We start from the raw sequence: 140,430 nt of genomic DNA on the forward strand, positions 1-140,430 counted from the left end.
TGCTGTCCACTCCAGCGGCGCCCCCTGCTGTTCGGTCAGTAAGGCCAGGTCCCTTATTAGACTGCTGTCCACCCCAGCGGCGCCCCCTGCTGTACGGTCAGTAAGGCCGGGTCCCTTATTAGACTGCTGTCCACCCCAGCGGCGCCCCCTGCTGTACGGTCAGTAAGGCCGGGTCCCTTATTAGACTGCTGTCCACCCCAGCGGCGCCCCCTGATGTACGGTCAGTAAGGCCGGGTCCCTTATTCGACTGCTGTCCACCCCAGCGACGCCCCCTGCTGTACTGTCAGTAAGGCCGGGTCCCTTATTAGACTGCTGTCCACCCCAGCGGCGCCCCCTGCTGTACGGTCAGTAAGGCCGGGTCCCTTATTAGACTGCTGTCCACCCCAGCGGCGCCCCCTGATGTACGGTCAGTAAGGCCGGGTCCCTTATTAGACTGCTGTCCACTCCAGCGGCGCCCCCTGCTGTACTGTCAGTAAGGCCGGGTCCCTTATTAGACTGCTGTCCACTCCAGCGGCGCCCCCTGCTGTACGGTCAGTAAGGCCAGGTCCCTTATTAGACTGCTGTCCACCCCAGCGACGCCCCCTGCTGTACTGTCAGTAAGGCCGGGTCCCTTATTAGACTGCTGTCCACTCCAGCGGCGCCCCCTGCTGTACTGTCAGTAAGGCCGGGTCCCTTATTAGACTGCTGTCCAATCCAGCGGCGCCCCCTGCTGTACTGTCAGTAAGGCCGGGTCCCTTATTAGACTGCTGTCCACTCTAGCGGCGCCCCCTGATGTACGGTCAGTAAGGCCAGGTCCCTTATTAGACTGCTGTCCACCCCAGCGACGCCCCCTGCTGTACTGTCAGTAAGGCCAGGTCCCTTATTAGACTGCTGTCCACCCCAGCGGCGCCCCTGCTGTACTGTCAGTAAGGCCGGGTCCCTTATTAGACTGCTGTCCACTCCAGCGGCGCCCCCTGCTGTACGGTCAGTAAGGCCGGGTCCCTTATTAGACTGCTGTCCACTCCAGCGGCGCCCCCTGCTGTACTGTCAGTAAGGCCGGGTCCCTTATTAGACTGCTGTCCAATCCAGCGGCGCCCCCTGCTGTACGGTCAGTAAGGTCAGGTCCCTTATTAGGCTGCTGTCCACTCCAGCGGCGCCCCCTGCTGTACGGTCAGTAAGGCCGGATCCCTTATTAGACTGCTGTCCAATCCAGCGGCGCCCCCTGCTGTACTGTCAGTGAGGCCGGGTCCCTTATTAGACTGCTGTCCACTCCAGCGGCGCCCCCTGCTGTACTGTCAGGGTCCCTTATTAGACTGCTGTCCACTCCAGCGGCGCCCCCTGCTGTACTGTCAGTAAGGCCGGGTCCCTTATTAGACTGCTGTCCACCCCAGCGGCGCCCCCTGCTGTACGGTCAGTAAGGTCAGGTCCCTTATTAGACTGCTGTACACTCCAGCGGCGCCCCCTGCTGTACGGTCAGTAAGGCCGGGTCCCTTATTAGACTGCTGTCCACCCCAGCGGCGCCCCCTGCTGTACGGTCAGTAAGGCCGGGTCCCTTATTAGACTGCTGTCCACCCCAGCGGCGCCCCTGCTGTACGGTCAGTAAGGCCGGGTCCCTTATTAGACTGCTGTCCACCCCAGCGGCGCCCCCTGCTGTACGGTCAGTAAGGCCGGGTCCCTTATTAGACTGCTGTCCACCCCAGCGGCGCCCCCTGCTGTACGGTCAGTAAGGCCAGGTCCCTTATTAGACTGCTGTCCACCCAGCGGCGCCCCCTGCTGTACTGTCAGTAAGGCCGGGTCCCTTATTAGACTGCTGTCCACCCCAGCGGCGCCCCCTGCTGTACGGTCAGTAAGGCCGGGTCCCTTATTAGACTGCTGTCCACCCCAGCGGCGCCCCCTGCTGTACTGTCAGTAAGGCCGGGTCCCTTATTAGACTGCTGTACACTCCAGCAGCGCCCCCTGCTGTACGGTCAGTAAGGCCGGGTCCCTTATTAGACTGCTGTCCACCCCAGCGGCGCCCCCTGCTGTACAGTCAGTAAGGCCGGGTCCCTTATCAGACGGCTGTACACCCCAGCGGCGCCCCCTGCTGTACGGTCAGTAAGGCCGGGTCCCTTATTAGACTGCTGTCCACCCCAGCGGCGCCCCCTGCTGTACTGTCAGTAAGGCCGGGTCCCTTATTAGACTGCTGTCCACTCCAGCGGCGCCCCCTGCTGTACTGTCAGTAAGGTCGGGTCCCTTATTAGACTGCTGTCCACTCCAGCGGCGCCCCCTGCTGTACGGTCAGTGAGGCCGGGTCCCTTATTGGACTGCTGTCCACTCCAGCGGCGCCCCCTGCTGTACGGTCAGTAAGGCCGGGTCCCTTATTAGACTGCTGTCCACTCCAGCGGCGCCCCCTGCTGTACGGTCAGTAAGGCCGGGTCCCTTATTAGACTGCTGTCCACTCCAGCGGCGCCCCCTGCTGTACGGTCAGTAAGGCCAGGTCCCTTATTAGACTGCTGTCCACCCCAGCGGCGCCCCCTGCTGTACTGTCAGTGAGGCCGGGTCCCTTATTAGACTGCTGTCCACCCCAGCGGCGCCCCCTGCTGTATGGTCAGTAAGGCCGGGTCCCTTATTAGACTGCTGTCCACTCTAGCGGCGCCCCCTGCTGTACGGTCAGTAAGGCCGGGTCCCTTATTAGACTGCTGTACACTCCAGCGGCGCCCCCTGCTGTACGGTCAGTAAGGCCGGGTCCCTTATTAGACTGCTGTCCACTCTAGCGGCGCCCCCTGCTGTACTGTCAGTAAGGCCGGGTCCCTTATTAGACTGCTGTACACTCCAGCGGCGCCCCCTGCTGTACTGTCAGTAAGGCCGGGTCCCTTATTAGACTGCTGTCCACCCCAGCGGCGCCCCCTGCTGTACTGTCAGTAAGGCCGGGTCCCTTATTAGACTGCTGTCCACCCCAGCGGCGCCCCCTGCTGTACTGTCAGTGAGGCCGGGTCCCTTATTAGACTGCTGTCCACTCCAGCGGCGCCCCCTGCTGTATGGTCAGTAAGGTCGGGACTCTTATTAGGCTGCTGTCTACTCCAGCGGCGCCCCCTGCTGTACGGTCAGTAAGGCCGGGTCCCTTATTAGACTGCTGTCCACTCTAGCGGCGCCCCCTGCTGTACGGTCAGTAAGGCCGGGTCCCTTATTAGACTGCTGTCCACTCTAGCGGCGCCCCCTGCTGTACGGTCAGTAAGGCCAGGTCCCTTATTAGACTGCTGTCCACTCCAGCGGCGCCCCCTGCTGTACGGTCAGTAAGGCAAGGTCCCTTATTAGACTGCTGTCTACTCCAGCGGCGCCCCCTGCTGTACGGTCAGTAAGGCCGGGTCCCTTATTAGACTGCTGTACACTCCAGCGGCGCCCCCTGCTGTACTGTCAGTAAGGCCGGGTCCCTTATTAGACTGCTGTCCACCCCAGCGGCGCCCCCTGCTGTACTGTCAGTAAGGCCGGGTCCCTTATTAGACTGCTGTCCACTCTAGCGGCGCCCCCTGCTGTACGGTCAGTAAGGCCGGGTCCCTTATTAGACTGCTGTCCACCCCAGCGGCGCCCCCTGCTGTACTGTCAGTAAGGCCGGGTCCCTTATTAGACTGCTGTCCACTCCAGCGGCGCCCCCTGCTGTACTGTCAGTAAGGCCGGGTCCCTTATTAGACTGCTGTCCACTCTAGCGGCGCCCCCTGCTGTACGGTCAGTAAGGCCGGGTCCCTTATTAGACTGCTGTCCACCCCAGCGGCGCCCCCTGCTGTACGGTCAGTAAGGCCGGGTCCCTTATTAGACTGCTGTCCACTCCAGCGGCGCCCCCTGCTGTACGGTCAGTAAGGCCGGGTCCCTTATTAGACTGCTGTCCACTCCAGCGGCGCCCCCTGCTGTACGGTCAGTAAGGCCAGGTCCCTTATTAAACTGCTGTCCACCCCAGCGGCGCCCCCTGCTGTACTGTCAGTAAGGCCAGGTCCCTTATTAGACTGCTGTCCACCCCAGCGGCGCCCCCTGCTGTATGGTCAGTAAGGCCGGGTCCCTTATTAGACTGCTGTCCACTCTAGCGGCGCCCCCTGCTGTACGGTCAGTAAGGCCAGGTCCCTTATTAGACTGCTGTCCACCCCAGCGGCGCCCCCTGCTGTACTGTCAGTGAGGCCGGGTCCCTTATTAGACTGCTGTCCACCCCAGCGGCGCCCCCTGCTGTATGGTCAGTAAGGCCGGGTCCCTTATTAGACTGCTGTCCACTCTAGCGGCGCCCCCTGCTGTACGGTCAGTAAGGCCGGGTCCCTTATTAGACAGCTGTCCACTCTAGCGGCGCCCCCTGCTGTACTGTCAGTAAGGCCGGGTCCCTTATTAGACTGCTGTACACTCCAGCGGCGCCCCCTGCTGTACGGTCAGTAAGGCCGGGTCCCTTATTAGACTGCTGTCCACTCCAGCGGCGCCCCCTGCTGTACTGTCAGTAAGGCCGGGTCCCTTATTAGACTGCTGTACACTCCAGCGGCGCCCCCTGCTGTACTGTCAGTAAGGCCGGGTCCCTTATTAGACTGCTGTCCACTCCAGCGGCGCCCCCTGCTGTACTGTCAGTAAGGCCGGGTCCCTTATTAGACTGCTGTCCACTCCAGCGGCGCCCCTGCTGTACTGTCAGTAAGGCCGGGTCCCTTATTAGACTGCTGTCCAATCCAGCGGCGCCCCCTGCTGTACTGTCAGTAAGGCCGGGTCCCTTATTAGACTGCTGTCCACTCTAGCGGCGCCCCCTGATGTACGGTCAGTAAGGCCGGGTCCCTTATTAGACTGCTGTCCACTCCAGCGGCGCCCCCTGCTGTACTGTCAGTAAGGCCGGGTCCCTTATTAGACTGCTGTCCACCCCAGCGGCGCCCCCTGCTGTACTGTCAGTAAGGCCGGGTCCCTTATTAGACTGCTGTCCACTCTAGCGGCGCCCCCTGATGTACGGTCAGTAAGGCCGGGTCCCTTATTAGACTGCTGTCCACTCCAGCGGCGCCCCCTGCTGTACTGTCAGTAAGGCCGGGTCCCTTATTAGACTGCTGTCCACCCCAGCGGCGCCCCCTGCTGTACGGTCAGTAAGGCCGGGTCCCTTATTAGACTGCTGTCCACTCTAGCGGCGCCCCCTGATGTACGGTCAGTAAGGCCGGGTCCCTTATTAGACTGCTGTCCACCTCCAGCGGCGCCCCCTGCTGTTCGGTCAGTAAGGCCAGGTCCCTTATTAGACTGCTGTCCACCCCAGCGGCGCCCCTGCTGTACGGTCAGTAAGGCCGGTCCCTTATTAGACTGCTGTCCACCCCAGCGGCGCCCCCTGCTGTACGGTCAGTAAGGCCGGGTCCCTTATTAGACTGCTGTCCACCCCAGCGGCGCCCCCTGATGTACTGTCAGTAAGGCCGGGTCCCTTATTCGACTGCTGTCCACCCCAGCGACGCCCCCTGCTGTACTGTCAGTAAGGCCGGGTCCCTTATTAGACTGCTGTCCACCCCAGCGGCGCCCCCTGCTGTACGGTCAGTAAGGCCGGGTCCCTTATTAGACTGCTGTCCCACCCCAGCGGCGCCCCCTGATGTACGGTCAGTAAGGCCGGTCCCTTATTAGACTGCTGTCCACTCCAGCGGCGCCCCCTGCTGTACTGTCAGTAAGGCCGGGTCCCTTATTAGACTGCTGTCCACTCCCAGCGGCGCCCCCTGCTGTACGGTCAGTAAGGCCAGGTCCCTTATTAGACTGCTGTCCACCCCAGCGACGCCCCCTGCTGTACTGTCAGTAAGGCCGGGTCCCTTATTAGACTGCTGTCCACTCCAGCGGCGCCCCCTGCTGTACTGTCAGTAAGGCCGGGTCCCTTATTAGACTGCTGTCCAATCCAGCGGCGCCCCCTGCTGTACTGTCAGTAAGGCCGGGTCCCTTATTAGACTGCTGTCCACTCTAGCGGCGCCCCCTGATGTACGGTCAGTAAGGCCAGGTCCCTTATTAGACTGCTGTCCACCCCAGCGACGCCCCCTGCTGTACTGTCAGTAAGGCCAGGTCCCTTATTAGACTGCTGTCCACCCCAGCGGCGCCCCTGCTGTACTGTCAGTAAGGCCGGGTCCCTTATTAGACTGCTGTCCACTCCAGCGGCGCCCCCTGCTGTACGGTCAGTAAGGCCGGGTCCCTTATTAGACTGCTGTCCACTCCAGCGGCGCCCCCTGCTGTACTGTCAGTAAGGCCGGGTCCCTTATTAGACTGCTGTCCAATCCAGCGGCGCCCCCTGCTGTACGGTCAGTAAGGTCAGGTCCCTTATTAGGCTGCTGTCCACTCCAGCGGCGCCCCTGCTGTACGGTCAGTAAGGCCGGATCCCTTATTAGACTGCTGTCCAATCCAGCGGCGCCCCCTGCTGTACTGTCAGTGAGGCCGGGGTCCCTTATTAGACTGCTGTCCACTCCAGCGGCGCCCCTGCTGTACTGTCAGGGTCCCTTATTAGACTGCTGTCCACTCCAGCGGCGCCCCCTGCTGTACTGTCAGTAAGGCCGGGTCCCTTATTAGACTGCTGTCCACCCCAGCGGCGCCCCCTGCTGTACGGTCAGTAAGGTCAGGTCCCTTATTAGACTGCTGTACACTCCAGCGGCGCCCCCTGCTGTACGGTCAGTAAGGCCGGGTCCCTTATTAGACTGCTGTCCACCCCAGCGGCGCCCCTGCTGTACGGTCAGTAAGGCCGGGTCCCTTATTAGACTGCTGTCCACCCCAGCGGCGCCCCCTGCTGTACGGTCAGTAAGGCCGGGTCCCTTATTAGACTGCTGTCCACCCCAGCGGCGCCCCCTGCTGTACGGTCAGTAAGGCCGGGTCCCTTATTAGACTGCTGTCCACCCCAGCGGCGCCCCCTGCTGTACGGTCAGTAAGGCCAGGTCCCTTATTAGACTGCTGTCCACCCCAGCGGCGCCCCCTGCTGTACTGTCAGTAAGGCCGGGTCCCTTATTAGACTGCTGTCCACCCCAGCGGCGCCCCCTGCTGTACGGTCAGTAAGGCCGGGTCCCTTATTAGACTGCTGTCCACCCCAGCGGCGCCCCCTGCTGTACTGTCAGTAAGGCCGGGTCCCTTATTAGACTGCTGTACACTCCAGCAGCGCCCCCTGCTGTACGGTCAGTAAGGCCGGGTCCCTTATTAGACTGCTGTCCACCCCAGCGGCGCCCCCTGCTGTACAGTCAGTAAGGCCGGGTCCCTTATCAGACGGCTGTACACCCCAGCGGCGCCCCCTGCTGTACGGTCAGTAAGGCCGGGTCCCTTATTAGACTGCTGTCCACCCCAGCGGCGCCCCCTGCTGTACGGTCAGTAAGGCCAGGTCCCTTATTAGACGGCTGTCCACCCCAGCGGCGCCCCCTGCTGTACTGTCAGTAAGGCCGGGTCCCTTATTAGACTGCTGACCACCAGCAATTGCACGTTTAAGGGTACGTTCACACTTTCGGTAAAATTTTCTGGCATCAAGTTCCGTGCTAGGGTTATCCTATTACAGCCTGACTGGAGAGCCGGCCGCGCAGGAGGTCTTCAGCGCCGTCCCTGTACAGAGAACGCGCCGCCGCACGCTGCAGTGTCACCTCCTTCCAGAATTCCGGAACACTTACCGGAGCCGACATTACTTTACATTGAAGTGCATTAATGCCAGATCCGGCCCCAGGTGTTTTGGGCAACAGATCCGGTTTTGCGGTCTGCGCAGACCTTTAAAAAGATAAATCCCGTATCCGTTTTTGCAGATGACAACCAGAGGGACGGATCGAGTACTGCAATGCATCTGCGAGATGGATCCGCATCCGCCTACAAACCGTATCCGTTCTCATACAGATTGCCGGACCCGACAGCCAGCAACGCAAAGTCCGGTAAGGACTGTAGACCCGGTCAACGCAGCTCACCTTACCTGCACCCCTCCCCCATGGAGTCCTGCAGAGCATCTCTCCCTCCTGGGACACAGACCCATTGTCTGCTCCTGATAAGATCAGGCTCAGGAGGAGGTGTAAAGACATGGCGACCCCTCCCTGCTCAGTGGGGGGGGGGGGGGGGTGACGGGCCCCCGACCCTGCAGTCAGCTAGAGACCACCAGGTGACGGGCCCCCGACCCTGCAGTCAGCTAGAGACCACCAGGTGACGGGCCCCCGACCCTGCAGTCAGCTAGAGACCACCAGGTGACGGGCCCCCGACCCTGCAGTCAGCTAGAGACCACCAGGTGACGGGCCCCCGACCCTGCAGTCAGCTAGAGACCACCAGGTGACGGGCCCCCGACCCTGCAGTCAGCTAGAGACCACCAGGTGACGGGCCCCCGACCCTGCAGTCAGCTAGAGACCACCAGGTGACGGGCCCCCGACCCTGCAGTCAGCTAGAGACCACCACCAGGTGAAGGACCCCTCCCTGCTCAATGTGGGGGGGGTACAGCCCCCGACCCTGCAGTCAGCTAGAGACCACCAGGTGACGGATCCCTCCCTGCTCAATGTGGGGGTGACGGCCCCTGACCCTGCAGTCAGCTAGAGACCACCAGGTGAAGGACCCCTCCCTGCTCAATGTGGGGGTGACGGCCCCTGACCCTGCAGTCAGCTAGAGACCACCAGGTGACGGATCCCTCCCTGCTCAATGTGGGGGTGACGGCCCCTGACCCTGCAGTCAGCTAGAGACCACCAGGCGAAGGACCCCTCCCTGCTCAATGTGGGGGGGGGGGGTGACTGGCCCCCCGATCCTGCAGTCAGCTAGAGACCACCACCAGGCAAAGGACCCCTCCCAAAGATTACAGGTGAGCGCAGCACACGGCCCCCGATGCAAGAACGACTCCACTGCTCAGAAATACAAACAAACCATTTTATTAGACAAAAATCACATTCAGTATAAAAGACCCCCTCCCCCGGCCCCCCATAGTCCATCAGCACCGCAGGCCTCACACGTAGTTCTTGCTGGGGTAGTCGCTGCGGGCCTGGGATGGGGCCGCCGTATAGCGGGCGGTGTACGGGACGTCAGACTTCCTGGGACAGGAGCAGCAGAGAAGACCACCACCAAGCAGCATGAGGGCAGAACCTGCCCACCCAATGTAGAGAGAAGCCCCCAACTCCCGCTTCTGCGCCTCCACCACCAGCGGGTTGTAGAAGTCACGGATGATGGTGTTCGCCGACCAACACACAGGGATCAACATGAGGATGCCGGCCACCAGGAAGATCACGCCGGACACCAGGCTGACCCGCGCCTTGGTGTTCTCCTCCTCCACGCAGTTGGTACACTTAGCTCCCACAATGCCAATCAGAACAGCCAAGATGGCCACCAGGATGGAGATGATGGTGAGGGCACGGGCGGCCTGCAGGTCCTGGGGGAGCGCCAGCATGGAGTCGTAGACCTTACATTGCATCTGTCCGGTGCTCTGCACAATGCAGTTCATCCACAGTCCTTCCCAGATGACCTGCGCCACCACAATGTTATTGCCGATGAACGCCGTCACCTTCCACATGGGCAGCGCGCAGGTGATGATGGCACCAACCCAGCCAATCAGGGCCAACGCCATGCCCAGGATCTGGAGTCCAGTGGAAGCCATGTTCAACAGGAGAGCACTGCAAGGAAGACAGAGGTCAGAGAGCACAGCGTTCTAGGACAGCCCCCCGGACATCCAGGAGGACCCCACAACAGGAGAAAGCCAGCCCCGGAGAGAAGGGGGTCACAGACTAACAGCAGAACACCCCAATAACCCCCCCAAACAGGGAGAAGACCACCCCCAACAGCCTCCATCACCACAGAGAAGTGAGACCCCCAACCTCCTGGCAATAAAACACAAAGGACAGGAAGACCACCCCCAACCTCCATCTGAGGAACAAAACCCCCAACCTCCTAAACAAAATACAAAGCAAACAGGGAGAAGACCACCCCCCAACAGAAACCCTACAGTCTCCATCACCACAGAAGTGAGACCCCCAACCTCCTGGCAATAAAACACAAAGGACAGGAAGACCACCCCCAACCTCCATCCCCACCTGAGGAACAAAACCCCCAACCTCCTAAACAAAATACAAAGCAAACAGGAAGACCACCACCAACCAAGGAACCAAGTAGAGGAGTAAGACCCCCCCCCCAACCACCTGAACAAAATACAAGACTAGCCCCAACCACCATCAGAGGAACCAAGCAGAGGCATGAACCCCCCCCCCCCCCCCAACACCTCAGCCCCCTGCACAGATCCCCTCCATCTTCACTACTCACCTGAGAAGTAAAACCCCCAACCTCCTAAACAAAATATAAAGCTAACAGGAAGACCACCCCCCCCCCCCCAACCAAGGAACCCAGCAGAGGCGTGAGATCCCCCTCCATCTCCACTACTCACCTGAGGAACCAAGCAGAGAAGTGATAGAGCCCCCCCCCACCCTGCACAGATATATACCTGCTCCCCTCCCCCACCTCCAGCAGCAGGTGAGGACACCTGAAGGGGGGAGTATCACTGATACTGGGGGAGGGAAGACTGCAAGCTCCACAGCCCAGAGGATTCCCACACATAGAGAGTGTGAAGAGAGGTCAGAGGTGTAATAGTCTGCAGGATATATCACTGTGTATCAGGAGGTAGAGAGGACAGAGCGATGTTCTGCAGATCTCTAGAGGTCAGTGGTGTAATAATCTGCAGGATATATAACTGTGTATCTGTCAGGAGGTAGAGAGGACAGAGTGATGTTCTGCAGATCTCTAGAGGTCAGTGGTGTAATAATCTGCAGGATATATAACTGTGTATCTGTCAGGAGGTAGAGAGGACAGAGCGATGTTCTGCAGATCTCTAGAGGTCAGAGGTGTAATAATCTGCAGGATATATAACTGTGTATCTGTCAGGAGGTAGAGAGGACAGAGCGATGTTCTGCAGATCTCTAGAGGTCAGAGGTGTAATAATCTGCAGGATATATCACTATGTATCTGTCAGGAGGTAGAGAGGACAGAGCGATGTTCTGCAGATCTCTAGAGGTCAGAGGTGTAATAATCTGCAGGATATATCACTATGTCAGGAGGTAGAGAGGACAGAGCGATGTTCTGCAGATCTCTAGAGGTCAGTGGTGTAATAATCTGCAGGATATATAACTGTGTATCTGTCAGGAGGTAGAGAGGACAGAGCGATGTTCTGCAGATCTCTAGAGGTCAGAGGTGTAATAATCTGCAGGATATATAACTGTGTATCTGTCAGGAGGTAGAGAGGACAGAGCGATGTTCTGCAGATCTCTAGAGGTCAGAGGTGTAATAATCTGCAGGATATATAACTGTGTATCTGTCAGGAGGTAGAGAGGACAGAGCGATGTTCTGCAGATCTCTAGAGGTCAGAGGTGTAATAATCTGCAGGATATATAACTGTGTATCTGTCAGGAGGTAGAGAGGACAGAGCGATGTTCTGCAGATCTCTAGAGGTCAGAGGTGTAATAATCTGCAGGATATATCACTATGTCAGGAGGTAGAGAGGACAGAGCGATATTCTGCAGATCTCTAGAGGTCAGTGGTGTAATAATCTGCAGGATATATAACTGTGTATCTGTCAGGAGGTAGAGAGGACAGAGCGATGTTCTGCAGATCTCTAGAGGTCAGAGGTGTAATAATCTGCAGGATATATAACTGTGTATCTGTCAGGAGGTAGAGAGGACAGAGTGATGTTCTGCAGATCTCTAGAGAGGTCAGTGGTGTAATAATCTGCAGGATATATCACTATGTCAGGAGGTAGAGAGGACAGAGCGATATTCTGCAGATCTCTAGAGGTCAGAGGTGTAATAATCTGCAGGATATATAACTGTGTATCTGTCAGGAGGTAGAGAGGACAGAGTGATGTTCTGCAGATCTCTAGAGGTCAGAGGTGTAATAATCTGCAGGATATATAACTGTGTATCTGTCAGGAGGTAGAGAGGACAGAGTGATGTTCTGCAGATCTCTAGAGAGGTCAGAGGTGTAATAATCTGCAGGATATATCACTGTGTATCAGGAGGTAGAGAGGACAGAGCGATGTTCTGCAGATCTCTAAAGAGGTCAGTGGTGTAATAATCTGCAGGATATATCACTGTGTATCTGTCAGGAGGTAGAGAGGACAGAGTGATGTTCTGCAGATCTCTAGAGAGGTCAGAGGTGTAATAATCTGCAGGATATATCACTGTGTATCAGGAGGTAGAGAGGACAGAGCGATGTTCTGCAGATCTCTAGAGAGGTCAGTGGTGTAATAATCTGCAGGATATATCACTGTGTATCTGTCAGGAGGTAGAGAGGACAGAGTGATGTTCTGCAGATCTCTAGAGAGGTCAGTGGTGTAATAATCTGCAGGATATATCACTGTGTATCAGGAGGTAGAGAGGACAGAGCGATGTTCTGCAGATCTCTAGAGAGGTCAGTGGTGTAATAATCTGCAGGATATATCACTGTGTATCTGTCAGGAGGTAGAGAGGACAGAGTGATGTTCTGCAGATCTCTAGAGAGGTCAGAGGTGTAATAATCTGCAGGATATATCACTGTGTATCTGTCAGGAGGTAGAGAGGACAGAGTGATGTTCTGCAGATCTCTAGAGAGGTCAGTGGTGTAATAATCTGCAGGATATATCACTGTGTATCAGGAGGTAGAGAGGACAGAGCGATGTTCTGCAGATCTCTAGAGAGGTCAGTGGTGTAATAATCTGCAGGATATATCACTGTGTATCTGTCAGGAGGTAGAGAGGACAGAGTGATGTTCTGCAGATCTCTAGAGCTCAGAGGTGTAATAATCTGCAGGATATATCACTGTGTATCAGGAGGTAGAGAGGACAGAGTGATGTTCTGCAGATCTCTAGAGAGGTCAGTGGTGTAATAATCAGCAGGATATATCACTGTGTATCTGTCAGGAGGTAGAGAGGACAGAGTGATGTTCTGCAGATCTCTAGAGAGGTCAGAGGTGTAATAATCAGCAGGATATATAACTGTGTATCTGTCAAGAGGTATAGAGGACAGAGTGATGTTCTGCAGATCCCTAGAGGTCAGAGGTGTAATAATCTGCAGGATACATCACTGTGTATCTGTCAGGAGGTAGAGAGGACAGAGTGATGTTCTGCAGATCTCTAGAGAGGTCAGAGGTGTAATAATCTGCAGGATATATCACTGTGTATCTGTCAGGAGGTAGAGAGGACAGAGTGATGTTCTGCAGATCTCTAGAGAGGTCAGAGGTGTAATAATCTGCAGGATATATCACTGTGTATCAGGAGGTAGAGAGGACAGAGCGATGTTCTGCAGATCTCTAGAGAGGTCAGTGGTGTGATATTCTGCAGGATACATCACTGTGTATCTGTCAGGAGGTAGAGAGGACAGAGTGATGTTCTGCAGATCTCTAGAGAGGTCAGAGGTGTAATAATCTGCAGGATATATCACTGTGTATCAGGAGGTAGAGAGGACAGAGCGATGTTCTGCAGATCTCTAGAGAGGTCAGTGGTGTAATAATCTGCAGGATATATCACTGTGTATCAGGAGGTAGAGAGGACAGAGCGATGTTCTGCAGATCTCTAGAGGTCAGTGGTGTAATAATCTGCAGGATATATCACTATGTCAGGAGGTAGAGAGGACAGAGCGATATTCTGCAGATCTCTAGAGGTCAGAGGTGTAATAATCTGCAGGATATATCACTATGTCAGGAGGTAGAGAGGACAGAGCGATATTCTGCAGATCTCTAGAGGTCAGAGGTGTAATAATCTGCAGGATATATAACTGTGTATCTGTCAGGAGGTAGAGAGGACAGAGTGATGTTCTGCAGATCTCTAGAGAGGTCAGTGGTGTAATAATCTGCAGGATATATCACTGTGTATCTGTCAGGAGGTAGAGAGGACAGAGTGATGTTCTGCAGATCTCTAGAGGTCAGTGGTGTAATAATCTGCAGGATATATCACTGTGTATCTGTCAGGAGGTAGAGAGGACAGAGTGATGTTCTGCAGATCTCTAGAGAGGTCAGAGGTGTAATAATCTGCAGGATATATCACTGTGTATCTGTCAGGAGGTAGAGAGGACAGAGTGATGTTCTGCAGATCTCTAGAGAGGTCAGAGGTGTAATAATCTGCAGGATATATCACTGTGTATCAGGAGGTAGAGAGGACAGAGCGATGTTCTGCAGATCTCTAGAGAGGTCAGTGGTGTAATAATCTGCAGGATATATCACTGTGTATCTGTCAGGAGGTAGAGAGGACAGAGCGATGTTCTGCAGATCTCTAGAGAGGTCAGAGGTGTAATAATCTGCAGGATATATCACTGTGTATCAGGAGGTAGAGAGGACAGAGCGATGTTCTGCAGATCTCTAGAGAGGTCAGTGGTGTAATAATCTGCAGGATATATCACTGTGTATCTGTCAGGAGGTAGAGAGGACAGAGTGATGTTCTGCAGATCTCTAGAGAGGTCAGTGGTGTAATAATCTGCAGGATATATCACTGTGTATCTGTCAGGAGGTAGAGAGGACAGAGCGATGTTCTGCAGATCTCTAGAGGTCAGAGGTGTAATAATCTGCTGGATATATCACTGTGTATCTGTCAGGAGGTAGAGAGGACAGAGCGATGTTCTGCAGATCTCTAGAGGTCAGAGGTGTAATAATCTGCTGGATATATCACTGTGTATCTGTCAGGAGGTAGAGAGGACAGAGCGATGTTCTGCAGATCTCTAGAGGTCAGTGGTGTAATAATCTGCAGGATATATCACTGTGTATCAGGAGGTAGAGAGGACAGAGCGATGTTCTGCAGATCTCTAGAGGTCAGTGGTGTAATAATCTGCAGGATATATCACTGTGTATCTGTCAGGAGGTAGAGAGGACAGAGCGATGTTCTGCAGATCTCTAGAGGTCAGAGGTGTAATAATCTGCAGGATATATCACTGTGTATCAGGAGGTAGAGAGGACAGAGCGATGTTCTGCAGATCTCTAGAGGGGTCAGTGGTGTAATAATCTGCAGGATATATCACTGTGTATCTGCAGTAAGAGTAATGCTCTGCAGCTGTCTGGCTAGGTGAAGGGGGCGGGGCACTTCGCTCTGCTGCCAGCAGTCAACATGGCGTCCGTTGACAGGTTTCCTGTAGCCAACGCCACATTTCAGCATCATGTGACCGGAAACTCTCTTGCCGCCATCTTTCTCCTCTCTCCATTTCAACAACATTTCAGAACAGTTGGAACCATCAACTTATAATGAAAAATGTAAAAATGAAGGAAGAAATTGTCGCCTCGTCGTCTCCCAAAGCAAGGACAGCAGGCGGCTCCCTGTTCAGTGGCTTCCTGCCGGCCTCGGGTGTAGAAAGATGGCGGACGCAGGACTTCCGGTTCTGAGCTGGACAGTGTGGACACCGGCTGCTGGGAGAGGCGAGCATGAAGCTGATCAGTAAAGACATGGAGAAGGACAATGCGGGGTGAGGGGCGCCGTGCGGCGGTCTGTGTCCTCCCCAGTCTCCGGAGTCCCCCCCCGCCCCCTCCCCTCCGCTCTCCGGGGTCAGCCCCCCCGGCCCCCTCCGCTCTCCGGGGTCAGCCCCCCCGGCCCCCTCCGCTCTCCGGGGTCAGCCCCCTCCGCTCTCCGGGGTCAGCCCCCCCGGCCCCCTCCGCTCTCCGGGGTCAGGCCCCCTCCGCTCTCCGGGGTCAGCCCCCCCGGCCCCCTCCGCTCTCCGGGGTCAGGCCCCCTCCGCTCTCCGGGGTCAGCCCCCCCGGCCCCCTCCGCTCTCCAGGGTCAGCCCCCTCGGCCCCCTCCGCTCTCCGGGGTCAGGCCCCCTCCGCTCTCCGGGGTCAGCCCCCCCGGCCCCCTCCGCTCTCCGGGGTCAGGCCCCCTCCGCTCTCCGGGTCAGCCCCCCCGGCCCCCTCCGCTCTCCAGGGTCAGCCCCCCCGGCCCCCTCCGCTCTCCAGGGTCAGCCCCCTCGGCCCCCTCCGCTCTCCAGGGTCAGGCCCCCTCCGTTCTCCGGGGTCAGCCCCCCCGGCCCCCTCCGCTCTCCAGGGTCAGCCCCCCAGGCCCCCTCCGCTCTCCGGGGTCAGCCCCCTCCGTTCTCCGGGGTCAACCCCCCCCGGCCCCCTCCGTTCTCCGGGGTCAACCCCCCCCGGCCCCCTCCGTTCTCCGGGGTCAAACCCCCCCCCCCCCCCGGCCCCCTCCGTTCTCCGGGGTCAACCCCCCCCCGGCCCCCTCCGTTCTCCGGGGTCAGCCCCCCCCCCCGCCCCCCTCCGTTCTTCGGGGTCAGCCCCGCCCCCCGCCCCCCTCCGTTCTCCGGGTCAGCCCCCCCCCCGACCCCCTCCGTTCTCCGGGGTCAGCCCCCCCCCCGACCCCCTCCGTTCTCCGGGGTCAGCCCCCCCCCCCCGGCCCCCTCCGCTCTCCAGGGTCAGCCCCCCAGGCCCCCTCCGTTCTCCGGTGTCAGCCCCTCCGCTCTCCGGGGTCAGCCCCCTCCGCTCTCCAGGGTCAGCCCCCCCGGCCCCCTCCGTTCTCCAGGGTCAGCCCCCCCCCGGCCCCCTCCGTTCTCCGGGGTCAGCCCCCTCCGTTCTCCGGGGTCAGCCCCCCCCCCCCGGCCCCCTCCGTTCTCCGGGGTCAGCCCCCCCCCCCGGCCCCCTCCGTTCTCCGGGGTCAGCCCCCCCCCCGGCCCCCTCCGTTCTCCGGGGTCAGCCCCCCCCCCGGCCCCCTCCGTTCTCCGGGGTCAGCCCCCCCCCCCCGGCCCCCTCCGTTCTCCGGGGTCAGCCCCCCCCGGCCCCCTCCGTTCTCCGGGGTCAGCCCCCCCCCCCCCCCCGGCCCCCTCCGTTCTCCGGGGTCAGCGGCCCCCTCCGTTCTCCGGGGCCCCCCCCCCCTCCCCAGCCCCCTCCGGGGTCCCCCCCCTTCCCGCGCAGCCCCCTCCGCTCTCCGGGGTGGCGCCCGCTCTCATGGCACTCTCTCTTTAGTCAGGTGACCCTGATCGCGGAGGAGGCAGAGGACATGTGGCACACCTATAATCTGCTGCAAGTGGGCGACAGTCTGCAGGCATCAACCATCAGGTAAGAAGTGGGAGTGGCCAGCTGGAGTAGTGGGAGGGACCAGCAGCAGTGGGTGGAGTCCTGACCCTGACTCTCCTGCAGGAAGGTGCAGACAGAGTCATCCACCGGCAGCGTGGGCAGTAACCGCATCCGCACCACCCTCACCATCTGCGTGGAGAACATTGACTTTGACTCCCAGGCCTGTCAGCTACGGGTCAAAGGCATCAACATCCAAGAGAACCAGTATGTGAAGGTAAGTGCACCGCTCTGGTAAGTCTCCGGGACTGGTGCCTCGCGCCTCATTTCTGCTCTGTTTCCAGATGGGAGCCTATCACACCATAGAACTGGAGCTGAACCGCAAGTTCACCCTGGCCAAGAAGCACTGGGACAGCATCGTTCTGGAGCGCATAGGTGCGGGGGTACGCCCTGGGCGTCATACGGGCGCTGGGTGCTGGGCGTGGCCTCTCACGTCATCTCCGCTTTCTCCCCTCTAGAGCAGGCCTGTGACCCTGCATTTAGCGCTGACGTGGCAGCAGTGGTCATGCAGGAAGGTCTCGCCCACATATGTCTCGTCACACCCAGTATGACCCTTCTCCGCGCCAAAATTGAAACCAGTATCCCGCGTAAGAGGCGGGGCAACTGCTCCCAACATGAGAAGGTTTGTCTCCAGCCCCCACATGTCACCCGCCTGTGTCTGTCTCTCAACCTCTTACTGGGCTCTCTCTGGCCTCTCTCTCTACTCCCTCAGCCCTCTCTCCTCTTTCCCCTCTCCCTACTCCTCAGCCTCGGCTCTCTCTCCTCGTTCCCCTCTCCCTACTCCCCGGCTCTCTCTCTCCCTAGGCCTCGGCTCTCTCTCCTCTTTCCCCTCTCCCTAGTCCTCGTCTCCCTCTCTCCCTTTCCCTTTCCCTACTCCTCAGCTCTCTCTCTCCCCTCTCCCTACGCCTCGGCTCTCTCTCTCCCCTCTCCCTACGCCTCGGCTCTCTCTCCCCTTTCCCTCCCTACTCCCCGGCCTCGGCTCTCTCTCTCTCTCCTCTTCCCCTCTCCCTACTCCCCGGCCTCGGCTCTCTCTCTCTCTCTCTCTTTCCCCTCCCTAACTCTCCCGGCCTCGGCTCTCTCTCCCCTTCCCTCTCCCTACTCCCCGGCCTAGGCTCTCTCTATCTTCCCCTTCTCCCTACTCCCGGCCTCGGCTCTCTCTCTCTCCCCTTTCCCCTCCCTACTCCCCGGCTCGGCCTCTCTCTCTCTCTTTCCCCATCTACTCCCCGGCCTCGCTCTCTCTCCCCTTTCCCCTCTCCCTACTCCCGGCTCGGCTCCTCTCTCTCTCTTCCTCTACCTACTCCCGGCCTCGGCTCTCTCTCCCCTTTCCCTCTCCTATCCCCGGCCTCGGCTCTCTCTCTTCTCTTTCCCCTCCCTACTCCCGGCCTCGGCTCTCTCTCTCTCTCCTCTTTCCCTCTCCCTACTCCCCGGCCTCGGCTCTCTCTATCTCTCCCTTTCCCCTCTCCCTACTCCCCGGCCTCGGCTCTCCTCTCTCCTCTTTCCCTCTCCCTACTCCCCGGCCTCGGCTCTCTCTCTCTCCTCTTTCCCCTCTCCCTATCCCCGGCTCGGGCTCTCTCTCCCCTTTCCCTCTCCTACTCCCGGCCTCGGCTCTCTCTCTCTCTCTCTTCCCTCTCCCTACTCCCCGGCCTCGGCTCTCTCTCTCCTCCTCTTCCCTCTCCCTACTCCCCGGCCTCGGCTCTCTCTCCCCTTTCCCCTCTCCCTACTCCCCGGCCTCGGCTCTCTCTCTCTCTCCTCTTTCCCCTCTCTACTCCCCGGCCTCGGCTTCTCTCCCTTTCCCCTCCCTACTCCCCGGCCTCGGCTCTCTCTCTCTCTCTTTCCCTTCCCTACTCCCCGGCCTCGGCTCTCTCCCCTTTCCCCTCTCCCTACTCCCGGCCTCGGCTCTCTCTCTCTCCTCTTTCCCCTCTCCCTACTCCCCGGCCTCGGCTCTCTCTCTCTCTCTCCTCTTTCCCCTCTCCCTACTCCCCGGCCTCGGCTCTCTCTCCCCTTTCCCCTCTCCCTACTCCCCGGCCTCGGCTCTCTCTCTCTCCTCTTTCCCCTCTCCCTACTCCCCGGCCTCGGCTCTCTCTCTCTCTCTCTCTCCTCTTTCCCCTCTCCCTACTCCCCGGCCTCGGCTCTCTCTCCCCTTTCCCCTCTCCCTACTCCCCGGCCTCGGCTCTCAGTCCGGTTTTCTGCCTCCCCCAGGCTCTGGAGAAGTTCTATGAACAGGTCATGCAGGGGATCATTCGCCACATAAACTTCGAGGGTGAGTGCGGTCTCGTCTTGTGCGGCGCTGCCTCCTGTGGCGGTCTCTCTAACACGTGTCCTGTTTTCCGGGGCCGCAGTGGTGAAGGTCGTCCTTGTGGCCTCTCCTGGATTTGTCCGGGAACAATTCTGCGAGTTCCTCTTCCTCCGGGCTGTGAAACAGGATCTGAAGACCATTCTGGAAAACCGCGGGAAGTTCCTCCAGGTGCACAGCTCGTCGGGGCACAAGTACTCACTGGCAGGTAAGTCGGGGGCGTCGTGCTCGTACCACGCTGTGCCACGCTCCACTGATACTCGCTCAGGAACGTGACAGATTCCACTTCTTTCCTACTATGAACTGTGGGTGACCATCAGAGGCGGCAAATGACCGATCTATAGCGCCTCCCGATGGTCGCGCCGCCCCGCGGGCAGTCGGGCTGTCGTTTTCTGCTTCTTCTGGGGGCTTTTCTACAGCGATGATCAGAGATGGGGGTCTCGGAGTTGTCCTAAAGCGAGCCCGCCGCCACATCCTACCCGTCCTCTGTGTAACCGGCGCTGTCCTAAAGCGAGCCCGCCGCCACATCCTACCCGTCCTCTGTGTAACCGGCGCTGTCCTAAAGCGAGCCCGCCGCCACATCCTACCCGTCCTCGGTGTAACCGGCGCTGCCGCAGCCTCGTGTCCAGACCAAGGAGGGAGACGCCCTTTTATAGACCCACACATTTCAGTGCACCCTTGGGTAAGGATTGCACCAGTTTTTCCGGATACTTTCCGTTTGATCGGTCAGACCCCGGACACGCTTGGCGATGTATGGACTCCATGCACTTTCTAGACCTGACATGTCTGAGTATATGGCACGGTGGCGGTAATGGAGCGGTACTCACCAGCTGGCGGTACAAACGAACGCTCATCTTATTATCTGCCGCACCTCACTGACTCTTTGGAGCACTCCTCTGTGCTGCTGTGGGGTTCCACTCTGGGAGGCAGAGCCTTAACACCTGCACACTGCACTGACTGTGAAGGGTTAACATCTTGGGAGCTGCAGCATTTGGCCCCACCCCCTAATTAGCATGCTAGTGCCCCCAGGGTAAGACGTGGAGGAAACACCCCGGGGCCCCTGCAGAGCTCCTTGTGGCCCTCCTGGTGATGATTTCTGTGTTGTCGTTGCAGAGGTCCTCTGTGATCCGGTGGTCACCGCCCGCCTGGCAGACACCAAGGTGAGTGCGCGCCCCCATGTGCGGTGTCGGGGTCTGTGCCTGCGCTGACTGCTGCCCCCACTGCTCCTTACAGGCCGCCAGTGAGATAAAAGCGCTGGGGGATTTCTACAAGATGCTGCAGCACGAGCCGGACCGCGCGCTCTACGGGTGAGTCCTGATCTCAGCAGGTTGGGTCATGACGGAGGTTTCCGACGCCTCGGGGGATCAGCCGCGTTTGCACCTGCAGATCTTATCGGTCCCCACCCTCATTTCTGGCACAGGGTACAGCGGGCACCCACCCACCGCTAATAAACAGCGGCACCCCAGCACTACTACTCCCATCCTGCATGAGCTGACAGCTATCACTACCCTCACCATCCTCACACTGCCTTTTCTCCGCTCATTCTCTCCTGCCCTCATGTCTTGTAGGATTAAGCACGTGGAGCGAGCAAACGAATCCCTGGGCATCGACACCCTGCTGGTGACCGACGAGCTCTTCAGGTGCCCGCCCCGTAACACCCCATCCATCTGTGTGTGTCCTCGCTCTGTCACACCCCCTACTTGTGTGCGCGCATGTCCTGTGACGCCCCCTCATGTGTGCGCTTGTACTGTAACGTCCCCTTGTGTGCGTGCATGCCCTGCGACGCCCCCCCTTTGTCTGTGCGCTTGCTCTGCTACGCCCCCCCCCCCTTCGTCTGTGCGCTTGCTCTGCGACCCCCCCTTCGTCTGTGCGCTTGCTCTGCGACCCCCCCTTCGTCTGTGCGCTTGCCCTGCGACCCCCCCTTCGTCTGTGCGCTTGCCCTGCGACCCCCCCCCCTTCGTCTGTGCGCTTGCCCTGCGACCCCCCCCCCCCTTCGTCTGTGCGCTTGCCCTGCGACCCCCCCCCCCCCCTTCGTCTGTGCGATTGCCCTGCGACCCCCCCCCCCCCCCTTCGTCTGTGCGCTTGCCCTGCGACGCCCCCTTACTCGTCTGTGCGCTTGCCCTGCGACGCCCCCTTACTCGTCTGTGCGCTTGCCCTGCGACGCCCCCTTACTCGTCTGTGCGCTTGCCCTGCGACGCCCCCTTACTCGTCTGTGCGCTTGCCCTGCGACGCCCCTTACTCGTCTGTGCGCTTGCCCTGCGACGCCCCTTTACTCGTCTGTGCGCTTGCCCTGCGACGCCCCTTTACTCGTCTGTGCGCTTGCCCTGCGACGCCCCTTTACTCGTCTGTGCGCTTGCCCTGCGACGCCCCTTTACTCGTCTGTGCGCTTGCCCTGCGACGCCCCTTTACTCGTCTGTGCGCTTGCCCTGCGACGCCCCTTTACTCGTCTGTGCGCTTGCCCTGCGACGCCCCTTTACTCGTCTGTGCGCTTGCCCTGCGACGCCCCTTTACTCGTCTGTGCGCTTGCCCTGCGACGCCCCTTTACTCGTCTGTGCGCTTGCCCTGCGACGCCCCTTTACTCGTCTGTGCGCTTGCCCTGCGACGCCCCTTTACTCGTCTGTGCGCTTGCCCTGCGACGCCCCTTTACTCGTCTGTGCGCTTGCCCTGCGACGCCCCTTTACTCGTCTGTGCGCTTGCCCTGCGACGCCCCTTTACTCGTCTGTGCGCTTGCCCTGCGACGCCCCTTTACTCGTCTGCGCTTGCCCCCCTTACCGCTCTGTGCGCTTGCCTGCGACGCCCCTTTACTCGTCTGTGCGCTTGCCCTGCGACGCCCCTTTACTCGTCTGTGCGCTTGCCCTGCGACGCCCCTTTACTCGTCTGTGCGCTTGCCCTGCGACGCCCCTTTACTCGTCTGTGCGCTTGCCCTGCGACGCCCCTTTACTCGTCTGTGCGCTTGCCCTGCGACGCCCCTTTACTCGTCTGTGCGCTTGCCCTGCGACGCCCCTTTACTCGTCTGTGCGCTTGCCCTGCGACGCCCCTTTACTCGTCTGTGCGCTTGCCCTGCGACGCCCCTTACTCGTCTGTGCGCTTGCCCTGCGACGCCCCTTTACTCGTCTGTGCGCTTGCCCTGCGACGCCCCTTACTCGTCTGTGCGCTTGCCCTGCGACGCCCCTTTACTCGTCTGTGCGCTCGCCCTGCGACGCCCCCTTACTCGTCTGTGCGCTTGCCCTGCGACGCCCCCTTACTCGTCTGTGCGCTTGCCCTGCGACGCCCCCCCTCGTCTGTGCGCTCTCATACTTTTCTCTCCTTATAGACATCAGGATGTGGCGACTCGTAGCCGTTATGTAAAACTTGTGGACAGCGTAAAGGAGAACGGAGGAGCCGTGAGGTGAGGGGGGGGGGTAGTACAGCCGCTGCTGCAGCTCCAGCGTCAGAGTCTTATTGACTTTTTTTCCAATTTTTCCCCATTAGGATTTTCTCTAGTTTACATGTCTCCGGAGAACGTAAGTGACAGGCACTGGGTGCAGCTGGCAGCAGTGTGTCGTGGCTGGCAGCAGGGTGTCGTGGCTGGCAGCAGGGTGTCGTGGCTGGCAGCAGGGTGTCGTGGCTGGCAGCAGTGTGTCGTGGCTGGCAGCAGTGTGTCGTGGCTGGCAGCAGTGTGTCGTGGCTGGCAGCAGTGTGTCGTGGCTGGCAGCAGTGTGTCGTGGCTGGCAGCAGTGTGTCGTGGCTGGCGCTGGGTCTGCCTGGCAGCAGGGTGTCGTGGCTGGCAGCAGGGTGTCGTGGCTGGCAGCAGGGTGTCGTGGCTGGCAGCAGTGTGTCGTGGCTGGCAGCAGTGTGTCGTGGCTGGCAGCAGGGTGTCGTGGCTGGCAGCAGGGTGTCGTGGCTGGCAGCAGGGTGTCGTGGCTGGCAGCAGTGTGTCGTGGCTGGCAGCAGGGTGTCGTGGCTGGCAGCAGGGTGTCGTGGCTGGCAGCAGGGTGTCGTGGCTGGCAGCAGGGTGTCGTGGCTGGCAGCAGGGTGTCGTGGCTGGCAGCAGGGTGTCGTGGCTGGCAGCAGGTGCGTGCTGCAGCAGGGTGTCGTGGCTGGCAGCAGGGTGTCGTGGCTGGCAGCAGGGTGTCGTGGCTGGCAGCAGGGTGTCGTGGCTGGCAGCAGGGTGTCGTGGCTGGCAGCAGGGTGTCGTGGCTGGCAGCAGGGTGTCGTGGCTGGCAGCAGGGTGTCGTGGCTGGCAGCAGGGTGTCGTGGCTGGCAGCAGGGTGTCGTGGCTGGCAGCAGGGTGTCGTGGCTGGCAGCAGGGTGTCGTGGCTGGCAGCAGGGTGTCGTGGCTGGCAGCAGGGTGTCGTGGCTGGCAGCAGGGTGTCGTGGCTGGCAGCAGGGTGTCGTGGCTGGCAGCAGGGTGTCGTGGCTGGCAGCAGGGTGTCGTGGCTGGCGCTGGGTCTGCCTGGCAGCAGGGTGTCGTGGCTGGCAGCAGGGTGTCGTGGCTGGCAGCAGGGTGTCGTGGCTGGCAGCAGGGTGTCGTGGCTGGCAGCAGGGTGTCGTGGCTGGCAGCAGGGTGTCGTGGCTGGCAGCAGGGTGTCGTGGCTGGCGCTGGGTCTGCCTGGCAGCAGGGTGTTGTGGCTGGCAGCAGGGTGTCGTGGCTGGCAGCAGGGAGTCGTGGCTGGGTCTGCCTGGCAGCAGTGTGTCCTGGCTGGCGCTGGGTCTGCCTGGCAGCAGTGTGTCGTGGCTGGCAGCAGGGTGGCGGCATAGATGGACTGGTTCCCCCTCAGATTTATTGGGCAGTCTTCTCTTTCTCAGAGCTGAGCCAGCTGACGGGGGTTGCAGCCATATTGCGGTTTCCGGTGGCGGACCTGTCGGAGGATGAGTCCAGCTCTGGAGAAGACTAGGCGCCTCTACGTCCTGCCCCGGGACTGGAGCATCTCAACTGGAGACGGGCAGTGACTGATAATTATTTATTGGACTGGGGGTGGGGCCTGTGCACAGGGGGTGGAGCCTCATTACTATGGACGGAGCGCCAGTTCCTCAGTTGTCATTGACTGATGAAATAAATCCTGCAAAGTGACCGCTCGCTCTGTGTATACAGGAACCACGTATCTGACCGCTCGCTCTGTGTATACAGGAACCACGCATCTGACCGCTCGCTCTGTGTATACAGGAACCACGCATCTGACCGCTCGCTCTGTGTATACAGGAACCACGTATCTGACCGCTCGCTCTGTGTATACAGGAACCACGCATCTGACCGCTCGCTCTGTGTATACAGGAGCCACGCATCTGACCGCTCGCTCTGTGTATACAGGAACCACGCATCTGACCGCTCGCTCTGTGTATACAGGAACCACGCATCTGACCGCTCGCTCTGTGTATACAGGAACCACGCATCTGACCGCTCGCTCTGTGTATACAGGAACCTGACCGCTCTGTGTATACAGGAACCACGTATCTGACCGCTCGCTCTGTGTATACAGGAGCCACGCATCTGACCGCTCGCTCTGTGTATACAGGAGCCACGCATCTGACCGCTCGCTCTGTGTATACAGGAGCCACGCATCTGACCGCTCGCTCTGTGTATACAGGAACCACGTATCTGACCGCTCGCTCTGTGTATACAGGAACCACGCATCTGACCGCTCGCTCTGTGTATACAGGAACCACGTATCTGACCGCTCGCTCTGTGTATACAGGAACCACGCATCTGACCGCTCGCTCTGTGTATACAGGAACCACGTATCTGACCGCTCGCTCTGTGTATACAGGAGCCACGCATCTGACCGCTCGCTCTGTGTATACAGGAGCCACGCATCTGACCGCTCGCTCTGTGTATACAGGAGCCACGCATCTGACCGCTCGCTCTGTGTATACAGGAACCACGCATCTGACCGCTCGCTCTGTGTATACAGGAACCACGTATCTGACCGCTCGCTCTGTGTATACAGGAGCCACGCATCTGACCGCTCGCTCTGTGTATACAGGAACCACGCATTTGACCGCTCGCTCTGTGTATACAGGAACCACGCGTCTGACCGCTCGCTCTGTGTATACAGGAACCACGCGTCTGACCGCTCGCTCTGTGTATACAGGAACCACGCGTCTGACCGCTCGATCTGTGTATACAGGAACCACGCGTCTGACCGCTCGCTCGTTCACTGAAGCCCCTCTATCACCAACCACGCCTGATGGCCGTTGCTGTGGGTCTGTGAAGGCAGAGGCGGCTGGACTTATTTCTTCTAACCACGTGAGAGAAGCGGGCAGCACCCGTTCCCTATTTGGGCTTCTGAGGGGCTGGGGAGTCTGTCGGGAGGGGACCCTGCTCCGGGTGAGGATGTCCATGTGCTGACCGGACACTCGGGAGCCGCCACATCCGTCTCCAGATCCCTGGTCGCAGCAGATGGAATCCCTTATGGAAGAAGGTTACCCTTATGAGTCTTTAAACGGCTCCTTTACTGAAGGCCGTGGATTTCTTGTCAGATTCCACTGCGGAGTCCGTCGGGATGGCGGCCAGAAGGGCGGTATGGCAGAAGGTGACATCAGTACTAAGGTGACCCTGTGTAGTCTGCCCCTTCCAGGATTTGGAAAGTATTTTACAGAAGGAGCCGGATTCTAAAAAAATCCTTTCCCTGTGAAACAAATAAAAGGAAATTTCCCTTTCCGAAAGTTAAAAACAGAAGTTCCTTCCAGTCCAAAAGATCTGATAGAGAAGGACAGTGGTCCAGAGGGAAAGGTCAGAAGATTGGGAGAGGCAGAGGGTGCTTGTGTAACCCCTTCCCAACCAGCGCCGTAATAGTACGCACAGCGGGACGTGACTTGCCGCCCAGCACCGTACTATTACGGCCCGCTGATCAGGCAGGAGCTGCGCCAACCTGATCAGCTGAAGGGGACCGGCTGTTCCCGTTAACCTGTCCAGGCCTGTCTCGTGGGCAACCTGTCCAGGCCTGTCTCGTGGGCAACCTGTCCAGCCCTAGGCCCGTCTCGTGGGCAACCTGTCCAGCCCTAGGCCCGTCTCGTGGGCAACCTGTCCAGCCCTAGGCCCGTCTCGTGGGCAACCTGTCCAGCCCTAGGCCCGTCTCGTGGGCAACCTGTCCAGCCCTAGGCCCGTCTCGTGGGCAACCTGTCCAGCCCTAGGCCCGTCTCGTGGGCAACCTGTCCAGCCCTAGGCCCGTCTCGTGGGCAACCTGTCCAGCCCTAGGCCCGTCTTCTGGGCAACCTGTCCAGCCCTAGGCCCGTCTTGTGGGCAACCTGTCCAGCCCTAGGCCCGTCTTGTGGGCAACCTGTCCAGCCCTAGGCCCGTCTCGTGGGCAACCTGTCCAGCCCTAGGCCCGTCTCGTGGGCAACCTGTCCAGCCCTAGGCCCGTCTCGTGGGCAACCTGTCCAGCCCTAGGCCCGTCTCGTGGGCAACCTGTCCAGCCCTAGGCCCGTCTCGTAGGCAACCTGTTAGTGTATGACTGTGTAATACACTAACAGGCAATGCATTACAATACAGATGTATTCTAATGCATTGCAGAGGGGATTAGACCCCCAAAAGTTAAAGTTTAAAAAAGTGTTTTTTTATAAATAAAAATGGTAAAAAAAGGAAAAACGCTCCTTTTCCTGTGATTTTATATTTAAAAAAAAAAAACATATTGGGTATTGCAGCGTACGTAACGACCGGCTCTATAAATATCACATGATCTACTCCGTCTGATGAACACCATAAAAAAAAATCAAAACTGTGACAAAAAAGCTATTTTTGTCACCTTACATCACAAAAAGTGCAACACCAAGTGATCAAAAAGGCGTATGTCCCACAAAATGATTCCAAAAAACGTCACCTCATCCCAGCAAAAAATCAGCCCCTACCTAAGGAAATCGCTCAAAAAAGAAAGAAAACAAGCTTTTTTTTTTTTTTCTTCAAAACTATTATTTTGCTAAAGTGAAATAAATAAAAAGTAGACATATTAGGTATTGCTGCGTCCGTAACAACCTGCTCTATAAAAATACCACATGACCTAACCCCTCGGGGAACACCGTAAGAAAATAAAAACGGTGCCAAAAAAGCTATTTTCTTGTCACCTTACATCACATAAATTGCACCAAGCAATTAAAAAGCCGTATGCCCCCCAAAATAGCACCAATCAACCCGTCACCTCATCCCGCAAAAAAGGAGACCCTACCTAAGACAATTGGTCAAAAAATAAAAAAGCTACGGCTCGCAGGATATGGAGACAAAAATTCTATTGTGTAAAACGTAAATAATAAAGTGTACATATTAGGTGTCAGTTTCCATAACGATCTGCTCTATAAAAACATATGACCGAACCCCTCAGGTGAAGGCGAGAAAAAAAAAAAAAACTGTGACACAATTACCAATTTTTTGGGGTCACCTTGCCCCATAAAGTGTAATAATGGATGATCAAAAAATCATATGTACCCCAAAATGGTGCCAACAAAAACGTCAACTCTTCCTGCAAAAAACAAGCCCCTCCACAAGACGATCGGCAGAAAATAAAAATAATAAGGTGTTCGGAAAATAGACACAAAAACATATTTTTTGTTTTCAAAAATGCTTTATTATGTAAAACTGAAACAAACAAAGTAGCCATATTTGATATCAAGCAACTGCTCTATAAAACTAGCACCTGGTCTACTCCATCAGATGACTGTTGTAAAAAAGAAAAACTGTGCCAAAACAGCTATTTTTGGTTACCTTGCTCCACAAAAACATAATATAGAGCAATTAAAAATCATATGTACCCCAAAATAGTACTAATAAAACTGGCCCCTTTCCCCTAGTTTCCAAAATGGGTTCCCTTTTTGTGAGTTTCTACTATTAGGTGCATCAGGGGGGCTTCAAATGGGAAATGGCATCTAAAAACCAGTCCAGCAAAATCTGCCTTCCAAACACCATACGGCGCTCCTTCCCTTCTGCGCCCGGCCGTGTGCCCGTACAGCAGTTACTGACCACATGTGGGGGTGTCTGTAAACTGCAGAATACGGGTAATAAATATTGAGTTGTGTTTGGCTGTTAACCCTCGATGCGTTAAAGAAAAGAAAATAGATTAAAATGTAAAATCTGCCAAAAAAGTGAAATTTCATCTCCATTTTCCTTTAATTCTTGTGGAACACCTAAAGGGTTAACAAAGTTTGTAGAATCAGTTTTGAGTAGCTTGAGTGGGGTCATCTATGGGGGTATCCACTATGTAAGCCCCACAAAGTGACTTCAGACCTGAACTGCTCCTTAAAAAGTGGGTTTTGGAAATGTTCTCAAAAATGTTAAGATTTGCTTCTAAACTTCTAAGCCTCTAACGTCCTAAAAAAATAAAATGACATTTAAAAAATAATGCCAACCTAAAGTAGACGTCTGGGGAATGTTAAGTAATACATATTTTATGAGGTATCACTTTCTGTTTTAAAGGCAGAGAAATACATTTTTGGGTAAATTTGGGATTTTTTTTCATAGAGGTGAAATATATTGACTCAAATGTATGACTATCATGAAGTACAATGTGTCACCAGAAAACAGTCTCAGAATGGCCTGGATTAATAAGTGTTACAAAGTTATTACCACATAAAGTGACCTGTGTCAGATTTTCAAAAAATGGCCGGGGCAGGAAGGTGAAAACTGGCCCGGGGTAGAAAGGGTGCATCTCAGGTGGGAGGAAGACTAAAGCTCTTCTAAATATTTTCTCTAAAGGTTACGATAGTTCTTTTCGTCTTCCTTCACCATAAACGTTTTCAGAGTAACCCCAATTCATTGTAGGAAGCTCAAAAGAGTCTAGAACGCAATCTGTTCCAAACCTGTCAGACGCCTTAGTTACAGGCTGGGTGATGAATTGGAAAAAATCAAACCCTTGTCCAGCCCAAAGTTTAACCTTTTTAGGGGTTCGCTTAGATTCCATTCTTCAGAAAACCTTTCTTCCTACCCAGAAAGTTTCAAGCTTCTAGAGGCCTTCAGCGTGTATGATCAGGGAGGCTATGAAACTGCTGGGCACGCTAACATCATGCATCCCGCAGGTAAAATGGGCCCAGTCCACACTAGGATACTCCAGCAATGGTTACTAGGGAGTTGGAACTGAAGTTGGGAGCAAATGATTCGAATTCGGTTATGGGTAAATCCAGATCATCTGAGGAAAGGGGTTTCCTGGAATCCCAGTCACCTTCAGGTTATCACAACAGATGCAAGCCTTTGGGGGTGCGGAGTGGTGGAGGAAGAGTCGGTGGAGGAGTGGTAGAGGAATAGTCGGCGGGGGAGTGGTGGAGGAAGAGTCGGCGGGGGAGTGGTGGAGGAAGAGTCGGCGGGGGAGTGGTGGAGGAAGAGTCGGCGGGGGAGTGGTGGAGGAAGAGTCGGCGGGGGAGTGGTGGAGGAAGAGTCGGCGGGGGAGTGGTGGAGGAAGAGTCGGCGGGGGAGTGGTGGAGGAAGAGTCGGCGGGGGAGTGGTGGAGGAAGAGTCGGCGGGGGAGTGGTGGAGGAAGAGTCGGCGGAGGAGTAGAGGGGGAGGTGTTTTGCAATGACTATACTCAACAATAAAGTCGTCTTTTACAATGTGAAGTTTACTGGATAGTGAAACTTGACTCAATGAGCCCGAAAGGGTTAAATGAATGTTGCCCCCTCAGTGTCCTTCTGTAGGTAGCGGTTGCCGTGGGGGATACCTCCTTGTAATAATTGCTGTGATCAGTAACACTTGGGGAAATAGGTAGATTAAGAGTGTTTCAACTCTGGTAGCAACTTAGAATACATGCTTGACAAAGGGGATGGACCTCCGAAACGTATCTGCTACATGTCTGCTGGGCGCGCTGAGCTTCGATGTGACCCTTTTACACAATGGACTGTATGTAAAGTGCGGACTATTTCCTAAATGATGAGCTCATGTTATAAAATAATGAACGGACAAAAAATTTTGAATAAAGCATTTAATAGAAGATATATGTGGGTTCAGTGTGTTTTTGAAGTGAGTCAGAAGTGGTGTCATTGAGGAGGAGTCAAAGAGGAAATGTCATAGAGGAGGAGTCAAAGAGGAAATGTCATAGAGGAGGAGTCAAAGAGGAAATGTCATAGAGGAGGAGTCAAAGCCGGCCCTATGCCTCATCTCATGGAGGAGACTGGAGAAGCCAGCCCTATGCCTCGTCTCAGAGAGGAGACTGGAGAAGCCGGCCCTATGCCTCGTCTCAGAGAGGAGACTGGAGAAGCCAGCCCTATGCCTCGTTCCTTCACTGGTTACTGCAGACCCTGACTCTCTGGACTTATTTCCCATTGGGGTGCACCATCTCTTCCGGAGAGCAGCAACACGTGGTGACACCTCGATGGGATGCAGCGTAGCACTGGGGCCACTGCAAACCTGGTCACTGCAGGTGTCATAAAGGGGTGTCACAGAGAAGAGGTCATGGAGGAGGCGTCCTGGAAGGGGTGTCAGAGAGGAGTCATAGACGGGGTGTCAGAGAGGAGTCATAGACGGGGTGTCATACCCATTTTAATATGTTGCAGATTATGAAAATGATGGGGAGCAGCCATCATTACATTTTTTTCTTTGGGCCTATGAATGTGACAGCACCAAGGAGGTCAAACCTCTGTGACTGTCGACCTGCCGGTAGAGATGAGACCCTACAGGAGGAGAGGACAGCTAGAGACAGCTGCTGACACTGAGAGACACCCGCCTGCAGGTAGAGATGAGACAACTTCCTACAGGTGGAGAGGACAGGTAGAGACAGCTGCTGACACTGAGAGACACCCGCCTGCAGGTAGAGAGGACAGGTAGAGACATGAGTCGCCTGCAGCAGCTTCTTGCATTATAAGAGTCCTGGAAGTAGAGCAACGGTTCTCCACTGAGGATCTCTCTCCGGCAGTCTCCGCACTGAGGATCTCTCCCCGGCAGTCTCCGCACTGAGGGTCTCTCTCCGGCAGTCTCCGCACTGAGGATCTCTCCCTGGCAGTCTCCGCACTGAGGGTCTCTCCCCGGCAGTCTCCGCACTGAGGATCTCTCCCCGGCAGTCTCCGCACTGAGGGTCTCTCCCCGGCAGTCTCCGCACTGAGGGTCTCTCCCCGGCAGTCTCCGCACTGAGGGTCTCTCCCCGGCAGTCTCCGCACTGAGGGTCTCTCCCCGGCAGTCTCCGCACTGAGGTTCTCTCCCCGGCAGTCTCCGCACTGAGGGTCTCTCCCCGGCAGTCTCCGCACTGAGGGTCTCTCCCCGGCAGTCTCCGCACTGAGGATCTCTCCTCGGCAGTCTCCGCACTGAGGGTCTCTCCCCGGCAGTCTCCGCACTGAGGGTCTCTCCCCGGCAGTCTCCGCACTGAGGGTCTCTCCCCGGCAGTCTCCGCACTGAGGATCTCTCCTCGGCAGTCTCCGCACTGAGGGTCTCTCCCCGGCAGTCTCCGCACTGAGGGTCTCTCTCCAGGGATCTTCACTCCAGAGTCTCTAACTAGCAGTCTCCACACTGAAGGTCAGTGGTCTCCACACTAACATCTCCAGGGTGACTCACCAGCAGTCTCCACACTGAGGATCTCTCACCAGGGACCTCCACACTGTAGTCTCTCACTGCACAACAGGTCAGTCTCTCCAGGTTGGGAATCTTTCTCCACATTTTTCTAGCCATTCTCTTCAGGACAGTCTCCTGGCTGAGAGCTAGTCACATATCTCTGTAGTCTGTCCCTTTAGAGAAATCTGTATAGTCCGGGGGTCTCGTCTCTTTAGAACAGCCTGTATAGTCCGGGGGTCTCGTCTCTTTAGAGCAGTCTGTATAGTTTGGCGGTCTTGCCTGTTTAGGGCAGTCTGTATAGTCCGGGGGTCTCGTCTCTTTAGAACAGTCTGTATGGTTTGGGGGTCTCGTCTCTTTAGAACAGTCTGTATGGTTTGGGGGTCTCGTCTCTTTAGGGCAGTCTGTATAGTCCAGGGGTCTCCTTCTGGTATGGTCCCTATTCTGGGGGCCTTTCTTGATACTCCTGCCAGTCTAATCTTATTTTCTGGGCTGTCTCTTGCAGGAGGCCCCTCTGGGGTCTGTCTCAGAAGATGCTGCTGCTCCTGGGATTGCTGGTTGCTGTGAGGTCGGAGCCTTCTGTGCCAGGTGTGTGATCCGTCAGTTGTGAAGGGGTTAATCACGCGTGCAGTCTCCTCATGTCATCTGTCCTTACATCGGCTTCTTGCCCGGGGGTCTTGGCGTGCTCAGACGGCTGCTCCTCCTGCCCGGGACCCCTTTGAAGTGGGAGTTTCGCTGGGAGGCTGCAGGTCTCTCCAGGTCGGGCTCTCGAATCTCATAGTAATGCTGGAAATAGGAGCTGAGCCCAAGAGCTGACACTTCATTACCAGAAGTCCAGGCTGCACAGAGCGCTCCACCCTCTGGGCCTGACACCATAATACTAACTGGTGAAGGGTCGGCGGGGACAGCTGCTCCCACTGGTGAAGGGTCGGCGGGGACAGCTGCTCCCACTGGTGAAGGGTCGGCGGGGACAGCTGCTCCCACTGGTGAAGGGTCGGCGGGGACGCTGCTCCCACTGGTGAAGGGTCGGCGGGGACAGCTGCTCCCACTGGTGAAGGGTCGGCGGGGACAGCTGCTCCCACTGGTGAAGGGTCGGCGGGGACAGCTGCTCCCACTGGTGAAGGGTCGGCGGAACAGCTGCTCCCACTGGTGAAGGATCGGCGGGGACAGCTGCTCCCACTGGTGAAGGGTCGGCGGAACAGCTGCTTCCACTGGTGAAGGGTCGGAGGGGACAGCTGCTCCCACTGGTGAAGGGTCGGCGGGGACAGCTGCTCCCACTGGTGAAGGGTCGGCGGGGACAGCTGCTCCCACTGGTGAAGGGTCGGCGGGGACAGCTGCTCCCACTGGTGAAGGGTCGGCGGGGACAGCTGCTCCCACTGGTGAAGGGTCGGCGGGGACAGCTGCTCCACTGGTGAAGGGTCGGCGGGGACAGCTGCTCCCACTGGTGAAGGGTCGGTGGGGACAGCTGCTCCCACTGGTGAAGGGTCGGCGGAACAGCTGCTCCCACTGGTGAAGGGACGGTGGGGACAGCTGCTCCCACTGGTGAAGGGTCGGCGGGGACAGCTGCTCCCACTGGTGAAGGGTCGGTGGGGACAGCTGCTCCCACTGGTGAAGGGTCGGCGGAACAGCTGCTTCCACTGGTGAAGGGACGGTGGGGAAAGCTGCTCCCACTGGTGAAGGGACGGTGGGGACAGCTGCTCCCACTGGTGAAGGGACGGTGGGGACAGCTGCTACCACTGGTGAACGGTCGGCGGGGACAGCTGCTCCCACTGGTGAAGGGTCGGCGGGGACAGCTGCTCCCACTGGTGAAGGGTCGGCGGGGACAGCTGCTCCCACTGGTGAAGGGTCGGCGGAACAGCTGCTTCCACTGGTGAAGGGTCGGAGGGGACAGCTGCTCCCACTGGTGAAGGGTCGGCGGGGACAGCTGCTCCCACTGGTGAAGGGTCGGCGGGGACAGCTGCTCCCACTGGTGAAGGGTCGGCGGGGACAGCTGCTCCCACTGGTGAAGGGTCGGCGGGGACAGCTGCTCCCACTGGTGAAGGGTCGGCGGGGACAGCTGCTCCCACTGGTGAAGGGTCGGCGGGGACAGCTGCTCCCACTGGTGAAGGGTCGGTGGGGACAGCTGCTCCCACTGGTGAAGGGTCGGCGGAACAGCTGCTCCCACTGGTGAAGGGACGGTGGGGACAGCTGCTCCCACTGGTGAAGGGTCGGCGGGGACAGCTGCTCCCACTGGTGAAGGGTCGGTGGGGACAGCTGCTCCCACTGGTGAAGGGTCGGCGGGAACAGCTGCTTCCACTGGTGAAGGGACGGTGGGGAAAGCTGCTCCCACTGGTGAAGGGACGGTGGGGACAGCTGCTCCCACTGGTGAAGGGACGGTGGGGACAGCTGCTTCCACTGGTGAACGGTCGGCTGGGGACAGCTGCTCCCACTGGTGAAGGGTCGGCGGGGACAGCTGCTCCCACTGGTGAAGGGTCGGCGGGACAGCTGCTCCCACTGGTGAAGGGTCGGCGGGGACAGCTGCTCCCACTGGTGAAGGGTCGGCGGGGACAGCTGCTCCCACTGGTGAAGGGTCGGCGGGGACAGCTGCTCCCACTGGTGAAGGGTCGGCGGGGACAGCTGCTCCCACTGGTGAAGGGTCGGCGGGGACAGCTGCTCCCACTGGTGAAGGGTCGGTGGGGACAGCTGCTCCCACTGGTGAAGGGTCGGCGGAACAGCTGCTCCCACTGGTGAAGGGACGGTGGGGACAGCTGCTCCCACTGGTGAAGGGTCGGCGGGGACAGCTGCTCCCACTGGTGAAGGGTCGGTGGGGACAGCTGCTCCCACTGGTGAAGGGTCGGCGGAACAGCTGCTTCCACTGGTGAAGGGACGGTGGGGAAAGCTGCTCCCACTGGTGAAGGGACGGTGGGGACAGCTGCTCCCACTGGTGAAGGGACGGAGGGGACAGCTGCTTCCACTGGTGAACGGTCGGCGGGGACAGCTGCTCCCACTGGTGAAGGGTCGGCGGGGACAGCTGCTCCCACTGGTGAAGGGTCGGCGGGGACAGCTGCTCCCACTGGTGAAGGGTCGGCGGGGACAGCTGCTCCCACTGGTGAAGGGTCGGCGGGGACAGCTGCTCTCACTGGTGAAGGGTCGGCGGGGACAGCTGCTTCCACTGGTGAACGGTCGGTGGGGACAGCTGCTCTCACTGGAGAAGGGTCGGCGGGGACAGCTGCTCCCACTGGTGAAGGGTCGGCGGGGACAGCTGCTCCCACTGGTGAAGGGACGGCGGGGACAGCTGCTCCCACTGGTGAAGGGACGGCGGGGACAGCTGCTCCCACTGGTGAAGGGTCGGCGGGGACAGCTGCTCCCACTGGTGAAGGGACGGTGGGGACAGCTGCTCCCACTGGTGAAGGGTCAGTGGGGACAGCTGCTCCCACTGGTGAAGGGTCGGCGGGGACAGCTGCTCCCACTGGTGAAGGGTCGGCGGGGACAGCTGCTCCCACTGGTGAAGGGACGGTGGGGACAGCTGCTCCCACTGGTGAAGGGTCAGTGGGGACAGCTGCTCCCACTGGTGAAGGGTTGGCAGGGACAGCTGCTCCCACTGGTGAAGGGTCGGCGGGGACAGCTGCTCCCACTGGTGAAGGGTCGGCGGGGACAGCTGCTCCCACTGGTGAAGCTGAGGATGGTGGCATCACCCAGAACATCCCCGGAAATCTCCAGTCACGTGACGTCCAACGACAACCCTACTGACGCAGACCAAGAGAACCCCCATAATATAGGAGAGACCCCCGCAGTGTGACCGCTCTTACAGTACAGACCTCTGCAGTGTGACCGCTCTTACAGTACAGACCTCCGCAGTGTGACCGCTCTTACAGTACAGACCTCCGCAGTGTGAGCGCTCTTACAGTACAGACCTCCGCAGTGTGACCGCTCTTACAGTACAGACCTCCGCAGTGTGACCGCTCTTACACTACAGACCGCCGCAGTGTGAGCGCTCTTACAGTACAGACCGCCGCAGTGTGAGCGCTCTTACAGTACAGACCTCCGCAGTGTGACCGCTCTTACAGTACAGACCTCCGCAGTGTGACCGCTCTTACACTACAGACCGCCGCAGTGTGAGCGCTCTTACAGTACAGACCTCCGCAGTGTGACCGCTCTTACAGTACAGACCTCCGCAGTGTGACTGCTCTTACAGTAGAGACCTCCGCAGTGTGAGCGCTCTTACAGTAGAGACCTCCGCAGTTACAGTACAGACCTCCGCAGTGTGAGCGCTCTTCAGTTACGAGACCTCCGCAGTGTGACCGCTCTTACAGTACAGACCTCCGCAGTGTGACCGCTCTTACAGTACAGACCTCCGCAGTGTGACCGCTCTTACAGTACAGACCTCCGCAGTGTGACCGCTCTTACAGTACAGGAACTCCGCAGTGTGACCGCGTCTTACAGTACAGACCTCCGCAGGTGTGACCGCTCTACAGTACAGACCTCCGCAGTGTGACCGCTCTTACAGTACAGACCTCCGCAGTGTGAGCGCTCTTACAGTACAGACCTCCGCAGTGTGACCGGCTCGTTACAGTACAGACCTCCGCAGTGTGACCGCTCTACAGTACAGACCTCCGCAGTGTGAACCGCTCTTACAGTAACAGACCTCCGCAAGTGTGAGCGCTCTTACAGTACAGACCTCCGCAGTGTGAGCGTGACCCCCCCCCCCTTTACAGTACAGACCTCCGCATGGGACCGCGCTTACAGTACAGACCTCCGCAGTGTGACCGCTCTTACAGTAGCAAGACCCTCCATGCAGTGTGACCCTCTTACACAGTACAGACCTCCGCAGTGTGAAGCGCTCTTACAGTACAGACCTCCGCAGTACAGACCTCCGCAGTGTGACCGCTCTTACAGTACAGACCTCCGCAGTGTGACCGCTCTTACAGTACAGACCTCCGCAGTGTGACCGCTCTTACAGTACAGACCTCCGCAGTGTGACCGCTCTACAGTACAGACCTCCGCAGTGTGACCGCTCTTACAGTACAGACCTCCGCAGTGTGACCGCTCTTACAGTACAGACCTCCGCAGTGTGACCGCTCTTACAGTACAGACCTCCGCAGTGTGACCGCTCTTACAGTACAGACCTCCGCAGTGTGACCGCTCTTACAGTACAGACCTCCGCAGTGTGACCGCTCTTACAGTACAGACCTCCGCAGTGTGAGCCGCTCTTACAGTACAGACCTCCGCAGTGTGAGCCGCTCTTACAGTACAGACCTCCGCAGTGTGAGCGCTCTTACAGTACAGACCTCCGCAGTGTGACCGCTCTTACAGTACAGACCTCCGCAGTGTGACCGCTCTTACAGTACAGACCTCCGCAGTGTGAGCGCTCTTACAGTACAGACCTCCGCAGTGTGAGCGCTCTTACAGTACAGACCTCCGCAGTGTGAGCGCTCTTACAGTACAGACCTCCGCAGTGTGGCCGCTCTACAGTAACAGACCTCCGCAGTGTGAGCGCTCTTACAGTACAGACCTCCGCAGTGTGGCCGCTCTTACAGGTACAGACCGCCGCAGTGTGACCGCTCTACAGTACAGTACCTCCGCAGTGTGAGCGCTCGTACAGTACAGACCTCCGCAGTGTGACCGCTCTTACAGTACAGACCTCCGCAGTGTGACCGCTCTTACAGTACAGACCATCCGCATGTGAGCGCTCTTACAGTACAGACCTCCGCAGTGTGACCGCTCTTACAGTAACAGTACCCTCCGCAGTGTGACCGCTCTTACAGTACAGACCTCCGCAGTGTGACCGCTCTTACAGTACAGACCTCCGCAGTGTGACCGCTCTTACAGTACAGACCTCCGCAGTGTGACCTCTTACAGTACAGACCTCCGCAGTGTGAGCGCTCTTACAGTAACAGACCTCCGCAGTGTGACCGCTCTTACAGTACAGACCTCCGCAGTGTGACCGCTCTTACAGTACAGACCTCCGCAGTGTGACCGCTCTTACAGTACAGACCTCCGCAGTGTGACCGGCTCTTACAGTACAGACCTCCGCAGTGTGAGCCGCTCTTACAGTACAGACCTCCGCAGTGTGACGCGCTCTTACAGTACAGACCTCCGCAGTGTGACCGCTCTTACAGTACAGACCTCCGCAGTGTGAGCGCTCTTACAGTACAGACCTCTGCAGTGTGACCGCTCTTACAGTACAGACCTCCGCAGTGTGAGCGCTCTACAGTACAGACTCCGCAGGTTACCGCTCTTAACAGTACAGACCTCCGCAGTGTGAGCGCTCTTACAGTACAGACCTCCGCAGTGTGACCGCTCTTACAGTACAGACCTCCGCAGTGTGACCGCTCTTACAGTACAGACCTCCGCAGTGTGAGCGCTCTTACAGTACAGACCTCCGCAGTGTGACCGCTCTTACAGTACAGACCGCCGCAGTGTGAGCGCTCTTACAGTACAGACCTCCCGCAGTGTGACCGCTCTTACAGTACAGACCTCCGCAGTGTGAGCCGCTCTTACAGTACAGACCGCCGCAGTGTGAGCGCTCTTACAGTACAGACCTCCGCAGTGTGACCGCTCTTACAGTACAGACCTCCGCAGTGTGACCGCTCTTACAGTACAGACCTCCGCAGTGTGACCGCTCTTACAGTACAGACCTCCGCAGTGTGACCGCTCTTACAGTACAGACCTCCGCAGTGTGACCGCTCTTACAGTACAGACCTCCGCAGTGTGACCGCTCTTACAGTACAGACCTCCGCAGTGTGCGCTCTTACAGTACAGACCTCCGCAGTGTGACCGCTCTTACAGTACAGACCTCCGCAGTGTGACCGCTCTTACAGTACAGACCTCCGCAGTGTGACCGCTCTTACAGTACAGACCTCCGCAGTGTGACCGCTCTTACAGTACAGACCTCCGCAGTGTGACCGCTCTTACAGTACAGACCTCCGCAGTGTGACCGCTCTTACAGTACAGACCTCCGCAGTGTGAGCGCTCTTACAGTACAGACCTCCGCAGTGTGACCGCTCTTACAGTACAGACCTCCGCAGTGTGACCGCTCTTACAGTACAGACCTCCGCAGTGTGACCGCTCTTACAGTACAGACCTCCGCAGTGTGACCGGGGGGGGGGGGGGGGGGCTCCTTACAGTACAGAACATCTCCGCAGTGTGAGCGCTCTTACAGTACAGACCTCCGCAGTGTGAGCGCTCTTACAGTACAGCACCTCCTGCAGTGTGAGCGCTCTTACAGTACAGACCTCCAGCAGTGTGACCGGCTCTTACAGTTACCAGAACCGCCGCCGTGTGAGCCGCTCTTTACAGTACAGACTCCGCAGTGTGACCGCTCTTACAGTAACGACCGCCCGCAGTGTGAGCGCTCTTCCAGTACAGACCTCCCGCAAGTGTGAGCGCTCTTTACAGCTACAGATCCTCCGCAGTAGTGGAACGCTCTTACAGTACAGACCTCCGCAGTGTGAGCGCTCTTACAGTAAGACCTCCGCAGTGTGAGCCTCTTCCAGTACAGGACCTCCGCAGTGTGACCGCTCTTACAGTACAGACCTCCGCAGTGTGAGCGCTCTTACAGCTATAGACCTCCGCAGAGTGTGAGCGCTCTTACAGCTACAGACCTCCGCAGTGTGATCCGCTCGTACAGTACAGACCTCCGCAGTGTGAGCGCATTACATTACAGACTCCCCTTACAGTACAGACCTCCGCAGTGTGACCGCTCTTACAGTACAGACCTCCGCAGTGTGACCGCTCTTACAGTACAGACCTCCGCAGTGTGACCGCTCTTACAGTACAGACCTCCGCAGTGTGACCGCTCTTACAGTACAGACCTCCGCAGTGTGAGCGCTCTTACAGTACAGACCTCCGCAGTGTGACCGCTCTTACAGTACAGACCTCCGCAGTGTGACCGCTCTTACAGTACAGACCTCCGCAGTGTGACCGCTCTTACAGTACAGACCTCCGCAGTGTGACGCTCTTACAGTACAGACCTCCGCAGTGTGACCGCTCTTACAGTACAGACCTCCGCAGTGTGACCGCTCTTACAGTACAGACCTCCGCAGTGTGACCGCTCTTACAGTACAGACCTCCGCAGTGTGAGCGCTCTTACAGTACAGACCTCCGCAGTGTGACCGCTCTTACAGTACAGACCTCCGCAGTGTGACCGCTCTTACAGTACAGACCTCCGCAGTGTGACCGCTCTTACAGTACAGACCTCCGCAGTGTGACCGCTCTTACAGTACAGACCTCCGCAGTGTGACCGCTCTTACAGTACAGACCTCCGCAGTGTGACCGCTCTTACAGTACAGACCTCCGCAGTGTGACCGCTCTTACAGTACAGACCTCCGCAGTGTGACCGCTCTTACAGTACAGACCTCCGCAGTGTGACCGCTCTTACAGTACAGACCTCCGCAGTGTGACCGCTCTTACAGTACAGACCTCCGCAGTGTGACCGCTCTTACAGTACAGACCTCCGCAGTGTGACCGCTCTTACAGTACAGACCTCCGCAGTGTGACCGCTCTTACAGTACAGACCTCCGCAGTGTGACCGCTCTTACAGTACAGACCTCCGCAGTGTGACCGCTCTTACAGTACAGACCTCCGCAGTGTGACCGCTCTTACAGTACAGACCTCCGCAGTGTGACCGCTCTTACAGTACAGACCTCCGCAGTGTGACCGCTCTTACAGTACAGACCTCCGCAGTGTGACCGCTCTTACAGTACAGACCTCCGCAGTGTGAGCGCTCTTACAGTACAGACCTCCGCAGTGTGACCGCTCTTACAGTACAGACCTCCGCAGTGTGACCGCTCTTACAGTACAGACCTCCGCAGTGTGACCGCTCTTACAGTACAGACCTCCGCAGTGTGACCGCTCTTACAGTACAGACCTCCGCAGTGTGACCGCTCTTACAGTACAGACCTCCGCAGTGTGACCGCTCTTACAGTACAGACCTCCGCAGTGTGACCGCTCTTACAGTACAGACCTCCGCAGTGTGACCGCTCTTACAGTACAGACCTCCGCAGTGTGACCGCTCTTACAGTACAGACCTCCGCAGTGTGACCGCTCTTACAGTACAGACCTCCGCAGTGTGACCGCTCTTACAGTACAGACCTCCGCAGTGTGACCGCTCTTACTACAGACCCGCAGTGTGACCGCTCTTACAGTACAGACCTCCGCAGTGTGAGCGCTCTTACAGTACAGACCTCCGCAGTGTGAGACTCTTACAGTACAGACCTCCGCAGTGTGACCGCTCTTACAGTACAGACCTCCGCAGTGTGACCGCTCTTACAGTACAGACCTCCGCAGTGTGACCGCTCTTACAGTACAGACCTCCGCAGTGTGACCGCTCTTACAGTACAGACCTCCGCAGTGTGACCGCTCTTACAGTACAGACCTCCGCAGTGTGACCGCTCTGACAGTACAGACCTCCGCAGTGACCGCTCTTACAGTACAGACCTCCGCAGTGTGACCGCTCTTACAGTACAGACCTCCGCAGTGTGACCGCTCTTACAGTACAGACCTCCGCAGTGTGACCGCTCTTACAGTACAGACCTCCGCAGTGTGACGCTCTTACAGTACAGACCTCCGCAGTGTGAGCTCTTACAGTACAGACCTCCGCAGTGTGACCGCTCTTACAGTACAGACCTCCGCAGTGTGACCGCTCTTACAGTACAGACCTCCGCAGTGTGACCGCTCTTACAGTACAGCCGCCGCAGTGTGAGCGCTCTTACAGTAGAGACCTCCGCAGTGTGACCGCCTCTTACAGTAGAGACCTCCGCAGTGTGAGCGCTCTTAAGTACAGACCTCCGCAGTAGTGATCGCTCTTACCACATACAGACCTCCGCAGTGTGAGCGCTCTTACACTACAGACCTCCGCAGTGTGAGCGCTCTTACACTACAGACCTTATCCTCTTGGTGACATCAGCTCTTTTCTCCATCAGAATGTTTCACGGTAAACGGGAGAGATTATCGGGGGTCCGTGAACCAAGCTGGAGCCGAGAAGATTCCTTGTCTTTACTGGAACCAGACGATCCAGCACCGCTACAACACACAGTCCGATCCATCCGGGGAGCTGGGACTTGGAAACCACAATCATTGCAGGTACAACAGGATCCCCAGTCCCTAAAAAATGTACATTCTGCAAAGAGAACGCCTGCAAGACAGAAAATATGGCGCCCATAACAACCGTCCTGTGGTGGAGAGCGGCACAGTGGGACTGCTCCTGGCCACAGAAGGTTGACTCGGCTGACAGTCAGGTCTCCTGACTCCTGCTACACTCCCCTCTACACGTTCTAGGTGGAGAGCAGAGAGTGCCGCTGCCAGACACGTGTGGTGCCAGCTTATCTACCCATTAGAGTGTCGGCTGAATCCACCGGCCTCTACCAGCAGGTCTGGCCAACAGCACTATGTGTATGGAGGCTTTAGAGCCAATTGGCCCCCCAGGACGCTTGAATACTTAAAAAGGACGTGAAAGAAAGCACATGGTATAGCTCTAGCTTCTACGGGGTTTGAGGACATGGATCTCTCAGGGGACTGTACAGTCCTCCATGTGAGCTCGTCAAGCTAGTCAAGACCCATTAGTAGTCAGAAGGATCCAGAGAGGCTAGATCAAGGATCGCTCATCTCAGAGATGTTTCTACCATCAGAGGGAATGATATGATGAATGCACTTACTGTTCAGCTGCTCCTGGTGGTGCTTCCACAGTGCTTCTGTAGGGAGAATGAGGGTCATAAGGCTCAAGGTCCATCAATGAAAGTACAAGAGGAGACAGAGCTCTTCCATGGATGGGGCTTCCAAACAGGCATTAATGAGGACTGGGGCTCTCCTTATTCTGTTATGTAATCACACCGTCGCTAGTGGTAATATAGGAGGCCTTGTGCCGGGGCGCCACATTCACTGGAGAAAGCTTTCCACATAATCGTTTGGTTGAATGCAAGGAAGCTCAGGAAAGAAACAGGATAATGCACTAGAGTCTTTCCTGCCCAGCAGGAGGAACGGAGGGAAATATCTTCTAACTGAGGATGTGATTGTCTCCTGAATCCAAGGTCAACACTTGACCTCCATAAGCCCAAAGAGCTAGCATTTATAGGATATGCTCTCCTGTTCCTCTCTCTGGTGGAGGGCCACTACCAGGACCTTCCAGAATCTGTAGATTGGAGGCTTCCAGTCTTCCTATAGAACCCAGATATTTGAGGTTATTCATTGCCAGATCTGATGCCTACAGGAAGAGGTGTCCGAATATTGGCTTTATGGTGTAAGAGGAGGAATCTGAACCAACACCTCCAGAGAGGAGACTACAACCCTAATCAGTGCCTTTCATGGGATGATGATTGACCGTATGAAGGTAGAACCAGGCTCGGACTGGCCCACAGGGGTACAGGTGAATCCCCCAGTGGGCCCCTGAGCAAGGTGACCCCCTAGCCTCCCACCCCCTGCACGAGTGGCACATACTGCACTACATACAGGTATTCAATGTACAGCTCCTCAACCAGCCAATGTTCATATAAGAAACCTAAGAAACTCCCCAGTTTGTTATTCTAGACACGACCAGAGCTGAGATGACTTCTAGGTATAGAGGAAAGCCACCAGTGTCCTCTTCTCACCACGACCTACCTTCTCTATGCAGGAACCCCTATATTCAATCATCTGGTAGCATCTTGCTGCTGTGTGAATGTATCCGTATGGTGGGCCCCCAAATAGTAGAACGTTCATTCCTGATCCCTGCCCCCTATAAACACGAGCAGCCATCATCATGCCCAGTCTATATATGTGCTAGAACCCCGGGCAGATAGACTTCATCATTGTGCTGCTGGAAGGGGCATCACTGTAGGGGCTGCAGAGGTAGCAGTGACTACTGGCCAGGAGCCTGAGGGCCCAGAGACCCTTCTGCCACATAAGAGACACCACCCTTATAAAAAGCACATTGTAGAGACGGAGTGATGGGGCACCCGATGGCCCAGGAGCCTGAGGGCCCAGAGACCCTTCTGCCACATAAGAGACACCACCCTTATAAAAAGCACATTGTAGGGACGGAGTGATGGGGCACCCGATGGCCCAGGAGCCTGAGGGCCCAGAGACCCTTCTGCCACATAGAGACACCACCCTTATAAAAGCACATTGTAGGGACGGAGTGATGGGGCACCTGAGGGCCCAGAGACCCTTCTGCCACATAAGAGACACCACCCTTATAAAAAGCACGTTGTAGGGACGGAGTGATGGGGCACCCGATGGCCCAGGAGCCTGAGGGCCTAGAGACCCTTCTGCCACATAAGAGACACCACCCTTATAAAAGCACATTGTAGGGACGGAGTGATGGGGCACCCGATGGCCCAGGAAGCCTGAGGGCCCAGAGACCCTTCTGCCACATAAGCGATACCACCCTTATAAAAAGCACATTGTAGGGATGGAGTGATGGGGCACCCGATGGCCCAGGAGCCTGAGGGCCCAGAGACCCTTCTGCCACATAAGAGACACCACCCTTATAAAAAGCACATTGTAGGGACGGAGTGATGGGGCACCCGATGGCCCAGGAGCCTGAGGGCCTAGAGACCCTTCTGCCACATAAGAGACACCACCCTTATAAAAAGCACATTGTAGGGACGGAGTGATGGGGCACCCGATGGCCCAGGAGCCTGAGGGCCTAGAGACCCTTCTGCCACATAAGAGACACCACCCTTATAAAAAGCACATTGTAGGGACGGAGTGATGGGGCACCCGATGGCCCAGGAGCCTGAGGGCCCAGAGACCCTTCTGCCACATAAGCGATACCACCCTTATAAAAAGCACATTGTAGGGATGGAGTGATGGAGCACCCGATGGCCCAGGAGCCTGAGGGCCCAGAGACCCTTCTGCCACATAAGAGACACCACCCTTATAAAAAGCACATTGTAGGGACGGAGTGATGGGGCACCCGATGGCCCAGGAACCTGAGGGCCTAGAGACCCTTCTGCCACATAAGAGACACCACCCTTATAAAAAGCACATTGTAGGGACGGAGTGATGGGGCACCCGATGGCCCAGGAGCCTGAGGGCCCAGAGACCCTTCTGCCACATAAGCGATACCACCCTTATAAAAAGCACATTGTAGGGATGGAGTGATGGGGCACCCGATGGCCCAGGAGCCTGAGGGCCCAGAGACCCTTCTGCCACATAAGAGACACCACCCTTATAAAAAGCACATTGTAGGGACGGAGTGATGGGGCCCCCGATGGCCCAGGAGCCTGAGGGCCTAGAGACCCTTCTGCCACATAAGAGACACCACCCTTATAAAAAGCACATTGTAGGGACGGAGTGATGGGGCACCCGATGGCCCAGGAGCCTGAGGGCCTAGAGACCCTTCTGCCACATAAGAGACACCACCCTTATAAAAAGCACATTGTAGGGACGGAGTGATGGGGCACCCGATGGCCCAGGAGCCTGAGGGCCCAGAGACCCTTCTGCCACATAAGCGATACCACCCTTATAAAAAGCACATTGTAGGGACGGAGTGATGGGGCACCCGATGGCCCAGGAGCCTGAGGGCCCAGAGACCCTTCTGCCACATAAGCGATACCACCCTGATGGGGCACCCGATGGCCCAGGAGCCCCACACAGCAATGCATTGACCCCATACTCAGAGATATTAGACCCACCAATGACCACTGTGGTGGAGCTCGAGAGGCTCATTCAGTAACGCTGTCCTCTTCTGCAGGAATCCTGACTCTGACGTCCAGCCGTGGTGCTATGTGTCTGAGGCAGAAGACGGGATCTACTGGATGTATTGCGACATTCCATCATGCCACAGTACGTGCACCCATAAAATCCTTCCTTCCAAATGACTGAGATGAACACGGACCCACACATCTGATTACGTCTCTGTCTCCAGTGCCAGGCTACGTGGGCTGCTTTCTGGATCGGGGCTCTCCTCCTGCCCTCAACGGGGCCAGTGGCACATCCAAAAAACTCACCATCCACAACTGCATCCAGTTCTGTCGCCGAAAAGGCCACGAGGTAAAAAAAGGCCTCGGTACAGTATATATCGCTCACATCCTGACATCATCCATACAGCGACTTCTCTCATCCTGACATCATCCATACAGCGACTTCTCTCATCCTGACATCATCCATACAGCGACTTCTCTCATCCTGACATCATCCATACAGCGACTTCTCTCATCCTGACATCATCCATACAGCGACTTCTCTCACCTGACATCATCCATACAGCGACTTCTCTCATTCTGACATCATCCATACAGCGACTTCTCTCATCCTACATCATCCATACAGCGACTTCTGCTCATCCTGACTCATCCATACAGCGACTTCTCTCATCCTGACATCATCCATACAGCGACTTCTCTCATCCTGACATCATCCATACAGGCGACTTCCTCTCATCCTGACATCATCCATACAGCGACTTCTCGCATCCTGACATCATCCAGACAGCGACTTCTCTCATCATGACATCATCCAATACAGCGACTTCTCTCATCCTGACAATCATCCATACAGCGACTTCTCAGCATCCTGACATCATCCATACAGACGACTTCTCTCATCCTGACATCATCCATACAGCGACTTCTCTCAGCTCTGACAATCATCCATACAGCTGACTTCGCGCATCCTGAACCATCATCCATACAGCGACTTCTTCGCTAATTCTGGACATCATCCATACAGCGACTTCTCTCATCCTGACATCATCCATACAGCGACTTCTTCTCAGCCCGGACATCATCCAATACAGCGACTTCTCTCATCCTGACTCATCACATACAGCGACTTCTCCTCATCCTGACATCATCCATACAGCGCTTTCTCTCATCCTGACATCATCCATACAGCGACTTCTCAACATCCTGACATCATCCATACAGCGACTTCTCTCATCCTGACATCAATCCATACAGCGACTCTCTCACACCCTGACATCATCCATACAGCGACTTCTCACACCCTGACATCATCCATACAGCGACTTCTCTCATCCTGACATCATCCATACAGCGACTTCTCTCATCCTGACATCATCCATACAGCGACTTCTCTCATCCTGACATCATCCATACAGCGACTTCTCACATCCTGACATCATCCATACAGCGACTTCTTCTCACATCCTGACATCATGCCATACAGCGACTCTTCTTCTCACTATCCTGACATCATCCATACAGCGACTTCTCTCATCCGGACATCATCCATACAGCGACTCTCACATCCTGACATCATCCATACAGCGACTTCTCTCATCCTGACATCATCCATACAGCGACTCTCACATCCTGACATCATCCATACAGCGACTTCTCTCATCCTGACATCATCCATACAGCGACTTCTCTCATCCTGACATCATCCATACAGCGACTTCTTCTCTCATTCTGACATCATCCATACAGCGACTTCTCTCATCCTGACATCATCCATACAGCGACTTCTTCTCTCATTCTGACATCATCCATACAGCGACTTCTTCTCACATCCTGACATCATCCATACAGCGACTTCTCTCATCCTGACATCATCCATACAGCGACTTCTCACATCCTGACATCATCCATACAGCGACTTCTCTCATCCTGACATCATCCATACAGCGACTTCTCACATCCTGACATCATCCATACAGCGACTTCTCTCATCCTGACATCATCCATACAGCGACTTCTCTCATCCTGACATCATCCATACAGCGACTTCTTCTCTCATTCTGACATCATCCATACAGCGACTTCTCTCATCCTGACATCATCCATACAGCGACTTCTTCTCTCATTCTGACATCTCCATACAGCGACTTCTTCTCCAATCAGGCCATCATCCATACAGCGACTTCTCTCATCCTGACATCATCCATACAGCGACTTCTCACATCCTGACATCATCCATACAGCGACTTCTTCTCATCCTGACATCATCCATACAGCGACTTCTCTCATCCTGACATCATCCATACAGCGACTTCTCTCATCCTGACATCATCCATACAGCGACTTCTCACATCCTGACATCATCCATACAGCGACTTCTTCTCTCATCCTGACATCATCCATACAGCGACTTCTCTCATCCTGACATCACCATACAGCGACTTCTCTCATCCTGACATCATCCATACAGCGACTTCTCTCATCCTGACATCATCCATACAGCGACTTCTTCATCCTGACATCATCCATACAGCGACTTCTCACATCCTGACATCATCCATACAGCGACTTCTCACATCCTGACATCATCCATACAGCGACTTCTTCTCTCATCCTGACATCATCCATACAGCGACTTCTCACATCCTGACATCATCATACAGCGACTTCTCTCATCCTGACATCATCCATACAGCGACTTCTCACATCCTGACATCATCATACAGCGACTTCTCTCATCCTGACATCATCCATACAGCGACTTCTCACATCCTGACATCATCCATACAGCGACTTCTCTCATCCTGACATCATCCATACAGCGACTTCTCATCCTGACATCATCCATACAGCGACTTCTTCTCACATCCTGACATCATCCATACAGCGACTTCTTCTCACATCCTGACATCATCCATACAGCGACTTCTCACATCCTGACATCATCCATACAGCGACTTCTTCTCTCATCTGACATCATCCATACAGCGACTTCTCACATCCTGACATCATCCATACAGCGACTTCTCACATCCTGACATCATCCATACAGCGACTTCTTCTCACATCCTGACATCATCCATACAGCGACTTCTCTCATCCTGACATCATCCATACAGCGACTTCTTCTCACATCCTGACATCATCCATACAGCGACTTCTCTCATCCTGACATCATCCATACAGCGACTTCTCTCATCCTGACATCATCCATACAGCGACTTCTTCTCTCATTCTGACATCATCCATACAGCGACTTCTTCTCACATCCTGACATCATCCATACAGCGACTTCTCACATCCTGACATCATCCATACAGCGACTTCTTCTCACATCCTGACATCATCCATACAGCGACTTCTTCTCACATCCTGACATCATCCATACAGCGACTTCTCACATCCTGACATCATCCATACAGCGACTTCTCACATCCTGGCATCATCCATACAGCGACTTCTCACATCCTGACATCTCCATACAGCGACTTCTCACATCCTGACATCATCCATACAGCGACTTCTCACATCCTGACATCATCCATACAGCGACTTCTCTCATCCTGACATCATCCATACAGCGACTTCTTCTCACATCCTGACATCATCCATACAGCGACTTCTTCTCACATCCTGAACATCATCCATACAAGCGACTTCTCTCATCCTGACATCATCCATACAGCGACTTCTCACATCCTGACATCATCCATACAGCGACTTCTCACATCCTGACATCATCCATACAGCGACTTCTTCTCACATCCTGACATCATCCATACAGCGACTTCTCACATCCTGACATCATCCATACAGCGACTTCTCTCATCCTGACATCATCCATACAGCGACTTCTCTCATCCTGACATCATCCATACAGCGACTTCTCTCATCCTGACATCATCCATACAGCGACTTCTCTCATCCTGACATCATCCATACAGCGACTTCTCTCATCCTGACATCATCCATACAGCGACTTCTCTCATCCTGACATCATCCATACAGCGACTTCTCTCATCCTGAATCAATCCATACAGCGACTTCTTCTCTCATCCTGACATCATCCATACAGCGACTTCTCTCATCCTGACATCATCCATACAGCGACTTCTCTCATCCTGACATCATCCATACAGCGACTTCTCTCATCCTGACATCATCCATACAGCGACTTCTCTCATCCTGACATCATCCATACAGCGACTTCTCACATCCTGACATCATCCATACAGCGACTTCTCACATCCTGACATCATCCATACAGCGACTTCTTCTCACATCCTGACATCATCCATACAGCGACTTCTCTCATCCTGACATCATCCATACAGCGACTTCTTCTCACATCCTGACATCATCCATTCAGCACAGACTGCTCCCCATGCCCTTCGCAGACTGCTCCCCATGCCCTTCGCAGACTGCTCCCCATGCCCTTCGCAGACTGCTCCCCATGCCCTTCCCAGACTGCTCCCCATGCCCTTCCCAGACTGCTCCCCATGCCCTTCCCAGACTGCTCCCCATGCCCTTCCCAGACTGCTCCCCATGCCCTTCCCAGACTGCTCCCCATGCTCTTCGCAGACTGCTCCCCATGCTCTTCGCAGACTGCTCCCCATGCCCTTCGCAGACTGCTCCCCATGTCCTTTCGCAGACTGCTCCCCATGCCCTTTCGCAGACTGCTCCCCATGCTCTTCGCAGACTGCTCCCCATGCCCTTCGCAGACTGCTCCCCATGCTCTTCGCAGACTGCTCCCCATGCCCTTCCCAGACTGCTCCCCATGCTCTTCGCAGACTGCTCCCCATGCCCTTCGCAGACTGCTCCCCATGCCCTTCGCAGACTGCTCCCCATTCCCTTTCGCAGACTGCTCCCCATGCTCTTCGCAGACTGCTCCCCATGCCCTTCGCAGACTGCTCCCCATGCCCTTTGCAGACTGCTCCCCATGCCCTTTGCAGACTGCTCCTCATGCTCCTTCGCAGACTGCTCCCCATGCTCTTCGCAGACTGCTCCCCATGCTCTTCGCAGACTGCTCCCCATGCTCTTCGCAGACTGCTCCTCATGCTCTTCGCAGACTGCTCCCCATTCCCTTTCGCAGACTGCTCCCCATTCCCTTTCGCAGACTGCTCCCCATGCCCTTCCCAGACTGCTCCCCATGCCCTTCGCAGACTGCTCCCATGCCCTTCGCAGACTGCTCCCCATGCCCTTCGCAGACTGCTCCCCATGCCCTTCGCAGACTGCTCCCCATGCCCTTCCAGACTGCTCCCCATGCCCTTCCCAGACTGCTCCCCATGCCCTTCCCAGACTGCTCCCCATGCCCTTCCAGACTGCTCCCCATGCCCTTCCCAGACTGCTCCCCATGCCCTTCCCAGACTGCTCCCCATGCCCTTCCCAGACTGCTCCCCATGCCCTTCCCAGACTGCTCCCCATGCCCTTCCCAGACTGCTCCCCATGCCCTTCCCAGACTGCTCCCCATGCCCTTCGCAGACTGCTCCCCATGCCCTTCGCAGACTGCTCCCCATGCCCTTCGCAGACTGCTCCCCATGCCCTTCGCAGACTGCTCCCCATTCCCTTCGCAGACTGCTCCCCATGCCCTTCGCAGACTGCTCCCCATGCCGTTTCAGCTTGCTTCCACATGTCTACTAAGCACTGTCCAGTTTCTCCTTCCCTCGTGACTGGAGATGGGGGATCGGCTGTAACTGTATGGCTGGGTCTCAGAGAGTGTGTGCGGCAGCGATGGTCTCTTGGCATAAGTGGAAGAGTGCCTATAACATCTCCCATCATCCCTCCTCTTGTCTGGCAGTTCGCGGGGCTGGAGGCCGGCTACGCATGCTTCTGCGGCAGTTCTTCGGAGATGGCGGCTCTGCAGGAGGTCAGCAGTTCTCAGTGTGACCAGATCTGTTTCGGAAGGACCAATGAGCTTTGTGGTGGTGACGGGAAGCTCAGTGTGTACAATGGTGAGTAGACGGGCGTGGGAAGCAGCAGCAATGTGCAGTGTCCACATGTGAAGTATCTTGCTTTCTCTGCAGTCTGGGTGGGGACGTGCCATGGAAACTTCTCCTCCACTGCTGGGGTCCTCTACTCACCAGACTTCCCAAATGAATACAGCGCAGACAGCTCGTGTGCCTGGGACATCATCATCCCTGGCAGCACGACCATACAGGTACACTTCCAGTCCTTTCATGTCCCAGATCCTGATGATGTCCTAGACCTGAAGGATGGAAGAAGTGGAAGACTACTTTTTCAAATTCGAGGAGGGCAAGAACCTCCAAACAACATCACCTTTCAGACGGACCATCTTCAGATAACATTCCAGTCCAACCGTGAGGTCAGCGGCCCAGGATACGTGATGGTGTACAGGGGTAGGTGGCGTGCTCTGGAGTGGTGGGTGGTAGGGAGCCGCAGGATGGTATTCATGAGGTGATTCTGCCTTCCCCAGGTCTGGGACACCTGCGCTCATCTGTGGTTCCATATTCCGGGATGACATCTTCCCCCACCGCAGAGGAAAGCCATCCAGCAGAGAGTGAGCAGCACAGGAACAGTGAGTGGTGGAGAGGGCACAGTGTCTGCCCGCGCGACTATATAACTGCACCAGTGCGCCATCCTCCTTCTAAACATTTATCGATGACAATAAGGTCCAGGTTAGACCGAAACGTTGGCCACTGTCTATATATAATCTTGGATGGAACTAATAAACCACTGTTACCGATTCTAATCATTGGCGTGCCGTGGTATCATTGTTCTACAGAAGTATTTACCACTGAGCACCACCATAACGACTAGGAGCGCTATCCAATTCCTCATCTGCCCGTAGGTTTCTAACCTGGAGATAAGTAGATTTAGAGGGGTCTGGTGCCGCTTATCCCTGTGTTTCTGGTGCAACACTAATTTCTGTTCTCTTCCTTCTACAGTCTGGCTTCTCGTGGCCGCCAGCTCCGCTCTCCTGCTCCTGGGCATTGGATACTCAGTGTGGAGGTACCTACCCAATGAGTGCTGTAGTGACGGATACATGATGAGTGGTGTAGTGACAGGTACACGATGAGTGCTGTAGTGACAGGTACATGATGAGTGCTGTAGTGACAATGGGTACATATTGGAGGGGTCTCCTGGCACTGAGGTTGAGGAGGTTTCTCCTGTCTCTGGGGTTGCGGAGGGAAGCATCTCCTGTCTCTGAGGTTTGGGAGAATCTCCTGTCTGTGGGGCCAAGGGTTTTACCTCTCTCCTGTTGTTGCTCAGGTTCCTGGCCTGCAGTTGCTCCACGCTGTGCAGACACCAGAGGGCGCAGTGCGGAGACCTGACCAGTGTGAACCAGTCGTCTATGAAGTCCCTGCTGTAAGTACCCGGCTGTGCCCACCAGAACCACCAGCAGCCCTGGGCACCTATCTGTATTGACCTTCTGAGAGGAAAAGGGCCTCCAGCAGCACTGGACACCTACCTGTACTAACCTACTGAGAGGACAAGGACCACCTGCAGCCCTGGACACCTACATGTACTAACTTACTGAGAGGACAAGGACCACCTGCAGCCTGGACACCTACCTGTACTCAGTCTCACCTCCTGAGAGGACAAGGATCTACAGCAGCTTTGGACACCTGCAGAACTCAGGAGCAGGGGGTACTTGCACACTGGTTGCTGTTTAATGCTTGTCATTGCAGTGGCCAGGTTTGGGGTGGCCCCAACGTTATGCTAGGTGCCCTGGACACCGTTGAGGTGTCACCACGTGTTGCTCCTCTCTGGAAGGGATGGTAAGGTGTGGAGCACCCCAATGGGAAATAAGTCCAGAGAGTCAGGGTCTGCAGAAACCAGGGGGCTTCTTTACTGGAGGAATTTAGGCGCAAAACAATACAGACGAGGCATAGGGCTGGCTTCTCCAGTCTCCTCCCTGAGACGAGGCATAGGGCTGGCTTCTCCAGTCTCCTCCCTGAGACGAGGCATAGGGCCGGCTTCTCCAGTCTCCTCCCTGAGACGAGGCATAGGGCCGGCTTCTCCAGTCTCCTCCCTGGCAGAAGAAGGGTTTGATGCTGAGGAAAGGCGAAGGCTGGTATCACTGTGGCTCAGCATCCTCCTCTCAGCATCTTCTTCTGGTCACTCAGTAGTCTGGCAGAGTCTCTCTGCAGCACACTAGGCGCTCTGGCTGCTCTCCTTCTATACCATCTCTAGCTAGACTGGAACCTTCTAGTGGGAGGAGTGGAGGGGAGAAGCTCAGCACAAACAGATACAATGTTACACTTTCCGTCTCTCATAGACTTACATTACTGCTTCAGTGATGCTCAATGGCAATGACACAGCAGTTTTTCCAGACAAAAACAAGTTTCCAGACATAACAACAGAGCAAAACCAGACATTTAACCCCTTAAGGACCCCTGCCGTACATGTTCGGCGCTGGTGGACGTCACTTAAGGACCTGATATGTATGTAGATCTACGGCACACCAAAATATTTTTTCAATGCTGTCTTAATCAGTATTCGTATTCCCATCTCGCTTTGTCTGGAAGCTGCATGACCTGTGAAGGCTGTGTGCGGAGTACATCGGTGAAGTTACCGGAGATCACTTGAGAGAGGTCGTCCATCGACCGAAACGTTGGGACCTTGTATTTGGCTGCTAAGATTACTGTATAACCTCGACCAAAAATGTACAAAATGATGTTAATATAAATACTGATTAAAACAGCATTAAAAAAATATTTCGGTGTGCCGTGGATCTACTTCTATGAGCCCCCACCTTCGGAGGGTGTGCAGATCTCATCCTACCCGTCGCTTAAGGACCAGCGGCGTACATGTACGGCGGGCTTATCGGGCGGATACAGGAGCTGCATATGCTGGGATCGGTGAAAACACTGATGCCGACGCATTACCCCCTTGTATGCCGCTGTTAAAGCTAACCGGGGCATGCAGAGGCTTTGTGGAGGGTACAGGTGCCCTCCGCATCTCCATCAGGTACCCGCCCTGCAGTGGCGGGGATCTAATGGCAGAGAAGGCAGGCCGATACCTTCCATAGACACGCCTCCTACGGAAGCCTCTGAGATCCAGCCCGGAGGCAGCCTGTCAGCATACAAGCAGACATGCAATGTATTACAATACAGGTTGGGGATCAGACCCCAGAAGTTGAAGTCCCAGAGTGGGACAAAAGTAAAAAGTGTAAACAATTTTTTATTTATTTTTTGTCCATAACGATCGGCTCTATAAAAATATCACATGATCTACCCCCTTACCTGAACTCCGTAGAAAAAGAAAAATAAAAACATTTTTTTGTCACCTTACATCACATAAAGAGTAATACCAAGGGATCAAATAATCATACGCCCCCCCAAGCTAGTACCAATAAAACCGTCACCTCATCCCGCAAAAAATGAGAACCTACTTAAGACAATCGCCCAAAAAACAAAAATAAACTATGGCTCTCAGAATATGGAGACACTAAAACATGATTTTAATTTTTTTTGTTTAAAAAATGCTGTTATTGTGTGAAACTTAAATAAATAAATAAAGTAGACATATTGGGTATTGCCACGTCCGTAACAACCTGCTGTATAAAAATATCACATGACCAAACCCCTCAGGTAAACACTGTAACAAAACAAAAAAAAATTGTGTAAAAACATTTTTTGTCACATTACATCACAAAAAGTGTTATACCAAGCAATCAAAAAGTCATATGCACCCTAAAATTTGGAGACAAAAAAAATCATTTTTAGCATTTTTTCAAAAATGCTTTATTATGTAAAACTGAAACAACCCAAAAAAGTTGTCAAATTTGGTATTGTCGCGTCCGTAACAACCCGCTCTATAAAAATAGCAGATGAACATTGTAAATAACAAAAAAACTGTGCCCTAAAATAGTACCAACAAAACTGTCGCCTTATCCCGTAGTTTCAAAAATGGGGTCATTTTTTGGGAATTTCTACTCTAGGGGCATCAGGGGGGCTTCAAATGTGACATGGCAACTTTAAATGATCCCAGTGAAATCTGCCCTCCAGAAACCACATGGCGTTCCTTTTCTCCTGCGCCCTGCCGTGTGCCCGTACAGCAGTTTACGATCACATGTGGGGTGTTTCTGTAAACTACAGAATCAGGGCAATAAATATTGAGTTTTGTTTGGCTGTTAACCCTTGCTTTGTTAGCGGAAAAAATGGATTAAAATGGAAACCTGCCAAAAAAGTGAAATTCAGAAATTTCATCTCCATTTTCCTTTAATTCTTGTGGAACACCTAAAGGGTTAACAAAGTTTGTAAAATCCAATTTGAATACCTTAAGGGGTGTAGTTTCTAAAATTGGGCCATTTATGGGCGGTTTTCTGAAGTCACAAAGTCACTTCAGACCTGAACTGGTCCTTAAAAATTGGGTTTTTGAAATTTTCTTTAAAATTTTAAGATTTGCTCCTAAGCCTTGTAACGTCCCCAAAAAAAGAAAATGTAATTTACAAAATGATCCAAACATAAAGTAGACATATGGGGAATGGAAAGCAATAACCATTTTAGGAGGTATGTGAACTTTTCCAAATTAATGGTAAATTTGTTGTTTTTTTTATAAATAAAACTGAAATATTTTGACTCAAATTTACCAGTGTCATGAAGTACAATATGTGACAAGAAAACAGTCTCAGGACGGCCGGGATAAGTAAAAGCTTCTCAATCAAAGTCCTAACAATCTCTCAGTATTCATTAACCCTTTCCACAGAGCTATGTAAATATAGTGCTAATGAACAGGATATATATCACAACATATACAGTATACAAAATGCAGTAACACAGTAATAAACAGTATAAGGCTACTTTCACACTAGCGTTCGATCGGATCCGTTCTGAACGGATCCGATCATAATAATGCAGACGGAGGCTCCGTTCAGAACGGATCCGTCTGCATTATTTTAGCATATAACAGCTAAGTGTGAAAATAGCCTCGTACGGATCCGTCCAGACTTTCAATGTAAAGTCAATGGGGGACGGATCCGCCTGAAGATTGAGCCATATTGTGGCATCTTCAAACGGATCCGTCCCCATTGACTTACATTGTAAGTCTGGACGGATCCGCACGGCCAGGCGGACACCCGAACGCTGCAAGCAGCGTTCAGCTGTCCGCCTGTCCGTGCGGAGGCGAGCGGAGCGGAGGCTGAACGCCGCCAGACTGAGCGGATCCGCCTCCATTCAGACTGCATCAGGGCTGGACGGCTGCGTTCGGGTCCGCTCGTGAGCCCCTTCAAACGGAGCTCACGAGCGGACCGACGAACGCTAGTGTGAAAGTAGCCTAAGTTAACCCTTTGAAAAGAAATAAAGTAAGAAGTTTTAATTTTGCATAGCGGACATAGGCAAATGTCCACAAATGTCAAAGTACTCCCTGCTCCAGGGCACTACATCATGTTATATCATTTTATGCTCTGTATACCCAGTATGGTAAATGTATGGAAGTGACGGAGTTAACCTACAGGAAGCTTGGGTGTGGATTCTGCCTCTGCCCTTTGCTGAGTCTAGAGCGTTCTAGGCTAGAGTTTGCTAGGAGAAGAAGAGTGAGGCAGCCAGTCCATGTGCTCCCTGACCTCTGCATGATCTACGGAGGTCAGTCCGGTCTCCTGCTAGCCGCCAAGCGATTTAGACTTTTCTGCAGAGAGGGAAATACTGTGAAGCCACCCTTCACGGCTGAACATGACTTGGCCAGTCATATCTTGAAAGCTGTACACCTCAGCTACAAATTACAGGCAAAAGTGAGATTGCCCACCACCGATTCTGCAGGAAGTGAAAGAGAGAGAGGAGTGAGGACAATAACTCCCATCCTTGCTCAAATCCATACAAAACCTTCCAGGGAGACACACCGTATATTGAGGGAACTGTGTTTTGCTGTCGGATGTACAAATCTCATTCTGCACTTAATAAAGAGACGTTTCTTCTGCCTCTGGCCTGATTATGGCACCATTCGCCGGTTCACACCCCTGCCTTACCCTGGACCACCAGCTGTCCTGGACACTGGGCGCTAATGTTGGCACGACGGCACTGCGTAAACACATGGGTGTGGGAAAACCATGCAACTTACAGCCCGATACACCAGCCACTGCATCCCCCACCGGCCCGTACGCCCTCTCCAGCAGTTATGGCTCATCAACATCAGAAGAAGGGAGCTGTTGTTCCTTCCCATTGACTTGTCATCTATAGCTCCTGATGCTCCTCCTTGTAATCACTTGACAGGAATCGATCACCGTGCATCAGCACAGAAGCTCACCGTGCTCCTGGCCAGGTTTCTGGTACTTCAGTCCCTCCCTTTCCATGTAGTTGACTCTGCAGATTTCAGAGAACTGATGGCAAGGTGGAGAGTCCCAAGCCGCCATTGCCAAGCGGTTCCAGGCCTGCACATGTACATCGAGCAGGAGGTGGGCCAGTCCTTGGGGCTCTCCGTTTCTGATGTGTGGCGCTGCACCTATGGTCAAGGACAATATATGTCGATGTGGACTTTTAAGTCTAGCCGCGCGTTCTCGATCACAGGGTATGGACCATTGGCATTGGTTATTAGTTTTTCATGTATGCATTTGTGGACATCAGGTATTTTCTGATTTCCCTCAGCAATCGGTCAATGGATGCGCATTTCTTCATATTGAGTCGTCTATACGCCATGCCGCTCTCGCACATCGAGTACTGGCGCTGGTTCCCACTTGTCCGTTTCTATATTTATTACCTTCACGCTTTTTGAACCATTGACTTTATTATTTTGTATTATTTTGTCTTTTGTCTCCTACAGTTTTGCCATGGAGATCGCTCCTGTTGCGGAGCTTGAAGATATACCCTCAATATCTTCACTTAAATCCCCTTGTAGCTGAAGAAACAGGTCAATATTCAAGAGACAATTTCCCCAGTGACTGACGACACACAGTTTGGGAGTCACTGACTTTACTAGGCATGTGCACCTGGATTCAAACCCCCAACAGCCTCATTTACATACAATACATAGATTACTATGGTACAAGGAGAGGTGGGGTCAGACAATAGCAAGGGCTGATGGGAGGATGAGGGGGGAGGGGAAGAGGTACAGGCAAGAAAGACATTCGATAAGTGGCGATGTTTGCCACAATGCTCCCCCAGAACCAAGCCGGCATACACAGTCTGATCCCAACGGATCGGCTTGGGGATGTCCGGAGGAGCGCTCACAGATCACTTTTCAAGTTCAGTTTGTCTGGATAACCCGTCGGCGTTGCCATTTTGCTTCCCAGGGCGGTAGTGGATGGTAAAGTCAAAAGGCTGCAGCGCCAAACTCCAGCGCAGCAGCCGGGCATTGTCTCCTGACACCCTGTTCAGCCGCACCAGCGGGTTGTGATCTGTGAGTAAGGAAAAGGGTTGTCCATACAAATAGGGCTGCAGCTTTTTAAGGGCCCACACCACGGCCAGGCATTCTTTTTCTATGGCGGCGTAGCTTACTTCCCGAGGTAAAAGTTTTCTGCTTAAGTAAGCCACTGGATGCTCGCCGCCATCTTCTCCGACTTGGCTCAGTACTGCCCCCAATCCAAACATAGAAGCGTCTGTGTGGACAAGAAAGAGTTTAGTTGGATCAGGGGCGGCAAGTACAGGTGCATTCACAAGAGCCGTGTTTAGTTGCTGGAATGCCTGCTCACACTCTGGGGTCCAGACTACTATCTTAGGAAGATTCTTGCGGGTCAAATCGGTGAGGGGTTTGGCCAGGGTACTGTAGTTGCGTACAAATTTACGGTAGTATCCTGCGGTACCTAGGAATGCCAGTACTTGAGTTTTGGTCCGAGGGGTTGGCCATTTGGCTACAGCCTCTACCTTAGCCGGTTCAGGTTTTTGTTGGCCACTCCCTACCCGGTGTCCTAGGTATTGGACTTCTGCCATCCCTATATGGCACTTACTGGGTTTCAGAGTTAATCCTGCCTCCCTAATACGGTCTAGTACGGCTCCTATGTGGGTCAGGTGTTCAGTCCAGGACTTGCTGAAGATCGCTATATCATCTAGATAGGCGCAAGCGTACTCCTGGAACCCATCCAATAGCCGATCCACCATCCTCTGAAAAGTAGCCGGAGCGTTTTTCATCCCGAATGGCATGACCTTAAACTGGTACAGGCCAAACGGGGTGACAAACGCCGACTTAGGGATGGCGTCTTCGGCTAGGGGAATCTGCCAATACCCCTTACAAAGATCTATTGTGGTGAGGTATTGGCCCCTGGCCATTTTGTCCAGGAGCTCGTCTATCCGGGGCATAGGGTAGGCATCGGATATGGTCTTATCATTAAGCCTCCGGTAGTCTACGCAGAAGCGGGTAGTCCCATCCCGCTTCGGCACCAGAACTACTGGGGAGGCCCAAGGGCTTTCAGAGTGCTCTATAACTCCTAGTTTTAGCATTTCTTCAATTTCCTTGCGCATATTATCCTTTACAGATTCAGGTATGCGGTAAGGAGGTTGGCGGAGAGGGGTCTGCCCTGGTGTTTCTACTCTGTGGGTGGCTAACGGGGTGTACCTGGGGATATTAGAAAAAGTGGTTCCTTTTTCCCTTATTAGACTATGAACCTGCGCCCTTTCCTGGGGACTCAGCCGTTCACCTAACTGAACCTCTTCCAGGTCCTCTTTCTGGCCCTCTTTCTCTAGGAGGTCTGGGAGAGGTAAATTGTCAAAGTCCTCTGCGGCAGAGGCGCAAATAGCAGTCACCTCTTCTATGCGCTCGTAGTAGGGCTTCAGCATGTTCACATGGAGCATGCGTCTGCCCCCTGCTCCAGCGCACGGGCCGATCACATAGGTGGTATCACAGATTTGCTCCACCACCTTGTATGGGCCCTGCCAGGAGGCCTGCAGCTTGTCATTAGGGACTGGCCGTAGGATTAACACCTTCTGCCCGACCTGAAAGCTGCGGTCCCTGGCCCCCTTATCATACCATCTGCGCTGTCGTTGTTGGGCCGCTTGGAGGTTAGTACGTACCGCCTGGGTCAGAGCCTCCAAGCGTTCCCTAAACTCCAGCACGTATGGAACAATAGGGGTACCATTCGTAGTTACCCCTCCCTCCCAGTGTTCTCTGATAAGGTCTAAGGGACCCCTCACTCTCCTCCCGAACAATAATTCAAAAGGGGAGAATCCCGTGGATTCTTGGGGTACTTCCCTATAGGCAAAGAGCAAGTGGGGCAAAAACCGTTCCCAGTCTTTTTGAGTGTCTATGAACGTGCGGATCATCTGTTTAAGTGTTCCGTTAAACCGTTCACAGAGCCCGTTGGACTGGGGGTGGTAGGCGGAGTTTAAGATCGGTTTCACCCCACACACTTTCCATAGTTGGTGGGTGACCTCTGCAGTGAACTGGGTGCCCCTATCCGATATAATCTCCCGGGGAAATCCCATACGGGAGAATATTTGCATAAGGGCATCGGCTATAGTCTCTGCATGTACATTGGTCAACGCCACTGCCTCTGGGTATCTAGTGGCGTAGTCCACCACGGTCAAGATGTATTTCTTACCGGAGGGACTGGGTTTCGCTAGGGGTCCTATTATGTCTACGGCTACTCGACTGAAGGGTTCTTCAATTATGGGCAGGGATCTGAGTTTGGCTTTATAGCGATCCCCTCTCTTCCCTACCCTCTGGCAGGTATCGCACGTTTGACAGTATTGTCTAATATCCTTTGAGATACCTGGCCAGAAGAAGTTCTGTGTCAGCCGATGTTTCGTTCGGCTGATTCCTAAATGTCCTGATAATGGTATATCGTGCGCGATGCGCAGCAACTCTTGTCTATACTTTCGGGGTACCACTAACTGCTTAGTGGGCACGGGTATGGACCCTGCTACTACCTTCTCTGCATAGCGGTATATGAGACCTTTATCCCAAGCATATCTCTCTCCCTCCAACCCTCCTTGGTCCTTGTTAATCCTATCTTTATATACCTGCAGGGAGGGATCTAGGGCCACCTCACTGCCAAATTCCAGGGGGGCATCCCAGGGGAGAATAGGAGGGGTGTGTGGCATATTGTTTACCTGAGCCTTAGAGTGATCGGATGGAGCCGTGGTGCGTGCTTGCTGCCGGGTAACAACCGGGTAGGCCTCTTGGATAGTTGGTTGAGGGACAAAAGCAGAGGTGAGCTCCCCCAAGTCGTTGCCCAAAATAACATCAGCGGGCAAATCCTGCATAATTCCCACCTCCACGTTTCCATGCCCTGCCCCCCAATTCAAATGCACCTTGGCAGTGGGAACTTTGTAAATTGCTCCCCCTGCCACCCGTACAGCTACACAGTCTCCGGTGAGGGTGTGCTTAGGCACCAAATGATTTCGGACCAGGGTTAACGTGGCCCCAGAGTCACGTAATCCTTGTATACTCTTCCCCTCCATGTGTACCACCTGGCAGTGCCCCTGACGGTTGTCTGAGGCGGCTTGTATGGGGTTTACCTCGTGTAGGATCCCCAGAGGCTCTTCTATTGAGGTGATTGTGGATGTTGGGAGCACAGATTCTCTTTGGCAGCAGTGTACTGCAGCCCGATTGGGGGGAGGACCTTGGTAGTTCCAGTTCTGGCGAGGTCGGTTACGTGGGCAGTCTCTCTGGATGTGCCCCTGTTGGTTGCAGGTGTGGCAGCGGATCGATGGTCGGGTATTGTACCTAGGAGGGTACTGGTTGTGGCTCGCGGCTGGTCGTGGGTGAGCCAAGGTAGTCACTGCTGGCAGAGGGGTGGTAGATCCATACGTGGTCCGGTGTGGTGTGCGTTGGTCTCGTCTGGTGTCTTGGAACTCGTCAGCTAGCTTGGCTGCCTCTGGTAGGGTACGGGGTTTGCGATCTCGTACCCAATTTTGCAGTTCTGTGGTTAGTCCATTAAAAAACTGCTCCATTACTATTAACTGGAACATCTCTTCCATAGTGGTGACCCGTGTCGCTTCCATCCACCCCTTGGCGGCTCGTTGTAGTTGGTGTGCCCATTCAGTGTGTGAGTCTTTTGTTTGTTTCTTGATGTCCCGGAATTTGAGTCGGTATGCCTCAGAGGTAATGGCATACCGTGCTAGGATGGCTTGTTTGACTTTGTGATAATTCCTGATGTCTTCGTCTGGGATGGTTCGGCATGCCTCTGCGGCGCGGCCTGACAATCTACCTGCCAGCAGGGGTACTTGGTCGGCTGGGCTGATGTCGTGTAGCTGGCACAACCTTTCGAAATCCTGTAGGTATTCGTCAATATCACTTTCTCCTTCTGTGTAATTTTTAAAAGCTTGGTAGGGAATCTTAGCTTTTTCCTGGGTAGTGCTGGTGGGCGCTGGGGCTCCTTCCCCAACTCGCTGAATAGCGTTTTGCTTAGCTGCAATGTACTCGTGTACATCTGCTATCAGTCTTTCTAGTGTCTCCATGGAGGGGGTGTTTGGGTAAAAAGCTAACCTGCTATTGAGCTCTCTTGTAAATTCCGTTGGCTCTGTCTCCTGTGGAGTTGCCGCAGTGGTCGCTCTGTCCCCCTCCATGAGTTCGGCCACAAGAGTAGCTTTGGTTTTGTTGCTGGCTTTTCTTCCCCTTGCTTCCAATAATTCCTTTAACGTAGTTCGTTTCAATGTTGCATAATTCGTCTCCATTCACCTTTCGTTCGAATGACTGCACATATTCTCGAACTCCGGTATATCCGAATGGCTGTTTCAACGAACTGCTGCTTTGCTGTGCGGTTTGAATCCCGCCGCTTGCCACCAATGCTTGAAGATATACCCTCAATATCTTCACTTAAATCCCCTTGTAGCTGAAGATACAGGTCAATATTCAAGAGACAATTTCCCCAGTAACTGGACGACACACAGTTTGGGAGTCAACTGACTTTACTAGGCATGCGCACCTGGATTCAAACCTCCAACAGCCTCATTTACATACAATACATAGATTACTATGGTACAAGGAGAGGTGGGGTCAGACAATAGCAAGGGCTGATGGGAGGTTGAGGGGGGAGGGGAAGAGGTACAGACAAGAAAGACATTCTATAAGTGGCGATGTTTGCCACAGCTCCGCTATGTGCGGTTACCTTCAATAACATCCAGCATGTTTTTAGATTTTTTTTCTATATTTATTAGTGATTTTTGGACCAATAAAACACGGGATATTTTATATCTTGGCTCGATTCTTCTTGTTGTGGTGTCATACATATTGCGGAGCAAGGTTTTTATATTTATGTGGGCAAATGTAGGTATTGACACCAGCAACTTGGCCAGGTGATGGCAATGCCAGCTCCGCGTTGTAATGCTGGGATGTCCTCCTCTGGGATGTCCTCCTCTGGGATGTCCTCCTCTGCCTCTGCAACCTCCCCCTTGCCCTGTGGGATGAGGCGACGGTTAGATTGGCACTATTTGGGTGGGCGTACGCCTTCTTCATCGCTTGCTGTTGTACTTTTTATGATGTAAGGTGACAAAAAAATAGTTTATTTAGCACAGTTTTTATTTTTTTACAGTCATGGGATGTTTATAGAGCCGGTCGATACCTAATATGTCTATATGTCGTTTCCCTATTTTTTACAATTTTTTTAACTTTATTTTTGGAAAAGGACGCTTATTTTTTTTCTTTACTTGAAACTTTTAATTTTTTTTGTAAAACTTTAATTTTATTAACTTTTTTTTTCACTTTATTATGTGTCCCACTCTGGGGTCTGATCCCTGCTACAATGCAGCACGATACATCGGTACTGTGCCGTAAAACACGCGATGCAGCAGCTCACTGCAGACCAAATCCAGTACAAACACGCATAGTAATGGCTAGTGCTATCCTTATAAGTGAGAGATGCTTGGCAAATCATTGTGTACACAATTACCTCAGCCCGTCTGCCGCACGCCTAGGGGCTGGGCCTCCGTACGTGCCAGGCCCCAAGCCTTGGAATGGCTTTGGGGCTGCCATGGCAACCATCGAGTCCCCGCCACAGCAGCGCGGGGACCAATGGATGAGGTGAGGGAGCGCAAACCTCCCATATGCAGCGGTCAGCGCTGACCGCGGCATATGAGGGGTTAATCCACCGGCATCATCACCGATGCTGGTGGATGCAGCAGGGATCCGGGTGTCAGTAACAGTTGGATCTCTGCCACTGATCGCGGCACCACAAGCGGGGAAGGAAGGACCGCAGGACGAGAACACTCATCCTCTAGCGCTAAGTGCCGTCGATTTAGGATGAGCATTCTCGTCCTGGGTCGTTAAGCTGTTAAGTCCCGCAAAGAAATGACGTACATGTACATCATGGGTCCTGAAGGGTTAAGTAAACACACAAATAACTGGTTCAGTATACAGTTCTAATCCCTATATTAACAGTAGGAACCTTATATAACACTTTTAAATGCCTACTTTTGCCTCTTGCTTCCATAAAACACAGCTCTTAGTGGAGTGTGTATCTATTCAGCTCCTCTCTCTGGTGAATAATGATTCCAGCAGCTTCTCCTAGGGGGGTTTCCCACACAGGCTGTGTGTGAGGCTCGCTGTGATTGGTCACAACTCCTGGGCTATGTGAGGCTGGCTATGATTGGTCAAAACTCCTGGGCTGTGTGAGGATAGCTAGGATTGGTCAAGACTCCTGCCCACCAACAACAGTTTAACTCCATGCTTTCTGTTGTTTCTGCTGTGTCACTGAGCTTACCTTACATTATATAATGAATCTTAAAGGCATATTATCTTTTCTTCTTCTGTGAACACAATATATAACAGTTATATGACATCCAAACATGAAGTCACAGTAAATAACTCTGCTTCTGTCTTTAACACACAAACATAGGAACTGTATTAAGGTTATTGGCAGGTCCAGCTGTATACACATATAAGCTATACTAGCAACCGAGGACAGGTCCTAGCTGGCCAGCTACACTGCTTCCCTTACTATTCCACTGCCCTGACGTCATGGTGCCAGAAATGACGAACTCAGAAGTCTCAGGAATGAAATTCCCGTGCCCAGAAAGAACCTTTGTGTGTGTGATGCAAGCACGTCGGATCCTACGAGACTTCTCCCACTTCTGGGAGTATTCCTAGAGCCCAGGGCTGCCTTCACCGAAGGACTTAGGCCAAAGAACGTTCTCTGCATTTACCCTCCCAACTTGTGGGGCAGCAAAAGGTTGTCCGGTCTGAACATCTTCAGATTCCTGGCACTCCAGAAGCAGCTTCCATGAGAAACCGAAGCCAGGAGATAATAACTGAAGTAGGTAAAGGGAGGAGGCCTTTTAAATCCTATGCTTCTCTGTCCTGGGGGTGGGGACACCCTCCTGTGAGTGCTGTTGTGGAGGCACCGAGGATATGCATGCCACTGGGCCTCACTATCCCACTGCTGTTGGGTTCTGCTACTACTGTGATCTGCCACCATCTTGTGCCACTCTGCCAGTATGTGATTCTTGGGGCACTGCACGGTTAAAGGAGTTGTCCCATGAAAAATATTCTACAGTTTTAAAACCAGCACCTGGATCTGAATACTTTTGCAATTGCATGTGATTAAAAATTTTGCATAGCCACTGAGTTATGCAATAAAACCTGTCTGTATGGCGCCACCTGCTGTTTGTTTTTATACTTACTTCTTTGATCTGCTCACTGAGAAGGCCGCACATGCTCAGATTCATCCTTCAACTGCCTCCTGAGCTGTCATAGGGAGAGCTGAGACACGCCCCTGAGCTGTGATAGGGAGAGCTGAGACACGCCCCCTGAGCTGTGATAGGGAGAGCTGAGACACGCCCCCTGAGCTGTGATAGGGAGAGCTGAGACACGCCCCCTGAGCTGTGATAGGGAGAGCTGAGACACGCCCAATGAACTGTGATAGGGAGAGCTGAGACACGCCCAATGAACTGTGATAGGGAGAGCTGAGACACGCCCCCTGAGCTGGGATAGGGAGAGCTGAGACACACACCCTGAGCTGTGATAGGGAGAGCTGAGACACGCCCCCTGAGCTGTGATAGGGAGAGATGAGACGCCCCCTGAGCTGTGATAGGGAGAGCTGAGACACACCCCCTGAGCTGTGATGGGGAGAGATGAGACACGCCCCCTGAGCTGTGATAGGGAGAGCTGAGACACGCCCCCTGAGCTGTGATAGGGAGAGCTGAGACACGCCCCCTGAGCTGTGATAGGGAGAGCTGAGACACACACCCTGAGCTGTGATAGGGAGAGCTGAGACACGCCCCCTGAGCTGTGATAGGGAGAGCTGAGACACGCCCCTGAGCTATCATAGGGAGAGCTCTGACAGGCCCCCTGAGCTGTCATAGGGAGAGCTGAGACACACACCCTGAGCTGTGATAGGGAGAGCTGAGACACACCCCCTGAGCTGTGATAGGGAGAGCTGAGACACACACCCTGAGCTGTGATAGGGAGAGCTGAGACACACACCCTGAGCTGTGATAGGGAGAGATGAGACACACACCCTGAGCTGTGATAGGGAGAGCAAAGACACGCCCCCTGAGCTGTAATAGGGAGAGCTGAGACACACCTCCTGAGCTGTGATAGGGAGAGCTGAGACACACACCCTGAGCTGTCATAGGGAGAGCTAAGACACGCCCCTGAGCTATCATAGGGAGAGCTCTGACAGGCCCTCTGAGCTGTGATAGGGAGAGCTGAGACACGCCCCCTCAGCTGTGATAGGGAGAGCAGAGACACACACCCTGAGCTGTGATAGGGAGAGCTGAGACACGCCCCCTGAGCTGTGATAGGGAGAGCTGAGACACGCCCTGAGCTGTCATAGGGAGAGCTGAGACACACCCCCTGAGCTGTGATAGGGAGATATGAGACACGCCCCCTGAGCTGTGATAGGGAGCGCTGAGACACGCCCCCTGAGCTGTGATAGGGAGAGCGGAGACACGCCCTGAGCTGTGATAGGGAGAGATGAGACACGCCCCCTGAGCTGTGATAGGGAGAGCTGAGACACACACCCTGAGCTGTCAAAGGGAGAGCTGAGACACGCCCCCTGATCTGTGATAGGGAGAGCTGAGACACACCCTGAGCTGTGATTGGGAGAGATGAGACACGCCCCCTGAGCTGTGATAGGGAGAGCTGAGACACACACCCTGAGTTGTCATAGGGAGAGATGAGACACGCCCCCTGAGCTACACCCCCTGAGCTGTGATTGGGAGAGATGAGACACGCCTTCTGAGCTGTGATAGGGACAGATGAGACACACACCCTGAGCTGTGATGGGGAGAGATGAGAGACACCCGCTGAGCTGTGATAGGGAGAGCTGAGACACGCCCCCTGAGCTGTGATAGGGAGAGCTGAGACACGCCCCCTGAGCTGTGATAGGGAGAGCTGAGACACACACCCTGAGCTGTGATAGGGAAAGCTGAGACACGCCACCTGAGCTGAGATAGGGAGAGCTGAGACACACCCCTGAGCTATCATAGGCAGAGCTCTGACAGGCCCCCTGAGCTGTGATAGGGAGAGCTGAGACACGCCCCCCTGAGCTGTGATAGGGAGAGCTGAGACACACCCTGAGCTGTCATAGGGAGAGCTGAGACACACACCCTGAGCTGTGATAGGGAGAGCTGAGACACACGCCCTGAGCTGTCATAGGGAGAGCTGAGACACACCCTCTGAGCTGTCATAGGGAGAGCTGAGACATGCCCCCTGAGCTGTGATAGGGAGAGCTGAGACACGCCCCCTGAGCTGTGATAGGGAGAGATGAGACACACAGCCTGAGCTGTGATAGGGAGAGCTGAGACACACACCCTGAGCTGTCATAGGGAGAGCTGAGACATGCCCCCTGAGCTGTGATAGGGAAAGATGAGACACGCCCCCTGAGCTGTGATAGGGAGAGCTGAGACACACACCCTGAGCTGTCAAAGGGAGAGCTGAGACACGCCCCCTGAGCTGTGATAGGGAGAGCTGAGACACACCCTGAGCTGTGATTGGGAGAGATGAGACACGCCCCCTGAGCTGTGATAGGGAGAGCTGAGACACACACCCTGAGTTGTCATAGGGAGAGATGAGACACGCCCCTTGAGCTACACCCCCTGAGCTGTGATTGGGAGAGATGAGACACGCCTTCTGAGCTGTGATAGGGACAGATGAGACACACACCCTGAGCTGTGATGGGGAGAGATGAGAGACACCCGCTGAGCTGTAATAGGGAGAGCTGAGACACGCCCCCTGAGCTGTGATAGGGAGAGCTGAGACACGCCCCCTGAGCTGTGATAGGGAGAGCTGAGACACGCCCCCTGAGCTGTGATAGGGAGAGCTGAGACACGCCCCCTGAGCTGTGATAGGGAGAGCTGAGACACACACCCTGAGCTGTGATAGGGAGAGCTGAGACACGCCCCCCTGAGCTGTGATAGGGAGAGCTGAGACACACCCTGAGCTGTCATAGGGAGAGCTGAGACACACACCCTGAGCTGTGATGGGGAGAGCTGAGACACACACCCTGAGCTGTGATAGGGAGAGCTGAGACACACCCTGAGCAGTCATAGGGACAGCTGAGACACACACCCTGAGCTGTGATAGGGAGAGCTGAGACACACACCCTGAGCTTCGATAGGGAGAGCTGAGACACACACCCTGAGCAGTCATAGGGAGAGCTGAGACACACCCCCTGAGCTGTGATGGGGAGAGATGAGACACACACCCTGAGCTGTGATGGGGAGAGATGAGACACACACCCTGAGCTGTGATAGGGAGAGCTGAGACACGCCCCCTGAGCTGTGATAGGGAGAGCTGAGACACGCCCCCTGAGCTGTGATAGGGAGATATGAGACACGCCCCCTGAGCTGTGATAGGGAGAGCTGAGACACACACCCTGAGCTGTGATAGGGAGAGCTAAGACACGCTCCCTGAGCTGTGATAGGGAGAGCTGAGACACACACCCTGAGCAGTCATAAGGAGAGCTGAGACACACCCCCTGAGCTGTCATAGAGCTGAGACACACACCCTGAACTGTGATAGGGAGAGATGAGACACGCCCCCTGAGCTGTGATAGGGAGAGCTGAGACACACACCCTGAGCTGTGATAGGGAGAGCTGAGACACACACCCTGAGCTGTGATAGGGAGAGCTGAGACACGCCCCCTGAGCTGTAATAGGGAGAGCTGAGACACGCCCCCTGAGCTGTGATAGGGAGAGCTGAGACACACACCCTGAGCTGTGATAGGGAGAGCTGAGACACGCCCCCTGAGCTGTGATAGGGAGAGCTGAGACACACACCCTGAGCTGTGATAGGGAGAGCTGAGACACACCCCCTGAAACAACAGATTTGGGGTGCGGGGCTCCTCTTCTCACAGATTCGGGGTGCGGGGCTCCTCCTTTCATAGATTCAGGGTGCGGGGCCCTCTCACAGATTCAAGGCTCCTCCTCTCATATAATCGGGGTGAGGGGCTCCTCTCATAGATTCGGGGTGCGAGGCCCTCCAATAATAGATTCAGGGTGCGGGGCCTTCCCTTGTCACTCTCTTCTCCACTCCTCCCTTGTCACTCTCTTCTCCCCCCCTCTTGTCACTCTCATTCCCTCCCCTGTCACTCTCATTCCCCCCCTTGTCACTCTCTTCTCCCCCCTCCCTTGTCACTCTCATTCCCCCCTCTTGTCACTCTCATTCCCCCCCTTGTCACTCTCTTCCCCCCTCCTCTTGTCACTCTCATTCCCCCCTCTTGTCACTCTCATTCCCCCCCTTGTCACTCTCTTCCCCCCTCCTCTTGTCACTCTCTTCTCCCCCCCCCTCTTGTCACTCTCTTCTCCCCCCTCCCTTGTCACTCTCATTCCCCCCTCTTGTCACTCTCATTCCCCCCCTTGTCACTCTCTTCCCCCCTCCTCTTGTCACTCTCTTCTCCCCCCCCCTCTTGTCACTCTCTTCTCCCCCCCCCTCTTGTCACTCTCTTCTCCCCCCCTTGTCACTCTCATTCTCCCCCCCTCTTGTCACTCTCTTCTCCCCCCCTCTTGTCACTCTCTTCTCCCCCCTTGTCACTCTCATCCCCCCCCTCTTGTCACTCTCATTCCCCCCCCCTTGTCACTCTCATTCTCCCCCCCCCTTGTCACTCTCATTCTCCCCCCCTTGTCACTCTCATTCCCCCCCTCTTGTCACTCTCATTCTCCCCCCCTCTTGTCACTCTCTTCTCCCCTCCCCCTCTTGTCACTCTCTTCCCCCCCCCTCTTGTCACTCTCATTCTCCCCCCCTCTTGTCACTCTCTTCTCCCCTCCCCCTCTTGTCACTCTCTTCTCCCCTCCCCCTCTTGTCACTCTCATTCCCCCCCTCTTGTCACTCTCACCCCCCCCCTCTTGTCACTCTCATTCCCCCCCTCTTGTCACTCTCATTCCCCCCCTGTCTCTCTCCCCCCCCCTTGTCACTCTCATTCCCCCCCTCTTGTCACGCTCATTCTCCCCCCCCCTCTTGTCACTCTCTTCTCCCCCCCTCTTGTCACTCTCATTCCCCCCCTCTTGTCACTCTCATTCTCCCCCCCTCTTGTCACTCTCTTCCCCCCCTCCCTTGTCACTCTCTTCTCCCCCCCCCCCCCTAGGGGAGCCCGGCCGAGCGCTGTCCGGTCCGCCTCACAGGAGCTTTGGTTTCCGTACCCGGCCGGACTGACAGGAAGTGCTCACTTAGTGTGCACTTCCTGTGAGTCCGGCCGGGTACAGGAAACAGCAGCTCCGGTACCGCGCTCGGCCGGCTCCCCGAGAGGCGCTTCCCCCGGTCGGTCCCTCTCTTCAGGCTGCGCCGGGCGGTGCACATGGGGTCCCGCTCAGGCCGGCTGTCTGGGGCGGACGCCTCCTCCTCCTCGCGGCTGCTGCTGCCACCTGCTACCTGGGCGCCAGTGATGCAAGGACGTGAAGGGAGAAGCGGGCAGAGACACCGGAGGAGGTGAGTAGAGACTGCAGGGCAGAGACATCAGGGGAGGTGACTGGAGACTGCAGGACAGAGACATCAGAGGAGGTGACTGGAGACTGCAGGGCAGAGACATCAGAGGAGGTGACTGGAGACTGCAGGGCAGAGACATCAGAGGAGGTGACTGGAGACCGCAGGGCAGAGACATCGGAGGAGGTGAGTAGAGACTGCAGGGCAGAGACATCAGAGGAGGTGACTGGAGACTGCCGGACAGAGACATCAGAGGAGGTGACAGGAGAGTGCAGGGCAGAGACATCAGAGGAGGTGACTGGAGACTGCCGGGCAGAGACATCAGAGGAGGTGACTGGAGACTGCCGGACAGAGACATCAGAGGAGGTGACTGGAGACTGCCGGACAGAGACATCAGAGGAGGTGACTGGAGACTGCCGGGCAGAGACATCAGAGGAGGTGACTGGAGACTGCCGGACAGAGACATCAGAGGAGGTGACTGGAGACTGCCGGACAGAGACATCAGAGGAGGTGACTGGAGACTGCAGGGCAGAGACATCAGAGGAGGTGACTGGAGACTGCAGGGCAGAGACATCAGAGGAGGTGACTGGAGACTGCAGGGCAGAGACATCAGAGGAGGTGACTGGAGACTGCCGGACAGAGACATCAGAGGAGGTGACAGGAGAGTGCAGGGCAGAGACATCAGAGGAGGTGACTGGAGACTGCCGGGCAGAGACATCAGAGGAGGTGACTGGAGACTGCCGGACAGAGACATCAGAGGAGGTGACTGGAGACTGCCGGACAGAGACATCAGAGGAGGTGACTGGAGACTGCCGGGCAGAGACATCAGAGGAGGTGACTGGAGACTGCCGGACAGAGACATCAGAGGAGGTGACTGGAGACTGCCGGACAGAGACATCAGAGGAGGTGACTGGAGACTGCAGGGCAGAGACATCAGAGGAGGTGACTGGAGACTGCAGGGCAGAGACATCAGAGGAGGTGACTGGAGACTGCAGGGCAGAGACATCAGAGGAGGTGACTGGAGACTGCAGGGCAGAGACATCAGAGGAGGTGACTGGAGACTGCAGGGCAGAGACATCGGAGGAGGTGACTGGAGACTGCAGGGCAGAGACATCGGAGGAGGTGACTGGAGACTGCAGGGCAGAGACATCGGAGGAGGTGACTGGAGACTGCAGGGCAGAGACATCAGAGGAGGTGACTGGAGACTGCCGGGCAGAGACATCAGAGGAGGTGACTGGAGACTGCAGGGCAGAGACATCGGAGGAGGTGACTGGAGACTGCAGGGCAGAGACATCGGAGGAGGTGACTGGAGACTGCAGGGCAGAGACATCGGAGGAGATGACTGGAGACCGCAGGGCAGAGACATCAGAGGAGGTGACTGGAGACTGCAGGGCAGAGACCCCGGGGGAGGTGACTGGAGAGTGCCGGACAGAGACCCCGGGGGAGGTGACGGGAGAAAGCCGGACAGAGACCCCGGGGGAGGAGACCGGAGAGTGCCGGACAGAGACCCCGGGGGAGGAGACGGGAGAGTGCCGGACAGAGACCCCGGGGGAGGAGACGGGAGAGTGCCGGACAGAGACCCCGGGGAAGGAGACGGGAGAGTGCCGGACAGAGACCCCGGGGAAGGAGACGGGAGAGTGCCGGACAGAGACCCCGGGGGAGGAGACGGGAGAGTGCCGGACAGAGACCCCGGGGAAGGAGACGGGAGAGTGCCGGACAGAGACCCGGGGGAGGAGACGGGAGAGTGCCGGACAGAGACCCCGGGGGAGGAGACGGGAGAGTGCCGGACAGAGACCCCGGGGGAGGAGACGGGAGAGTGCCGGACAGAGACCCCGGGGGAGGTGACGGGAGAGTGCCGGACAGAGACCCCGGGGGAGGAGACGGGAGAGTGCCGGACAGAGACCCCGGGGGAGGTGACGGGAGAGTGCCGGACAGAGACCCCGGGGGAGGAGACGGGAGAGTGCCGGACAGAGACCCCGGGGGAGGTGACGGGAGAGTGCCGGACAGAGACCCCGGGGGAGGAGACGGGAGAGTGCCGGACAGAGACCCCGGGGGAGGAGACGGGAGAGTGCCGGACAGAGACCCCGGGGGAGGAGACGGGAGAGTGCCGGACAGAGACCCCGGGGGAGGTGACTGGAGAGTGCCGGACAGAGACCCCGGGGGAGGAGACGGGAGAGTGCCGGACAGAGACCCCGGGGGAGGAGACGGGAGAGTGCCGGACAGAGACCCCGGGGGAGGAGACGGGAGAGTGCCGGACAGAGACCCCGGGGGAGGAGACGGGAGAGTGCCGGACAGAGACCCCGGGGGAGGAGACGGGAGAGTGCCGGACAGAGACCCCGGGGGAGGAGACGGGAGAGTGCCGGACAGAGACCCCGGGGGAGGTGAGACCTGTTGGATTAGGGCTGGACCCTCCCTCTGAGCAGTGACTTTCCTCCGTGTAGAGGGCAGCCTGTATGAAGAAGGTGTCATCTCCGCGTCCCTCGCTGTCTGGACCTGGTGCTGCAGACGTTTCCTCCTCCATGGCCCCACAGGAGATGTCCAGGTGGAGATCCCCATGCAGCTGATCCTCGGCCCTTGTGAGAAGAAGGTGTCCTGTAACCTGATGGCATTCTTGAGTGGCCCCCGACTCCTGGACTGGGCCAGCTCCCCCCCACACCTGCAGTTTAATAAGTTTGTGCTGACGGGATACCGACCCGTGGCCAGCGGAGCGGAGTGTCTGCGGAGCCTGTTCTACCTGCACAACGAGCTGGGCAACATCTACACACACGGTGGGTGATAGGCGTACCCCGCCACCCTGCATCTACCCTGCCACATCTACCCTGCAAGTACTCTGCCACCCTGCGTGTACCCCTCCACATCTACCCTGCCACCCTGCATCTACCCCGCCACATCTACCCTGCAAGTACCCCGCCACCCGACATCCACCCTGCATCTACCCCGCCACATCTACCCTGCAAGTACCCCGCCACCCGACATCCACCCTGCATCTACCCCGCCACATCTACCCTGCAAGTACCCCGCCACCCGACATCCACCCTGCATCTACCCCGCCACATCTACCCTGCAAGTACCCCGCCACCCTGCGTGTACCCCTCCACATCTACACTGCCACCCTGCATGTACCCCTCCACATCTACACTGCCACCCTGCATGTACCCCGCCACATCTACCCTGCATGTACCCCTCCACCCTGCGTGTACCCCGCCACATCTACCCTGCATGTACCCCTCCACATTGCTGATGTATCCGGCTTGTGTCACCGCCCATACGTTAGTGAGACCTGTTTGGGACTCCTCTTGTGGCCCTCAGTCACGCTGGGGCGATGTCACTGGGGAGCCCACGCTGCAGATGGATAAGGGAAGCCTGGTCTGCAGTGGCCCCAGGACAGCCCTATATACCCTCCTATCAGGGCTCATGCACATGACCATATGGATTTTGAGGTCCGCAAAACATGGATCCGCAAAAAAACAAGGATGACGTCTGTTGCATCCGTTTTCTTGTGGACCCATTGTAACAATGCATGTCCTTGTCCACAAAACGGCCCTGGATTGGGCAGGTTCTATTTTTGGGCGGAACGGACTTGCAGACATACAGAATGCACACAGGGTCATTTCCGTGAAATCAATGGTTCTGCACACATGGACAATGAGCCCTCAGGCTGAATTCATATTCCGCAGAAATTTCCGTGAGGGCCTCATTCATGTGAAGCTGCAGAGATCCTGAACAGAGGACTCGGACGCGTGAAGGTCTCCGCTGAAGGTCTGCAGGGTTCTAGGCGGTACGTGTGGCTGGAGAATCCAGGAGACTTGCTGATCTCCACGATGTTCTCTGGAGCAAAATACTGACCAGAAAGCTGCCTGAAGGTGGCAGCCAGCCGAGGGTTAACTAGAGGTATGAGGAGCGTCCTGTAAGGAGCTCGAGTCCTAATCTCTTTACGGGTGACCTGGATTCCAGAGCCGGCCACCTCCAGGCAGGAGCTTTGTGCATCCATGTGGTGTAACCCCGGCAGATAGAAGCAGAGCCCCCAGGACAGAAGCCCGAGCTCCCCCAAGTAGTTTGGCGCACTGGCCATGTTGGGTGGGAGTGCGCCCGGCGCGGGGCTGAAGCCCTGGTGTGGGGAGCTTCAGGTCAGGACTCCAGACGGGGTTGTAATGTAAATCTTATAATGTTCTTACACAAGTGACCTTCTCTGATGTCACCGCCGAGGTAAGAGGATGGAGGACATTGCTTACTCAGCTGCTGCATCCCCTTCCCCCAAATCCTGCTGCTGCCGGCTGCCGTCCTCCTATAGAGGAAGCGTCGCGTGGCCTGTGCCGCAGTGTTGTATCATGGGAGCCGTGAAGCAGCATTAATGTAGGTCCGGGCGCTCCTTGTGCCCAGTCACACAGATCCCAGCAGCTTCAGTGGGCAGGAGGCATCGCCCAATCTGAAGGTCCTGCACCTAACCCACCGTCAGGCTTAGTTCACACCACGGCTTACGTTTGCAGAGCTGGTTTGCAGTAATCCCCCTGATCCCATGGTAAACCGTGTACCTACCCACTCTGTGTACCCACTGTATACCAGAGACCGGGTGTAGCCTACAGGTGCAGCCTGGCCGTCCAGCTCTGGGAAGGTGACCCAGGTCTCTGCTCTCCTAAGGCTCAGGATCCAATCGGCTGGGCCGCTACAGGTGGGTCCAGTCGGATGGGCCGCTACAGGTGGGTCCAGTCGGATGGGCTGCTACAGGTGGGTCAAATCGGATGGGCCGCTACAGGTGGGTCCAGTCCGATGGGCCGCTACAGGTGGGTCCAGTCGGATGGGCCGCTACAGGTGGGTCCAGTCGGATGGGCTGCTACAGGTGGGTCAAATCGGATGGGCCGCTACAGGTGGGTCCAGTCCGATGGGCCGCTACAGGTGGGTCCAATCGGATGGGCCGCTACAGGTGGGTCCAGTCCGATGGGCCACTACAGGTGGGTCCAGTCCGATGGGCCGCTACAGGTGGGTCCGGCAGAACGTGACGCCACCGTACCTCCTGGCCAGCATGAGGTGTGGGGGGCGATGGCAGAACGTGACGCCACCGTACCTCCTGGCCAGCATGAGGTGTGGGGGGCGATGGCAGAACGTGACGCCACCGTACCTCCTGGCCAGCATGAGGTGTGGGGGGCGATGGCAGAACGTGACGCCACCGTACCTCCTGGCCAGCGTTGGTGGGAGCCGTTCTTATTAATGAAGATGTGGGGATTGTCTAATGCAGGGATGGGCAAGCTGCGGCGAGTAGCTGTAGTAAAACTACAAATCCTATCATGCCCTGCTGTAGGGCATACTGGGAGTTGTAGTTTGCAAGGGAGTCCACGGAGCTGTGGGACGTCCACACCGCGCTGTTGTCCATCACACTTCTGGTCAGGGTAGTTTTCACATTAACGAGAGCAGGACTAAGGCTGAATGCTCACGGCCATGAGCGGTCCGTGGTACCCCGGCATCCTGCTGGTTAGAATCAATGCCGCCGCTGCACTACAGTAATACACTCGTATGATCTATACCAATGTATTACTGTACAGCAGCGGCGGCATGAAGCGCACGGCGTCATAGCAACCAATGACGCCGGGCCGGGATACCATGGACCGCTCACCTCCGTGTTCCATGGCCGTGTGCATTGGGAGGGTCAGATGGTGCGGCCCAGGACCCTGCTGTACAATAGATGGCTGAGCAGCCTGACAGGAGCGCTCACCTCTAGTATGTGCCAGTACCAGAGCATAATGTGTAGCGAGGCCGGGTCCTTCTGCTCACGTTCTAGGACAGGTTGCTGGCAGCCATCTTGAATCATTCCTGGAGAAGCCCTTTAAGCAGCATGTAGTGAAGCACCCGGTGCCAGTTACCCTTGTAGTACTTGAGCCGCAGGAGACTGGAGACACCGCATGGATGGCAGTATGCCAGGAGTCGTGGGTGGTTGTGCCGCTGTGTACAGTGATACCTCCTCAGGGCAGTAACTAAGGCTGTGCTTCAGATTACAGACGGGACACCGGGATCATGTTGTACACGGCTCTCACATGAGGCCAGAGATGTAATCACCGCTGCCTGCCATGCTCCTCCAGGGCTGACTGTAGCTCCTCTGTTTCAGGGATCCCACTCCTCGGCTTCTGTTTCTTACTCCCTTTACAAATTCCATGGCGCCAGCTGTCCGTACCTTGGCTTGGTGTGGTCCATTACTTGGCCTGTATCAGCCCCCAGCTGGGCAGTGTCCTGTACCATCTCTTCATGAACCACCATGGTGGGGCGTCCGTCTACCACAAGCTCCTCACACTGGACATGTGCGGCATCTGCCTTGTCAACACTCTGGGTAAGTCTTGTCTCTGCACCAGTAGAAAGAATACGTTGGCATCATGTTCTAGAGGATGTCCTGAGGATTAGCTGTCCTCTGCTCTAGTACACTATGCTCTAGCACTGCAGGGTTCTCACATCAGGGTATAGCAGCCTGTCCTGAGTGTCCTCACGTTCTAGAGGATGTCCTGAGGATTAGCTGTCCTCTCCTCTAGTACACTATGCTCTAGCACTGCAGGGTTCTCACATCAGGGTATATAGCAGCCTGGTCAGTGTCCTCACGTTCTTGAGGATGTCCTGAGGATTAGCTCCCCTCCCCTCTAGTACACTATGCTCTAGCACTGCAGGGTTCTCACATCAGGGTATAGCAGCCTGTCCTGAGTGTCCTCACGTTCTAGAGGATGTCCTGAGGATTAGCTGTCCTCTCCTCTAGTACACTATGCTCTAGCACTGCAGGGTTCTCACATCAGGGTATATAGCAGCCTGGTCAGTGTCCTCACGTTCTTGAGGATGTCCTGAGGATTAGCTCCCCTCCCCTCTAGTACACTATGCTCTAGCACTGCAGGGTTCTCACATCAGGGTATAGCAGCCTGTCCTGAGTGTCCTCACGTTCTAGAGGATGTCCTGAGGATTAGCTGTCCTCTCCTCTAGTACACTATGCTCTAGCACTGCAGGGTTCTCACATCAGGGTATATAGCAGCCTGGTCAGTGTCCTCACGTTCTTGAGGATGTCCTGAGGATTAGCTCCCCTCCCCTCTAGTACACTATGCTCTAGCACTGCAGGGTTCTCACATCAGGGTATAGCAGCCTGTCCTGAGTGTCCTCACGTTCTAGAGGATGTCCTGAGGATTAGCTGTCCTCCCCTCTAGTACACTATGCTCTAGCACTGCAGGGTTCTCACATCAGGGGATATAGCAGCCTGTCCTCCCCTCTAGTACACTATGCTCTAGCACTGCAGGGTTCTCACATCAGGGTATATAGCAGCCTGGTCAGTGTCCTCACGTTCTTGAGGATGTCCTGAGGATTAGCTGTCCTCTCCTCTAGTACACTATGCTCTAGCACTGCAGGGTTCTCACATCAGGGGATATAGCAGCCTGGTCAGTGTCCTCACGTTCTTGAGGATGTCCTGAGGATTAGCTGTCCTCCCCTCTAGTACACTATGCTCTAGCACTGCAGGGTTCTCACATCAGGGGATATAGCAGCCTGTCCTCCCCTCTAGTACACTATGCTCTAGCACTGCAGGGTTCTCACATCAGGGTATATAGCAGCCTGTCCTGAGTGTCCTCACGTTCTAGAGGATGTCCTGAGGATTAGCTGTCCTCCCCTCTAGTACACTATGCTCTAGCACTGCAGGGTTCTCACATCAGGGGATATAGCAGCCTGTCCTGAGTGTCCTCACGTTCTAGAGGATGTCCTGAGGATTAGCTGTCCTCCCCTCTAGTACACTATGCTCTAGCACTGCAGGGTTCTCACATCAGGGGATATAGCAGCCTGTCCTCCCCTCTAGTACACTATGCTCTAGCACTGCAGGGTTCTCACATCAGGGTATAGCAGCCTGTCCTGAGTGTCCTCACGTTCTAGAGGATGTCCTGAGGATTAGCTGTCCTCTCCTCTAGTACACTATGCTCTAGCACTGCAGGGTTCTCACATCAGGGTATATAGCAGCCTGTCCTCCCCTCTAGTACACTATGCTCTAGCACTGCAGGGTTCTCACATCAGGGTATATAGCAGCCTGTCCTCCCCTCTAGTACACTATGCTCTAGCACTGCAGGGTTCTCACATCAGGGGATATAGCAGCATGTCCTCCCCTCTAGTACACTATGCTCTAGCACTGCAGGGTTCTCACATCAGGGTATATAGCAGCCTGGTCAGTGTCCTCACGTTCTTGAGGATGTCCTGAGGATTAGCTGTCCTCTCCTCTAGTACACTATGCTCTAGCACTGCAGGGTTCTCACATCAGGGTATATAGCAGCCTGGTCAGTGTCCTCACGTTCTTGAGGATGTCCTGAGGATTAGCTGTCCTCCCCTCTAGTACACTATGCTCTAGCACTGCAGGGTTCTCACATCAGGGGATATAGTAGCCTGTCCTGAGAGTCCTCACGTTCTTGAGGATTAGCTCCCCTCCCCTCTAGTACACTATGCTCTAGCACTGCAGGGTTCTCACATCAGGGGATATAGCAGCCTGTCCTCCCCTCTAGTACACTATGCTCTAGCACTGCAGGGTTCTCACATCAGGGTATATAGTAGCCTGTCCTGAGTGTCCTCACGTTCTAGAGGATGTCCTGAGGATTAGCTGTCCTCCCCTCTAGTACACTATGCTCTAGCACTGCAGGGTTCTCACATCAGGGTATATAGCAGCCTGGTCAGTGTCCTCACGTTCTTGAGGATTAGCTGTCCTCCCCTCTAGTACACTATGCTCTAGCACTGCAGGGTTCTCACATCAGGGTATATAGCAGCCTGGTCAGTGTCCTCACGTTCTTGAGGATGTCCTGAGGATTAGCTGTCCTCTCCTCTAGTACACTATGCTCTAGCACTGCAGGGTGCTCATGTCAGGGTATATAGCAGCCTGGTCAGTGTCCTCACGTTCTAGAGGATGTCCTGAGGATTAGCTGTCCTCCCCTCTAGTACACTATGCTCTTGCACTGCAGGGTTCTCACATCAGGGGATATAGCAGCCTGTCCTCCCCATTCTAGTACACTATGCTCTAGCACTGCAGGGTTCTCACATCAGGGGATATAGCAGCCTGTCCTCCCCTCTAGTACACTATGCTCTAGCACTGCAGGGTTCTCACATCAGGGTATATAGTAGCCTGTCCTGAGTGTCCTCACGTTCTAGAGGATGTCCTGAGGATTAGCTGTCCTCCCCTCTAGTACACTATGCTCTAGCACTGCAGGGTTCTCACATCAGGGTATATAGCAGCCTGGTCAGTGTCCTCACGTTCTTGAGGATTAGCTGTCCTCCCCTCTAGTACACTATGCTCTAGCACTGCAGGGTTCTCACATCAGGGTATATAGCAGCCTGGTCAGTGTCCTCACGTTCTTGAGGATGTCCTGAGGATTAGCTGTCCTCTCCTCTAGTACACTATGCTCTAGCACTGCAGGGTTCTCACATCAGGGGATATAGCAGCCTGTCCTCCCCTCTAGTACACTATGCTCTAGCACTGCAGGGTTCTCACATCAGGGGATATAGCAGCCTGTCCTCCCCATTCTAGTACACTATGCTCTAGCACTGCAGGGTTCTCACATCAGGGTATAGCAGCCTGTCCTGAGTGTCCTCACGTTCTAGAGGATGTCCTGAGGATTAGCTGTCCTCCCCTCTAGTACACTATGCTCTAGCACTGCAGGGTTCTCAATCAGGGGATATAGCAGCCTGGTCAGTGTCCTCACGTTCTTGAGGATGTCCTGAGGATTAGCTGTCCTCCCCTCTAGTACACTATGCTCTAGCACTGCAGGGTTCTCACATCAGGGGATATAGCAGCCTGGTCAGTGTCCTCACGTTCTTGAGGATGTCCTGAGGATTAGCTGTTCTCCCCTCTAGTACACTATGCTCTAGCACTGCAGGGTTCTCACATCAGGGGATATAGCAGCCTGTCCTCCCCTCTAGTACACTATGCTCTAGCACTGCAGGGTTCTCACATCAGGGTATAGCAGCCTGTCCTGAGTGTCCTCACGTTCTAGAGGATGTCCTGAGGATTAGCTGTCCTCTCCTCTAGTACACTATGCTCTAGCACTGCAGGGTGCTCATGTCAGGGTATATAGCAGCCTGTCCTCCCCTCTAGTACACTATGCTCTAGCACTGCAGGGTTCTCACATCAGGGGATATAGCAGCCTGGTCAGTGTCCTCACGTTCTTGAGGATGTCCTGAGGATTAGCTGTCCTCCCCTCTAGTACACTATGCTCTAGCACTGCAGGGTTCTCACATCAGGGTATATAGCAGCCTGTCCTCCCCTCTAGTACACTATGCTCTAGCACTGCAGGGTTCTCACATCAGGGGATATAGCAGCCTGTCCTCCCCTCTAGTACACTATGCTCTAGCACTGCAAGGTTCTCACATCAGGGTATAGCAGCCTGTCCTGAGTGTCCTCACGTTCTAGAGGATGTCCGGAGGATTAGCTGTCCTCTCCTCTAGTACACTATGCTCTAGCACTGCAGGGTTCTCACATCAGGGTATATAGCAGCCTGGTCAGTGTCCTCACGTTCTTGAGGATGTCCTGAGGATTAGCTGTCCTCTCCTCTAGTACACTATGCACTAGCACTGCAGAGTGCTCATGTCAGGGTATATAGCAGCCTGGTCAGTGTCCTCACGTTCTAGAGGATGTCCTGAGGATTAGCTGTCCTCTCCTCTAGTACACTATGCTCTAGCACTGCAGGGTTCTCACATCAGGGGATATAGCAGCCTGTCCTCCCCTCTAGTACACTATGCTCTAGCACTGCAGGGTTCTCACATCAGGGGATATAGCAGCCTGTCCTCCCCATTCTAGTACACTATGCTCTAGCACTGCAGGGTTCTCACATCAGGGTATAGCAGCCTGTCCTGAGTGTCCTCACGTTCTAGAGGATGTCCTGAGGATTAGCTGTCCTCCCCTCTAGTACACTATGCTCTAGCACTGCAGGGTTCTCAATCAGGGGATATAGCAGCCTGGTCAGTGTCCTCACGTTCTTGAGGATGTCCTGAGGATTAGCTGTCCTCCCCTCTAGTACACTATGCTCTAGCACTGCAGGGTTCTCACATCAGGGGATATAGCAGCCTGGTCAGTGTCCTCACGTTCTTGAGGATGTCCTGAGGATTAGCTGTTCTCCCCTCTAGTACACTATGCTCTAGCACTGCAGGGTTCTCACATCAGGGTATATAGCAGCCTGTCCTCCCCTCTAGTACACTATGCTCTAGCACTGCAGGGTTCTCACATCAGGGTATAGCAGCCTGTCCTGAGTGTCCTCACGTTCTAGAGGATGTCCTGAGGATTAGCTGTCCTCTCCTCTAGTACACTATGCTCTAGCACTGCAGGGTTCTCACATCAGGGTATATAGCAGCCTGTCCTCCCCTCTAGTACACTATGCTCTAGCACTGCAGGGTGCTCATGTCAGGGTATATAGCAGCCTGTCCTCCCCTCTAGTACACTATGCTCTAGCACTGCAGGGTTCTCACATCAGGGGATATAGCAGCCTGGTCAGTGTCCTCACGTTCTTGAGGATGTCCTGAGGATTAGCTGTCCTCCCCTCTAGTACACTATGCTCTAGCACTGCAGGGTTCTCACATCAGGGTATATAGCAGCCTGTCCTCCCCTCTAGTACACTATGCTCTAGCACTGCAGGGTTCTCACATCAGGGGATATAGCAGCCTGTCCTCCCCTCTAGTACACTATGCTCTAGCACTGCAAGGTTCTCACATCAGGGTATAGCAGCCTGTCCTGAGTGTCCTCACGTTCTAGAGGATGTCCGGAGGATTAGCTGTCCTCTCCTCTAGTACACTATGCTCTAGCACTGCAGGGTTCTCACATCAGGGTATATAGCAGCCTGGTCAGTGTCCTCACGTTCTTGAGGATGTCCTGAGGATTAGCTGTCCTCTCCTCTAGTACACTATGCTCTAGCACTGCAGGGTGCTCATGTCAGGGTATATAGCAGCCTGGTCAGTGTCCTCACGTTCTAGAGGATGTCCTGAGGATTAGCTGTCCTCCCCTCTAGTACACTATGCTCTAGCACTGCAGGGTTCTCACATCAGGGGATATAGCAGCCTGTCCTCCCCATTCTAGTACACTATGCTCTAGCACTGCAGGGTTCTCACATCAGGGGATATAGCAGCCTGTCCTCCCCTCTAGTACACTATGCTCTAGCACTGCAGGGTTCTCACATCAGGGTATATAGCAGCCTGGTCAGTGTCCTCACGTTCTTGAGGATGTCCTGAGGATTAGCTGTCCTCTCCTCTAGTACACTATGCTCTAGCACTGCAGGGTGCTCATGTCAGGGTATATAGCAGCCTGGTCAGTGTCCTCACGTTCTTGAGGATTAGCTGTCCTCCCCTCTAGTACACTATGCTCTAGCACTGCAGGGTTCTCACATCAGGGTATATAGCAGCCTGGTCAGTGTCCTCACGTTCTTGAGGATGTCCTGAGGATTAGCTGTCCTCTCCTCTAGTACACTATGCTCTAGCACTGCAGGGTGCTCATGTCAGGGTATATAGCAGCCTGGTCAGTGTCCTCACGTTCTAGAGGATGTCCTGAGGATTAGCTGTCCTCCCCTCTAGTACACTATGCTCTAGCACTGCAGGGTTCTCACATCAGGGGATATAGCAGCCTGTCCTCCCCATTCTAGTACACTATGCTCTAGCACTGCAGGGTTCTCACATCAGGGGATATAGCAGCCTGTCCTCCCCTCTAGTACACTATGCTCTAGCACTGCAGGGTTCTCACATCAGGGTATAGCAGCCTGTCCTGAGTGTCCTCACGTTCTAGAGGATGTCCTGAGGATTAGCTGTCCTCCCCTCTAGTACACTATGCTCTAGCACTGCAGGGTTCTCACATCAGGGTATATAGCAGCCTGGTCAGTGTCTTCACGTTCTTGAGGATGTCCTGAGGATTAGCTGTCCTCTCCTCTAGTACACTATGCTCTAGCACTGCAGGGTGCTCATGTCAGGGTATATAGCAGCCTGGTCAGTGTCCTCACGTTCTAGAGGATGTCCTGAGGATTAGCTGTCCTCCCCTCTAGTACACTATGCTCTAGCACTGCAGGGTTCTCACATCAGGGGATATAGCAGCCTGTCCTCACGTTCTAGAGGATGTCCTGAGGATTAGCTGTCCTCTCCTCTAGTACACTATGCTCTTGCACTGCAGGGTTCTCACATCAGGGGATATAGCAGCCTGTCCTCCCCTCTAGTACACTATGCTCTAGCACTGCAGGGTTCTCACATCAGGGGATATAGCAGCCTGTCCTGAGTGTCCTCACGTTCTAGAGGATGTCCTGAGGATTAGCTGTCCTCCCCTCTAGTACACTATGCTCTAGCACTGCAGGGTTCTCACATCAGGGTATATAGCAGCCTGTCCTCCCCTCTAGTACACTATGCTCTAGCACTGCAGGGTTCTCACATCAGGGGATATAGCAGACTGTCCTCCCCTCTAGTACACTATGCTCTAGCACTGCAGGGTTCTCACATCAGGGGATATAGCAGCCTGGTCAGTGTCCTCACGTTCTAGAGGATGTCCTGAGGATTAGCTGTCCTCCCCTCTAGTACACTATGCTCTAGCACTGCAGGGTTCTCACATCAGGGGATATAGCAGCCTGTCCTCACGTTCTAGAGGATGTCCTGAGGATTAGCTGTCCTCTCCTCTAGTACACTATGCTCTTGCACTGCAGGGTTCTCACATCAGGGGATATAGCAGCCTGTCCTCCCCTCTAGTACACTATGCTCTAGCACTGCAGGGTTCTCACATCAGGGGATATAGCAGCCTGTCCTCACGTTCTAGAGGATGTCCTGAGGATTAGCTGTCCTCCCCTCTAGTACACTATGCTCTTGCACTGCAGGGTTCTCACATCAGGGGATATAGCAGCCTGTCCTCCCCTCTAGTACACTATGCTATAGCACTGCAGGGTTCTCACATCAGGGGATATAGCAGCCTGTCCTGAGTGTCCTCACGTTCTAGAGGATGTCCTGAGGATTAGCTGTCCTCCCCTCTAGTACACTATGCTCTAGCACTGCAGGGTTCTCACATCAGGGGATATAGCAGCCTGGTCAGTGTCCTCACGTTCTAGAGGATGTCCTGAGGATTAGCTGTCCTCCCCTCTAGTACACTATGCTCTAGCACTGCAGGGTTCTCACATCAGGGGATATAGCAGACTGTCCTCCCCTCTAGTACACTATGCTCTAGCACTGCAGGGTTCTCACATCAGGGGATATAGCAGCCTGTCCTGAGTGTCCTCACGTTCTAGAGGATGTCCTGAGGATTAGCTGTCCTCCCCTCTAGTACACTATGCTCTAGCACTGCAGGGTTCTCACATCAGGGGATATAGCAGACTGTCCTCCCCTCTAGTACACTATGCTCTAGCACTGCAGGGTTCTCACATCAGGGGATATAGCAGCCTGTCCTGAGTGTCCTCACGTTCTTGAGGATGTCCTGAGGATTAGCTGTCCTCTCCTCTAGTACACTATGCTCTTGCACTGCAGGGTTCTCACATCAGGGGATATAGCAGCCTGTCCTCCCCTCTAGTACACTATGCTCTAGCACTGCAGGGTTCTCACATCAGGGGATATAGCAGCCTGTCCTCACGTTCTAGAGGATGTCCTGAGGATTAGCTGTCCTCCCCTCTAGTACACTATGCTCTTGCACTGCAGGGTTCTCACATCAGGGGATATAGCAGCCTGTCCTCCCCTCTAGTACACTATGCTCTAGCACTGCAGGGTTCTCACATCAGGGGATATAGCAGCCTGTCCTGAGTGTCCTCACGTTCTAGAGGATGTCCTGAGGATTAGCTGTCCTCCCCTCTAGTACACTATGCTCTAGCACTGCAGGGTTCTCACATCAGGGTATATAGCAGCCTGTCCTCCCCTCTAGTACACTATGCTCTAGCACTGCAGGGTTCTCACATCAGGGGATATAGCAGCCTGTCCTCTCCTCTAGTACACTATGCTCTAGCACTGCAGGGTTCTCACATCAGGGGATATAGCAGCCTGGTCAGTGTCCTCACGTTCTAGAGGATGTCCTGAGGATTAGCTGTCCTCCCCTCTAGTACACTATGCTCTAGCACTGCAGGGTTCTCACATCAGGGGATATAGCAGCCTGTCCTCACGTTCTAGAGGATGTCCTGAGGATTAGCTGTCCTCCCCTCTAGTACACTATGCTCTTGCACTGCAGGGTTCTCACATCAGGGGATATAGCAGCCTGTCCTCCCCTCTAGTACACTATGCTCTAGCACTGCAGGGTTCTCACATCAGGGGATATAGCAGCCTGTCCTCACGTTCTAGAGGATGTCCTGAGGATTAGCTGTCCTCCCCTCTAGTACACTATGCTCTTGCACTGCAGGGTTCTCACATCAGGGGATATAGCAGCCTGTCCTCCCCTCTAGTACACTATGCTATAGCACTGCAGGGTTCTCACATCAGGGGATATAGCAGCCTGTCCTGAGTGTCCTCACGTTCTAGAGGATGTCCTGAGGATTAGCTGTCCTCCCCTCTAGTACACTATGCTCTAGCACTGCAGGGTTCTCACATCAGGGGATATAGCAGACTGTCCTCCCCTCTAGTACACTATGCTCTAGCACTGCAGGGTTCTCACATCAGGGGATATAGCAGCCTGTCCTGAGTGTCCTCACGTTCTAGAGGATGTCCTGAGGATTAGCTGTCCTCCCCTCTAGTACACTATGCTCTAGCACTGCAGGGTTCTCACATCAGGGTATATAGCAGCCTGGTCAGTGTCCTCACGTTCTAGAGGATGTCCTGAGGATTAGCTGTCCTCCCCTCTAGTACACTATGCTCTAGCACTGCAGGGTTCTCACATCAGGGGATATAGCAGACTGTCCTCCCCTCTAGTACACTATGCTCTAGCACTGCAGGGTTCTCACATCAGGGGATATAGCAGCCTGTCCTGAGTGTCCTCACGTTCTAGAGGATGTCCTGAGGATTAGCTGTCCTCCCCTCTAGTACACTATGCTCTAGCACTGCAGGGTTCTCACATCAGGGGATATAGCAGACTGTCCTCCCCTCTAGTACACTATGCTCTAGCACTGCAGGGTTCTCACATCAGGGGATATAGCAGCCTGTCCTGAGTGTCCTCACGTTCTAGAGGATGTCCTGAGGATTAGCTGTCCTCCCCTCTAGTACACTATGCTCTTGCACTGCAGGGTTCTCACATCAGGGGATATAGCAGCCTGTCCTGAGTGTCCTCACGTTCTAGAGGATGTCCTGAGGATTAGCTGTCCTCTCCTCTAGTACACTATGCTCTAGCACTGCAGGGTTCTCACATCAGGGTATAGCAGCCTGTCCTCAGTGTCCTCACGTTCTAGAGGATGTCCTGAGGATTAGCTGTCCTCCCCTCTAGTACACTATGCTCTAGCACTGCAGGGTTCTCACATCAGGGGATATAGCAGCCTGTCCTCAGTGTCCTCACGTTCTAGAGGATGTCCTGAGGATTAGCTGTCCTCCCCTCTAGTACACTATGCTCTAGCACTGCAGGGTTCTCACATCAGGGGATATAGCAGCCTGTCCTCCCCTCTAGTACACTATGCTCTAGCACTGCAGGGTTCTCATGTCAGGGATAAGTATTTACGAGACGTTCTCTCTTCCCAGGTGCGCTCCCCATCATCTACTGCACGCTCCTCTGCCATCCCTTCACACGGAGCTTGGCTCTCTTGACATACACCGGCTTGTCCAGTTATGTCATCTTCTGCGCAGTCACTGCTCACAGCAACATCAGCCGCCTCTGCTCGTTCGCCTGGCAGGCTGCCTTCCGCTTTTTCTTCTTTTATCTTCGTTGGGCAGGGCTAGGCTCCGGCCATCCATCTTCACTACGCTGCTACCTCCTTATGGATAGCCTGGCCCTACTCGGAGGCATTATTAACGTTTCCCGCATTCCTGAACGTTTACAACCTGGAAAATTTGACTACTGGTGCAATAGTCACCAGATTATGCACGTCCTGGTGGTGATCAGCATCTTATACTTGCACTGGGGTGTGACCTCTGACCTCACTTGGATAAGCAGTTCTCCCTGCCCGTTGGAGTGACGCACCTACAGCCACCTGAGACCACAGCATGGAGATGGAGATGAACACGCAGGTGCAACCAGCAAAACAAAACTTGAAGTAGAACTTGTATGTAGAGTTCCTCACTACCTGATGGAGGACAGAAGTATTTATTATTGACTACTGTAAGGACTAATCGAACCAGGAGCCTCCAGGGAGGTTCTACCATATCAGTATTACATCTCCAATAGGAGCAGGATGTGGTCACCATGACAGACCACAGATCATGGCTGCTAAAACCAGAAGCACCTCACAGTCAAGACGATGGAGGAAGCCTACACACGGACTGTAGTCCTCCATGGACCATCTGGTACCGTAATATGCTCCAGTCGTAGGGAGGCAGCAGTGCACCCAGGGGAGGGCGCTACACATGGGAAATGGAGAGCAGGGACAGGTCACACGCCGGTTCTGGTGTAGAGAAAGTTTAATAACATTTCATTCACTGATATCATGAAGGGGAAGAGTTGTGAGGGCACCGACACCACCACCCCCCCTGCCCCAAGTGTCCAGACAGAGCGCTAGAAGTCATTCTTACAGGACAGCCGTTTCTTTAGACCCCCCAGCGAGTATGAGATAGCATGAGATGAGGCTGTAGTTCCCACTTCTCGAGTGCCAGGAGGAATAGTTGCCTTACACCTCGTCTAGACTATTGAGCCTTTAGCTGCTCCTCCTGGGGTGGCTGGAGCAGACAGACGGGGCTTTGCACGAGGCCAGTATTACTAATGCAATAATAAACCTTTTCTGAAAACTTGTCTGCACCGTCATTTAGATAAACCGACACCAGACTCCGTGTGCCTCTGCCGCAGAGAAAGGAGGCACACTACCAGGTGCCGCCGCCGCCGCCTCCTCCAGGAAAGCGCTGCATCAAATCCTCTACACCGAAGAACAGAAAGGCACCGGAATGATCTTTAATGAACCCTCCACCTTCTCCACACAGAAGACACCACGTCACATCCAGCAATAAGGCCGATGGCCGGACCGTACACGGCACGCCTTCCCTGGGTCTATGGGGTCATCACCCAAAAACAGTAGTGCAGATGCCCCTTTATTAATGTCTAACATCCAAAGGAGTCTGGGCACCTCCCAGAACCGCTGATCCTACGGACCAGCACGTTCCTTCTCAGAAAATAAAGAGGTCTACTGCTCAGACGCCTCATCAAAAATACTAAGGAGGTTTCGAGGTAGAAAAGAGCGAGGTGCCTCAGCGTCCACAAAGCCTGAAGAACTGCCGCTGCTGTCTGGGCTCATCGACTTCACACTGCACGGGGAGTCCTGGCTGATCCGGCTCACGTTCGGTGTCGGAGGCAGCGCCGACCTGGAAAGAACACAAAGTATTGATGTCACAGAGGAAAAAAAAAAAAATGAGACCCCCCGTGTCCCTAAAAACCACCCCCTTTACAATATCCGTAAGGGCGGCTTAAATGCATCGCATGCAAGCGATTGGTCAGTGAGGCTGAAGGAGGTATATGGGGCCTCATAACACACGGCAGTCATAGGGTATGGAGAAGGAACCTGCATGAGACGCGGCATTCAAGCTGCGCGTCCCCTCTGCTCAGCCGCCCGCGTCACCTTCGTCTTCCTCCATGAACTGCATATTTCATGTGCGGAACTGATTAATAATGTAATGAACCGCGCAGCCCAGAGTGTGGACTCCATGGACCCGGCGAGAGCCACTGCACCAGCATCTCCCCCATGATGGGGTGTTCTCCACATGCGGGCTGCCATCTTCAGTAAGGTAGACTCACCCGTCCGGCGAGGCACAGGTAAGCCCTTACCTGTGCCGGTCTGAAATCAAACGCAGTCACAGGGAGCAGGCAGTTCTGAGAACAGCCGCCGGGGGCCTTCATTGGGCTACCTGTGCATCGCCGGACGGGTCAGTCTACCTTACTGAAGATGGCAGCCCGCATGTGTTCGCTGGCGAACACTGCAAACTGACCATCACTGTTCATCAACATGGTGGACTTACCTCTGCCGCAGGTTGTAGTCAGGAGACAGATTGCGGGGTGTGGACGTGCTGCCCAGAGACGGCCGCGACAACAGATCTGGAGAATGTCTGCAACTGAACACAATGCAGGGCTGATACGTAGTGAACACCTCACAGGCACCTATACATACCGCCTCATAGACACCTATACATACTGCCTCATATGCCGGAGTATTGGGGTACACTGATACCTATACGTACCGCCTCACAGACACCTATACGTACCGCCTCATACACAGGAGTATTGGGGTACACTGACACCTCACAGGCACCTATACGTACTGCCTCAGACACCTATACATACTGCCTCATACGCCGGAGTATTGGGGTACACTGACACCTCAGACACCTATACGTACCGCCTCATACACAGGAGTATTGGGGTACACTGACACCTCACAGGCACCTATACGTACCGCCTCACAGACACCTATACGTACTGCCTCATACGCCTCACAGGCACCTATCGTACTGCCTCATACGCCGGAGTATTGGGGTACACTGATACCTCAGACACCTATACGTACCGCCTCATACACAGGAGTATTGGGGTACACTGACACCTCACAGGCACCTATACGTACCGCCTCACAGACACCTATACGTACTGCCTCATACGCCTCACAGGCACCTATCGTACTGCCTCATACGCCGGAGTATTGGGGTACACTGATACCTCAGACACCTATACGTACCGCCTCATACACAGGAGTATTGGGGTACACTGACACCTCACAGGCACCTATACGTACCGCCTCACAGACACCTATACGTACTGCCTCCTTCACCTCACAGGCACCTATACGTACTGCCTCATACGCCTCACAGGCACCTATATGTACTACCTCATACGCCGGAGTATTGGGGTACACTGACACCTCACAGGCACCTATACGTACTGCCTCATACGCCTCACAGGCACCTATACGTACTGCCTCATACGCCGGAGTATTGGGGTACACTGACACCTCACAGGCACCTATACGTACCGCCTCATACACAGGAGTATTGGAGTACACTGACACCTCACAGGCACCTATACGTACTGCCTCATACACCTCACAGGCACCTATATGTACTGCCTCATACACCTGAGTATTGGGGTACACCTACACGCACTCCCTCGTACACCGGAGTATTGGGATACACTGACACCTACACGCACTGAGGCAGGACTCATGGCTTTCTTGCGCGCGCCCCCCCCCAGCTGCAGAGGTGCACACTTACCTGAGGGGGAATTCCTGAGCATGGTAGGTGATATTCCTGGGGTAGCCCAGGGGACTTGGAGGCACCTCAAATACATCATCCCCAAAACTTTCATCCTCCCAGTCACTGGAAAAGCTGCTTTCTAAGCATCGATTTTGGGATGGAGAAGACGGTGGAGAGTCCAGAATAACGTTCCAGCGTAAAAGCCGCCTCACTGGACGCCTCAGGGCGCAGAAGACCACGGTGATGAGCCACAGGAGAAACTAAGGAGGAGGAGGAAGAAGAAGATTGTGTGGGTGAAGGGACAGGAGGAAGTAAAATACAGGCACGAGATCCCCAGCATGGCCGCCGCACTGCAAGGCCTCACCTGCAATACGGCCACCCCCCGAGTGAGGACGCCTCTGGTCGTTAGGGTCACTTTCCGCCACCCCTCAGCCCTCTGGACAGCAGGAAGAGACAGCAGCCAGTCCACAGTAGCCCGACGTCGATAATCCGGCTCCAACATCCCAGACAGCACCTTCAGGAAATCTGGGGGCAGGTCTAAATACAAGGAAGGCAGAGATAACACGAGGCAGCGGCACAGAGGACACACAGCACATCTGAAGGGACGTCACCCACCTGACGTGAACTCTATGGGGAGGTGACCCTGCCGCAGCTGCTGCCAGCCTTCCCCACCCTTTGGGACCTCCATGTTACAAGCCACTTCAAGCAGCGTCATCCCGAGGCTGAGACATGAGAAGAGACATGAGGGGGGTCCAGGGAACACGGGAGCAGCACACATCTCAGGACCCTCTTACCTGAACACATCTGCAGCCTTCGTGAACACCCCGTCCAGAAGCTCTGGAGCCATATAACGAGGGTCTCCCTCCTGGGCCTCCCCACTCCCTTCTGCTCCATCCAGCTCCACCATCAGACCAAAGTCCCCCAGCTTGTAGACCCCGGAGTAGGCGATGAACACATTGGCGGGCTTGATGTCCAAGTGCAGCAGGTTGCGGTCATGGAGATGTTTAAGACCTCGAAGGAGGTCACAGGTTACATTCCAGATTTGAGGTGGAGGCAGAGGCTCGCCCAGCTCCTCCGAACGCTGCTGCAGGCTGCACACGCACAGCTCCGTCTGCAGGTACAGCATGCGCTTCTCCTCCCAGGCGCGGATCAATCGCAGGCAGTTGGGGTGCTCCCCAACACGCTCATGTTTCCTCACCTCCTGGAGTTTGCGGAGACGGTCCGATTCTCCCCGGAACGGGGAAACTGATCGCTTCACTGCGTACACAGCGCCATCCTCACGACTCCGCACCTGCGAGAAGGGAGATCCCTGGAGTCAGCCACAGAAGAGAGCAGAAGTGAACTCTGAACCCCCCGACCTCCCCCATAATATCCTCCACCCCTCCCCCCATATATGAAGCCCCTCTTTTCCGTACCTTATACACCTCCCCGAAGGAGCCCCTCCCCAGCTTGCAGACGATCTGGAAGCACTGCTTGAATAAGGTCTCCTCCTTGCTGTGGTCGTACAGGTGGCTGACCGGCTGCTTGTGGCGGGGGCTCTGGAAGGACACGCTCTGGGGGCGAGGCTGGCTCCAGGACCGCTGCTTGTTAGGAAAGATACGGCTGAGGGGAGGGATACTCTTCACCGGGGGCCGTGGGGGCAGGGTGTAGCAGAGGGCTCGCCCCCTCTTTTTGTGGGAGAAGCTCTGCTCTGCTTGACTGAAATGTGCAGGCACTGGGATAGGCGTTCGGGTCATCAAAGCGTCAGCCATGTCATCTCCTGGCACCGGCATGGCTCGCCCTTACAAGGAATCCACGACAGGATCTGAGGAGGAGAAGCATCCAAAACCGTAAGAGCCTCTTGCACCCAACTGGATGTTCACCTCATAACCAGTAACGCCCCTCACGTGTCAGCCTCCATCACTCCGCCCTCCCCCCATGTGTCAGCCTCCATCACTCCGCCCTCCCCCCATGTGTCAGCCTCTATTACTCCGCCCTCCCCCCATGTGTCAGCCTCCATCACTCCGCCCTCCCCCCATGTGTCAGCCTCCATCACTCCGCCCTCCCCCCATGTGTCAGCCTCTATTACTCCGCCCTCCCCCCATGTGTCAGCCTCTATTACTCCACCCTCCCCCCATGTGTCAGCCTCTATTACTCCACCCTCCCCCCATGTGTCAGCCTCCATCACTCTGCCCTCTCCCCATGTGTCAGCCTCCATCACTCTGCCCTCTCCCCATGTGTCAGCCTCCATCACTCCACCCTCCCCCCCATGTGTCAGCCTCCATCACGCCGCCCTCCCCCCATGTGTCAGCCTCCATCACTCCACCCTCCCCCATGTGTCAGCCTCCATCACTCCACCCTCCCCCCATGTGTCAGCCTCCATCACTCCGCCCTCCCCCCATGTGTCAGCCTCCATCACTCCGCCCTCCCCCCATGTGTCAGCCTCTATTACTCCGCCCTCCCCCCATGTGTCAGCCTCTATTACTCCGCCCTCCCCCCATGTGTCAGCCTCTATTACTCCACCCTCCCCCCATGTGTCAGCCTCTATTACTCCACCCTCCCCCCATGTGTCAGCCTCCATCACTCCGCCCTCCCCCCATGTGTCAGCCTCCATCACTCCGCCCTCCCTCCATGTGTCAGCCTCCATCACTCCGCCCTCCCCCCATGTGTCAGCCTCCATCACTCCGCCCTCCCCCCATGTGTCAGCCTCCATCACTCCGCCCTCCCCCCATGTGTGAACGCTGCGATGCCTCCCTGGCCCTCCGGTCCCTCTAATAGACTTTAGTTCTAGGTCTTGTAACCCATCAGAGGTCGGTGTCATAGTCATCGCGCTGCTTAGAGCTCAGGCACAGACTAGAAGAGCCCGGTGTCATTGTGCTGCTTAGAGCTCAGGCACAGACTAGTAGAGGCCGGTGTCATTGTGCTGCTTAGAGCTCAGGCACAGACTAGAAGAGCCCGGTGTCATTGTGCTGCTTAGAGCTCAGGCACAGACTAGAAGAGCCCGGTGTCATTGTGCTGCTTAGAGCTCAGGCACAGACTAGAAGAGCCCGGTGTCATTGTGCGGCTTAGAGCTCAGGCACAGACTAGTAGAGGTCGGTGTCATCGCGCTGCTTAGAGCTCAGGCACAGACTAGAAGAGCCCGGTGTCATTGTGCTGCTTAGAGCTCAGGCACAGACTAGTAGAGGCCGGTGTCATTGTGCTGCTTAGAGCTCAGGCACAGACTAGAAGAGCCCGGTGTCATCGCGCTGCTTAGAGCTCAGGCACAGACTAGAAGAGCCCGGTGTCATCGCGCTGCTTAGAGCTCAGGCACAGACTAGAAGAGGTCGGTGTCATCGCGCTGCTTAGAGCTCAGGCACAGACTAGAAGAGCCCGGTGTCATTGTGCTGCTTAGAGCTCAGGCACAGACTAGAAGAGCCCGGTGTCATTGTGCTGCTTAGAGCTCAGGCACAGACTAGTAGAGGTCGGTGTCATCGCGCTGCTTAGAGCTCAGGCACAGACTAGAAGAGGTCGGTGTCATCGCGCTGCTTAGAGCTCAGGCACAGACTAGAAGAGCCCGGTGTCATTGTGCTGCTTAGAGCTCAGGCACAGACTAGTAGAGCCCGGTGTCATCGCGCTGCTTAGAGCTCAGGCACAGACTAGAAGAGGTCGGTGTCATCGCGCTGCTTAGAGCTCAGGCACAGACTAGAAGAGGCCGGTGTCATTGTGCTGCTTAGAGCTCAGGCACAGACTAGTAGAGCCCGGTGTCATCGCGCTGCTTAGAGCTCAGGCACAGACTAGAAGAGCCCGGTGTCATTGTGCTGCTTAGAGCTCAGGCACAGACTAGAAGAGCCCGGTGTCATTGTGCTGCTTAGAGCTCAGGCACAGACTAGAAGAGGCCGGTGTCATTGTGCTGCTTAGAGCTCAGGCACAGACTAGTAGAGCCCGGTGTCATCGCGCTGCTTAGAGCTCAGGCACAGACTAGAAGAGCCCGGTGTCATTGTGCTGCTTAGAGCTCAGGCACAGACTAGTAGAGGTCGGTGTCATTGTGCTGCTTAGAGCTCAGGCACAGACTAGAAGAGCCCGGTGTCATTGTGCTGCTTAGAGCTCAGGCACAGACTAGTAGAGGTCGGTGTCATTGTGCTGCTTAGAGCTCAGGCACAGACTAGAAGAGCCCGGTGTCATTGTGCTGCTTAGAGCTCAGGCACAGACTAGAAGAGGCCGGTGTCATCGCGCTGCTTAGAGCTCAGGCACAGACTAGTAGAGGTCGGTGCAGGATGGCGGTACGTATCTGAGGTTAGTATTTGCATTCGGCAGCATGCTGTTGTTGGGTCATTATTCTGTAACTGGAGAAAGCACCATGAGGACATTGTGGCTGTGAAAAGGTGCATTTTTACTGACAGACGTTGCAAGGGGGAATTATTTTACTGGCACACATTATAAAGAGTATTTTTTGTACAGCCAGAGATTATAGGGGGTGATTATTAGCACTGGGGGCATTACTACTATTGGGAGCACTGTTACCACATTACTATTGGTGGGACTTTGGGGAGCACTATTACTGTGGGGGGCACCTGGCACAGTATCTGCTTAGCACAGGTATTCTTGCAGGACTATTAGTGTCAGGGGCACTATTTGCCAGGTGCAGTTATGTTTAGGGCAGTGTGTGCCAATAATTACTGAAGGTGGCAGTATCTGTGTGGTACTAGTATCAGGGGGTTTATCGGTTTCTGCAGGATAGTATTGGGGAGCACGGCGGGCACAGTATTGTCACAATCAGTGTGGTGGGTGGGGGACGACTTTACACAGAACACAGGAGGGAAGGGAACAGTAAGGCTCCATTCACACGTCTGCAAAATTGCGGACCCATTAATTTCTATGGGGCCAAACAATGTCCCAATTGCGGACAAGAATAGGTATATTCTATTAGTGCCGGCGATGTGTGGTCCACAAAATGCGGAACGCACATTGCCGGGGTCCGTAAAACACACTACAGACGTGTGAATGGACCCTAATTGGGCCTGGAAACTAGAGAAGTAACAGGTCACCTCCTAAACGACCCTAATCCGGGCCCTAACTACCTATCAATATGAATAGACCTTGAAGGTAGGAATATTCAGATGCAGGCTGCCTACGCCCCGATTTCCCTATGAGGCCCTGGAATAAGTATAGGACGAATGGAAGTCTCTGTCTCAGGCCCAGATACAACAACAGGGAATGTAACAAACAAGCTTCTGAAGAGACGGATGCGCAGAAACACCAGAGACGACCTCACACCAGCTCAGCCAAACCCAAATGAAGCTATCTACCGTATAGTCAGAGGGGTGGGGTCAGACTATAAAGGGTAGAAGTGATGACCACTGAGCAACAGCTGAGACAAGGGAAGTGGTCATTAACCCTATCAACACTGAATCAAGAGAAATCATGGAGGCTGTTAGATTCTTCCACAAACAGCCAGTCTCTCTGATCTCCTGACACCAGTCACCTGAGGGACCGTGACAGTACCCCCCCCCCCCCCTTCCCTTCTACAGGTGACCGGGCACCCAGGACTGATGGGCTCTGTGAAAGGACTTCACCAAACGATTCACATTACCATCGGCAGCTGGAACCCACATCCTCTCCTCTGGTCCGTAACCCTTCCAGTGGACGAGATACTGGAGGGATCTACGGAGAACTCGGGAGTCTACAATCCTGCTGGTTTGAAATTCTAAATTACCGTCCACTAGGGATCGACCGATATAGATTTTTTAGGGCCGATACCGATAATTTGTGAACTTTCAGGCCAATAGCCGATAATTTATACCGATCGATATTCTGGGAATTTTTATTTTAAAAAAAAATAACAAAAATTCCCACAAATCTGCTGAAAATTAATGTTTATTGTTAATGTGTAGTTTTTTTTTGTAAATCTTTCTTTTTCATTTATACTTAATATTTTGGTGTTTTTTTTTTTTTTTTTTACTAACTTTTAGCCCCCTTAGGGACTAGAACCCTTGTCCTATTCACCCTGATAGATCTCTATCGGGGTGAATAGGAGCTCACACTGTCCCTGCTGCTCTGTGCTTTGTGCACACAGCAGCATGGAGCTTATCATGGCAGCCAGGGCTTCAATAGCGTCCTGGCTGCCATGGTAACCGATCGGAGCCTCAGCATTACACTGCTGGGGCTCCGATCGGAGGAGCAGGGGAGAGGGGATCCTGTGGAGGGGCGCACTGCGCCACCAATGCTTAATACTGGGGGGGGGGGGGGGGGGGGCGCACTACGCCACCAATGAAGATTAAAGGGGTTGTCCAAGTTATATTTCTTGATGACCCGGCACCCCCTCCGATCAGCTGTTTGAAGAGGAGACTCGCACGGTGTCAGCGCTGCCTCCTCTTCACTGTTTACCTTCTAGCCGTTGCATCTGCAGTGGTGAGCAGGTGTAATTACACCTAACCGTCCCATTCATTTCAATAGGAAGGCTTGGGTGTAATTACACCTGCTCACCGCTGCAAGTGCAACGGCTAGAAGGTAAACAGTGAAGAGGAGGCAGCGCTGACACCGCGCGAGTCTCCTCTTCAAACAGCTGATCGGAGGGGGTGCCGGGTGTCGGACCCCCTCCGATCTGATATTGATGACCTATCCTGGGGATAGGTCACCAATAAATATAACTTGGACAACCCCTCCCTCATTTTTTCATATACAGGAGGCGGGAGCTGCAGGATCACATAGCCGGCTCCCGACCTCCATGAGCAGTAGCTGCGATCCGCGGCACCTGAGGGGTTAACTACCGCAGATCGCAGCTACTGCTCATAGACGTCGGGAGCCGGCTATGTGATCCTGCAGCTCCCGCCTCCTGTATATGAATAAATGAGAGATTAAGCTTCATTGGTGGTGCAGTGGCCATAGCTCCTCCCCTCCTCTTGTCCCCTGTCCTCCCATTGGCTGCAGTGGCAGCAGCACAGGGGGAAGAGACACTGCTCCTTCTCCCCTGTGCTGCAGAGGGAACACGGAGAGCGCTGTCAGCAGCGCGATCTGTGTTCCCCATACGCTATCGGAATATCGGCAAAATAAATGCCGATACCGATAGCGTTCAAAATCCTGAATATCGGCCGATAATATCGGTAAATCCGATAATCGGTCGATCTCTACCGTCCACCATGACAGGAGTGGGAGGCAAGGAGGAAGGCTCAACAGATTTCTTCGACAACTTATGAAATACGTTATAGATTTTCAATGCCTGAGGAAGTTTAAGACGGAAGGCTACAGGGTTAACAATGGCAGTGATCTTATATGGACCAATAAATCTTGGGCCCAACTTCCAAGAAGGTACCTTCAACTTAATGTTTCTTGTGGACAGCCACACAGAATCACCCACTCTCAGATCCAGACCACTCATACGTCTTTTTTAGGTTATTTAGAATTTTTCGCCAAATCGAAGACAAAGAAGAGGAAAATCGTTCCTCCTCAGGAATACTGAAAGTTTTTGAACCAGCAAATGTGCCAAACTGCGGATGGAATCCGTATGCCCCCACGGTGACTTATCAGTGGACTCCTGTCTACGGTTATTAATGACAAACTCAGCTAACGACAAGAATGAAGACAACTCCTCCTGATTCTCCGAAACAAAAACATCTCAAGTAAGTCTCCAGATTCTGATTGGTGCGCTCCGTCTGTCCATTTGACTGAAGATAAAAAGCCGAAGAGAAGGACAATTGTACACCCAGACGAGTACAGAACGCCTTCCAGAATCCCTCTATCGGACACCACATCAGAGGGAATGCCGTGGAGTTTTACGATGTTGTCGACAAACACCTGTGCAAGTCTTGGCATTAGGTAGAGCCGGCAATGCTATAAAATGCGCCATTTTGCTAAACCGATCAACTACCACCAGGATCACGTTTTTTCCCGAAGAATTCGGTAAATCCGTGATAAAGTCCATGGACAAATGCGTCCAAGGTCTGGACGGGATGGGAAACGGAAGAAGAGATCTAGAAGGCAGAGTATGTGTCACCTTAGCATGAGCACAGGTATAACCGGCTGACACATAGTCCTCAACACACTTACGCAGCCCCGGCCACCAGAATCTGCGCGAGATGAGCGACAGTGGATCTACTCCCAGGGTGTCCAGCAAGCACCGTACAGTGATGTTCCTCAAATACCTTATGACGCAAGTCTGAAGGAACAGACTAGGATCTTTAGACTCACCCCTTCCCCCCCCAGGAAAGCTGCGCGACAAAGCATCCGCCTTGACGTTCTTAACCTCAGGGCGGTAGGTGACAGTTAAATCTGCTGAAAAACAGCGACCATCTGGCCTGCCTTGGATTCAGTCGTTTAGCAGACTCAAAGTAAGCCCGATTTTTGTGATCAGTAATTACTGTAATAGAATCTTGATACCGCGCTCTGTGAATAATGTGAATAAGCCCCCCTCAAACCCTCTGCACGGACTATGCTGTGGGATGTCACAAATCTGAGTTACCTTTACTGTAGATGTTTTCTCCCAAGTCCTAGGTCCTTTTGGGATGTGTCCGGAGTTTTTTTTTTTGCAGGCACAATCCTGACGAAGGATAGAGCCTATCCAAAACGCATTGAGCTTAGTGGCATCTGTGACTACCCGTAGTCATAGTAGTGATGTCACCCCTGCTCTGTACAAGCGTGAACCACGAGATTGAACTAAAGGAGCCACGCTGCCGGCCAGGGCGCGTCTCCAGGTTCAAGACACTCTGACCTATGCCTGCAAAAAACTCCGGACACATCCCAAAAGGACCTAGGACTTGGGAGAAAACATCTACAGTAAATGTAACTCAGATTTGTGACATCCCACAGCTTAATAGTCCGTGCGGAGGGTGTGAGGGGGGCTTATTCACACTGCAGCTAAAACAGACAGAGCGCGGTATCAAGATTCTATTACCCATTGTTTATTTTATGTGGCAGGCATCTTGCGGCCCTGCAGCTTCACAGCGAGGAGGGTGAAGAGCGCTACTAGAATAAACACACAGCTCTTTGAAGTACCGTAATTGGGTGAACTGCTCCTTCCAACCAATGACGCTATTCTTCAAAAGCCAACTTAATGGCCAGCAATTCCCTATTACCCAGGTCATAATTTTTTTCAGCAGTTGAAAGTTTTTTAGAGAAAAAACAAAACAAAAACACATGGGCGCCATTTACTAGGTGAAGGACCTTGTGACAAAACTGCTCCTACCCCAACCTCGGATACGTCAACCTCTACAATGATTGGCTGAGACACGACCGGTTGCACCAGAATAAAGGCTGAAGAAAAACATTCCTTCACAGCAGAAGAGGCCTGTAATGCCGCATCAGACCAGACTGAGAAATCGACCCCCTTCCTAGTCATGTCTGGTTTGACCACAGTTGAATAGTTCAGGATAAAATTTACAGTAGTAGTTGGCCAACCCCAAAAACCACATAAGCGCCTTTAGATTTTCGGGTCGATCCCAGTCCAACATGGCACGGACCGTCTCAGGATACATATGAAAACCTGAGGATGAGCAGGTAACCCAGGAATTGAACTTCCTGAACAGCAAATACACATTTTTCACTCTTCGCATACAACTTATTCTCTCTTAGGATCTGTAACACCTGTCTCACCTGATCCTGATGAGTCTCCATGTCTGGAGAATAAATTAGTATGTCATCAAGGTATACAACAATAAACCTCCCCACCAGATGATGAAAGATGTCATTGATAAAGTGTTGAAAAACCGCTGGAGCGTTGGTTAACCCAAGGGGTATGACCAGGTTTTTAAAATGACCCTCAGGGGTATTAAATGCAGTCTTCCACTCAATCCCCCCTCAGATCCAATTTAGAGAACACCTTGGCGCCGACAATTTGATCAAACAAATCAGGAATCAAAGGAAGGGGTTAAAGATCACCGACGGAAATATGGTTGAACTCACGGAAGTCCAGACATGGTCTAAGTGTACCATCTTTCCTTTTTACAAAAGAAAAACCCAGCAGCCACTGGGGATTTGGATGGTCTATGTCCCTTTGCCAAGCTCTCGGTGATATTCTCTCACACAGCCTTTCTTTCAGGCTCACAAAGATTATACAACTGAGATTTGGGCAGTTTAGCTCCAGGAATAAGATTGACGAGACAGTCATACTCCCGATGCTGGGGTAACTCCTGGTTACCACTCTCGGGAAAACACATCAGAGAATTCAGAAATGAACGAGGGCTCAGTTTTAGTGGTGACCACACAGAAAAACGCATTAAGACAGTTGTCCATGCAAAAATCACTCCAATTGAGAATCTGTCTCGCTTGCCAGTCAATGGTCGGGTTGTGTTTGCTTAACCATGGTAAACCCAACACCAACGGAGCAGGCAGACCGTCCAACACATAACACGAGACAGATTCCTGATGGAAATCACCCACTCTTAAATGGATGTCATCTACCCCCTGCGACAGGCATTTTTGGGTGAGAGGTGCAGAATCAATTGCAAAGACAGAAATGCTTCTCTCTAGTGCACTACTAGTTAACCCATGCATACCAACAAACTGTCCATCAATCAGGTTAACCCCTGCCCCACTGTCGATAAATACCTTGATTTCCACAGTTTTGGACTCTAGCGCCACCTCAGCAGACAGGAGAAATTGGGTACTACCAGTAAATAAAAAAAATAATCTACCGACTGGAGGGACAGTGATCCGGTCGGCAGAGAAAAAGGCCAAGACTGCGCATCATCCTTAAGCAATGACACGTTGACACTCATCCCCCGAAGAGTATGGATAAAGTACAACTTACACGATTCCCTGAACCGAATTAAATTGCCACTACCCCCAGAAAATCTGTCGAAATGGCAGTTTACACTCACCTAAATAATTATTAGGAACACCTGTTCTATTTCTCACTAATCCGATTATCTAGTCAACCAATCACATGGCAGTTGCTTCGATGCATGTAGGGTTGTGGTCCTGGTCAAGACAATCTCCTGAACTCCAAACTGAATGTCAGAATGGGAAAGAAAGGGGATTTAAGCAATTTTGAGCGTGGCATGGTTGTTGGTGCCAGACGGGCCGGTCTGAGTATTTCACAATCTGCTCAGTTACTGGGATTCTCACGCACAACCATTTCTAGGGTTTACAAAGAATGGTGTGAAAAGGGAAAAACCTCCAGTATGCGGCCGTCCTGTGGGCGAGAATGCCTTGTTGATGCTGGAGGTCAGAGGAGAATGGGCCGACTGATTCAAGTTGATAGAAGAGCAACGTTGACTGAAATAACCACTCGTTACAACCGAGGTATGCAGCAAAGCATCTGTGAAGCCACAACATGCACAACCTTGAGGCGGATGGGCTACAACAGCAGAAGACCCCACCGGGTACCACTCATCTGCACTACAAATAGGAAAAAGAGGCTACAATTTGCACCGGCTCACCAACATTGGACTGTTGAAGACTGCAAAAATGTTGCCTGGTCTGATGAGTCTCGATTTCTGTTGAGACATTCAAATGGTAGAGTCCGAATTTGGCGTAAACAGAATGAGAACATGCATCCATCATGCCTTGTTACCACTGTGCAGGCTGGTGGTGGTGGTGTAATGGTGTGGGGGATGTTTTCTGGGCACACTTTAGGCCCCTTAGTGCCAATTGGCCATCGTTTAAATGCCACGGGCTACCTGAGCATTGTTTCTGACCATGTCTATCCCTTCATGACCACCATGTACCCATCCTCTGATGGCTACTTCCAGCAGGATAATGCACCAGGTCACAAAGCTCCAATCATTTCACATTGGTTTCTTGAACATGACAATGAGATCACTGTCCTAAAATGGCCCCACAGTCACCAGATCTCAACCCAATAGAGCATCTTTGGGATGTGGTGGAACGGGAGCTTCGTGCCCTGGATGTGCATCCCTCAAATCACCATCAACTGCAAGATGCTATCCTATCAATATGGGCCAACATTTCTAAAGATGCTATCAGCACCTTGTGGAATCAATGCCACGTAGAACTAAGGCAGTTCTGAAGGCAAAAGGGGGTCCAACACCGTATTAGTATGGTGCTCCTAATAATTCTTTAGGTGAGTGTATATGGCAGTAGATAATGTCATGATCGCTGTGGGGGGGGGGGGGGGGGCAAACGCCACACTGAACACAGGAGGGAAGGGGAACGGTAAGTGGGCCTGGAAACAGGTCACCTCCTAGACAACCCTAATCCAGGCCCTGACTATCAATATGAATAGACCTTGAAGGTAGGAATATTCCTCCCCAGATGGACGAATGGAAGTCTCTGTCTCAGGCCCAGATACAACAACAGGGAAGATAACAAACACAACACTTAACTTCTGAAGAGAAGGCCGTGCAGGAACACCAGAGACGACCTCACACCAGCTCAGCCAAACCCAAATGAAGCCATCTACTGCATAGTCAGAAGGGTGGGGTCAGACTATAAAGGGTAGAAGTGATGACAAGGGAAGTGGGCATTAACCCTATCAACACTGAATCAAGAGAAATCAAGGAGCCAATCTACTTAATTTCCCGACGTCACGGTTCCTCAGGTGACTGATAAGTATTGGGGGGGCAGGATGGGGTGTTCAGAAGGTGGGAGGATGATGGAAAACTAGGAAACTAAGATGTCTGTCAGACTCTGCAGAGAGAAGAGATGGATGGAAGAAATCATCATGGTGGCCTGGTCTGAAAGGAGAAGATGAGGACAAAGAACATCTACATCAAAGGAGACTTCACTGGATGTGGGAGGTATGAGGCGCTGTATTACCCTGGATGTGGGAGGTATGAGGCGCTACATTACCCTGGATGTGGGAGATATGAGGCGCTACATTACCCTGGATGTGGGAGATATGAGGCGCTACATTACCCTGGATGTGGGAGGTATGAGGCACTACATTACCCTGGATGTGGGAGGTATGAGGCGCTACATTACCCTGGATGTGGGAGGTATGAGGCGCTACATTACCCTGGATGTGGGAGGTATGAGGCGCTACATTACCCTGGATGTGGGAGGTATGAGGCGCTGCAGTACCCTGGATGTGAGAGGTATGAGGCGCTGCATTACCCTGGATGTGGGAGGTATGAGGCGCTGCAGTACCCTGGATGTGGGAGGTATGAGGCGCTGCAGTACCCTGGATGTGGGAGGTATGAGGCGCTGCAGTACCCTGGATGTGGGAGGTATGAGGCGCTGCAGTACCCTGGATGTGGGAGGTATGAGGCGCTACATTAGCCTGGATGTGGGAGGTATGAGGCGCTACATTAGCCTGGATGTGGGAGGTATGAGGCGCTACATTACCCTGGATGTGGGAGGTATGAGGCGCTACATTACCCTGGATGTGGGAGGTATGAGGCGCTACATTACCCTGGATGTGGGAGGTATGAGGCGCTACATTACCCTGGATGTGGGAGGTATGAGGTGCTACATTACCCTGGATGTGGGAGGTATGAGGCGCTGCAGTACCCTGGATGTGGGAGGTATGAGGCGCTGCAGTACCCTGGATGTGGGAGGTATGAGGCGCTGCAGTACCCTGGATGTGGGAGGTATGAGGCGCTGCAGTACCCTGGATGTGGGAGGTATGAGGCGCTGCAGTACCCTGGATGTGGGAGGTATGAGGCGCTACATTACCCTGGATGTGGGAGGTATGAGGCGCTACATTACCCTGGATGTGGGAGGTATGAGGCACTGCAGTACCCTGGATGTGGGAGGTATGAGGCGCTGCAGTACCCTGGATGTGGGAGGTATGAGGCGCTGCAGTACCCTGGATGTTCTGTGGCGCTGTGTATAATGGTTTCCAAGTATATCTTTAACAGTAGGGCTGGGGGGAAGGGGTTAGGGTAAGAAAATGGAATTGGGGGGGGGGCGCCATTTCAGTTTTTGCCTGAGGCAGCAGAAAGGCTCAGTGCTCCCCTGCCCCCACGTGTCAGCCTCCATCACTCCGCCCTCCCCACCGCGCGTCAGCCTCCATCACTCCGCCCTCCCCACCGCGCGTCAGCCTCCATCACTCCGCCCTCGCCACCCCCGTGTCAGCCTCCATCACCCCCGTGTCAGCCTCCATTACTCCGCCCCCCCTGTCAGCCGCCATCGCTCTCACCATGGACGATCATTCATCCGATGCAGTCACTTCCGGTCGCCACGCTCTAGTAGTCGCCGTGTTTCTCCCTCGGTCTCCAGGACACTTGGATTTTCTCAGTTGGTCATATCTGCCCGTCAGGTCCTAGACCGGTGTCTGATGTGTCTGTCACCCGTCTCGTCCTCCCTCAGCTCTGTCTGTCCCCACCCCCCCTTGGGTCTCTCTCAGTTCGGCTTCCCCCACTCAGTCCCCCCCGTCCCCGTCTCAGTTGGGTTCCCCCCTGGCTCTGTCTCTCTCAGTTCGGTTCTGTCTCGGTTGGGTTCCCCCCTGGCTCTGTCTCTCTCAGTTCGGTTCCCCCCTGGCTCTGTCTCTCTCAGTTCGGTTCTGCCTCGGTTGGGTTCCCCCCTGGCTCTGTCTCTCTCAGTTCGGTTCTGTCTCGGTTGGGTTCCCCCCTGGCTCTGTCTCTCTCAGTTCGGTTCTGTCTCGGTTGGGTTCCCCCCTGGCTCTGTCTCTCTCAGTTCGGTTCTGTCTCGGTTCGGTTCCCCCACCGGCTCCGTCTCTCTCAGTTCGGTTCTGTCTCGGTTCGGTTCCCCCTGGCTCTGTCTCTCAGTTCAGTTCTGTCTCGGTTGGGTTCCCCCCGCGGCTCCGTCTCTCTCAGTTCGGTTCCCCCCTGGCTCTGTCTCTCTCAGTTCGGTTCTGTCTCGGTTGGGTTCCCCCCTGGCTCTGTCTCTCAGTTCAGTTCTGTCTCGGTTGGGTTCCCCCTGGCTCTGTCTCTTTCAGTTCGGTTCTGTCTCGGTTCGGTTCCCCCCTGGCTCTGTCTCTCAGTTCGGTTCTGTCTCGGTTCGGTTCCCCCTGGCTCCGTCTCTCTCAGTTCGGTTCTCCTCGGTTCCCCCCCGGCTCTATCTCTCGGTTCGGTTCGCCCCTCACTCAATCGCTTTGTTTTCGCGCCAGAACGTTTCAGCTAGAGAGGTGGTGACGTCACTGACGCCCCGCCCAGCGACGTAGGACCGCCACACACAAGATGGCGCTGTTAGTTTGAGCAGGCGGCTGCGCATCGCGGTGCAGGCTGGGAGGTCGGAGCATATTCGGAGCGCAGTGTCGGGCGCTGGCTCTTTGTCTAGTCACAGCCTCCCCGGGACGGACGGGCGGACACGGCCGGGATGGTGAGTATGCGGACGCCACATACCGCGAGGGGCTCTGTGCCCGCTGCGGGCCGGTACGAGAGTGGGGTGAGCGGGGCTGCCTGCGCTGTGTGACCGGCCGGACCGCTCCATCCTGACCTTCTCAACATGGCGGAGAGCGGCCGGCAGCGAAACGCCGAGATGACGGGTCTCACCCCGCGGCTTCCTCCAGCCGTCCGGTGTGTCATCCCGGAGGCGACCGGCCGAGGCGTCAGCAACATGGCGGCCTAGTACCGGGCCGGCCCTCCACAACATGGCGGCACAAGCCACCCGTCTCCCCTAGTAACCGTGCAGCGGCCTTCCACTCCCAAGATGGCCGCCAGGCCTCCCCCACCAGTGTGTACTGTGCCCCGACATAACCCTCCCCCCACTCTATACTGTGCCCCCGACATAACCCTCCCCCCACTATATACTGTGCCCCGACATAACCCTCCCCCCACTATATACTGTGCCCCCGACATAACCCTCCCCCCCACTATATACTGTGCCCCCCGACATAACCCTCCCCCCCACTATATACTGTGCCCCCGACATAACCCTCCCCCCACTATATACTGTGCCCCGACATAACCCTCCCCCACTATATACTGTGCCCCTGACATAACCCTCCCCCCCACTCTATACTGTGCCCCCGACATAACCCTCCCCCACTACATACTGTGCCCCCGACATAACCCTCCCCCACTACATACTGTGCCCCGACATAACCCTCCCCCCACTCTATACTGTGCCCCTGACATAACCCTCCCCCCACTCTATACTGTGCCCCTGACATAACCCTCCCCCCACTCTATACTGTGCCCCTGACATAACCCTCCCCCCACTATATACTGTGCCCCTGACACCCCCCCCACTATATACTGTGCCCCGACATAACCCTCCCCCCACTATATACTGTGCCCCCGACATAACCCTCCCCCCACTATATACTGTGCCCCGACATAACCCTCCCCCCACTCTATACTGTGCCCCGACATAACCCTCCCCCCACTCTATACTGTGCCCCTGACATAACCCTCCCCCCCACTATATACTGTGCCCCCGACATAACCCTCCCCCCACTATATACTGTGCCCCGACATAACCCTCCCCCCACTATATACTGTGCCCCGACATAACCCTCCCCCCACTCTATACTGTGCCCCTGACATAACCCTCCCCCCCACTATATACTGTGCCCCCGACATAACCCTCCCCCCCACTCTATACTGTGCCCCCGACATAACCCTCCCCCACTACATACTGTGCCCCCGACATAACCCTCCCCCACTACATACTGTGCCCCGACATAACCCTCCCCCACTACATACTGTGCCCCCGACATAACCCTCCCCCACTACATACTGTGCCCCGACATAACCCTCCCCCCACTCTATACTGTGCCCCTGACATAACCCTCCCCCCACTCTATACTGTGCCCCTGACATAACCCTCCCCCCACTCTATACTGTGCCCCTGACATAACCCTCCCCCCACTATATACTGTGCCCCTGACACCCCCCCCACTATATACTGTGCCCCGACATAACCCTCCCCCATTATATACTGTGCCCCTGACATAACCCTCCCCCCCACTATATACTGTGCCCCTGACATAACCCTCCCCCCCACTATATACTGTGCCCCTGACATAACCCTCCCCCCCCACTATATACTGTGCCCCTGGCATAACCCTCCCCCACTATATACTGTGCCCCTGACATAACCCTCCCCCACTATATACTGTGCCCCTGACATAACCCTCCCCCCACTATATACTGTGCCCCTGACATAACCCTCCCCCCACTCTATACTGTGCCCCCGACATAACCCTCCCCCCACTATATACTGTGCCCCTGACATAACCCTCCCCCCACTATATACTGTGCCCCTGACATCCCCCCCACTATATACTGTGCCCCGACATAACCCTCCCCCCATTATATACTGTGCCCCTGACATAACCCTCCCCCCCACTATATACTGTGCCCCTGACATAACCCTCCCCCCCACTATATACTGTGCCCCTGGCATAACCCTCCCCCACTATATACTGTGCCCCTGACATAACCCTCCCCCACTATATACTGTGCCCCTGACATAACCCTCCCCCACTATATACTGTGCCCCTGACATAACCCTCCCCCCACTATATACTGTGCCCCTGACATAACCCTCCCCCCACTATATACTGTGCCCCTGACATAACCCTCCCCCCACTATATACTGTGCCCCCGACATAACCCTCCCCCCACTATATACTGTGCCCCTGACATAACCCTCCCCTCACTACATACTGTGCCCCCGACATAACCCTCCCCCCACTATATACTGTGCCCCTGACATAACCCTCCCCTCACTACATACTGTGCCCCCGACATAACCCTCCCCCCACTATATACTGTGCCCCCGACATAACCCTCCCCCCACTATATACTGTGCCCCGACATAACCCTCCCCCCACTCTATACTGTGCCCCTGACATAACCCTCCCCCCACTATATACTGTGCCCCCGACAAAACCCTCCCCCCCACTCTATACTGTGCCCCCGACATAACCCTCCCCACTACATACTGTGCCCCGACATAACCCTCCCCCACTATATACTGTGCCCCTGACATAACCCTCCCCCCACTATATACTGTGCCCCTGACATAACCCTCCCCCCACTATATACTGTGCCCCTGACATCCCCCCCACTATATACTGTGCCCCTGACATCCCCCCCACTATATACTGTGCCCCTGACATCCCCCCCACTATATACTGTGCCCCTGACATCCCCCCCACTATATACTGTGCCCCGACATAACCCTCCCCCCATTATATACTGTGCCCCTGACATAACCCTCCCCCCACTATATACTGTGCCCCTGACATAACCCTCCCCCCCACTATATACTGTGCCCCTGGCATAACCCTCCCCCACTATATACTGTGCCCCTGACATAACCCTCCCCCACTATATACTGTGCCCCTGACATAACCCTCCCCCACTATATACTGTGCCCCTGACATAACCCTCCCCCCACTATATACTGTGCCCCTGACATAACCCTCCCCCCACTATATACTGTGCCCCTGACATAACCCTCCCCCCACTATATACTGTGCCCCCGACATAACCCTCCCCCCACTATATACTGTGCCCCTGACATAACCCTCCCCTCACTACATACTGTGCCCCCGACATAACCCTCCCCCCACTATATACTGTGCCCCTGACATAACCCTCCCCTCACTACATACTGTGCCCCCGACATAACCCTCCCCCCACTATATACTGTGCCCCCGACATAACCCTCCCCCCACTATATACTGTGCCCCCGACATAACCCTCCCCCACTATATACTGTGCCCCCGACATAACCCTCCCCACTATATACTGTGCCCCCGACATAACCCTCTCCCCACTATATACTGTGCCCCCGACATAACACTCCCCCACTATATACTGTGCCCCCGACATAACCCTCCCCCCACTATATACTGTGCCCCTGACATAACCCTCCCCCCACTATATACTGTGCCCCTGACATAACCCTCCCCCCACTATATACTGTGCCCCTGACATCCCCCCCCACTATATACTGTGCCCCTGACATCCCCCCCACTATATACTGTGCCCCGACATAACCCTCCCCCCATTATATACTGTGCCCCTGACATAACCCTCCCCCCCACTATATACTGTGCCCCTGACATAACCCTCCCCCCACTATATACTGTGCCCCTGGCATAACCCTCCCCCACTATATACTGTGCCCCTGACATAACCCTCCCCCACTATATACTGTGCCCCTGACATAACCCTCCCCCACTATATACTGTGCCCCTGACATAACCCTCCCCCCACTATATACTGTGCCCCTGACATAACCCTCCCCCACTTTATACTGTGCCCCCGACATAACCCTCCCCCCACTATATACTGTGCCCCTGACATCCCCCACTATATACTGTGCCCCGACATAACCCTCCCCCCATTATATACTGTGCCCCTGACTTAACCCTCCCCTCACTACATACTGTGCCCCTGACATAACCCTCCCCTCACTACATACTGGGCCCCCGACATACCCCTCACTACATACTGGGCCCCCGACATACCCCTCACTACATACTGGGCCCCCGACATACCCCTCACTACATACTGGGCCCCCGACATACCCCTCACTACATACTGGGCCCCCGACATACCCCTCACTACATACTGGGCCCCCGACATACCCCTCACTACATACTGGGCCCCCGACATACCCCTCACTACATACTGGGCCCCCGACATACCCCTCACTACATACTGGGCCCCCGACATACCCCTCACTACATACTGGGCCCCCGACATACCCTCACTACATACTGGGCCCCCGACATACCCCTCACTACATACTGGGCCCCCGACATACCCCTCACTACATACTGGGCCCCCGACATACCCCTCACTACATACTGGGCCCCCGACATACCCCTCACTACATACTGGGCCCCCGACATACCCCTCACTACATACTGGGCCCCCGACCCTATGTACTGTGCCCCTTACCCCCCACTATAGGGAATGCTGTAAAAATACTAGCGGAGTTGTTCTTATTTCTCCCGTCTGGCGTTTTCCTGCTCCATTGTATCAGATATTAGAAAGTAGCAAACAAGCGTCACTGGTCCGTGAGATGTAAACTAAGGTTATGGCTCCGGGAAGGCAGGGGCGGGGGAAAAAAATGGAAAACTGGTGTAGAAGGGGTTAATTCACACTCGGTCCTCATGCACACAACCGTTGTTTTGGTATCTGAGCTGCGGTTTTGGCGGCTCGGAGGTAGACCCATTCACTTCAATGTCCTATTGTGCGTTTTGCGGAAGAGAATAGGCAGTTATGTCAATGGCAAATTGATGGCGTCCGTGTGCGTTCCGCAATGTTTTGTGCACTGTCGTGTGCATGAGCCTCTCCCGTTTTCCGGAGGCCGTTTCTTCCAGGCGACTCCGCGTTTCTCCGTATTATACGACCTGTGAGACCGCTTATAGTCTCAGCTTTTCTTTTGTTCTAGAATAGTTTTCTCCTGTCACATTATTCGGTTTTCTTTGCTCCTCGTCATTTATATTTATTCTGCATCAGTTTTTACTTCCGGATTGTTTCCTATAAGATGTACAGTACAGACCAAAAGTTTGGACACACTTTCTTCTCATCCAACGAGTTTTCCTTATTCTCATGACTATGACAATTGTAAATTCGCACTGAAGGCATCAAAACTATGAATTATCACATGTGGAATTATATACATAACAAACAAGTGTGAAACACCTGAAAATATGTCATATTCTAGGTTCTTCACAGTAGCCACCTTTTGCTTTGATTACTGCTTTGCACACTCTTGGCATTCTCTTGATGAGCTTCCAGAGGTAGTCACCTGAAATGGTCTTCTCTTCACAGGTGTGCCCTGTCAGGTGTAATAAGTGGGATTTCTTGCCTTATAAATGGGGTTGGGACCATCAGTTGCGTTGTGGAGAAGTCAGGTGGATGCACAGCTGATAGTCCTACTGAATAGACTGTTAGAATTTGTATTATGGCAAGAAAAAAGCAGCTAAGTAAAGAAAAACGAGTGGCCATCATTACTTTAAGAAATGAAGGTCGGTCAGTCTGAAAAATTAGGAAAACTTTGAAAGTGTCCCCAAGTGCAGTCACAAAAACCATCAAGCGCTACAAAGAAACTGGCTCACATGCGGACCGCCCCAGGAAAGGAAGACCAAGAGTCACCTCTGCTGCGGAGGAGAAGTTCATCCGAGTCACCAGCCTCAGAAATCGCAGGTTAACAGCAGCTCAGATCAGAGACCAGGTCAATGCCACCCAGAGTTCTAGCAGCAGACACATCTCTAGGACAACTGTTAGGAGGAGACTGTGTGAATCAGGCCTTCATGGTAGAAGATCTGCTAGGAAACCACTGCTAAGGACAGGCAACAAGCAGAAGAGACTTGTTTGGGCTAAAGAACACAAGGAATGGACATTAGACCAGTGGAAATCTGTGCTTTGGTCTGATGAGTCCAAATTTGAGATCTTTGGTTCCAACCACCGTGTCTTTGTGCGACGCAGAAAAGGTGAACGGATGGACTCTACATGCCTGGTTCCCACCGTGAAGCATGGAGGAGGAGGTGTGATGGTGTGAGGGGGCTTTGCTGGTGACACTGTTGGGGATCTATTCAGAATTGAAGGCATACTGAACCAGCATGGCTACCACAGCATCTTGCAGCGGCATGCTATTCCATCCGGTTTGCGTTTAGTTGGACCATCATTTATTTTTCAACAGGACAATGACCCCAAACACCTCCAGGCTGTGTAAGGTCTATTTGACCATGAAGGAGAGTGATGGGGTGCTGCGCCAGATGACCTGGCCTCCACAGTCACCGGACCTGAACCCAATCGAGATGGTTTGGGGTGAGCTGGACCGCAGAGTGAAGGCAAAAGGGCCAACAAGTGCTAAGCATCTCTGGGAACTCCTTCAAGACTGTTGGAAGACCATTTCAGGTGACTACCTCTGGAAGCTCATCAAGAGAATGCCAAGAGTGTGCAAAGCAGTAATCAAAGCAAAAGGTGGCTACTCTGAAGAACCTAGAATATGACATATTTTCAGTTGTTTCACACTTTTTTGTTATGTATATAATTCCACATATGTTAATTCATAGTTTTGATGCCTTCAGTGTGAATCTACAATTGTCATAGTCATGGAAATAAAGAAAACTCTTTGAATGAGAAGGTGCGTCCAAACTTTTGGTCTGTACTGTTTGTAGGCAATATACTGTACTGTTCTTCTTCAGGACGTGTTTTTGATGATCCGCCGTAATAAAACCACAATCTTCACGGACGCCAAAGAGAACACAACTGTATATGAGCTGAAGAGGATTGTGGAGGGGATTCTGAAGAGACCCCCAGAGGACCAGCGGCTGTACAAGGTGGGTCGTCGTCGTCTTTCCCCGTCCCCGTGCCTCCTGTGCCTGCTCCTCACAGTCCTCTCTCTTCCAGGATGACCAGTTATTAGATGACAATAAGACCTTAGGTGACTGTGGCTTCACCAGCCAGACCGCGCGGCCACAGGCTCCGGCCACTGTGGGACTGGCATTCCGCTGCTCCGGTGAGTGTGCCGTGGATTGGGGGTGATGGGGCCGGTGCTGCCGCAGCGCTGACATTTCTATCTTCTAGGAGACTCCTTTGAACCTCTGCGGGTGGATCCCTTCTCCAGTCCCCCAGAACTCCCCGACGTCATGAAGCCGCAGGAGACGAGTGGCAGTGCTAACGAGCAGGCGGTGCAGTGAATGCTGGGAGATGCTGCACCTGCCCCCGCTCCCTGATCTCTCCCCCCAGCCCCCCCCCCCCCCGCCCCAGTGGAACAACACTGCAGCTTATGCTTCGCTATGTCCAGCAGGAGCATCTGTCGCCATTGTCCTGTTTCACCTCCGTGTACAAGTTGTCCACTGTCCTCCCCATGAGAATGGAACAGGCTTGTGCTGGATCCTCTTCTGTCCACATGGGGGCAGCCCCCCGTCATGGCCTCGCACCCCCCTTCCTGTTTTTGGGGTTTGGGATGCACTCGTATTGATTATGTTCTATTTTATTTTTTAAACACAATAAATTTTGTTTGCCTGTATGCGACTTGCTGCGTCTCTCTTCACCCTCTAGGGGGGCAGGGTACCCACACCAATTGCAGAACCGTGCTGAGTATATGAAGGGTGGGTGCCAGTCAGCTCTACATAAGTGATGGGTGTGTGCTCTTGGCACTGGGTAGAGGTTAGGCACATAAAGGATGGGCTCCTGTAATGGTTGGGGGGGTCTGTACCAGCTGGCTTTACAAACTTGTTGCCAGCAATGTGGAGATAACAAATGGTGGTGGCTTATATACTAGTGAGGTCTGTCGGGGGGTCTGTAGGGTGGGTTTAGGCTCTCGGTACAGGTCTGTGTCGGGGGCTCTGTAGGGTGGGTTTAGGCTCTCGGTACAGGTCTGTGTCGGGGGCTCTGTAGGGTGGGTTTAGGCTCTCGGTACAGGTCTGTGTCGGGGGCTCTGTAGGGTGGGTTTAGGCTCTCGGTACAGGTCTGTGTCGGGGGCTCTGTAGGGTGGGTTTAGGCTCTCGGTACAGGTCTGTGTCGGGGGCTCTGTAGGGTGGGTTTAGGCTCTCGGTACAGGTCTGTGTCGGGGGGCTCTGTAGGGTGGATTTAGGCTCTCGGTACAGGTCTGTCGGGGGCTCTAGGGTGGGTTTAGGCTCTGTACAGGTCTGTGCTGGGGGCTCTGTAGGGTGGGTTTAGGCTCTGTACAGGTCTGTGCTGGGGGCTCTGTAGGGTGGGTTTAGGCTCTGTACAGGTCTGTGCTGGGGGCTCTGTAGGGTGGGTTTAGGCTCTGTACAGGTCTGTGCTGGGGGCTCTGTAGGATGGGTTTAGGCTCTCGGTACAGGGTGTTCTGGGGGCTCTGTAGGGTGGATTTAAGCTCTCGGTACTGGTCTGTTCTGGGGGCTCTGTAGGGTGGGGTTATGCTCTGTACAGGTCTATGTTGGGTTTAGGCTCTCGGTACCGGTCTGTGTCGGGGGCTCTGTTGGGTGGGTTTAGGCTCTCTGTGCCAGGGGGTTCTGTAGGGCGCGTTTAGGCTCTCGGTAGAGGTCTGTGTCGGGGGCTCCTGAGGGTCAGTTTAGGCTCTCGGTACAGGTCTGTGCCGGGGGCTCTGTAGGGTGGGTTTAGGCTCTCTGTGCTGAGGGCTCTGTAGGGTGGGTTTAGGCTCTCGGTACAGGTCTGTGCTGGGGGCTCTGTAGGGTGGGTTTAGGCTCTCTATGCCTGGGGCTTTGTAGGGTGGGTTTAGGCTCTGTGCCGAAGGCTCTGTAGGGTGGGTTTAGGCTCTATGCCTGGGGCTCTGTAGGGTGGGTTTAGGCTCTCTGTACAAGTTTGTGTCGGGGCTCTTTAGGGTGGTTTTAGGGTCTCTGTAGGGTGGGTTTAGGCTCTCTGTGACGGGGGCTCTGTAGGATGGGTTTAGGCTCTCTGTGCCTGTGGCTCTGTAGGGTGGGTTTAGGCTCTCTGTGACGGTGGCTCTGTAGGATGGGTTTAGGCTCTTTGTGCCAGGGGCTCTGTAGGATGGGTTTAGTTCTCTCGGTACAGGTCTGTCGGGGGCTCTGTAGGGTGGGATTAGGCTCTCTGTGCCTGGGTCTCTGTAGGGTTGGTTTAGTTCTCTGTGCCGGGGGCTCTGTAGGATGGGTTTAGTTCTCTCTGTGCCGGGGGCTCTGTAGGATGGGTTTAGTTCTCTCTGTGCCGGGGGCTCTGTAGGATGGGTTTAGTTCTCTCGTGCCGGGGGCTCTGTAGGGTGGGTTTAGTTTTCTCTCTGCCGGGGGCTCTGTAGGGTGGGTTTAGTTCTCTCTGTGCCGGGGGCTCTGTAGGGTGGGTTAAGTTCTCTCTGTGCCGGGGGCTCTGTAGGGTGGGTTTAGTTCTCTCTGTGCCGGGGGCTCTGTAGGGTGGGTTTAGTTCTCTCTGTGCCGGGGGCTCTGTAGGGTGGGTTTAGTTCTCTCTGTGCCGGGGGGCTCTGTAGGATGGGTTTAGTTCTCTCTGTGCCGGGGGCTCTGTAGGATGGGTTTAGTTCTCTCTGTGCCGGGGGCTCTGTAGGATGGGTTTAGTTCTCTCTGTGCCGGGGGCTCTGTAGGATGGTTTAGTTCTCTCTGTGCCGGGGCTCTGTAGATGGGTTTAGTTCTCTCTGTGCCGGGGGCTCTGTAGGATGGGTTTAGTTCTCTCGGTACAGGTCTGTGTCGGGGGGGGGCAGCTCTGTAGGGTGGGTTTAGTTCTCTCGGTACAGGTCTGTGTCGGGGGGGGCTCTGTAGGGTGGGTTTAGTTCTCTCGGTACAGGTCTGTGTCGGGGGGGGGGGGGGGCTCTGTAGGGTGGGATTAGGCTCTCTGTGCCTGGGGCTCTGTAGGATGGGTTTAGTTCTCTCGGTACAGGTCTGTGTCGGGGGGGGGGGCTCTGTAGGGTGGGATTAGGCTCTCTGTGCCTGGGGCTCTGTAGGATGGGTTTAGTTCTCTCGGTACAGGTCTGTGTCGGGGGGGGGGGGGGGGGGGGGGGGGGGGGGGGGGGGGGGGGGGGCTCTGTAGGGTGGGATTAGGCTCTCTGTGCCTGGGGCTCTGTAGGATGGGTTTAGTTCTCTCTGTGCCGGGGGCTCTGTAGGATGGGTTTAGTTCTCTCGGTACAGGTCTGTGTCGGGGGGGGGGGGGGGGGCTCTGTAGGGTGGGATTAGGCTCTCTGTGCCTGGGGCTCTGTAGGATGGGTTTAGTTCTCTCTGTGGCCGGGGGCTCTGTAGGGTGGGTTTAGTTTTCTCTCTGCCGGGGGCTCTGTAGGGTGGGTTTAGTTCTCTCTGTGCCGGGGGCTCTGTAGGGTGGGTTTAGTTCTCTCTGTGCCGGGGGCTCTGTAGGGTGGGTTTAGTTCTCTCTGTGCCGGGGGCTCTGTAGGGTGGGTTTAGTTCTCTCTGTGCCGGGGGCTCTGTAGGTTGGGTTTAGTTCTCTCTGTGCCGGGGGCTCTGTAGGATGGGTTTAGTTCTCTCTGTGCCGGGGGCTCTGTAGGATGGGTTTAGTTCTCTCTGTGCCGGGGGCTCTGTAGGATGGTTTAGTTCTCTCTGTGCCGGGGGCTCTGTAGGATGGGTTTAGTTCTCTCTGTGCCGGGGGCTCTGTAGGATGGGTTTAGTTCTCTCTGTGCCGGGCTCCTTGGCGGTCTCTGTAGGATGGGTTTAGTTCTCTCGGTACAGGTCTGTGCCGGGGGCTCTGTAGGATGGGTTTAGTTCTCTCGGTACAGGTCTGTGTCGGGGGGGGGCAGCTCTGTAGGGTGGGTTTAGTTCTCTCGGTACAGGTCTGTGTCGGGGGGGGGGGGGGCTCTGTAGGGTGGGATTAGGCTCTCTGTGCCTGGGGCTCTGTAGGATGGGTTTAGTTCTCTCGGTACAGGTCTGTGTCGGGGGGGGGGGGGGGGGGCTCTGTAGGGTGGGATTAGGCTCTCTGTGCCTGGGGCTCTGTAGGATGGGTTTAGTTCTCTCGGTACAGGTCTGTGTCGGGGGGGGGGGGGCTCTGTAGGGTGGGATTAGGCTCTCTGTGCCTGGGGCTCTGTAGGATGGGTTTAGTTCTCTCTGTGCCGGGGGCTCTGTAGGATGGGTTTAGTTCTCTGTGCCGGGGGCTCTGTAGGATGGGTTTAGTTCTCTCTGTGCCGGGGGCTCTGTAGGGTGGGTTTAGTTCTCTCTGTGCCGGGGGCTTTGTAGGGTGGGTTTAGTTCTCTCTGTGCAGGTCTGTTCCGGGGGCTCTGTAGTGTGGGTTTAGTTCTCTCGGTACAGGTCTGTGTCGGGGGCTCTGTAGTGTGGGATTAGGCTCTCGGTACAGGTCTGTGTCGGGGGGGCTCTGTAGGGTGGGATTAGGCTCTCGGTACAGGTCTGTGCCTGGGGCTCTGTAGGGTGGGTTTCGGCTTTCTGTAACCAGGTCTCTTGAGGTTCATTTAGGCTACTGAGTCATGCGAATATCATCCTTGACTTCTCTTTACCCTTGAGTGTCTTCTTAGGCCACAGGTGACATAGTTTGTGCTCAGTAAGGTCTATGTACCACTACAGCAGCCATATGGACACTGAGGTTGCTGCTCATCTTCCAGTTGCTGCCCTAATGCTTGCCCCCTGACATTGATCAGCCTTGATGGTGTTACTTTACATCACCCGGCAGCCCCAGGTCTGCTCAGGTCAGATAAAAAAGCCTCCTGGAGCAGACCGGTTATGCTTAGGCAGGGTCTTACCATGTTACCCAGTCTCAGGTTGGGATTAGCTCACAACAGATCACGTGTGATCCCCACTGATCACTAGAACAAGGAGATCCAGCTGCTGAGTGTATGGTGAGACCCTCACTGACATCTTCACTTGCTTTTTGGGTAATCGGGCATCACCTCCAATGGCTGCCATTACTGTGGCCACAGGTTGACGACCGTATTTCCATAATTTTTATTAATTTATCGCCAGCATATTCTGCAGTGCAGAGATAGTCATCAGTGCCATCGGGCCTCGCAATCAAAATTCTATATGTACCTATCCCTAGGTTTATTGGTGCGTAGGAGGAAACGCACAGAACATACAAGCGCCATGCAGACATTACTTTTAGGCAGATTTGAACCCAGCACTGCAAGGCAATTGTGCTAACCACTGAGCCACCATCCTACACTGCTATGCATTATTACAGCTGTGTCAGTCTTTACTGTAATGTCTGCATGATATTCAGGAAGCTGGTGGCTCAGGATGAGTAAAGCTTAAGTTTCTCTCCGATAGTGGTGTAAATTGTGGGAGGACAGGGTAACTATGATGTAATGGACCCTGTGTCTACCCTCTGTGCATTGAGCAGGTGTCAGTCACTTGTCTGGCTGCACACAGGTCGGGGCATGTGGTAGGGAGTGGTTAAGATGTGCTCATTGTGTGCAGGGTGTGGAGGTTGTGTCATGCTGTGTGTTCCAGGGTGCCTGGGTGTGCACAGTAATGCAGTCACACAGGATTTTATCAGTGGGCACAACAGGAACTCGCTGGATGAAGGAGACAGTTTTGCAGCAGAAGTGATAAGGAAGAAGCCCTCTGCTCTGGCCACTGCTGTGTGGTCTACCCCAGCCATGCCACCCTCCTTTGCCGGACACTAAATTTACTTCACATTTCTCATATTATCGAAGGACCACTAGGACAAACATTTCCAGAACATCAAGAATATCGGCTTCTGGAGGCATCTTCCTTTAGGAACTACAACCTGTCTCTGAATACTTCATCCTTCAACCAGAACAACCGCCTGTCTCCTGATATTTTCATCCGCCTAGTACTATCACCTGTCTTCTGGAACCTCCATTTGTTTACTTGGACTATAACCTGTCTTCTACCATCTGAGAGAACTACATCCTAAAGCATCATCCTTTACCTAGGACTACCACCTGTATCCTGGAAATTTCATAATTCTCCTAGGACTGTCCTCCTGTAGGCTCCATCCTTTTTTGTGGAACTACAACCTGTGTCCTGGAAGTTCGATCCTTCTCCTAGAACTGCCACCTGTCTACTGGAAGCGCTATCCTTCTTCCAGGACTGCCACCTGTCTACTGGAAAATCCATCCTTCTCCCAGGACTGCCAACTGTTTACTGGAGGCTCCATCATTCTCCCAGAACTGCCACCTGTCTACTGGAAAATCCATCCTTCTCCCGGGACTGCCACCTGTCTACTGGAAGCGCCATCCTTCTTCCAGGACTGCCACCTGTCTACTGGAAAATCCATCCTTCTCCCAGGACTGCCAACTGTTTACTGGAAGCGCCATCCTTCTTCCAGGACTGCCACCTGTCTACTGGAAGCTCCATCCTTCTCCCAAGACTGCCAACTGTCTGCTGGAGGCTCCATCCTTCTCCCAGGACTGCAACTGTCTACTGGACGCTCTATCCTTCTTCCAGGACTGCCACCTGTTTACTGGAAAATCCATCTTTCTCCCTGGACTGCCACCTGTCTACAGGAATTTTCATAATTCTCGTAGGACTGCCACCTCTCTTCTGGAATATCCATCCTCCTAAGACTTCAAATTGTCCTTCCCAAAGTAGGTATTGCTAACAATGTGTTTCTCAAAAGCTCTTTTCCTCTCTCATGTATGACATCTGTGCATTGTTCCTGCTTCTCAGGACTCGCTGTCTCCTGCCACCATGGTTGGCCTTCCTGTATAAGTTCTGCCAGGAGCATTCGCATTGTTCACTCTTCTGACAGGAGCATCCTCAGTCAGTTCTACTTGTACCACAGTGCCCTCTGTAATGGGTGGTAACAGCGTGAAGAATGCCTCGGACGTTCACAGCGGTAAATATCCCATCATGTTGGCTGTCTCTGCAGTCTGGCTGTATTCTGTACTTGCTGGGTTATTACACAAATACAATATACAGGTAATATGTACTAGCAGTATTCCTAGCAGTGATAGATGTAGCAGTAATATACATACTAGTTAGTAGTAATAAACAGTGGCATGCAAAAGTTTGGGTGCCCCGGTCACAATTCCGGTTACTGTAAACAGTTAAGCAAGTTGAGGATGAATTGATCTCCAAAAGGCATAATGTTACAGATCAAACATTCCCTTTGTAGTTTTAAAAAAAACTTTATTTTTTTTATTTTCATCTTTTACATTTTCAAAATAACAAAAAAGGAAGAGTCTTTCAGTTCTTGTTTGAGAGATTTTCCTCCATTCTTCCTAGCAGACGTCTTCCAGTTCTGTGAGACTCCAGGGATATCTTGCATGCTCTGCTCTTTTGAGGTCTATCCACAGATCGTAAATGATGTTCAGATCAGGGGACTGTGAGGATCACGTAGAACCTTCAGCAAATCAAGGGACTGTGAGGTCATGGTAGAACCTTCCGCAGATCAGGGGACTGTAAGGCCATAGTAAAACTTTCAGCAGATCAGGGGACTGTGAGGCCATGGTAAAACCTTCAGCAGATCAGGGGACTGTGAGGACCATGGAAAACCTTCAGCAGATCAGGAGACTGAGTCCATGGTAAAACCTTCAGTAGATCGGGACTGTGAGGGCCATGGTTAACCCTTCAGCAGATCAGGGGACTGTGCGGGCCATGGTAAAACCTTCAGCAGATCAGGGGACTGTGAGGACCATGGAAAACCTTCAGCAGATCAGGAGACTGAGGCCATGGTAAAACCTTCAGTAGATCGGGACTGTGAGGGCCATGGTTAACCCTTCAGCAGATCAGGGGACTGTGAGGGCCATGCTTAAACCTTCAGCAGATCAGGGGACTGTGAGGGCCATGGTGAAACCTTCAGCAGATCAGGGGGACTGTGAGGGCCATGGTAAAACCATTAGTAGATGGACTGTAAGGCCATAGTAAAACTTTCAGCAGATCAGGGGACTGTGAGGCCATGGTAAAACCTTCAGCAGATCAGGGGACTGTGAGGGCCATTGTTAAACCTTCAGCAGATCAGAGGACTGTGAGGGCCATGGTAAAACCTTCAGCAGATCAGGGGACTATGAGGGCGATGGTAAAACCTTCAGCAGATCAGGGGACTATGAGGGCCATGGTAAAACCTTCAGTAGATCAGGGGACTGTGAGGGCCATGGTTAAACCTTCAGCAGATCAGGGGACTGTGAGGGCGATGGTAAACCCTTCAGCAGATCAGGGGACTGAGCTCATGGTAAAACCTTTAGCAGATCAGGGGACTGTGAGGGCCATGGTAAACCCTTCAGCAGATCATGGGACTGTGAGGGCCATGGTAAACCCTTCAGCAGATCAGGGGACTGTGAGGGCCATGGTAAAACCATTAGTAGATCGGGGACAGTGAGGGCCATGGTAAAACCATTAGTAGATCGGGGACAGTGAGGGCCATGGTAAAACCATTAGTAGATCAGGGGACAGTGAGGGCCATGGTAAAACCATTAGATCAGGGGACAGTGAGGGCCATGATAAAACCATTAGTAGATCAGGGGACAGTGAGGGCCATGATAAAACCATTAGTAGATCAGGGGACAGTGAGGGCCATGGTAAAACCATTAGTAGATCAGGGGACAGTGAGGGTCATGGTAAAACCATTAGTAGATCAGGGGACAGTGAGGGCCATGGTAAAACCATTAGTAGATCAGGGGACAGTGAAGGCCATGGTAAAACCTTCAGCAGATCAGGGGACTGCGAGGGCCATGATAAAACCAGCAGATCAGGGGACTGAGCTCATGGTAAAACCTTCAGCAGATCAGGGGACTATGAGGGCCATGGTAAAACCTTCAGCAGATCAGGGGACTATGAGGGCCATGGTAAAACCTTTAGCAGATGAGGGGGCTGTGAGGTCATGGTAAAACCTTCAGCAGATCAGGGGACTGTGAGGGCCATGGTAAAACCAGCAGATCAGGGGGACTGAGCTCATGGTAAAACCTTTAGCAGATTAGGGGACTGTGAGGGCCATGGTAAAACCATTAGTAGATGGACTGTAAGGCCATAGTAAAACTTTCAGCAGATCAGGGGACTGTGAGGGACATGGTAAAACCTTCAGCAGATCAGGGGACTGTGAGGTCATGGTAAAAGCTTCAGCAGATTAGGGGACTGTGAGGGACATGGTAAAACCAGCAGATCGGGGGGACTGAGCTCATGGTAAAACCTTCAGCAGATTAGGGGACTGTGAGGGCCATGGTAAATATTTCAGCTTGCGCCTTTTGCGGTTGTCTTTATATAGCGAAATTGAGGCACACAGATTTTTAGTGTTGCAATCAAACTTTTTTTATTTTTTCGTTTCACAGTAGTTTAATCCAATTTGCCCAATATTTTTCTTCAATGTACAAACAGAATATCTAGACCGGACGTTTCGGTCATTTCAGACCATCAGTGGTCAAATTTTTATCTGTGCTAATGGAGGAAAAGGGCATTTGAGCTCGGATGTGTGGCCCATTTGAGGTAGTCTTTGATGGATTTTGAGGTGTGTTTAGGATCCATTTGTAGAAACCATCATCTTTTCAGCTTTTTTACAGTTGGTGTTATGTTTGCTTACAGAATTTGCTGGAATTAGAAATGTAATCTATTCTTCCCTCTACCTGAGAAATGTTCCCCGTGCCATCAGCTGCAACACAACCCCAAAGCATGATTGATTCCACCCCCCCCCCCCCCCTTCCTGGTGACAGCACCAGGAGAGAGGATCCTCCGCCCAGGACAGGAAACCCACAGATATTTAAGAAGGAGGGGCCTCTGCATTACTCAGTGGTTTTCCTGTCCTGGTAGAGGATTCCTACTAGCATTTGCTGGGGAGTATTTTCTCTCCAAGTTAACTCGCCGGCTGGCCTGGGGAGCATCCCGGGTGAGTTCCCCGCTAAGCGCTCCCTGAAGAGGAAGGTGTGGCATACCTCCTGGAGGATTCCCTTTTTTTTCTTCTGCCTAATGTGATCAGCGGTCGGTCGGGCAAGAGGATTAGAGGGGTATTGCGGAGATAGCGCCTCTCATCCGTAGTATCGCGAGACAACGGAGCAAGAGCGAGACTTTGCGATGTTTCGTCTACTACTGCGCTGGAAGAGGATTGTAGACCAATAGTAGTAACTACAGACGCCAGTCCTGATGGCTGGGGAGCTCACGTCCAGGACAGAATTTTGCAGGGCCCTTAGGATGGTTCAATATGGGCAGCCTCTCCAAATGTAAAAGAGTTGATGGCGGTTCTTCTAGCATTGCAGAAGATTTTGCCCTTACTTGAGAACAATCATCTAAAAGTTTTGTCAGACAATGGTTCCGTAGTAGCTTATCTGAATCATCAGGGAGGGACAAGTTCCAAAGAATTACAGCAGATAGCTGCTCACATTTTTTTCCTGCTAGACTGAAGAGTCCTGTCGTTGTTGGCCCTTCATATCAGAGTAGTGGACAATCAACAGGCAGATTTTCTAAGTCACCACAAACTAGACCTGAGAGAGTAGTCTTTGAATCAGGGGGTTTTCTCCCAGCTAGTACAGCTTTGGGGGAGCCATCGGTGGATCTCTTTGCTACAAGATCCAACAGAAAGTTGGAAAAGTTTTTTCCCCTCTTTTCGAAAGACCTTTCTTCGGCGGCAGATGCCTTTCTACAGCCGTGGGACCAAGGTCTTCGCTATGCATTCCCGTCTCATTAGTTAATCTCCAGGGTTCTCAAGAAGATAAGGGAGGACAGGGCTTTGGTGATCATGTCAGCACTTTTTTGGCCCCATCGTGCTTGGTTCACGTGACTGAGGCTTCTTTTAGTCAGGGAGCCTTGGGTGCTACCAGAGATCCTGGACTTATTAAGCCAGGGACCAGTCATCCACACTCCGGTAAAGGGCCTTCACTTGACGGCTTGGTTTTTGAAAGGTCACTGCTAATGCATAGGGGTTTGTCTGAATCAGTTATTTGTAGTCTCTCTATTCCCAGGATTTAGCAATTTCTTCAGAGGGGTCTAGAGAAAGGCCTTTCCCTTAGTACTTCAAAGGTCCAGATTTCGGCTTTAAGCATTCTGTTTCATGTTAGGTTGGCTGTTCATCCCCTCATGAGATTTGAGGGGCAGACCCGAAGTGTTACGTCACATGAAGAAAGTCTCCCGTTACCTGCAGCAAGATTTCCAAGGCCTCAGCGGAGTCCATACATTTTAGCTCACTACGGCGGAGCAAACAGTTCGGAGAGAGCAATTCAAACCCGATTTGCTGAGACCTAATTACATTACTCGGAATGCTCTTCAGTTTAACAGTGGAGTTAATCCAAGCTATCCATATATTACCGCCATCCCTCCTCTAAGGTCTGCAGTGAGATCCTAGAGCCCCCCATAATAAATCTCTCAGAAGTATCTCTACTAGGTGAAACGTCCTCTTTGGTGTCCATATCGTGCTATTCTGCAGAAAATATAATGCCTGTGGGGGGATCATCATTTTTATCAAGGAAATTCCAGCCGCCAACAATAAATACATTTTTCACCATATTTGAATTCTCTGCCTAAACTTCTGAATCCGGGGCTTAATATTGAGCTTCGGATAATCATCAGGAAGTCCAGCGAAATACACAGTGGGTACATAGAGAAGTCAGGGCCCCATAGCACGGATCACACCAGGACAGAAGGGTTTCCGTCTAAACCCCTTTCACTGACCCGTGGGCCATTTTTCCACTGCCTCATTTGCTAAAAGTTGTTCCTTTAGATCAGGGATGCTCAACCTGCTGCCTCCAGCTGTTGAAAAACTACAACTCCCAGCATGCCCCCACACCCTACAGCAGGACATGGTGGGAGTTGTAGTTTTACAACAGCTGGAGGGCCACAGGTTGAGCATCCCTTCTTTAGAGGGTAGACTCCTGACCAAGTTTTCACCTCCGGTGGAAGAGGAGATGATCCCAACTAAGACTGGGCCCCATAGCAGTCGCATGGTCTGCCGCTATGGTCGTTACGCCCCTGGAAATACATATCCCCGAATATTTAAAAGGAAAACCAGCGAGCTGGGTTATAGATGACAATTCAGACCCAACCAGTCACCAAGTGACTGATAATGTCAATAACTTGAGGGACGGCGCTCGTAGGTCCCTGCATATAATAAGAGTTTACTTCTTTACACGAGGAACAATGTATTTTTCCCCTCCCCCACGACAGCACCACTGAGAGATGGCTCCGCCTCCACGGACAGGAAACCTGTAGCATAAAAAAGGTGGAGCCACTCTCCCACCTCAGTGAGGTTTCCTGTCCCTGGAGCAGGAGACTTGTAGCGTTTTTTTCTTACAGGGACCCATGGCTTGGAAATCCTAGGAAAGCCTAGAGAGCCATGGGTCACGCCAGCCCTTACCGGTGTACCATCTGAGGGACGGGAGTTGGTCCGGGCCAGCTGCTGCTCCTAAGGCTGAAGACACCGCTCCCTCAAAGGAGAGGCCCGGATGTTGCCGCGATGCAGGGCGGCGGGGGGAAACATGCCAAAGGGCGGACATCCCTGACGCGCACCCAGCGAGGACTGCGGGCGGATGCCGGGCAGTGGAGCGTGTCGGAGCGCCAAACCGGAAGTCGCAGGAATGACGTCAGTTAAGACGTGTGTTCCACTGACGACTTCCGGTTCAGGCCAAGAGCACTCTGAAAGTTCAGGTTTCGGCCCTCTCAGGCTTAAGTGGTAGAAGTCTGGCCATGGATCCCTGGATAGTCAGGTTCTTTAAGGCAGTTGATAGGGTTGCACCGGTTTGGTCTTAAAAGCTTTGACCAGTTCCCCCTTTGAGCCCATTGTGGAATGTTCTATTAAGAATCTTACATTGAAATTAGTTATGTTAATAGCATTAACTTCAGCTCGTAGAGTTAGCGAGCTTCAGGCACTGTCTATCAACTCCCCGTTTATGTCCATACGTGAGGATAGAGTAATTCTTAGACCAGATCCAAAGTTCATCCCCAAGGTACCTTCTAAGACTAACAGGTTGCAGGAAAATGTCTTGCCAGTCTTTTTTCCAGACCCTAAAACTGAGGAAGAAGATAGATGGCACTTATTGGATGTAAGAAGGTGCCTGATCCAATACCTGGAGAGATCAAAGGATTAGAGAAAATCCTCTTCCTTGTTAGTGTTATACGCTGGGGCTCAAAAAGGTAATACGGCCTCCAAGAGTACCATTGCTAGGTGGATACGAGAACTTATTTCCCTAGCCTACTCTTGTTCTGGTCTTTCTCCTCCACTGTCCCTGAAGGATTACTCTACTAGGGCAATGTCTACCTCCTGGGCAGAGAGGTCTAACGTCTCTATTGACCAGATCTGCAGGGCGGCCACATGGGCTTCTCCTTCTACCTTCTATAAGCACTATAGGCTTCAACTCGACTCTGTTTCTGACCTCCTTTTTGGTACTAAGGTGTTCGAAGTGGTCACCCTCCCTTGAATTCTACGTAATCTCGCTCAGTGGTGCTGTCGTGGGGGAGGGGAAAAATGATGATTACACTTACTGGTAATCAGATTTTCCTGACCCCACGACAGCACCCGTCTAATTCCCTCCCTAAAGTGGTGGTTGGTGAAAAAATTCACGTGGTGTGATGCAAAAAAAAAAAAAAAAAAAGAGAAAGATATATATATTGTGTTAACCTAAAGGGGAGTCCCTCTCATGCTCTGTAAACCCACTGAGGTGGGAGAGCGGCTCCACCTTTTTTATGCTACAGGTTTCCTGTCCGTGGAGGCGGAGCCATCTCTCAGTGGTGCTGTCGTGGGGTCAGGAAAATCCGATTACCGGTAAGTGTAATCATCATTTTCTGCATCTTAAACACTGAGCAAGAGGTTCAACTGCAAGTCCAAACAGAAGGGGCGATGATGGACACCCCTGCCGTCCACCGCTGTACAGTCTAAACACTGGGAGACCAATTCTAGCTGTAACTCCTTTATAAGGCAAAAGAAATCCTTAGCCCAATTGGAAGCTATTCAAGACCTCCAACGTTATTCCCACTTCACACGTTCCCCCGTCTCCCTTAAAAAGACAAAAGAGGGTGGAAGGAAGGAGAAGAAAAGAAGAAGAGTGTCAAATAATCCACAGGTCCATTAACTGTTCTCTCGCCTCTCCATGGCCAGGACCATCGAGAGCACGGTTTTGGCCTCATGTATTGTTCTTGCTGGAAAATGAACAGAAAATTATTCCTCTCTCCGGCAGAGTCTTCTTCACCTGAAAAAAGGAGGCTCTTGAAATTGTGTTTCTGGAGCATAATCAGGAAAGATTTTTAAGGTCTTCTCACAGAGCCTCCTCCGACATCCTAGCCATAAGCAATATAGTATGCCAGTCAGTTGAAGTGAGAAATGACCAGGTTATGACGTGGTCTACCACCAACAGGTCTCCCCTGAGAGCACGTACAAAGAAAAAAAAAAAAGCCTGTGAGCCAGTTCCACAAGAAATCAGCAAGTGAAGCAACCAGTCTCCACAGCGACGTGATCTGAATTCAAGATCTTAAATTTTCTGCTTTAGAACATCCTTCAATGACCCAATCTGAACATCATTGAAAATCCATGGATAGACTTTAGAAGAGCAGAGCATGCAGAACGGCCCAGGAACCTCACAGAACTGGAAGACATCTACAAGGAGAAATAGAGGAACATCCCTCGAAAGAGCAGAGCCTGAAGACGGCACCCAGGAATCTAACATAACTATAAGACATCTGCAAGAATGGAGGAACATCCCTCAAAAGAGAAGAGCATGCAAGATGGACCAGGAATCTCACAGAACTAGAAGACATCTGCAAGGAGGAATGGAGGAACATCCCTCAAAAGAGCAGAGTATGCAAGACAGCCCAGGAACATCACAGAACTGGAAGACGTCTGCAAGGAGGAATGGAGGAACATCCCTCAAAAGAGCAGAGCGTGCAAGACGGCCCAGGAATCTCACAGAACTGGAAGACATCTGCAAGGAGGAATGGAGGAACATCCCTCAAACAAGCATTTACCAGCTGTGATATCTGCCAAAGGGACGCTACTAGGTACTAACCACGCAGGGGGCCCAAAGCTTTCCTTCCGGCCCTATTCCATTGATATTTTGAAAATGTAAAAGATGAAACTACAACGGGAGTGTGTCATCTGAAACTTCAAGTCTTTTGGAGATAATTTCATCTTCAATTTGCTTCACTGTTCACAGTAAATGAGAATTGTGACCAGGGGTGCCCAAACTTTTGTATGCCACTGTATGTAGCCAGGCTCGGACTGGCCCACAGGGGTACAGGGGAATCCCCCGGTGGGCCCCTGAGCAAAGTGGGCCCCTAGTCTCCCACCCCCTGCACAAGTGGCAGATAACACATTAGACTTACTGCACTACATACATACAGTACAGCACCTCAACCAGCCGATGTTCATATAAAAAAACTTGTTATATTATTTATTATATTTGAATGTATCCGTACGGTGGGCCCCTAAAATGAATTTTACTGGTGGGCCCTAGGTACCCCAGTCCGACACTGTATGTAGCAGTGATATATATGTAGCAGTGATATGTAAGGATATTTGGTGTGTGGGTGAAATTTCAGGATGAACCTAAAATGCCCACTAACTTATACAGAAGAACTTAATGTGACCTTTTCCAAACTTTTGAATGCACATGTCCAACGTTTCAGTACTTTTTGCACAACTTGCTGTTCTCTAACAAGAAGCTGAACGGCAAAATCTGTTTGATCCATGAAATACATTTCCCGGTTCAATTAGAATTGGTATTAAACCGTCCTCCTCATCATGCTTCACATTTTGACATCATGAGACCAAGACGACACCTAACAATTGATTAACAGTAGCTCACCATTGCGAGGCTTCAAGCTGGATGTTCTCAGACGGAAGTGGCTCCTGAGCTCAGTGTCATCAGCAGGTTGTATCCGAGATAAAGAGACTGGAAGAGTCACAGAAAGGCAGAGAAGTTGATGTCCTTTGGCCACATCCCACACTGATGACCACTTCATTGTGAACAATGCCCTGCGGAACCAGATGATAAATGCCACACAACTCCAGGAACATGTAAGGGAGGTGAGAGGCACCAAGTGTCACATCAGACCATTCACATCACAGTGATCTGTGTGCTAGACGACCTGCAAGGGGACCTGACCACACCATCAGGCACAGGCCTCATTGTCTTGTATGGGCCAGGGAGCATCTACGCTGGACGAGGGAGCAGTGGCCTCAGTGTTGTTCACTGATGAAAGTCAAGTCACGCTGAGAAGAAATGATGGCCGACAACGATGTTGGCGACGGCAAGGGGAGCGCTCTGTATTAGCCACTGTTGTCACCAGACCTTTGGTGGTGGCGGTGTTACAGTGTGGGCCGGTGTGTCTAGTCAGTACAGAACTGCCGTAAACTGTGTGAATGGTCCAGTGACAGCCCAGACTACCTGAAGAACATCATTACTCCAGTCATTGTGTCTCTGCAGGAACAACACTGGCCTAATGTCATCTTCATGGAGGACAATGCTCCAGCTCATCGAGGTCCCATCATTAGGGAACTGCTGCTGGAGACTGGGGGACCTCACATGGAGCAGCCTGCAGTCTCCAGACCTGAATCCCATTGAAAACCTATGGGATCAGCTGAGTCGCCATGTAGAGGCTCGTAACTCTGTACCCCAGAACCTCAATGACCTGAGGGCCGCCCTTCAAGAAGAGTGGGATGCCTCAGAGGACAATAAGGCGACTTGTGAACAGCAGGAGACGTCGTCGTCAGGCTGGAATTGAGGCTCAAGGCCAAAAGACAAGTTCCTGAGACACTGACATTTTGTGGCGGTATACCCAGCTCTGGTGGTGCCTTCTGTGTCAGGAAATTACCATTAATGCTTCTACCTAATGCCCGACTTTTATGATATAATATCACTGGAGCCGGAACTTATGTTTTCCATAAATTTCATCAGAAAGCCAAATATCCCGAACTTTTTTAAGTAGTGTATATAGTAGTAATATATGTAGTATTAATATATAGCAGTAATATACCTAGTATTAATACATGTAGTAGTGATATAACTAGTAGTAGTAACACAGGTAGCAGTACTAAACCTAGTAGTATTATAGGTAGCAGTAATATACCTAGTGGTAATAGAGGTAGCTGTAATACACCTAGTAGTATTATAGGTATCAGTAATATACCCAGTAGTATGATAGGTAGCAGTAATATACCCAGTAGTACCATAGGTAGCAGTAATATACCCAGTAGTACCATAGGTAGCAGTAATATACCCAGTAGTACCATAGGTAGCAGTAATAAACCTAGTAGTATTATAGGTAGCAGTAATATACCTAGTAGTATTATAGGTAGCAGTAATATACCTAATAGTGTTATAGGTAGCATTAATATACCCAGTAGTATTATAGGTAGCAGTAATATACCCAGTAGCATTATAGGTAGCAGTAATAAACCTAGTAGTATTATAGGTAGCAGTAATATACCCAGTAGTATTATAGGTGGCAGTAATATACCCAGTAGTATTATAGGTAGTAGTAATATAGGTAGCAGTAATATACCTAGTAGTATTATAGGTAGCAGTAATAAACCAAGTAGTATTATAAGTAGCATTAATATACCCAGTAGTATTATAGGTAGCAGTAATATACCCAGTAGTATTATAGGTGGCAGTAATATACCCAGTAGTATTATAGGTAGCAGTAATATACCTAGTAGTATTATAGGTAGCAGTAATAAACCAAGTAGTATTATAAGTAGCATTAATATACGGTACCCAGTAGTATTATAGGTAGCAGTAATATACCCAGTAGTAATATATATAGCAGTAATGTAGAGGGGACGTTTCAGCGCACGGGGAGATTTGTGTCCGGTAATAAGGCCGTCTCCATTAATACCAGCCACAGTTCCAATAAAGGGTTTGTCCTGGAAGAGATAACGATAACGTGGCCTCAGCACAGGTCATCAGTGTCTCATCGGCTGGGTCCATGTCCCGGTACCCCCCTGAGGGAGCCACCGAGGTCACCGGAGATCTGGTGAGAGATACTCCCGGCAAGCACAGCGCCGTACATAGCATAGTGGCTGTGCTTGGTATTGCACTCTGCCCTACTGACTTGAATAAGGTTGAGCTGCTCCTCAGCCATGTGACCGATGTACGGTGACGTCACTGGCCTCGGAAGAGGCTGTGGTGCTCAAGGCCTCTTCTAACATGCGTGGTGGGGTGCTGGGTGTCGGACCCCCACAGATCTGATACTGATGGCCTGAGGATAGGTCATCAATATATATTCCTGGATAACCCCTTTAAATGTGGCTTCTGTCTAGCTGAGTTCTAGGTTTTGTCTTCCTTATTTTTTTCTGGGAGTTCTAGATCCTCTCTTCTTGTGTCCACAGATCCTGCCATGGCTCCGGTGTCACCATCACACTATAAGATGCATCAGTCCCCAACAGCCTCTCCCACACGGGACATGTTCTACACCCCCATAAGCAGCCCTGACACACGGCCCACTCCCATGGACACAGGCCCTCCCCCTGAGGAATCAAACCCCATGCAAGATGAGACTAGAAGTGTGGATGGCTGGGGGGCCCTCTTTGGCAGAGCAATGAAGAGGATCCAAAGAGCAGCATGTGCTTTGGACGAGATGCACGGTCAACTGCAGGGCCTTCTGACTCCTGGAAGCAGCACCGAGGGGCCCCGAATCCTGGATTCAGCTCTTGGTTGGGAGGTTCGACTGACAGAAGTGAGAAAAGACCTGAAGGGAGGCCTGCGAGAACTGGGCGACCTGAGGAGACAGTACGAGGCGCTGAGTGCAGGTACCACGTGTAGGATCTACCCCTCGCAGGCACCACACCTTAAATCCATTAAATATTAGATACCAGAATCAGCTGGAGGGGTGTAAAGTGGGCGTCCAGCGCCCCCCACAGAGCCAATAATAACAGTCATCTGGATAATCTCTTCTCTGTCTCTTTCTTACAGGCTCAGGAAAGGAGAACACGAAGCCCACCGACATTCAGGTGAGAGAGCCAACCTGTGGTGAGACTATGTATAGGTAGACAATATGTGAGACATGAACCTGAGCAGCCCCTTCAAGGAGGTGACTGAAAAGAGACCCTCCTGAGACAGAATAATTGTACTTGTCTGGTGTCTCACAGGCATACATGAGAGCACTGGAATCTGAGGAGAGAGTAGAGCGGGAACGACTGCGGGGTAGGTACACAGGTCACCTGCAGTGAATGTTCATGAGGTGCTCTGCAGTGCTGCTCGCATACTCAGTGTTCCTCTACCCCCACAGATCGGGTCTATCAATTAGAGAAAGAAAATGTGAAGTCAACAGAGAGAATCATCGAGCTCCAGGTGAGACTACACTGAATGCATCTCCTCTACCTCACATGTCTCCTCTACACCTTGTACATCTCCTCTACCTCACTTGTCTTCTCTCCACCTTTTACATCTCTACCTCACTTGTCTTCTCTCCACCATGTACATCTCCTCTACCTCACATGTCTCCTCTCCACCTTGTACATCTCCTCTACCTCACTTGTCTCCTCTCCACCTCGTACATCTCCTCTACCTCACATGTCTTCTCTCCACCATGTACATCTCCTCTACCTCACGTCTCCTCTCCACCTTGTACATCTCCTCTCCACCTTGTACATCTCCTCTACCTCACTTGTCTCCTCTCCACCTCGTACATCTCCTCTACCTCACATGTCTCCTCTCTACCTCGTACATCTCCTCTACCTCACTTGTCTTCTCTCCACCTTGTACATCTCCTCTACCTCACATGTCTCCTCACCACCTCGTACATCTCCTCTACCTCACTTGTCTCCTCTCCACCTCGTACATCTCCTCTCCACCTCGTACATCTCCTCTACCTCAAATGTCTCCTCTCCACCTTGTACATCTCCTCTACCTCACTTGTCTCCTCTCCACCTTATACATCTCCTCTACCTCATTTGTCTCCTCTCCACCTTGTACATCTCCTCTACCTCACTTGTCTCCTCTCCTCCCATCGTACATCTCCACTACCTCACTTGTCTCCTCTCCACCTCGTACATCTTCTCTACCTCACATGTCTCCTCTCCACCACGTACATCTCCTCTACCTCACTTGTCTCCTCCCCACCACGTACATCTCCTCTACCTCACTTGTCTCCTCTCCACCTTGTACATCTCATCTAGCTCACTTGTCTCCTCTCCACCACGTACATTTCCTCTACCTCACTTGTCTCCTCTCCACCTTGTACATCTTCTCTACCTCACATGTCTCCTCTCCACTACGTACATCTCGTCTACCTCACTTGTCTCCTCTCCACCACTTACATTTCCTCTACCTCAAATGTCTCCTCTCCACCTCATACAACTCCTCTACCTCACTTGTCTCCTCTCCACCACATACATTTTCTCTACCTCACATGTCGCCTCTCCACCTCGCACATCTCCTCTACCTCACATGTATCGCCTATAATCATATGACCTTCCACCTCACACATCTCCTCTACCTCACGTCTCCTCTCCACCTCATGTATGGCTGATAATCACATCACACTTTATGTATCTTCACGCTACACTACATAGCTCCACTTATCTCTCTTCTCATTCTCCATGGCTTTCTTTGTATTGTCCTCACAGGGTGAAGTACAAGACCTCAACCTGCTGCAGTCAGATCTCCGCACGGCTGTCTCTGTTGCCGAGAGATTCAGAGAGGAGGCCCAAGAGAAATTGGAGAAATGTGAGCAAGAGAACCAAAAACTGAGAAGCAAGGGGTAAGCAGCATCTGAGGCCAAAATGTAAAGCTCTGAACTACAGAATAGAGGGTCTGGGTAATAGTGAATCCCTTTGTGATGGTAACATGGTTGTGGGTGGTGGTGAATCCCTCTGTCATGGTAACATGGTTGTGGGTTGTGGTGGATGCCTCTGTGATGGTAACATGGTTGTGGGTGGTGGTGGATGCCTCTGTGATGGTAACATGGTTGTGGGTGGTGGTGGATGCCTCTGTGATGGTAACATGGTTGTGGGTGGTGGTGGATGCCTCTGTGATGGTAATATGGTTGTGGGTGGTGGTGGATGCCTCTTTGATGGTAACATGGTTGTGGGTGGTGGTGGATGCCTCTGTGATGGTAACATGGTTGTGGGTGGTGGTGGATGCCTCTGTGATGGTAACATGGTTGTGGGTGGTGGTGGATGCCTCTGTGATGGTAATATGGTTGTGGGTGGTGGTGGATGACGGGTAACATGGCACTGTTTGGTAGTGAATCCTTTCACGGTAACATGGTTCTGGGAGGTTGTGGATCCTTCTGTAATGCTATCGCAGTTCTGGCTGGTCCCTCTGTGATGGTAACATGGTTTTGGCTGATGGTGCCTCTTTCCATGGATTTGGGTAGTGGGATGTATTGTCCTTGAATCATTAGTCTGTTTAGATGAAGGGAGACAATGGAGGACTGATGTGTAGAACATTGTGACGACTGGTGAGGACTGATCATTGTCTTCTCATGTAGGTCTGACTCTGTGGATTGGGCAGAGAATTCCACTATCAATGGTTCACTCATGGCTTATCGCAGCCTTCCACGAGGTGTCATCCTGTCCTCCATGAGGGTAAGTAAACCGCTCACCTCCTATTTGTACCCTTGGCATCTCCACTTGCTCTTATCTGAACTCTCATTGCAGGAGCCCATAGTAAAATCCAGCAGCCTCATGAGTGTGCCTCCCAGCAGATCTCTGGCCCCAACTTTAGGTGAGACGAGATTTCCCCATGAGAAATCCATGGAAAATTAGAGGTATCTCAAAGGATTCACTCCTGATGGCTTTTTATCTCTGTCCTTGTGTCTGAGGACATTTTCCTTCCTTAATATGATCTCTTGTTGAAGCAACCAGTCTTCTCTGACCAAATTCAATCCCCATTTTCCCCCTTATGGTCATTGAAGTGTATCAAGTTTCCAGCCCTGTGCAGTGATGAGAGTAGTTGTCCTATAACCAGTGTTTGTATTTATCAGATGCTGCTTCATCCCGTAAAGAGAGAAGAGGAAGCCTGGAAACCTTATTAAACGAGTCAAAAGCCACGTGAGTAACACACCACACCTGGGCCATCACTCTCATCAAAGACCTGACCCTGGAGACAGTGGCCCATCAGACGGCTGCCATGTTGGGCTGGTTCTCATGGTCGTTATATTTACACAGAGAGAATTTGACTGAAGATTCTGGGTCCTTCTTCCGTCGGTATGGAGGTTCAAAAAGAGGCGTGTTTCTGCGCTGGGCTCAAGACCGCACCTGCGGGTATAAGGTGGGCGTAGTGAGGAACGTCTGCAGCTCTTCTCCAGTATTATACTCTCTACGTAAGGGTTGACAGATCTGTATGTCTTTCAGCATGTGGTTATCACAAACTTTAGCACCTCCTGGGTAGATGGCATGGCTCTGTGTGCCCTCCTGCACTCCTACCTCCCGCAGAGTATCCCATACTCACAGCTACGCCCTCTGGAGAAGGTATGCCGCCATCAGTGCGCCCTCTACCATGGTTATGACACTCCGGTTCTGCTCTCTGACAATGAACTCTCTTACAGAGGAAGAACCTCCAATTGGCTTTCCAGGTGGCCGAGAGTGTGGGGATCCCCTCCTTGCTGGTAATCCCATGTCCCATGTACCTCAGTGTCTGTGTCCCCACTTTCTGGTGCTGACTCTTCTTTCCTCTTGTAGACCACAGACCACATGCTTCAGACCCAAGGTCCAGACTGGCAGAAAGTTCTTCTGTACGTTGAGTCCATTTACCAGAAATTTGAGGCATAAATTTATTGGGACAACCTCTTCTTAGTGTCAGGTACTGCTATGGTCGGCAGAGGCCATCATCCCGTTACATGGATTCTGCTAGGGTACGTCATGTCTTCTGAAGCCACCGGCTCCAGCTATCTCCTCCCATGGAGTGTACTGATGAGCACTGCAGTTACAGCTGGACTGATGCCTACTATGGAGTTGCTTCTTTGAGGGCTGCAGCGCGGAATAAAACTCATCCATCTTCCGTCTCTTCTGATCTTCTGTTCCACACAAGTGCGGGGCAGCACGACCCTGGGGTAAAGAAACCCACAGCCTGGGACATTGGGGTCCACTGCCTGGTGGGACACTCCCTTGCACTGGGCACTGAGTTACTGCACACAAGTGCCGATTTCCTAGCGTTTCTGCACCAGAAAACGTCTTACTTGCGGGTTCTGGCACGGATGTGATGTGATTTTGCCCCAGATCTCGCCCTTCTATTTAAAAGGGTGAAATCTGCACCAGAAATCACACATACAATTGCCACGCTGCAGATTTTACAGTCCACACATGAGATGTGTCCCCCCCACTCTGCTGTAACCCGCTGCGGTTTATACGAGTGTAAATCCATGCAGAAAAACGGTATGACATCAGCAAGGCGTGCCGGCACTTAAAGGGTTAACCACTCACCGTCTCTCTGATTCTCACACATTCTGACATTTCCAAATCCCAGGAACCCCGAGAAGTATCAGGAAAAACACCAAGACCTTAGACCGAGCTTCTATAAGTGATGTCAGTGCCACAGGGCGGGGCTGTGACCTCAGTACTATTATAGTGCAGTGATGTCAGTGCCACAGGGCGGGGCCGTGACCTCAGTACTATTATAGTGCAGTGATGTCAGTGCCACAGGGCGGGGCCGTGACCTCAGTACTTTTATAGACAGTGATGTCAGTGCCACAGGGCGGGGCTGTGACCTCAGTACTATTACAGGCAGTGATGTCAGTGCCACAGGGCGGGGCCGTGACCTCAGTACTATTACAGGCAGTGATGTCAGTGCCACAGGGCGGGGCTGTGACCTCAGTACTATTACAGGCAGTGATGTCAGTGCCACAGGGCGGGGGCCGTGACCTCAGTACTATTATAGGCAGTGATGTCAGTGCCACAGGGCGGGGCCGTGACCTCAGTACTATTACAGGCAGTGATGTCAGTGCCACAGGGCGGGGCCGTGACCTCAGTGCCACAGGGCGGGGCCGTGACCTCAGTACTATTATAGACAGTGATGTCAGTGCCACAGGGCGGGGCCGTGACCTCAGTACTATTATAGACAGTGATGTCAGTGCCACAGGGCGGGGCCGTGACCTCAGTACTATTACAGGCAGTGATGTCAGTGCCACAGGGCGGGGCCGTGACCTCAGTACTATTACAGACAGTGATGTCAGTGCCACAGGGCGGGGCCGTGACCTCAGTACTATTACAGGCAGTGATGTCAGTGCCACAGGGCGGGGCCGTGACCTCAGTACTATTACAGGCAGTGATGTCAGTGCCACAGGGCGGGGCTGTGACCTCAGTACTATTACAGGCAGTGATGTCAGTGCCACAGGGCGGGGCTGTGACCTCAGTACTATTACAGGCAGTGATGTCAGTGCCACAGGGCGGGGCCGTGACCTCAGTACTATTACAGGCAGTGATGTCAGTGCCACAGGGCGGGGCCGTGACCTCAGTACTATTACAGGCAGTGATGTCAGTGCCACAGGGCGGGGCCGTGACCTCAGTACTATTACAGGCAGTGATGTCAGTGCCACAGGGCAGGGCCGTGACCTCAGTACTATTACAGGCAGTGATGTCAGTGCCACAGGGCGGGGCTGTGACCTCAGTACTATTACAGGCAGTGATGTCAGTGCCACAGGGCGGGGCTGTGACCTCAATGCTATTATACTGTGATGTCAGTGCCACAGGGCGGGGCCGTGACCTCAGTACTATTACAGGCAGTGATGTCAGTGCCACAGGGCGGGGCTGTGACCTCAATGCTATTATACTGTGATGTCAGTGCCACAGGGCGGGGCTGTGACCTCAGTACTATTACAGGCAGTGATGTCAGTGCCACAGGGCGGGGCTGTGACCTCAGTACTATTACAGGCAGTGATGTCAGTGCCACAGGGCGGGGCCGTGACCTCAGTACTATTACAGGCAGTGATGTCAGTGCCACAGGGCGGGGCCGTGACCTCAGTACTATTACAGGCAGTGATGTCAGTGCCACAGGGCGGGGCCGTGACCTCAGTACTATTACAGGCAGTGATGTCAGTGCCACAGGGCGGGGCCGTGACCTCAGTACTATTACAGGCAGTGATGTCAGTGCCACAGGGCGGGGCTGTGACCTCAGTACTATTACAGGCAGTGATGTCAGTGCCACAGGGCGGGGCTGTGACCTCAATGCTATTATACTGTGATGTCAGTGCCACAGGGCGGGGCTGTGACCTCAATGCTATTATACTGTGATGTCATGCTAGGGGGCGGGGCTGTGACCTCTCCACACCTATTAGAGATACTACAGGTAAGCTCTTGACATGATGGGAGCGCTCCTTGAAATCCATATAGGAACACATTCACTCAACAAGGAGCAGGAAAAGAAAACCAGCAGCGCCACTATGCTCTCTATAAGATGATTTATTAAAAACATACATAAAACACTATAAGAGACTCTGTACACGTTACAGCCTGATGAAGGCGACGGCCGACCCTGAAAGGTCAGGAGAAAATCCATACATTTATATAGGAAAGAACACAGACCTCCAGAAGACGTGGAGCCGACTGAACTGGACCCAACCAGAAGAAAACACACAGACATCCAGAAGACATGGAGTCGACCGAACCAGAAGAAAACACAGAGACCTCTAGAAGACGTGGAGCCGACTGAACTGGACCGAACCAGAAGAAAAACACAGAGACCTCCAGAAGACATGGAGCCGACCGAACCAGAAGAAAACACAGAGACCTCCAGAAGACATGGAGCCGACCGAACCAGAAGAAAACACAGAGACATCCAGAAGACGTGGAGCCTACTGAACCAGAAGAAAACACAGAGACATCCAGAAGACATGGAGCCTACTGAACCAGAAGAAAACAGAGACATCCAGATGACGTGGAGCCTACTGAACCAGAAGAAAACAGAGACATCCAGAAGACGTGGAGCCTACTGAACCAGAAGAAGACACAGAGACATCCAGAAGACGTGGAGCCTACTGAACCAGAAGAAAACACAGAGACATCCTGAAGACGTTGAGCCTACTGAACCAGAAGAAAACACAGAGACATCCAGAAGACGTGGAGCCTACTGAACCAGAAGAAAACACAGAGACATCTAGAAGACGTGGAGCCTACTGAACCAGAAGAAAACAAAGACCTCCAGAAGACGTGGAGCCGACTGAACCAGAAGAAAACACAGAGACATCCAGAAGACGTGGAGCCGACTGAACCAGAAGAAAACAAAGACCTCCAGAAGACGTGGAGCCGACTGAAATATATTGGGAAAAAATGTTTTTAGAGAAAAAGCATGATCCAAAATAAAACCTAATCAGACAGTAACTTCATAGATTTCCTGTGGATCCAGAGGAGACGCAGCGCGACATCTGCCCATAAATCCACTCTACAATACTAGACCTAGATGTTCGCCTACAGTGCAACCTAAAGTGCAACACAAGGATTAACCTCCACAGGGGAAATTCAGTGCCTGGAAGGAGAATCTGACGGATCAGCAAGTGAATCCATAATACATGGAAACGCCCAAAAATGAAATGTAAATAATAATGACGGTTTTCTTCCCGATCAGCTCCGTTGTCTCAGACGACCAGGAGACGAGGGATTTACCTGGAAGGATTCTCTGGATGGAGGGGATTCGGGGATGTGTTCCAGAAGGGTTAGAGGCTCTGGATCCTTCTAGTGTGGGGACGCGCTGTGTGAACAGGCCCCTCTGATGTGTGGGCACTCGCTATATCTGGAGCCGTGGTACTTTATTGAATAAAATAAAATATTATATTATTAAAACCACATATTCAAACACATCAATAATAAAAGTACCTCAAATCTATATAGTCACGGTAACACAATGGTAAAAAGGACCTATTAGATATATAAAAAAGCGGATGTGGCCAATAATTCGCATATATGAAGGATAGGAAATATCCGAAACTATCCAAATGTTCAGTCCAATGTCAGCGGAGTGCCATATACAAGAAAAGACGGATGATATTCAGAATTTAGATAGAAACAGTGGATGCGATATCCTCGGCTCTATCGCAGAGACTCGTAGTCTGTATAATTGTAATCGTGGATTCGAATATATTCGCACAGTTCAGGGTAACAGCGTTAACTTCCAAATGGATTATTTGTCGGTTGTATTATAGTTCAGTCTACTCACATAATAGATGTACTAGGCGGCTCAGATCAGCAGTCCGCGGCGTCCCGCGTAACGGTCAGGGTATGATCTCCGCTTGTACGTGTGAGCCTCGACTTCACAATAGGATGGTCTATGATAACCCCCAGTGGGATGGTCTATAACCCCCAGTGGGATGGTCTATGATAACCCCCAGT

General features: G+C 53.6%; 7 protein-coding genes across 14 annotated transcripts; 5 read left to right on the forward strand and 2 right to left on the reverse strand.

Moving 5' to 3' along the window:
- Positions 1-8,854: 8,854 nt before the first annotated feature.
- LOC122922431 (claudin-4-like) lies at positions 8,855-9,502 on the reverse strand. The gene has a single exon (XM_044273037.1). It carries the CDS (start codon positions 9,497-9,499, stop codon positions 8,855-8,857), a length of 645 nt encoding a protein of 214 aa, XP_044128972.1. The 5' UTR covers positions 9,500-9,502.
- Positions 9,503-15,095: 5,593 nt separating this feature from the next.
- Positions 15,096-24,254, forward strand: PELO (pelota mRNA surveillance and ribosome rescue factor). Of its 2 annotated transcripts, XM_044273028.1 has the most exons (13): positions 15,103-15,305; positions 16,801-16,893; positions 16,975-17,125; positions 17,193-17,283; positions 17,367-17,530; positions 19,108-19,168; positions 19,248-19,409; positions 20,315-20,361; positions 20,435-20,508; positions 20,770-20,841; positions 22,515-22,589; positions 22,673-22,704; positions 23,990-24,254. In XM_044273028.1, the coding sequence occupies exons 1-13, from the start codon at positions 15,265-15,267 to the stop codon at positions 24,076-24,078; spliced, it is 1,152 nt and encodes a 383-aa protein (XP_044128963.1). In that variant the 5' UTR covers positions 15,103-15,264; the 3' UTR covers positions 24,079-24,254. The 2 variants fall into 2 exon arrangements, with proteins under 2 accessions (XP_044128964.1, XP_044128963.1); XM_044273029.1 differs by lacking the exon at positions 20,770-20,841 and having other exon boundaries at positions 15,096-15,305.
- Positions 24,255-31,000: 6,746 nt separating this feature from the next.
- Positions 31,001-53,003, forward strand: KREMEN2 (kringle containing transmembrane protein 2). Of its 5 annotated transcripts, none has more exons than XM_044273039.1 (10): positions 31,001-31,707; positions 32,140-32,222; positions 41,537-41,696; positions 45,286-45,377; positions 45,460-45,584; positions 51,033-51,186; positions 51,259-51,591; positions 51,669-51,770; positions 52,141-52,260; positions 52,466-53,003. In XM_044273039.1, the coding sequence occupies exons 2-10, from the start codon at positions 32,168-32,170 to the stop codon at positions 52,525-52,527; spliced, it is 1,203 nt and encodes a 400-aa protein (XP_044128974.1). In that variant the 5' UTR covers positions 31,001-31,707; positions 32,140-32,167; the 3' UTR covers positions 52,528-53,003. The 5 variants fall into 5 exon arrangements, with proteins under 5 accessions (XP_044128974.1, XP_044128973.1, XP_044128975.1 ...); XM_044273038.1 differs by having other exon boundaries at positions 31,001-31,601; XM_044273040.1 differs by having other exon boundaries at positions 31,001-31,601; positions 52,141-52,204.
- Positions 53,004-70,611: 17,608 nt separating this feature from the next.
- On the forward strand, positions 70,612-88,690 carry PAQR4 (progestin and adipoQ receptor family member 4). The gene is made up of 4 exons (XM_044273035.1): positions 70,612-70,927; positions 73,363-73,689; positions 77,019-77,237; positions 87,491-88,690. Exons 2-4 carry the CDS (start codon positions 73,476-73,478, stop codon positions 87,922-87,924), a joined length of 867 nt encoding a protein of 288 aa, XP_044128970.1. The 5' UTR covers positions 70,612-70,927; positions 73,363-73,475; the 3' UTR covers positions 87,925-88,690.
- On the reverse strand, positions 88,349-106,707 carry PKMYT1 (protein kinase, membrane associated tyrosine/threonine 1). Of its 3 annotated transcripts, none has more exons than XM_044273032.1 (8): positions 106,444-106,707; positions 92,551-92,939; positions 91,930-92,426; positions 91,751-91,857; positions 91,500-91,672; positions 91,154-91,395; positions 89,909-90,001; positions 88,349-89,257 (listed from the first exon to the last, which is right to left on the reverse strand). In XM_044273032.1, exons 2-8 carry the CDS (start codon positions 92,905-92,907, stop codon positions 89,080-89,082), a joined length of 1,647 nt encoding a protein of 548 aa, XP_044128967.1. In that variant the 5' UTR covers positions 92,908-92,939; positions 106,444-106,707; the 3' UTR covers positions 88,349-89,079. The 3 variants fall into 3 exon arrangements, with proteins under 3 accessions (XP_044128967.1, XP_044128968.1, XP_044128966.1); XM_044273033.1 differs by having other exon boundaries at positions 106,388-106,707; XM_044273031.1 differs by lacking the exon at positions 106,444-106,707 and adding an exon at positions 105,129-105,991.
- On the forward strand, positions 106,121-113,899 carry ELOB (elongin B). The gene is made up of 4 exons (XM_044273036.1): positions 106,121-106,270; positions 113,073-113,207; positions 113,278-113,386; positions 113,455-113,899. Exons 1-4 carry the CDS (start codon positions 106,268-106,270, stop codon positions 113,565-113,567), a joined length of 360 nt encoding a protein of 119 aa, XP_044128971.1. The 5' UTR covers positions 106,121-106,267; the 3' UTR covers positions 113,568-113,899.
- Positions 113,900-118,712: 4,813 nt separating this feature from the next.
- LOC122922427 (cytospin-A-like) lies at positions 118,713-136,115 on the forward strand. Its single transcript, XM_044273030.1, has 14 exons — positions 118,713-119,842; positions 119,925-120,093; positions 131,497-131,916; positions 132,080-132,117; positions 132,256-132,310; positions 132,396-132,457; positions 133,735-133,868; positions 134,601-134,697; positions 134,770-134,836; positions 135,096-135,162; positions 135,280-135,382; positions 135,466-135,582; positions 135,660-135,719; positions 135,793-136,115. Exons 2-14 carry the CDS (start codon positions 120,051-120,053, stop codon positions 135,880-135,882), a joined length of 1,353 nt encoding a protein of 450 aa, XP_044128965.1. The 5' UTR covers positions 118,713-119,842; positions 119,925-120,050; the 3' UTR covers positions 135,883-136,115.
- Positions 136,116-140,430: the final 4,315 nt, after the last annotated feature.

Source organism: Bufo gargarizans, unplaced genomic scaffold (genome assembly GCF_014858855.1).
Source record: "Bufo gargarizans isolate SCDJY-AF-19 unplaced genomic scaffold, ASM1485885v1 fragScaff_scaffold_350_pilon, whole genome shotgun sequence".
NCBI classification, from domain to species: domain Eukaryota; kingdom Metazoa; phylum Chordata; class Amphibia; order Anura; family Bufonidae; genus Bufo; species Bufo gargarizans.

What these genes read in the sequence shown, in the direction of transcription:
- LOC122922427 (XM_044273030.1), top strand. Translation starts at nt 120,051, where the DNA reads ATGGGTGGTAACAGCGTGAAGAATGCCTCGGACGTTCACAGCG. An exon ending in AGCTACGCCCTCTGGAGAAG is followed by an intron (nt 135,583 to 135,659) that starts GTATGCCGCCAT and finishes ACTCTCTTACAG; the next exon opens with AGGAAGAACCTCCAATTGGC. An exon ending in TGGGGATCCCCTCCTTGCTG is followed by an intron (nt 135,720 to 135,792) that starts GTAATCCCATGT and finishes TTCCTCTTGTAG; the next exon opens with ACCACAGACCACATGCTTCA.
- PELO (XM_044273028.1), top strand. Translation starts at nt 15,265, where the DNA reads ATGAAGCTGATCAGTAAAGACATGGAGAAGGACAATGCGGG. An exon ending in AAGAGAACCAGTATGTGAAG is followed by an intron (nt 17,126 to 17,192) that starts GTAAGTGCACCG and finishes CTCTGTTTCCAG; the next exon opens with ATGGGAGCCTATCACACCAT. An exon ending in GAGAACGGAGGAGCCGTGAG is followed by an intron (nt 22,590 to 22,672) that starts GTGAGGGGGGGG and finishes TTTCCCCATTAG; the next exon opens with GATTTTCTCTAGTTTACATG.
- KREMEN2 (XM_044273039.1), top strand. Translation starts at nt 32,168, where the DNA reads ATGCTGCTGCTCCTGGGATTGCTGGTTGCTGTGAGGTCGGAGCCTTCT. An exon ending in CGACATTCCATCATGCCACA is followed by an intron (nt 45,378 to 45,459) that starts GTACGTGCACCC and finishes CTCTGTCTCCAG; the next exon opens with TGCCAGGCTACGTGGGCTGC. An exon ending in GAGTGAGCAGCACAGGAACA is followed by an intron (nt 51,771 to 52,140) that starts GTGAGTGGTGGA and finishes TTCCTTCTACAG; the next exon opens with TCTGGCTTCTCGTGGCCGCC.
- PAQR4 (XM_044273035.1), top strand. Translation starts at nt 73,476, where the DNA reads ATGCAGCTGATCCTCGGCCCTTGTGAGAAGAAGGTGTCCTGTAACCTG. An exon ending in GGGCAACATCTACACACACG is followed by an intron (nt 73,690 to 77,018) that starts GTGGGTGATAGG and finishes CCTCTGTTTCAG; the next exon opens with GGATCCCACTCCTCGGCTTC. An exon ending in CTGCCTTGTCAACACTCTGG is followed by an intron (nt 77,238 to 87,490) that starts GTAAGTCTTGTC and finishes CTCTCTTCCCAG; the next exon opens with GTGCGCTCCCCATCATCTAC.
- ELOB (XM_044273036.1), top strand. An exon ending in AGGACCAGCGGCTGTACAAG is followed by an intron (nt 113,208 to 113,277) that starts GTGGGTCGTCGT and finishes TCTCTCTTCCAG; the next exon opens with GATGACCAGTTATTAGATGA. An exon ending in ACTGGCATTCCGCTGCTCCG is followed by an intron (nt 113,387 to 113,454) that starts GTGAGTGTGCCG and finishes TCTATCTTCTAG; the next exon opens with GAGACTCCTTTGAACCTCTG.
- LOC122922431 (XM_044273037.1), bottom strand. Translation starts at nt 9,499, where the DNA reads ATGGCTTCCACTGGACTCCAGATCCTGGGCATGGCGTTGGCCCTGATT.
- PKMYT1 (XM_044273032.1), bottom strand. Translation starts at nt 92,907, where the DNA reads ATGCCGGTGCCAGGAGATGACATGGCTGACGCTTTGATGACCCGAACG. An exon ending in GGGGGGTGGCCGTATTGCAG is followed by an intron (nt 91,396 to 91,499) that starts GTGAGGCCTTGC and finishes CCTCCTCCTTAG; the next exon opens with TTTCTCCTGTGGCTCATCAC. An exon ending in GCTCAGGAATTCCCCCTCAG is followed by an intron (nt 90,002 to 91,153) that starts GTAAGTGTGCAC and finishes CATTGTGTTCAG; the next exon opens with TTGCAGACATTCTCCAGATC.